Source organism: Drosophila subobscura, chromosome J, assembly GCF_008121235.1.
Source record: "Drosophila subobscura isolate 14011-0131.10 chromosome J, UCBerk_Dsub_1.0, whole genome shotgun sequence".
Classification (NCBI taxonomy): Eukaryota; Metazoa; Arthropoda; class Insecta; order Diptera; family Drosophilidae; genus Drosophila; species Drosophila subobscura.
Window position 1 is genome coordinate 6645685 of NC_048532.1, and position 129392 is coordinate 6775076.

Sequence of the window (129392 nt, forward strand, 5' to 3'; positions counted from 1 at the left end):
TGTGTGCGCCTGGAAATCTGGCCAACAGACTGCATGCACGACCAACAACGTTGGATGTGCAAATTGTACACTAGACTACAAAATCTTGATTAAGGGAGAGCTCTGATTTGTTAGATTATACTACAACGACGCCTGTACAAAGTGCGAGCTGCAAAAGATCACAGAAAATAGAGCCGACCGAATGTAAAGCTGAGAGAAACAATTTACGCGCCTAATCCAAGCAGCAAACAGCAACTGAAAGATTACACAGAGGCGACCATGGCAACAGGGAGAGTGGACAGTGGCCGAACTGGAGGTAAACAGAGTGGTAAAGATAGAGTGGGAGAAAGAGAGCTACCGAAAATCGACGCTAAGCAGCCCGAGGCCGAGCCGAAGTCTGGCAGAGAGTGACGAAGTTCTAGCAAAGATCGACGCTAAGCGGGCAGGGACCGATAGCAAAAATGAGAAGGCATAGACAGAGGCTCAGGGATCAATACTGCCACAACGATTTTTTCCCTTGCTGATTTTATTTCCGCAGCATTTTGTTTCCCCAATTTTGTTGCACACTATTCTCCGTGTAATGAAGGCAATGTCATGCTCCGGCGTACACACGAGAGCGCATATAATATTTTTTAATTTAAAATATGACGTTTTGGAGTTTTTTTTGCGCCGCCACGCTCGCCAAATAAAACCAGTGGCGGGCCAGACAGGTTGTTTCAGGCGCTGGCGAATAGTTTAATTTCTTTGAGTGCCCAACGTGGCGTATGCGTAATGGTTGCAACACGGCAGCCTGGCACGACGCCTGAAAGTAGGCTGCAACAAAATTTCAATTACAAAATGTCAGACAAGCCGCAGATAGGAGGCAGAAGCAGCAACAGAAACAGAAACAGAAGCCCCGGCACTGGGGCTTATCAAGATGTTTGCTGCCACTGCTGCTGCCGGCATGCATGAGCTGTGTGTGTGTGTGTGTGTGTTATCATTGGCATTGTAAAACAAGTCACTTAACACACAAACAGATACAACACAACACAACACAGAACATAACAGACACAAAACAGAAACACACAGCAGATACAGATACACAGATGAGCGGGAGCGGCAGCAGGAGATACAGAAATGTATGAATGCATGGGAAAGAAGTTAAATTTGAAGCTTTTGTTGGCAGTTGTAAAACAATGCCTTGGAATTCGTATCTGCATCTGTGTCTGTTTCGTGTCTCTGTCTCTGTCTGTCTGTGTGTGTGTATCTTGTATCTTTTTGTTTAGCTCAAGTCAATTGTTCTGCATGTGTCGCACTTTCTCTTTATGTATATGTATGTGGAAGTCTTTATTTGCATGTTATCTGTGCCCATTTGGCCCCAGAGGTACGCCCTCTGTTTTGTGTGCGTACTGCCGTGTTGCTGCTGCTACTGCTGCCATTGTTGTTGTTGCCACTTGTCTGCCTATTGCACCCTGATTGTTTGCATAAATTAGCATAATTAACCAAGGCTGCTGATGAGAAACCAACGCACACCTCACCAGTTACTTTCGCTTTGGGCTACCAGAGCAGAAATTTAAACAAAATAAAATCTAAGAAAACAAAGAGATTTCCGCTTCACAAAATTCTATTTCCATTGAGACTATTTCGAATGGACATAAACATATTTAAATCTGTTCATCTGGATTACAGACTGCAGGAAGAATCTTCCTAAAATTGTTATTTAATTCTATTGGAAGAGCAGAAATAAATGAAGCTTCCAACTTGCTTAATCCTCAAATTTCATCATTTTTGTGCAGTTTTTTACCACCCAAGAAGCAGGTCGCAATAAGTGAACCCAAAATACGGTATTCCAATAAAAATATTTCGACTTCAATTCACCATTTCCATGACCCAGGGCCAGCCGTGCTATCGAAGAAATTGCGTAAATTTCCGCGTTTCGTTTTCCTCAATCGCGACCTTTGCGCGTGTCCAGCCGTGCGCGAAAAACAGGGACAGGCTGGACAGCTGAATGGAGGCGCCAGTTGCTGGGAGGCGAGGCAAAGTAAAGTGTTATATAATGGGAGAAAGATGGGGGCCGCTCGGCACAATGCCGCGTATACGCAATATCGACGGACGATGGCCATCGTCGCTGTTGTCGCCTTGTTAGTCCGCTGTTGGCCATTCATTTCCATTTTTTGTATGCACTGCTGGCTGCCATTATTTGGCTTTAATTGCTGCATGCAAGCAACCCATGGGCCATGCCGCATGCCCCAAGCACCAAGCCCCTTTTCTCGGTATATACGTGCCTTAATTAAAATACAATACAAAGGGCAGAGCCAGAACAGAGCCAGAACAGAGCCAGAACAGAGCCGAAAGAGGCACAGGAATAAGTTGAAGTGATAAGTCGAAGGGCTTAAATTCCATAACTGGCAAATGGCGGATGATATTTGGACGGGGTTTCGTTTTTCTGTTTTGTTCTCGGTTTTTGCCATAATTACGCAAATTAACTGTAAATAAAAATGTTTGCATTTATTGCGTGTGCCAATCAAAAAGCAACTTGTTAAGTGGCACAAATGAATATCGGGGCGGGGCACATCGGGGCATACTTTTATTTCCATCCCCAAGGAACTTATTTATGCGCACATGAATGGCTCCGACTGTGGCAATGGCATTGGCAATGGCCATGGCCATGGCATTCGTAATTGGCTCACCTTTAATTTGATGGAAGGTATGGATGGAGGAGAGGGAGAGTGTAATAAATAAATTAACATAAAACAAACACAAATTAATGAATGAATAAATGATTGCCAAGGCGCCAGAGTCAGACTCAGAGCGCTGGAACAGCTGGAGGCGATGCTGCCACGGGTGAGCAATCGAATAAATATTATATATATTTCTATATAAATGGCAACTGTCGATCAACGTCAATTAGTTGCCAAATGGCTAAGGCAATTTCACAGCATTTTTTTTCTAGATGGTTCTCCCATTCGCCCATTGAGCGACGGTAATGACTGCCAGCAAATCCCATTCTGGCCGAAATGTAAATTGTAAGCAAATCAATCAGGCAGCAGCAAGAGCAACAGCTGTTCATGATTTATTCAGAAGAACAGAGAGAGAGACACAGGGGGAGAGACATAGAGGGAGGGCGCGGAGGTAATAATACATTTGAAAATTTAAATAACAAACAAAGGTTGTTGTCGTCTGTTGAATTGATTTGTATCTTGAGTTCTCATTTAATGTTCTTTCATTTCCTTTATTTATTTATGCGATGCCATCTCCAAGAATTGCGACACAATGCCAAAAGAATGCTCGAATATATGAGAGCTCCAAAGGAAGTAAATATCCTTGAAGGTTGTATGAACATGTGTTCTGGGAAACTGTGGAGCTGACATTTCTCTTGTTTGAGCTTTGTTCTGCATTTGTAATGAGTTCATTTCGCTCTCTCCCTTAACTTTACACTCAAAGATTGATCAGGAAATATTAGTGGCAAAAGTTATGTCCCCTAGGTGTCCGCATTCGTAACGATTTGTGCGCCAACGAGTTGTAAATTTTAATTAAACACAATTTATGTCAAATTTGAGCAAGAGTATCTGCATAATTTATGACACTCACTGGTCCATCTACAGCTTCTCCCCTAACCCCCTTGGAGCACGAGGAGAAAGCACTTCACGCGGAATACAATAAATAAAAGTTACATCCCCAACGGAAATAATTAACACGGAAGCAAAGGAAAATAACTTTGCAAGCAGTTTTGCTCTTCTTCTGTTCGAACATTTTTGTAGTTGTTTGTTGGATGATGTTTCAGACGATGATGATGATGATGCTGATGATGATTGTCAGCAATTTTTCGTTATAGACGTAATGAATTAATTAATTTGCGGTTTACCCGGCAAAGGTGAATGAAATATCAGTCAGTAGGGGAATCAATACTGGACCTGGGGTTCGTTTGTTGCATGTGAAACGATTATTTATTATTTTTGAATATCAATAGGATGAAAGGAGAATTTTATGTGCCAGGGATCACCCACACAGAATCAGAATTCAAACCAAAAATATGAAAGGCATATAGAAAATCGTTTCTTTGTCCATTTTAAGTTAATTTTAAAATATAAGTTGAAGGCATTACAAGAGGCTGAGTGTGGGCTGAGTGGTCCCCTGTCAGGGACATATGTCGCCGCTCGGCATTTGCCTTTTGTAATGTAAATTGTTGCTCATATATTTAATGCTCCATGCGGGGAGAAGTGGCCTTTCAAGCGGACAACTCATTAAGAGCCCCCTCAGCCTCTCTTTCCGTGCTGAGCCGAGCTGTGAGCTGTCCTGTCCGCTTTTATGTGCAATTAAAGTAGTTTAATTTATTATTTGCCATTGATCAGCAAACTTCAGTGGCATAAATCATTCGGCAACGGCCTCTCTTTTTCTGCATTTATGTTCTGTTATATTTTATTTAAATGCTGACAGCACACATTAATGTAAATCCTTGAAAGGCAAGTGTAATTATGGCCATAAATGAATGAATGCTACACATCCTTTTAAATTGCAAAACTTGTTAGAGTTGTCAACTTTCGACAGTTAAATTAAATTGTATACAAAATATATTTATTCTAATGTGCATCTAGATAATTTTCATCAGCTGATGGCGGTTGATTAATTCTATTAAACTTGCCAAAAGTAATTGCTGCAATAAAATGTCTCATTAGAGTTTGCTGTCGGTTTTAAGCTTGTTATTATAATTTTGAGCAACTCCCTTGACACCCCCCTGATTGTCACTTGCAAGCGTATCCCGGCTTCGGGTTATAATATTGTGCACCCCAGCCCTGGGATGCTGGCACTCATTAATTCGGTTGTCGCTATATCCGATTAATTACGCCCTCTGCCCCGAATGGCAGGTAAAATGAGTTATGCCTCGGCGGCACAGAAGCCGCCACAAATTATGTTTACGGGAATTTACGAGAGGGCCAACCGATTCAGGGAAATTCATGGAAATCCAGGCCAAATCCACGACAAGCTAGTAGGACAGGATAAGAGGGGGGATGTCATCGTCCTCGTCCTCGTCCTCGTCGTTGTCGTCCCATCAGGCTGACAGAAAATGTTTGTAATTATAAATTTTTTAATAAGCAGTTAGCATAACGAGGACATCAACTAATCGCCGCTTAACATCTTGGCTTACAAAGTTAAATAGCATTTTGTTACCTGCTCTTATTATTATTCTTATTTTTTGTTTTTGCATTTAATAACTTAATGCAGAGACACACACACACACGCGTGCGAAGAGACACAAAACACACACGTGTTTGTGTAAGTGGAAGAACAAATTCCGTTTCTGGCTGTTGTTGACGCTTGGCGTTAGCCCGGCTCTAAGCGAATTTAATAAGCTTAATGCGTCTGCCAGGAAAAACAGGCAACGGGAACTTAGATGAATTCCCCAAGATATGCTGGGCACACCCTCAAGACACACACACACACACACACACACACACACACATTCAGCACACACTCTCCTCTCCGTGCACAGAAGTGACTTGTGCGCCCAGCAAATGCAATTAATTATAATTTTTAATTAGCTCAGCAGCAGCTACAGGGCGCCAGAGACGCTGCGGGGGGGTGTTTAAGGCGGCAGCAGAGGTGGAACGGAACTTGTGCACAATAATAAAAACGAAGAAAATTCTATTCCATATTGCCGACGCATGACGCGCGCCTCGACACGCGATTAATAAAAGGGGCGTCGAGTCAAGCGGCGGACCAATGGGTGGGCCACTGTGGGAGGGGATGGATGGATGGCTGTGCCGATGGGTTCCCGGCGACAGCAAGTGAAAGGTATTTAGTCACGCGGAAAGAAATGTTTACTTTTATTAGACCCGAGCCAGGGATAAAAGTGGGAGAGCAGGGAAAATGCACTGCAACAAAAATTGGATGGATTGTCCCTGGCAGTAGATTGCTTCAAGGCTTCAGGAAATTTCCTTGGCATATTTTCTCGCCGTGCGGCACCTAGGGCCGTGGCAGAGTGGTCCTACATGTTGTGGCAAGCTGAATGTGGATTAGCCACGCCCCCTAGTCAATGTGTTGTTTACGTGCGAATGTGAAATTCTCATTTATATTTCGTTGTTGTTTATTGTACATACGTATTGTAATACGCCCACAGTGTTCCACCCGAAAAGGATGATGAAAGCCAAACATGGGCCAGCGAGGAGGGGCATTGAGTGAAGATTAAGCCCGAAAACCTTTGCAATTCATCAGCCTGAATGGCTTTAAGCCCCTTTAGGCCCCGTCAGTCTGTCTGCGAATTCTGTCGCTAATGCCACGACTCGGCCTCGAGTCGAATCCGCTAAAGGCGTTCCCCGGCCGTTCAAGGTCGCCCTGTCGCTGAGCAGCTGCTAAGGCGAAAATTAGATTTGGCTGAGCCACAACCCGTGTGCCCAGACAAAGCCGGCAAAATACAGTGACAGTGCAGCCAAGAAGCAGGAGGCTGTCTCGTTGTTTGTTGCTAATTAGGCAAAAATTACATTTTAAAATTCCTTCAAGCGTAAAATGGAAAAAGTTCTCTGTCATAGCTGATCTCTCTTCACTGCCCCCGGGTTGCACTCTGGCTGGTGGCTGCCACAAGGAGGTCATCTCCTGCAGAGTGTGCCAGCCATACATGCACAACTTTTAGTGCCTGCCGCCTGTCTGCCTCGCCCCAGTGGCATTATAATGACTATGACACAAACGTGATGCTGCCACATATATGTGGGGAGCCAGGAAATGGCGGAGGCGAGTGCAACTTTATACGCCTTGGACAATGGGGCAGGGTTTAATTTTAACTCCAATGACAGTAACATTTTCGGGGTCTACTTCGGTTGCAAGGCCCCAAAAATTGATGTCAACAATTCGTGTTCGGACAGCATCATTATTTTTGATATTTTGCAATTTAGTTTTTGGCATTCGCTGTGAGGCATCGAACAACTCACAAAACTAACCGCCGTAATTTCATTTAGTTGAGTGATAAATTCAATTTAGGAATTCCCGCAATTATCATCATCATTAGCAAAAACAACAAAGTGCACAATTTGGGCAGGCAATAATCGGCCCTAAGCGATGTTTTAGGCATTTTCAGTATAAATATGTGGCACTTTATACCCTGCAAACAGCTGGTAAAAGTGTGTGGTATTTTAGTGCCAAAGTATTGGGTACGTTCAAGTCTTTAGTTTGGAATTTCCCAAAATTTAATTATCGACATGTTTGGCAGTGGGAAAACAATGTTTGATGATTTATGTTAAAGCAACAACTCGAGGCCCACACAAAATATATGCATATAAAAACATCAAATACATCACAAATTTATGCCGGAATCCTACTTCACTAAGCCAATAAAAATTCACCCAAAAATGGAACGACAGGCCGCCAAAAATGTCAGTGGCCCATCAAAAGGGATTGACACCAAACTCTGGCGACGGCAGACGACAGGAGACCGAAGGCAGTCGATGAGTGAGAATGGGTACGACAAGGAGTTGGGCTATTTGCGGCATATTTTACACGCTTTTCTACTTCGTTTACACGCACGAACCGGAGCACCGGAGAACTGGAGCAAGACAGAGGAGCTGCTAGGACCTTGCTCCACTCAATCTATACTCCATGCATAGAGTCTCGGGTCCAAAGTATTTGATGTGTGTGTGTGTACTAGTGCGCATATAAAGTGAAAACATTTACACATGTTTGATTTATGGGTCAAGTGTGTGATAAAACTACAAAAGCAGTCGGCACACACACACAACACACACACTGAAGCTGTCTCGCACTGAGACAAAGAGGTTGGAGAATGATAGAGAAAGATAGCAAGGGGGAGATGGCGAGAGATAAACACTGACAGGAGCTGGCGAAATGAAATCTGAGTAAATCATGCAAAATACAAACGAAAGATGAGAATATTTCAGCATGTGCCCCATAGTGAAATTATGCAGTCACGAGGATGTGCGAAATGTCGCAACTCGAGAGCATACGCGAGCGCAAGTTTGCAAATAAAAAAAGGAATGACAAAAGGATGGGCACTCACCTCTACCACCCTACAGTTACCGCTCATCCTCCTCCTGGAGAGCACCACTCTTCCAGAGTATGTCCATAAAAATGTATTTCAGTTAAGTGCCCAGAAATTGGATACTGTCCAGGGCCCTGGACGAGCTGGTGAGCCTGGACAGAGTCCAGCTTAAATGGCATTAAATGCATGCACACAAGGGGCAAAGGTGGAATTACCTTCCTGAATTTTAAACCCTACAAATGGTGCAAAAAATATATACATAGTTTCAGGCTTGCAAGTCTCGTTTAATCCATTGATTAACTTTGATGGACATGTTGGAAAAATGTGCCAGAATATATGCATATTTATACACAGTTTGGTGATCAGTTTTTGGTTTCTTCGGTGAATTTTTGATCAAAAAATGTGGGGAAACTATGCAGAAATTAATCATTACGGAAGAAATTCTGTATCTAATTTGTAACGCTCATCCCATCCAACCACAGTAATTGAATTTGAGGTCAGGTAAAGTTTATTAGCAAAGACACTCGCCTTCCAAGTCCATATAAATTGTGGCACTCATGATTAGACAACAATTGTAGCTGTCAGCTGTCTAAAGGCTGGTCAACATTTAAATCAGAACACATTCTGTTTTATTTAAGACTTCTGCACAATTTTCCCAGCTGCACAACTAAAAGTGAAAATGATTTTTCACAAATAAACAATTTGCATCTAAATGAAATTGGAAAAATAATTATTTACACAGCAATTTGAGTGCAACAGTAACTCTTGCAACAGAAACAAGAACAAATAATGGAATAACAAGGGAGACAGCAACAAAGGACAGTCGGGCCGAAAGTCAGGCCTAATTTATGTGAACGAAATGCCAAAAATTCCATTTGAGACAAAGGCTAGGCCAGAGGAGCAAAAATTGAAAATGACAAATTGCATTAGGGACAGGACTAGAGCAGCGGCGAATGGCAGTGTGGGGTGTGGGGTGTGGGGCGTGCAGTCGGTTTGGTTTTAGATATGAAGTGGGAGTGTTGACCACAAAAATGACAGCACAAAGTGTGCAAAAAGTGAGCAACAAATTTGTCGGGCTTGGTTATTCATTTATGAAGACAGCAACAGCAACAAACAAAACAAAAGGCAATTCTCAGCTAAAAGGGGTTTCGGGTTCCTGCCACTCACACTCACCCACACTGAGTCCCTGGACACAGCACACCAACAATAAATGGGAACAGGGCTATAAAAATGCCATCGACAGAAGAAAAATTTTATTTCTTTTTAAATTCACATGTAGCAACTCTTGAAGAATATTTACCAGCACAAATAGGTGAAAAATAAAGTACACATCGTAATATATCCTGCAAAAAGAAAAACAAAACAAACAAAAACACACACAACACAGCCCGCCCGCTTAAACCGATTTCATAATCAAAGCTGTATTACTTCGTAAACCTCAAACCACGTACACACACACACACACACACACACACACACGCATGGAAACCCGCTACAACCAAGCTTCCACCCATTCCGCCTCACGCACCAGAGGAAAATTTAATTATGAGCCAAAGTACACACAAATTTGCTGTTGCTGTTTTGTTTTTTCGGCGTGAAATATAATTAATTTGCTATTTTTAAAGGCCAAAATGGGAAATTTAGCTGAAAAACTGGCGCTAAAATAACACCCTTCCATATTTCCTCCCCATGGAACGCATGAGTAACCGCAGAAATTTCATTACATCTGTAAACAATAAAGCAAATAAATCTTGTTGCTGCCTTTTGCTGGCACACATAGAAGAATAATTTTATGAGGATATACGGAAATAATTGTACTTAATTATTTCATGCTGTAAGAGAGGGGGAAAATAACAGCGAGAACATAATAATTATCTTAAAAAGGAGTTACAACTCTTTATGTGGAACTTGTGACAACAAATGCTTATTTAAATACGAAAAGAAAATTTTTTAAATGAGTTCCAAGTTTATGGTATTCAGGCAATAAATTCCCTAGAGTAGGAGAGTCACTCCTCTTTGTAATCTAGCAATGCTCAAACACAAACTTAAGACTGTACCCAATCAATATGAAATGCACCAGTGGAATGCATTTAACAACTCACTTTGCTGCCATTTAAATTGGCCATCAAAGCGGCGCCATTGGCATTCGCTTTGACAACGTCACAAACACGCAACGGGATACAGAGAAAAGTGACACAGAGGGTAACTGTGACAGCGTGAAATGTATGGTGGAAGGCAGATGGGGTATTGGGGATGATGGGATGCACGAGTTAGGATCGGTAAAATAATGTACAGTATTCCATTTGGCAGCTGGAGGACAGAATTCGGCAATACCTGCCTGACGCGGCCCTGCCAGACTTCACAGTCATGTCAATAAATTATGTACTGGATTTTCACACAGATACAAGCCCACACGAATTCACACACAAACATGTGTGTACAATACACGTGTACTTGTGTTGGTTATTTTGCATTTGAAGCCTTAGACGCGTGATTTATGTTCAATATGAGAAAATCATGCGAGTACTCAGGCAAGAGGGAACCAGAGAAATATACATAAATTGCAGTGCTCCGCTGCTATAAACGAATAAATGTGAGTCGGTGCAGAGGAATAAAATCAAATCATATTTTCACATTAAAAATGTACCCAACCCTAACGACATCCAGGTCCTGGCAAGCCCAATAAAAGCGAAACGTGTCATTCTCCGTCTGTGTTTGCGCTTTTTTTATTTTTCACCCGTCAAAGAAAAGTGAAATTCCACGCCAAATTGCCGGAGTTTTTTTTTATCATGTTTATCCGGCCAGGATGTCTACAGGGTGCGTGTAGGGTGTTTTTAGGCAGTGGAAGGAATGCGACACAAAGAGAATTACGTTGACAAATGAAAATGTCACAGTGATGATAATTTATTTTCCCTTTTCTCGATTGCCCTGCCCCTACCCCTGCCCGGCTGTGGCTGTGGCGATGGCTTGGACACAGCCGTGTGCCACATTCCTCGGGCATTCTCGCTTTCATCTGACGACAGCTGGGACCCGAGCAATGCGCAATTAAAGGCAATTTTCGACAATTGCTCTGGGGCTTGAACTTTTCCAGAAACACCAAGTCTCAAAGGGAGGGCTCAGACAGTTGTTGAACTTCAAAAAAGGTGATCTGGTCTGGGCTGGATAATATTTATTTATTTTAAATGCTTGCTTTCGTTTGTTTACTCCTAATGAAAATATCAGCAGACATTTCGTAGCTAAAATTTCATTAAAATCGTTTAAAAACATGCCTTTTTATTAAGTGTTAAGATTACTTTTTCTGTACCCAGCATCTTAAAAAAATACGAGTATAAACATAAAGAGCCTCAGGTTAGGTGCCACATTTTAGAAGTGCATAGAATGGGATTAGCACACCCGAAATGGAAAATATGTACAGAAATTATAAAGTATTTAGAAAAATATATGAGGAAATAAAAACAAAACAAGAGACTCACTTGCTTCCAGTATTCACTACCTTCGAAATCGGCCTTTGATTATGTTCTTTTTGTCTATCGAGAGCGAAAGTTTGTGGCCGTAAAGTTTATCTGTGTGTGTATAGGTGATCAAAAAAAATTGTTTGATTTGCGCGCGCAATTACGATTTTAGGAGGGGGGACCCGCACATTCACTCACTTTTAGGCCTTTTAGCCATTTATTATTTGCCGCTCTTTCAACAGTTACGCTTTATATTTTTTCTTTCTTTTTCACTTGCTCTTTATCACTTCACTCACTTTTGCCGAAACCGCCTGGCACCCCTTGCCATCATTATGACGTCATCACTCTCACAGAAAAAAAAACGAAGCAACTCAAAAGAACACAAGCGAAAAAAAAAACACAAATTGAAGCGGCCGCCACAACAAGCAAGATCCCGTTATTTTCACTCGGAGATTGAGACGCCAGTGCCATTTATTGGGCTTATTTTTGCACAGAACAAACGCCTATACTTATTTTCACTATTTCTGATATCTTTATTTACTTTTTAATTAAATTTTTACACTCTCCACACAAGGGCTTGCACTTTCACGACATTTCTGCCACTTTTTCACATATTTTCAGATTTTTGTACCACTTTTCGGTAAGATTTATCTTTTAAACAATGCCTTCACCTATCACACAGTTTTTTATAAACTTTTAAGAACTTTTTCCACCATTTTTAGCATTTTTGGATCCGCGACGCGAAAAAACGTGCTTCTGCGTTGAAAGGATTTTTTTGAGGGAATCTCTCTCCTCCCGTAAGGGAACTCCTCTCCTGTGTCTAAACGGTCAGGGAACTCCTCTCCTGTGTCTAAACGGTCAGGGAATTACTCTCCTGTGTCTAAACGGTCAGGGAACTCCTCTCCTGGTCAGGGAAATGTGGGAGAGCGGCGCAGATTTTGTACTCTTATTGTACTCTCCTCTCTGAAGATCTCATTCTCTTTTTCTTTCGCTGTTAACATGCGGCCTTTTGTCCCTTTTGTTTTCGTTCGCTGTTAGCTTAATGCTGAAGTAACATGTCTCTGGAACAAACTGTAGAGAACGAAAGCGAAAGTGTGCGGCTGAGCCCAGCTGTGCACATCATTCGCTGTTAGCTCGCTGTTAAATTAACATGAAACTGTTACCTCACGATAAAATTGTTATCTGACTTCGCGACTCCACTTACGATCTACTTTTTCCAGGTACCCAGTAGTCTGGGTCAAATACTTTTTTCTGACTGTTCAAAACAAAAACAAACGGCAAAAAATAAACAAATTTGCAGCTCTTCAATTGAACTAAAAACTGTTACTTGCGGTATTTGGTGAGTATGTAACGGAGGAGTAAACAGTGAGGAACAGTGGACAAACGCAAACTTTTTCGCATTGCAGCTAGTACGAAATGTCCCGTCGCCATACTGAACACAAGAAGGAAATGCGTGAGGAGCAGTTCCTGCACACAAGCGGATCTCAGCCACTCAATTGGCAGCGTAGACGCAGCCCCACTTTGGATTGTTCGGGAAGAACCACAGAACGATCAGATGAACGCAAACGTCGTAGCGAGCGACGCTACCATAGGGAGAGTGAGTCCAGGCATCGTTCCAAGGATCGCGAACGTCACCTTCGCTATCATGACTCCTCCACGCGCAGCAAACGGAGTCGCCGCTCAAAATCACCAGCTTCAGGCAACGGGCAGGAGAAGGACGAGCAGTCAAAGAATGGATCTGCGGTGGGGGACTACTACAACCTAGACACTGATGAGCCCTTCGACAAGGAGCGCTTTCACCGTGAGACGCAGGAGAAGCTACAGAAGCTGCGGGACTCCATGTCAAAGGAGAGCAACGTGCCTGCACCAGCTAAGGCGCCTTCGAGCGGCTGCAGCTTCGCCAACGATGGATCTTTCTTGGATACTTTCTTGAAAATGCAAAGGGAGGAAACTAATGTCGCCGCTCCATACATTATCGCAGCGGCAGTGGGCGCGCCAGCACCACCGCCACTCCTCTGTGTGGGTCGTCGTCGTGGTGGCAAGATCCTGAAGACCGGACGGGTGCCGAAACCGAAGGATGCCACAGAGAAGACTGTGGATCCCACGGACTTTTGGTCAGTGTATCAGGCCGAGGTGGACAAGTACAAGACCACGGGATGTGACACAGAGGATGGCAATCGCAAGTTGGTCATGTGAGACCAATTGGCAGACCCTTCCACAAAGAAAGTTATTCCTGGCTCTTCTTTATTGATTTTGATTTGTTTTTGCTTTATTATAATGTATTTGAGTGGAGGCAAATATAATTCCGGCGAAGGCCAAAAATAAACTGTATTTACCCAACAATTTGGCTTGGACTTTGGTTATTTATTGACTGAAAAGTAATTGCAGGTCAGCAAATTGTTGTGTCTGGTATTCGAAATATGTCTGCCGATATTAATTGAGAGAGTGGTTCGCTCTAAGGGTTCCATGACCCCTACACAGAGCGAAATAAGCACTGCGTTTGTTATATTTTCACTTAAAACGAAGTATTCTTGCAATTCAAATTTAAGTTATTTATTTTTTCCATCTGAAAAATATTAAAGACACTTAACAAAGGATTAGAAAATTATCTATAAGATGACCATTTTTTTTACGGAATTTTGAGGGGATCTTAATGATTATGAGTAGATGGGCTGAACTCCCTAAAATAAAGATAACTAGTAACGGTGAAGGGTGAAAAATATAACAACCAATAACCAAAAGTATGTAAATTTGGATATAAATATAAAATAATTGTCGAAAATACTTTTTCTATTTATTTTACAAATTTGCTTATTTGATATTCTTTTTTATGAATATGACTTAAATTACATCTCCCTAATTCAAAGTGAATTCTGTTTGTTTTTAAGATGTTTGTATTTAAAAATGTAAACTAAAATGTTTTCTTTTATTCTCTCACTCCATTGATCGTCCATTGACGCCGCAGATCTTCTGTGGCATGCAGAGTCAATTTATCTTGCAAGGAGCGCAGCATGGGGTTGGGTAGTCCAATCATCATCATCATTCTCTCTTGATAATACCTTGGCTCTACAACAGAGAGTGGGGTTGGGGGCGGAGTAAAACTTTCCGGCTCATGTGCCTTATGCGACTTTCCACTCAATTCGCTTTGATGGGGCAAGCAGGAGGTGAGAGGAATGGGACTGACGCGTTGTGCGCTATTAAACTTTTTTGGCATGATATTGCCGTTATTTGCCTTGGCCAACAGACAAAGAGAGTGAAACAGATAGAGAGAGAGAGAGAGGACATATGTATGCAAGAGAGAGCGAACGAAATATATGTACTTACTTGTCATATAATAAACTTTTATGTTAACGGCTTCTGATGTCTTACCAAACAGAGTCCTGCGACAGGATAGCCTAGTGGCAGCACACACATGGCCTAGTGCTGGCCTGCCCGACAGCCATCCTGCCAGGCACTTAATGCCCATTCCTTGACGTTGCTTTTCCTTTTCTTGGCTTACACTTTTCTTGCCTGCCGTTTGCATTGCGGCTTTATTAGGCTGAAAAATGGAAATGCCTCCCGAAAAATACGAGAGAATGGCAGAGTCGAAACTTGCAATCTCCCCCGCAGGCACTCACGTTCCATTGTCTGTGTGTCTGTGTGTGTGGGACCATTAAAATGCTCTGGCTAAATGCATGAATAGCAATGGAAAATATTTGCATAAATCTTTCCCGGCCTCACAGCACAGCGGGGGGGTAGGCCCCAGCTTCTGCCCCAAAACCCACACCAAAAACCCAAACTCACATCAAAGAGAAAGCGAAAGGAGAGTGTATGCTTTTGTAATAAATTTCATATTTATCATTGGATGGTAATAACCAAAGAAAAAAACACACAACTTTATTGAATTTTCAATGCCACTTTTTTTTCCAAAGTTGCGTAGCAACACGCCGCTTAAAAATTAAAAACAGTTTCATAATCATTATTAATGTGTTCGTTTGCCCACTTTTTCGTTTGCAACAAAAAAGGTCAACAAAGTTTTGTTCTATGTTTGTCGGAGTTTTTCTTTTTTTGTGGGTTTTCGATTTTTTACTGATTTGTTCTTATTTTTCTCTGTTTATTTTTCTTTTCTTTTCTGTTTTATTTTTAGTGTTTTCTGCCTCTGTTTTTGTTATGATCTAATTATACGCTTAAACATTAATTTTATTTGCTTAATTTGCAATTATTTGGTATGGTTTAAATATATTTTCTCTCTCTGCAACATTAAGTTTTTACCCATTAAACATTCATTTACAATGTCGCGACTAATTTTGCATGCGTTTCGGTTTACATTATTAAATATATTTATATATATATTTTACCTATATATCTGTGTACATAGATATTGTATGCATAACTACCACATATAAATAGTTGAGTACATTTTATAGTTTATTCTCATATGCATATTTATTTACAATTTTTGAACGTACAAATTCGAACCAGGAGTTTCTCTCTCCTCATTGGAGAGCAATGACAGTGGCCCCACACGACTTAGAGAGCGCTCGGGAAATGGCAATGGAAATGCAAATATTTCTGTCGACAAAAGTACTCGGCAGTGAGTCGGCAGTTCGGCCAAGAAGGGGCTTCAAGAATGCAACCGGACATGCTCGAAGAGAAGCTCTAAATTGTGCTGGAGTTTGGGGCAAGAAACCCATTTACAGGAATTGTTAACGGGCACAGGAACTTCCCACATGACTGGCACTAACCGAAGTAGTCCCTGCCAGCAGCTCTTCCTTGGCCGTTGGAAAACTCTTAAATAAATTGTTAGCCTCGGCAGGTTCGAGGTTCCTTTCCAACTACTTCAAAGTGAAGCAGCCAGCAGCACTTTTTGGCAGGAATTTCTCATACAATTTTGATGTACCCCAATAGATTATTAAAAATAAACAGTCAAAAAGAATGCTCCAAAGAGGAAAATTGTTGTTTCTGTTTTTTTCGCTTACAAAAATGTTGCCAAAAAGATGTACGTAGTTTAGGAACCCTTTGACAAAGTCCACACATTGAAATATATTGTAGTTATTATGTGCTACACCGGCATTACATATGGATACATAAACCTAACTATGTACAGGGCTTAAGGACTACGCTATACAGGGGGAAAAATAAAACACAAACCAAAACCCAAATCAAATGCGTAACGCGTTGGGTATTCCCTTTGTATTATTTACAACAATTTGAGTAAACTTTTTCAAACTACGCAAATGTCTCACTATGTATAGTATTTATGTACTATGTAGTGTGTATTTTTTTTAGAAGCTATCAATATGATTATATTTGTTGTTTACTTCCGCTAATGACTCGCTGATGATTCGTTTTCCAAATGCTTGCTAACCATTTTTATATTTGCCCTGGGTTCTGGCAGTTTTATGTACACCCTAATACCCAAAGTATTGTAGATCCTGGCACACTTAATTAGAAACACTCTTACTTACAACTTAGCAGGAGCCAGGAGCAAGGAGAAAGCCACAGGAGCAGCAGCAGCAACATCTTCGTCTCCTCATTAGCATAATTAGTTTCGGTTTTTTTTCTTTCTTGTAAAGGTATTACATGCAGCTCAAGTCTGAAGAACAACTTTGAAGAGAACTGACTGTGGCTGCTGCTCCTACCCCTCTCTCTTTCCCCCCTCTGTGGCTGCTATAAATCATTTCTGCTGCAGCTCTGCCTCGTTTAGGTGCAGTGGCTGCTGCATTGGCGGTGGAATTCCAGCGATGCGACATTAATTTATCACCGCGCATTCCTGCTGCCATTATTGACAGGGCAACAGCCGCCGCAGGGCATGGGCAGGGACATGGCCAGGGTCTGCTCCTGGCTGTTTCTCTCCTTGGCACGACTTCGGCTGGGTGCGCCACCTCCACCGCCGCCTGCTCCAGCAGCACCACCACCACCTGGTGCACCGCCCTGAAGCAGCAGCGAGGAGCATGCCTCCAACAATACAAATGCCGCGACCATTGTGCTAATTACTTTGACCGCCTGAGTGGCCTGGGCCGTGTGGCAGGACCAACAGGCCAAAGCGACAGCAGCCGGCGCCGCATTCGTTTGCATCGCCTCCGGCCGTTCGCCTGTCAAAAAGAAAGGAAGAAACAGAAGAAGATTTAAGTTTGAATGGGCAACAATTTGTGGGAGTCGCAAAAGGCCTCTGTGCTGGCTCGCCTTTGTGGCAAGTTCATAAATTGCATAAAGTTTCGTCGTAGCTGGAGCTGCAACTTTTAATGCATACAAATCGAGGTCAAGCAAACGCATGCATAAATAATTTACATTATCAGGCTGCAGCATCATATTAAAGGCCCTAAAGTTAAAGCTCCGAGAGTGCGGAAACCGGAAACGGGAAACGGGAATACTTACCCTGCAGGACATGAACGCGTATGCTGGCTATCTCCGAGTTGGATGGATAGCACGAGTACTTTCCCGAGTGTAGCAGATCCGCGTCGTAAATGAGCAAAATGGATTTGGTCTCCTCCGATTTGATGGTCTTGAATTTCAAACGTCCGCCGCCAGTCTCCTCGCTAAGCACCTGCGTGGTGCGATGAAGAAGAATATTAAAACAAAATTCTCCCTTGTTGAAAAAGTTATTTTCAAAGTGGGTGTGTGGGCGGCTCGGGGGTTATATAACCTAAATGCAAAAGCATGTTTTCTCATAATCATAAAAGCCAAAATTAAATACGTTGCGTAAACAAACGCGAACAAACTCGCACCCCCACCCGACAGACACTGCGCCACACAGCCACACCCCTGAGGAGGCGCCAACCGACCCCCCGGAGCTCATAAAAGTTAAAAACGTTTATCCCGCCCCACAGCAATTGGCTGGGCTGGGCCTCCGGGCCCCCTTGCGCTTTTTACTGCGCACAAAACTCAATTATTGCAAGATAATTTGGCACCAAAAAGTGGGAAATTAAATTGGTTTCTTTTTGGCCTCTAAATTGATTTCAAGAGTGTGTGGCGGGATGTGTACTTACCTTATCCTGGTGATACCAAAAGATATGCGTCGGCGGCTCTGGGCTGAATTTGATGATGCATGTGAGATTGATGGTGCTGCCCTTGTCCACGTACAGATCGGGTCCGCCCAAAATGGTGGCCGTTGGCACTGGAAACATTGAAATTAGCGAACATTTTGCAGTTATGCCATAGATTAATGTCCCATGATCCCCGCCCCTGTCCCTGCACCCACTTTGGATTGGCCTGCCTACCACTTGAGCTCTGCCAATCAGTTGGTTACGTTGCCTAATCAGCTCCGTTCACAGCTCTCGCTCTCGCTCTCCCTTTCTGGCTCGCTCTCTCACGCCTCTGACGATTTGTGAAATTCCGAAATGGTCACACAGCCCCAACTGACAGTGTCATTCCATGGCAGTGCTAGAAATTGCCCCAGCCTGTGTTTGAGCTGCATTTGACCAGTGACAAGTGCCCCATCTCGCTCCAGGCTGCAGTTATAGCAACAGCAACAGCCCCCGCTCCAGCCACAGTCCCAGCTGCAGCCCCCAGGGCCGCAGTTGTTGTTGTTTTTGTATGGGGTATTTCCATAGTTGAGTAGGAAATGTTCTGCCAGTCAAAGTCAGTACGTTAAATAATCGATTACGGGCCGGGTCCCCTCGTCATGGGTGGGAGGATAGGATAATGGGAAATATCTGGGCTGGGCTGTGCTGGGCTGGTTCAGCCATTCTGTGCTGTGTACCAATACATTTTCTGTGATTCCTCTTTATCGCTCAACATTCGCTCAACATTTGTCCTGCTGCTCCGTTGGGACTTTTTAAATTTAAATGCCAATCAACGGACTATACATACATATGTACATACATACATATGTATGTACACACATAGTACGTTGGTACACATAACGGGGTTACAGTTATGAGCTTTTGTAGGCAGTCATAAAATGTTAGTGCTCAGAAAAACTGCTGCAGATAGTCACAAAGCATGATGAAATTATACAAGTTGGTGTTGTTGTACCCCGCAACGCGCTCTCTTTTCGTGGACTCTCTGCAGCTGCAAAATACAACAGCAACATTCGCTGTGATTGCATGTGTGTTAGAGAGGGATGGATAATTTCATTACGGTTATCAGAGAAAACAAATGATGTTCTTGCCAAGTGATGTTTCTAATAGGGTGATGTTCTGCGATTTTGTCTTCCACTCGCTCTCTCGGTTGTCAAAGAGAGCACATTCGCATGCATGCTAACAGACGAAAGAGCGCAGATGTGCAGAAGGCGTCACCTTAGTGGCAACCTTACTTTGTGTTCTTAGATTTGCTCTCTCGAAATCTCTCTCTGGCAGAAATTCACCGCAATTTTTGCATACAAAATCTTTTCTACAATTTCGACACTCAGCAGCAGTGCTGCCAGTTTAGCTATTTTCTCACTATCGTTTTTCAATTCCCGCTAATGTCTGTATGCAAGACCCTGAATTCAAAGTTGTCTGGCTATTTCTAGTTTATTCAAGGTCCAGTTTGGCTTTTTTTTCCCCTAAGTGCTGTCACCACTGCTCAGCAGCCTGTACGTTTGTTGTTTCACACAGAAAAAAAACACAAAACATTCGAATTTTTGCTATTTAAACTTCTGGAGTCTGTTTCTTTAAACAAAAACCCACTTGTTGCCGTTGCTTTCGTATTAAGCAATAACAAAACAGTGCGACACAGAAATGCAGCAAGGGCCGTTTGTTTTACTGAGTTTCGGGCTCCTCTGGCTAAGCTGTTGTCTGGCCATCGACTTTTGTGAGGTTAAGGCCTGTCAGGGCATGCCTCATGTGGGCTGCAACAACAGCATGGTAAGTATTTAGTGTCCCTGCCGGCAACTTTAGTTTATCTCCTTTTATTTTGCAGAAATTTGATCAGAAGTGCCTGCGAGATCGCCGTTTGGTCAACATGGAAATGTACCGTACGTATTTTCTGGCTATGCACAACACCTACCGCCAGAGAGTGGCAAGCGGGGAGATCGGCGGCCTGCCCAAGGCCCAGCACATGCCCGAGCTGGTGTGGGACATCTACTTGGCCCTCGTGGCGGAATATCATCTGAAGCGCTGTCTGAGGGAACTGAACGACGTGTGCGTGGCCACAGATGACTTTCCAGAACCCGCAGTCAATTACGGCGATGACCTGCAGCCGCGTGCCCTGCATCTAATCTCGAATATGCGCCAGGTGACCTTCCTCACGGAAAGCTGGCTGCACGAGGTCTATCAACTGCAGAGCATCCACACGGAAACGGCGCCCCGTGCCATACGCCACATCATAAACGATCGCGCCACCCACATGGGCTGTGCCGCTGGCCAAAACTACGACAATTGGAATGTTCGCTTCGTGCTAATTTGTTACTACGATGTGGATGCCCTGCGCAAGCAGAACCTCTACACCAGCGGCGACTTCCGCGAGAGTCAGTGCACAGCTGGCAGGAGCCAGCGCTACGCCAACCTCTGCCGTAGGTTGCCCAAAAATGTCTAAAATATGTCTGTCGGTGAGTACTGCCCAGAATAAATATTGCAAACGTTCTGAGTATAATTAAATGTGCCCAACCAACCACTTGGGCAATCAAAATAGTGGGAAGAAAAACAGAAAATGTAAAAAACAGAGCGAGGAAAAACTGCGAGAAAAACTGTGAAAAAGGTGGAAAATAATAAGAGCGAAAAGTAACAGTAGCTGGCAGAAGTTAGTTGGTAAAAGCTGCGTTGGGTTGGAAACCAATTTGTTCGTCATGAGCCAGAAAAATGTACGCTCAAGGCGCGCACCAACAGCACTTGACTATCGTTCCCGGGTTGCCCAAACCATTCTACAGTCGCCTTTTTGCCAGTTTCCCCCGTCCCTTTTCATACACCCACACCTAACCAATTCTGCTGGCTGGCTGGCATCACTTTCACTCTGAGCACGAAAAAATGTTGTAAAATATTAAAAAATAATATGCATGCATGGCAGCCCTCAAGCAGCACCCTCATTCGCTCCTTTTTTGTCCGTGTCCGTGCTGTCTATCGCTTCATCTCTCCATCCGTGTCCGTGTCCGTGTCTGTCTCCTTCCGGTTAGCTTGGCTTGCGGTTAGACTTTGTTAGCGCTTATGAATAAATATCTCTTGCACAAACCGGCTACTGTTTGGATGGGTCCAAACATGCCAGCGAATTCATCATCGCTAGATTGATACACCCGATCGGCGGCTATGTAGAAGGCATCATCATTGTAGTACTGCTGCATCATGCTGCTGGTCTCCGCATCAATCAGATCTGTCCCAAAAAATATACCGAAAAACAAACAAAAAGTAAAGAAAATATAAACCAAATTGTGGGTGGTGTAAAAATAGGCATCAGAAAATCAGTGAATAAATTATAACAAAAAAGGTAAACTAATTAACTAAAATGGGTAAAAATAGAATAATCAGAAATGGAAATAGAAATAGAACCCACCGCCCGCTGTCCATTATAATTATTGCTAGATGTTCGATAATTGTAGGCTTTTGTGTGGGTTTTAATTTCATTCAAACGCGTTTAGAACTCTAACAATTTCCCATCTAATTTCTGTCATTATTTGTTGCTTAAAATAATTGCAAACCAATAATTTCAATATAAATTAAAATAGAAATGTTGCCGCAGTGGGAAACATAAAACATTTTCAAACATTGTTCCACCTTTATGCCTGTCAAATTCTGCTTTTTGTGGCTGGGGTTAAGCCTCCAGTTGGATCGTCGCTTCAGTCCATCCATCTACCCGAAAGCATTTCCAAAAATTCCGACGCGGGTGTGGCCTGTGTTTTTGTTGTACATATATCCTGTGTATTTTTCGACGATTGCCAAGTCTGCATAATTTACACTCTTGCAAATTGCATGAATATGCAAAAAATAAAAGAAAAAATAAACTCGAAGCGATACTCGCAAATATGTGAAATTCCCCAAACAACCCACAGACCAGAACCCAACCTCATGCCCCAACCTCATGCCACAGCCAAGGGCTTGTTGTACGTAGCCGCGTATATTACGCAGCGCTGTCTGAAATATGCAGCAGATATCCCAAAAAGCTGTAAGGCTCATGCGGCCGAAAGCCACACTCCAAAAGGATACACATCCCCTTGATGGATGGATGGATGGATGGATGGCAGACTACTCACCCACTATATTCAAGTTGACCGAGTAACTGCGCACGGGCTGTGTCGATATCTGGCACTCGTAGATGCCAACATCCCGCTGCTGGGCATACTTGATCTGCAGTGTCCACTCGTCAATGTCCCGATGATAGGAGGTCTGAAAGCGCTGATCCGTCGTGTAGGTGTAGGTGCCCACCGTGAGTATGTGCAGATCTCGATGTCGTATCCAGGCGACCTAAGAATAAGATGAGAAGAAGAAACAAATTAAAATTGTGCCAAAAGTTGTCGTTTTTTGCTTATAATTTGTTCTGCCACAAAATTTATGCAGACATTTTCATACAAGCTGGAAATTAGTGTGCGAAACGCATGACAGACCCGGAAAATGATACTCGGCTGTGACTGAGGGTCCTTGCAGCATTCCCCTGGCCCTGCTGGCAGCCACTTCATTTCGACATTCAGTCGACATTGCCCTGCCTCCCTGCCGGCTACAATTTTTGAGTCGAGTTGGATTGCTTTTGCTGTTGCAGAGCCCACGTTTTGGGCTCCTTGTTTATGCGGCTAACTGTCTAACCAATAGCACACACACCGCACCCCACAGACAGACAGACAGACCGACAGACAGTTGGGTGTTTGGCAGAGAGACTGCGTCAGAGTCAGCCAACTGTGTGCTGCCTTGTGGCATCCATCTGTGCAGTGCCACTGCCCCGTGTGTGGGTCCGTCTGTCTCTCTATCTAATTCTGCAATAACAGCACACAAAAAAAAAAAATAGAAAGAAGGCAGCCAAAAAAAAGGGCAGGCAGCAGCAAAAGTAAACTTTGTGCCCAGTCTGGCCATAAATTTAGTACCCAAAGCTCCGCGCTCCCTCCCCTCCTTACACTCTGTGTGTGTAGTTTACTGATTGCGGAAGCGGATTTGGCTATGTGGAAACCTATGACCCCGGCCTCAGTCATGACTGTAGCTAAATCGCTTAACGTAATCAACGTTGCCACAGCCACAGCTCCTCTTTTGCGTTTTCGTTTTCGTTTTTGGCTTGCCAACACCTGCAAACTTTCCCAGGGAGCGCAACATTTTTGGCAAGTGCGTGGAAAGTATTTCCGCATTGTGTCTGTCCACTGGCTGACGCTGCGGCATATTGAAACAGGATATAGGCAGGCATAGACCCCACTTTTGAGCTCAATTGCTGAAATGCAATGCCCGTCTGGGGCGGGATTTAAAGTGCCGCCTGGGGGCCTGCTTGAAAGACGAGACTTTAATTGGGGCAAGCGAATCAAGTGACGCCATTCAGCATGGAACGAGTAGATGGGAGGGGAGGGGCAGCATCTGCTGTCTGCTGTTGTCACGTATTACATAATAAACTGGCACCAAATTTAATAAGCATCCTCCACGCAAAGTCTGTCCGAGATGACTATCTCGACCATCTAAGTGGATATTTGGTGGCATATTTGCGACACTTGTGCCCAGAGCCAGAGACCGTCCCCCTGCTTCCCCTTCGCTTTCTCTTTGTTTATTAAATGTAAATAAAAATCAAGATTATTATTAATATACGAAGAGGAGCGACCCTCTTACTCACCGTCTTGTTGCCCAGATGCTTGACACGACAGCCGAGATAGGCGGACTTGCCCACCAGCGATGTGATGTTTCGGGGCATGGTCAGATCAAAGTAAGGCTCGTTCCACTTGTGGCCGTGCGGATAATGCGATGGTGGCATGTGTGTGGGCTTTGACTCGGCATTATTGTGATTGTGATTGTTGTTGCTGCTGCTCACAGATTGCCGCTGGTAGCACACGGCCAGTCCTGCAAAGGGAGAGAGAGAGAGAGAGAGAAAGAGGAACTTAGAGTAGTGATAAATTGTGGTGTGCTGTGTGCAAAAATATGGTGGCAAAAGCCACTGGAAATGTGTGACTCTAGTGTGGCAAAGCACCTGCTTGCTGGTGACGCCACAAGGACCGCACTCCTACACTCATTCACTCGCACTTTGTCTGAGCTTAAGTGTGGCCGAAGAAAAAAATGAAAATGCCCACGAACTGCACCTAAACACGTGACACGTGTGTAGTTTAATTAAAGCGATGACAGCACCACTTGGACTGAGAGTTGCTCTTCTTTTTGTCAGTTTGGTAATGGTAGTTTTACCCTAACTTTCTGGCAGTCTTTTTCACTGTGGCAGCGCCTTTAAAAGTGTCAAAATTAATCTGTAGAAAGTGAAGCTATGCATCGAAATTTTCATTAAATTACAAATAATTATAAGCGAGTGTCAGAGGAAGGAGTTTACCTTGACAGATTATTTTATATATGTATTTCCCCCATAATATCCACAAACATTAACCAAAGGAAGATCATCTGTTATATTATTTTATTTATGTTTTTCATTGTTAGAGTCGCTGAGCGGTCGTATACCCTCGTTTTTGATTAGATTCTGGTCAATGTAGTACAAGAGTGCAATATTAGATCGGAGTTTTGTGGCCAGTCTGCACTGTGGCAGCATTTCTACACTTTACAGCGAAATTTCCATACAAACTCTTAAAAATATAATCGTGAGTCAGAGCAATAAAATTATATTTTAAGACTTTAAATAGTTATTTTTCCCATAATTTCTATTATTTTCATAACGGTTGTATGTAACCAGAAGGAAACGTCTTGTATATATATTCTTGATCAGCATCAATAGCCCGATTGAGCCATGTCTGTCTGTCCGTCTGTTGTTGAGCGCCTGGATCTCAGAGACCATTAAAGCTAGAGCCACCAAATTTTGCAAACTTCTGTATTCACACTGTTATATTATTTTCACGCCCTCTTTTTATATCCGATTGGATCATTATTTTTCCTGTTTTATGCTCTGCCGCTGCCTCTGCCCTTTTCAGCGTGTTGGCGTGAGCAGTGTTGTTGATGTAGATGACAGATGAAGAGAAATGTAAAATTTGACAAATAACCGGATGCCACGTTCCTCCTCGTTTCTATTATTTTCAACAACCATTTGCAGAGCATCTGCCAGTCGTTTGTATCTCTAACAAATCTTCCCACTTATATTATTTCATTTGTATATATTTTTTCCTTTTGTGCTCCTTTTTTCACTGCGGAGCGAAGAGTTTGCTCGAGCGGCCACATGGCTGGCTGAGTCGCCGAGTGTGCAGCATATGGAGTGGCAGAGTGGCAATGGCAGAGCTGGTGCCGCCTCTGCTGGTTCGGTTGTTTCCCTCAGTTGTTTCTGTTGTTCCCATTTCCCGTGGCAAATGGCAGTTGTTACATTTTCATTTATGGCCGGCTGGTTGGGGTTAATTTTCTAATTACTCGACGCGACGGCGACGACGACGGCGACTTTCTATGACTTCACAATCGTCAGCTGAAATGGCAGAAAGCTTTTATGGCCCCACACTCGAACTCAGTGTACGACTCCTCCAAAACCCCTTTCCCAACAACAGTAAAACAGCAAAAATTGCAAAACTGTAAAACTGCAAAAATTTCATTTCCGCCTAAAAGGAATCCAACCAACAAAACAAAACAGAAAACAGAAAACGGAAAACAAAAACGAAAACAACAACCTAAAACTGACTCCCAAACGGCGCTGTTCATAAAACTTTGCCATTTACCAAAATGAATGAGTGGGTGGGGAAAGGGGGAGGGCGGAGGGCGGGTACCGCTTTAGCAGTCAACGATTTTTGGAGCCGAAATAATATTGTGTGCAAAAATGAAATCACAGGGGAAAAACACAGCTTAGAAAATTCAACAGAAATTTTAGCGGTGAGAAAGAAGAGTGGGAGTGAGAAAAAATCTGTTTAAAACCAATAAAAACACACAGGAAAAACCCGCTGCAGCTCAGAAAATTCAACAGAAATTTAGAACTAAAGAAAATCTGTATAAACAACAACGAAAACACACAGGAAAAATCCAGCTCAAGCTTAGAAAATTCAACAGAAATTTCAGAAGCGAAGAAAAATCTGAACTGAAATTTCGCTAGAGAGAAAATCTGTACGAAAACCAATAAAAAAACAAGCCACAATTTCATGTGGGTGGGAGGGATAAATTCTTTGGGAATAACCACGAAATTTTAGCTATAATTGAAATAAGTATTTGCAGCATTTCCAGAGCCACAAAACCTGAAAGCCAAAAGTATTCATGCCACACAAGCCGCAGCAAGCACGGGGGGAGAGAAAGAGGTAGATGGAGGGTGGTTGAAGGATACTTTTGGTCGTAGGAAAATGCATTCAATGGCCACCTACTCGCATAATGGCATTACTTCAATCGTCGCTCTTTCTCGCTCTGGACTCTGTGCTCAATGCTCATTTCAAGGAGCTGCTGAAAGCTCAACAAATTTCGTTTCCCAGCCAAAATGTCGCTTGGCCAAACGAGAATTTGTGGCGGCCAGAGAGAGAAAGAGAGGGCGAGAGAGACCTTAAAGGGAGCTGCCGCCTTTGATGGGTTTCCATCGCACAGTTGGACTGCAAACAACAGGCACTGCAGGAAAAGTGAATGCAAATACCAGCAGAGGAGAGCAGAGCTCTGGCATTGGCATGCCGTTCATACGATATGCGTATTGCTTTTATAAAACTGCAAATACCTGACGAAAGATCTGCATCCCACAACCCCACCATGCCCCACCACCATTCCCCTTCATCCCCTTTCGAGCAATGTGCAGATTGTTTGTACGAACTCGTTAGCCAGGGCTTTTGTGCTGCTGCTGCTGCTGCTGCTGCTGCTGGCCCTCTGCTGGCTCGCTGCTTGCTGCTGTCTGCGGGGCACAACTCACTTATTCATAGAAGCAATTTAAAGGCGCACAAAAAATCCACAGCAGCCCCCTTGAGGTAAATCCGTGCCAAAGACTCGAATTATTCAACGATCCGCCAAAAGGTCAAGGTGCTGCTTTGGGGCCGGAGTTTCCCCCAGCGTCACAATCGAAACTTGTGCAATAAATATTAATGTTCGGTTACAGAATTAATTCCGGGCAATAAATCAATTAGTGTTCCCTTGGGGACACAGTCCACAAATGCCTGGCAATGGCACGTATACGACCGGGACTACACCGGGGCCAGTGGATTGGAGCTGTTGACAATTTATGATTGATTCGCTTTGCGGGTGCACTGGCCCCGAGCCACCACAGGACACGGAACTACAGTGGAAATCCCCCAGTGGATCTACCCTTAGTGGCTCTCCTCCCAGTGGCTCCCCTCTATGACTCTTCCCAGTGGCTCTCTCGCTCGCTCTCTTCTCCTCATTGTTCATTTGCATATGGCACATGCAACGAGTCCTGTGGGCCCTCGCCTGACTGCGGTCATAATGAATGATTCGAGGGCTGCGGTTGCTGCCGCTCTGCTCTCATTTTACGCAAAATTAGCCTTGGCATCCGACGCAGACAAGTGCTCCCTGCTAACGGCAAAACAATTGAAGCCACCGGACTTGGGGACCCAGGTACAAGCAACGATAACGATTACGATAACGATTACAGCGCACTACCGAGAAGGGATAGGGATTGGGTGTGGCAGCGGGGTAAGACTTTGCCTCAAAGCCTCCGAGGAAACAATGGCCATAAAACGCTTACTGGCTGGCTGGCTGGCTGGCTGCATGTTTGAATGTGGCCAGGATTACGCATGCCACTCATTGCCCCTCTCCCTCTCTCACTCTCTCGCTGTGTCTGTGTGTGTGTGTGTGTGTGTGTGTGGACTACCATTTGCCGTTGTCTGCTTAATGGTCTTAAATATTTATAAAGCAAACGCTGGGCAGCCGCAAACTCCACAACTCCACAATGATGTCGGAGCCCGGCACTGAAAGGGTTAACGATTAATTGAAACCGAGTTGAGTTCAACTACTGCTGTGGGGCCGCCTCTACGCTCGTTAAACATTTAAAGGGAGCAACGCATAAACACTGTGAGGCTCCCTGTGAAGGCAAATTGAATATAATTTAACTTCCTTAGTGCTTACTTGGAATCGATGCACCCATCGATGATGGACAGCTATTAGTGCATGTCGCAGGGAAAAGCTGGGTAAGCTGCAAAAGGACAACCACAGAATGACTTTTGCTTGAGTATCTGTGACACTTGTGCTCAGGGTATACGGTCTCTTCTACGAGAAATAGATCTAAGATGGAGTAGAGCAGAGAATCACAGGTAGACCAAAGCAGAACCACTTACAGAGAGCAAAAAGTAGAGCCTTTGCTGCGATAATAATTGCTGATAAATTCTTGTTTTCTAAACGATCTTTTGCCTTAGCTTTGGTCTGTGAAAAATGCATAAAAACCACTCGATTATCTCTCTACCACTTTCCACCAGCAACTCTTGCTTTTCTCCCCGTAGCTGCTCCTTTTCTTCAGCTCAAATCTAAATGCGGCAGCTGCCTCATCTGCTGTAATTGATGTTGCCCGGCACCCAACACTGAAACCCACTTTAACCCGAAAAGCGTTCGCAACAGCCGCACAAAACACAGGCACACACACATACAACCATGCAGGACACACCGACACACCAGAGGGATATGAAAAGTGTGCCCAGCGGAGCGTGGCAGACAAGACAAGGCTTTTGTTCAGCTAAAGCTTTTCCTTTTTTCGCTTTTCCATTTCTTTCTCTTTATTTTTTTTTTGCATGCAGAATGTTACCTCAATTAAAGATAAGTATCAAAGTGCATAGTAATCAGAAGGCAGCCAGGCGAGCGACGGGGCCAATGAGTAACGTAACTCCACAGTCAGCTCCTCCGCAACCGGAGGACTGAGCTGAACTCAGCGCGGCGGTGGCAACACTGGCAGAGTGCTTGTCAAAATGATTGTCTTACATGCATTACCAGGGCTCTGTTCTGGGCTTTCCTCCTCTGCGCTGTCTCTCGCCCTAGCACTCATCATTCAACCATTTTATGTTTTTGCCTGCTGCACGGTCGGGGGTGGACGGGCACCTGGCGTATGCGCAATTTTTGTGCTTGCCTCCGTGTTACTTTATTTCCACGCTTTGTTCCCCTTTTGTTGCACATCGTTTTTCAGCCACAAAATGTAAAAATTTTGCGCCATTTTTACTGCAATTTATGCACAGTGGCAACAAGGAGGAGGAACAGGCAGAGGGACGGAGGGAAAAATCGCAGACCAGAGCTCCGCGGTGGGATTGGGAGGTGCCCCACTCTGGTCATTGCTTGTTAACACACCCAATGGGAGTTATTAATGTTTGCGGGGCTTTATTTACGGCTGCCAGGCAGGCAGGCAGGCAGCCAGCCATCGAGAGCGAGCGCCTTCTCCTCGTAGCCGGACAACGCCGGACAGGAGTCGATTTTTTACGACTCCCAACGGTCGAACCACCGCTGTCAGCAGGCCTCCTCCTGCTTCCGCGACTCCTCCAGCAGTTGATTTAAATTTTTGGTGTAGTTAATTTTTAACCCAATTTTTGTGTTCGTTTGCTTTTAGCCCAGGAACTTTTTTATTTATGTGCAAACGCCCTTTTAATGTTGTGGCAACATTTTATTGCCTGTATAAAAAAGGGCACCAAAAGTGCGAGCTTAAAGGTTGCAATTGCCAGAGGAGCTGCGCCCAGAAAATATTTCAGCGCCAAAGCTTTCACTCATTTTTAATCAGTGGCAAAAACCTTTAACAAACATTTAATTCCGCTTGGAACTTGTCACATTTTGCGATGGGAATTTTCATGTTGTTCGTTTTCTTGTTGCATGACTCGCTAGGAAAAGTTTTCCACTTCAATTTCTTGGCAGTGTTGCCCCCTGCTCCTCTCTATGTCATTTGCAAATCAAATTGTAATTGAAGAAGTTCTGTGAGTTCCTTCCATGCGTCCTTTTTCCACCCGCCCACACACAACAATGTCTGAGAATATCTTGAGCAGTAAATATTGTAGGAAAAGTACGCTGTATGTGAGTCTGTAGCTGTACTCTCTGTTTATTTGAGTTGTGGCATATCGAATTCTGATCTTAATCCAGCCCTGCATTTGCATGCAAATTTCATTCAGAAACAGAAAATAATTCTTTACAAATATTTCCGATTTGATTTTACGCTGCTCTCGTTCCTGTTTGATTTGGCGGATTAGAATAGAATCAAATATTCTATATCCTCATCGGAGTACGTAGAGAGTTCACTGGAGTTCACCTCTTGGTAGGTCAATTGTTTGATGTGCACACAGAAAAAAATCAATAGCCATAAGCCATGAGCCTTTCCGGGCAGCATTATTGTCTGTCATCTGATTAAAAATGCATAATTTCCATGTTAAATTCGAAGGGAGCTGCCGGAAGAGTACGACCATGCCGTCACGCACTGTCTATTTGTGGCCTGCTATTGCTACAGTGCGTGGCATAAGTGTAGGGCTTTAGCAATTCTTTCTTCACTCATTGCCTGAAGCTTTAGCTATTCCCTGTGCACTTACACTGCTGAAACGCACTGCCGCTGGCAGCCAAATGCCAAAGTGAATGACCATCAGCGCAACATGCAAATGGAGTTGCCTCCAATCCACTTTCTGTGCCACTTTGGGGCAGAGCTTCGTGTGCGCGCGCTTCGTTGCATGCCACAGAGACTTGGGATTGCCATAATTCACATTTCAGCTGTATCGTTACTGCCCCCTGCTGATGTTTATTAATGTTTATTTGTCGTGGTGTTTATTTAAGCAATTATTGCCGCACTGGCAGGGGCTGTGCCTTGCATGTGGGCGTGGCTGGAATGCTAATTAGATTCTGCTGCAGCTGCGGCCGAATGAATGGCAGCACGAAGCATCAGGAGGAAAACTATTAAACGGCCATAAATTGAAAATTAATTGAATATGAAAATGAAACGGAAATATGGCTGGTTGCGAAATGTCCTCCGTCGCATCAGCTGCCAATTAATTTTCGTTGTTGTTCGCCGTCAAATATCGTTTCGCGCTTTCAATTGAGTCCAACTGCCGTTGATCCGTGCCGCCAAATCCTTATCCATAACCGATTCGAGGCTAGGCTGTCCGCTAATCGCATTAAATGGAAAATATATTCCCTCCTTGTTTTTGCTCGTGTCTGTTTGTTTTTCATTGAACAAGTGTCCATAAAAAAGCGCTTATAAATGAATATGTAAACATGATAAATGTTCGCAGGAAAGGTCTGCAGGCGGGGGCTGGGTCCGAGTCCGGGGTTTGTTATATTTTTTAGTAAAAAATATTTGCGCAATTCACACATCAAACGAGGGAAAAGTTTCACTTTTATTTTATTTTTTTCTCTGTGGAGAGAGATTTTTGTGTTTGATGTTGTTCAGCGGCGGAAATTGCACAAATTGTAGAGCGCCACTTTCCGGCCACTTTGCCGCCCATTAATCCACGCCCCCTGGATACCAGACTGTTTTTTTTTCCGTGTATGTTGTGGCATCCATTGGTCAGGCGTTAATTGAATTATGTTTTGCCGCACAATTGGTGGCCGTGTGGTGGCAAGTGCAACAAACCCAAAAATAAACAGAAATCAACATAATCAATTATTGGCTTAGAAATACAAAATTTATGCTGTGGTGGCAGACATTCCTAAGCCCACATGTAACCTCAAATTTAATTTAAAATGTGTAGAAAATGTGCACAAGAATGTGTTCTAAAATTAACCAAAAAAAATTGCATGCATAAATGAACTGCACAAAAAAGCAAATAAAATACACACAAACAATAATAAATTAAATCAAGTGGAATCGCATTTCAAAGCGAAACAATTAAATCAGAAATTAATCGGAAAGCAGCACACAAATTTCCACCCCACCCGTTGCCCCTCAGCAACATGCATTGAAAATTATTTGTGCAAATGAAATGAATTCATAATCGATTGGAGCACATAAATAATGGAAATTTGAATGGTATTTGTGTATAAGCAAATACACAAAGAAAGCAAAAGAAAATTCCATTCAGAATGTTTTAATATTTATGGGGGTAAAGGCAGAACTAGAAGCAGAAGCAAAGAGCAAATTAAATTCTATTTATATTAGTAAAAAAACTTCAGATAAATCCAAATTAAACTACAGATTAGAAGCCAGATTATAAGCTGTCGTGTGACCTTCTTCTTCTCTTAGTGATTCCCTCCTGGCATAACCCTAATCACTCTTTCAATTTCGACTGCCTGACAAGCACTTCTATCCCCTATCTTGGGCTGTTGAGATCAATGTTTTATTCATGCCGTTGATGACCCCGCACAGCTCATTACAAACAATCAAATGCCAATACGAGGCAGCTAAAATTACACAGACCACTGAGGGCTTACAGGATACATAAGGATAGTTAAGGCCATAAAAGTAAATAGTCCCGTCCCACACAACACACAACACACAGGCAAACAACAAACAGCACATAATGTATGCTCTGCTCTGGCCAAAAATAAATGAAACAGTAAAACTTAATTTGGTGTTTATGCCCAGCCATATCCTTTGTCTTGCCATAGGAGGATTAATAAGGCAAAGTTCCCGCTCTGGCCACTGGGAGCGCTAATGAACAGAGGTCCCTGGAAATGAACTTAAGGATAGGCCAATGTGTGATGCTCATTCCTTCCTTCGCTGATTGTCAAAATGCCTTTTGGCAATTGTTTTGTTTGGCCGCTCGCTTCGTGGCCCCATAAAAAATAATGAAGAAAAATAACTTAAAGGCGACGGACTATAAAATAAATGATCCGGCAATGGTAGACGCTTTTGGATGCTTTTCGTTGCTCCGCAAACATTCATAAATTGTGTGGAAATTTGCGGCCACAATGCCCCATAGCCTGCGGTCCTAAGAATATGTGTGTGTACAATGTACACACATCTGCTTACATCTGCTGTATGTATACATGAAGCTGTGCATATTTGTCGGTCATTTGCATTTGGGTTGACAGACAGACAGACACACGGACACACAGACGAACGATACCCCTAAGCACGAATTGCTCTGAAAGTTTTGGCCCCAAAGCTCCATTTATTATGGAACCTCCATTGACATTTGCTGGCAGCGAGGACAAGCTTCGTGTTTGGGGAGTTTCCCCACACACAACAGACAGACATATATCCTCGCCGTCAAGGACAAATAAATCAAAGCCTACTTTGGCCATTTTATTGGAATTGTTGGCCAAATCGTATTTCCCCATTCGGATCCACGCAAATGTCATCAAATGGATTTGTATTTTTAGCGCAAATTGCATAAATCAAAAGTTTTGCTTTTGTACACAAAATTTTGTTTTGCGTTGATTTTTTTTACAGTCTGGTTTTTGTTTTGTCGCAAAAGGAAACTTTTGATTGCCTTTTTGGATGTGGCCATGTCCGAGAACAAGTCGGAGTCCGAGGCGGAGGAGTCCTCTTTTGCATGCCACAGCGAAACACTTCAAACATGCAGAGTGGGTGGCAGGACTGGCGGATAGACGGGGAGGAGGGAAAAACTGTGGCAAATGCCAAGACTGCGAACAAGAAAGACGAAGGCCAGGCCATGACAGCCGGGCCACTTTTCATTTTCCGCATGTTTTTGTGGGCAGGCTGTAAGCCGCTTTGTGACTTATGAATCATAATTAAATAAATTTCCATTTAGCCTGTTGACACATCTGAGTGCTCATTAAACATTCAGCATGAGCCAACACTAAATCCTGCCACCAATATCTTTCGAGCACGCTCCACATAATTAATGCTCGTTAGCAACTAATAACGCATTAACTATGCTTTCAAATTTAGCCAGTTTCTATTTCTAAATCATCAAATCATTTCAACAGTAAAATTTGGTGTAGCCACAGGCCCTGAGTAATGGTCAGATGGACAGCATTTTGAAGCAATCCAAATGATTTGGCTGTCTGTTCATGAATACTTTTATGGGTATTTAAATTATAAATTAGCTTAAAATATTTTACAATTCTTAAGCATTTACTTGTTTGAAGAATGCCTTAAAAGTCTTCAATCATTTTGTTTGCTGGCTTCAATAAATTTAAACAATTTCCTAGCCGCAAAATTCAACAGAACAAACAGAATTTTTGTGTTGCTCAGAAATATTTTGAGTGTAATAAATGATTAAGAAAAGACAAATTGGGAAATTCAAACAAACATTAATTTGATTTAAAACTTTGAAATTAATTATGTTTTCACAATTAAATAGAGAGATAGAGAGAATAAAAGACTGGAATAAAATTCTATACAGCTTCTTCCTAAGCGAAAAATTCAATGAAATAATCATTTTTGTGTGAAAGACATTGAACATTCAAGAAAACACAAATATTAATTTGATCTAAAACTTTGAAAATAAATTATAAACTCACTCGGGCATAATGGAATAAATAAAAAGACAGAGAGTGAATAAGAGAGCGGGAGAAACTTCTCAGCTTTTTTTTTAAATTCCTAATTAAAGAATTAAACAGAATAAATATTTACATGAGATTTTGATATTTGATAAATTTGGTTAGCTGACAAATTATAGAGGAATATTTTGAGTACATACAAAACATGAGAAAAGACAAATTGGGGAAGTTTAAAAATTGTTAACTTGATTAAAAACTCTGAAAATAAATTAATTATAAACAAATTTACTCTCCAATGCTTAGTCACATTGGAAGAGACAGGCAGAGAGCTAGAAAATCTGATTCAAAAAACTCTTTTTCGCCCCCTCAACCATACATCAAGTGAAAAATGTTTTCCTCTAATAAACCAATTACCAAAAACTAACCCAAATATTCGCCGAACCAATTAAAATTCAACCAACTAAAACTGAGAGTGAGCCAAAATAACAAACAATAGCCCATCCACTCATCCATCCATCCAGAGCGAACAAAAACTCGACCATCCTGCTCCTGATGCTGCCCGTCGTCCTACTCATATTCGCTGTTCCCTAGTCCTGTCCATAATTTATGTGACTCTCACAGCTCATATAATTTTATATTTCGCTTTATATATGCTGCACGCATTCATGATTTTATGAGGCAGCATTTTGTGCTGCGAGTTGGAGTTTTGTTGGCCCTGTTAGTTTTACACGGCTTTTAATGAGCGACTGATTTGAATATTTTTCGTCAAAATGAACAAGTGAAAAATTCGCAAAACATAATTAGCAATAAATAAGTGGGCTAGGGGCGCAGGGGTGTGTATATTTTTCCATGGCAATAAGTTTACATTGTTACTAATTCCAGTTGAAATTTAATTAAGTCACAATGGATGTGTTGTGTCGTCGACCGCATTAGCAGGAAATTAATTGTGACAAAAAATTGTGTGACATTTTTTGGTTTCTCTTTTTCCACGCTGCTTTAATGAGCCTCGGATTTGACAAAGTTACGGCATATTAAACGGCATAGAAGTAGCTGCCACTAAAAATATAAAAGCCAGGCAGGAAAAAACATTTTACGTATTTTTTTCCTTTTTTTTTTTTAGCAGGCAGCGAGGCAACATTATTAATAGGCACTTAGAGTGTGTGTGGGGGTGGGACTGGGTCTGGGGCTGGGGCTGGTGTATTACGATGCTGATGAAGACACGTTCTTACATTTTGTATATTGACGTTAAAATTAGATGCCAACTTGTCCCCCCACACACCCGCGAAAACAACGCGTATCATATTTTAGATGATGATGGGGGAAGGTCTGCGAAATGGCTACATGGATGGATATGGGAATGGTGCAGGTGTCTGCCCTGGTGGATGATATATGACCACCACGTATTCCGACACAAATCAACATGTTAAATAGACTGTGAGTGTGTGTGTGCCACACCATACCCCCGAACGCCTCTAGCAAACACATTTTTAGCCCCGCGACTGTCGGTTGCTGCTCTCGTTGGGCGCTACATCCGGATACGGCTCCCCCGTGCGGCACAGTGCGGGATATTTGGAATCTGCGCCCCTTTGGCAGCCCATTGCCTTTGCCCTATAGATGGGACGATCCACTAGATAGTTGCTGGCATAGTTGCAGGCCAGCAGAAACTGAGGCTCCAGCCGACGACGCACAAAACGCACAACGGCGCAGCCCACAAAGGTGTTGTTGTCGCGGGCCATCACACCAAAATTGCGCAGGGAACTGGGGGAAGGGGAAGACAATGAAGAGTACTCCCACAAGTAAGGCTCCCAGTTTGAATCACTCACTTCCGCAGCTTGGCTTTGGGGAACCTCAGCACTTGCTCGGCCGTCACATTGGCCAGCGGCGACCACCAGGCCGCAATGGAATCCTTGATCAGCGCCTCATCCGTGCGATTCTCCGCGGGCAGCGAGGAGTTTACATGAATCAGTGCCATGTTCTGTCCAGGATTCCGAAACTCTCTGGTGCTGTGGCAGGGCTCGTTTAGCAGCGCACAATGCATGACACACACGGTGGCAAGGTACTCCAGTTCGGGATGCCACTGCATCGTGGCCATGCGATCGGGCAGGGGCAGCAGATCATTGTTGCTCTTCCCAGCTGCCAGGGCATTCCGCAGCGTGCATTGTGCTCGTTGAGAATCAGCGCTTGATAGTCTGTGAGATTAACCAATGACGTGGCATTGCGTGGACACTGCATGCAAAAGTTCTAAAAGGGAGAATTTAGAAGGAAGAACTTCCCCGGAATCTTGTATTTTGCGTGGCACTTACTCCAAGGTTCTTCGAGCAGGCAATGTGTCGCTTCGAGCGGGGACATAAACCTGGCTGGCAGTAGTCGAAGGAGGCCTCAGACTCCGCTTTGCCACCTTCGAGTAGCAGAAAGCCCAAGCCCAACCCACACAGAATGAATGCCAAATCTAGCGACATGATGCTGACTGCCCGTTTGCCACTTGATTTCCCCTTTTTATACAGCAGCGAATTGGGCTTGGAATTGGGCAGTGGATTGTCCAACTGCTTTTGCAATCGGACAATTATTTGGGCCAGCTGTTTTAGCACAGAGAGAGTGAAGGAGCGACAGACTATCTGTAAGCCTCGTCAGCAGACAAGCACAGCAACAATCCATTTGGGTGAGTGGAGTGCAAAATGGCATTGGTAGTCATCCATGGGGCTGACACTTGCTGCGAGGCTATCAATGCCATTGGCAGCTCTGCAGCTACAAAGGTGCACAAGCTGTTGCCTCACAGACTTATGCCACTTGACATATTATCCTAGTTGTATGCCCCCAACCAAAGAGGAACCATAGAGAGGAAGCCAAATGAAAACGAATCCTTAAATGTGAAAATGTTCCTTTCATGGTGCAATTTAAACTGCAAACAAACCAAAAGCAGTGGAGAATCTGAGCACAGAGAGCGGCACAAAACACAGTCGAGTAATGGAGAAAAGAAAATAAGAGAAAAAGCCAGGGGGAAGGAGAGGGAGCGGCCGAGGTAGAGGTAGAGAGAAAATGCCGCCATGTCCTTGTCGTTCATTTTGTACCTCAATTGAAATAGTTTTCTGCTGGCAATTCTCATCTTTCTTTCTTTTTTTGTGGGTGGTGCAACAGTTTTTCACTTTCATTACAGGGCCGGCAAGCGAGGGTTGCCTGAGAAGTTATTGGAGGGATGCCTCAATGCTTCACGGGCACTTTTGTGGCAACCCTTGACCCCATAATATCTCATTCTGTTTCAGTGCAAGCATCTCTTCCCAGCACTTGCCACTCGCCATTGTAAGTGCAACACGCAGTGACAGTTTTGCAGCAGACAAAAGTAAGCCAAGTCCAAGTCCAAGTCCCGGGCAGGACAGGGCTGGGCGGCAGCTCGGCAATTCCCAGCCACTGGCCAACAAAAGATTTCTTTCTATCCTTTTTAGCAAACACATTTAAGCATTATTATTTATTATGACTATTACCATTGTTGCTGCTCTTGTTGGCCAATTTCATTTCATGCTTTCAAGCAGCAGCAGCAGGAGCGGCGAGAAAAAAAGCGCAAAATGAAAGGAGACAAAACTTGAGCAGCGGAGAGCAGCTGCCTGGGCTAAAGGCGGGGCGGAAAGAAGGTCAGCGCAGCTACAGTTAACTACAGGGGGAAGAGAGAGGGAAAAAGGATAGAGTAGAGCAGAGCAAAGAAGCAGCCAGGTAAAGGTATCGGCTTACACTTGCTTTTCACTTAATTGGATTTGCCTTGGCAGGCGTCTTGGCTGTCGCATGCCCCATGCCGCATCCGAGGCTAATAATTGCACTTTGTAATTATTTTTATGCCCTATTTTGTACCCCCCGTTTTTGTTGAGCCCGGCTTAAGGAAGCGACAGCCAAGTACTTGCTAAATGTCAATTGCAAATTAAAACTTTCGCAGCGGCTCACGTTGCACGGATCCGAACCCGCCTTAAAGGGAATTTTATGTGCGCAACAATTTTCAATTTTGTTTAATTTCCTTGCACACTGCAGAATTTATTCATCGATTGTGGCATGGTGGTGGCAGGCTGCAAGGATGTGTGCGGGGTGGCAGGAAATTGAAATTTTCACACACTCACGCACTCACAGTTGGAAGGAGACAACTTTCCATTCCACTTTGGCGCCTTGAAACATTTATTTGGCATATTTTAAGTAAAGATTTAAATGTTAAGAGCGCTTTATCACTTTTTTTGGGGTGTTAAAACAGTTGCGACCACGGCATACCCCTTAAATAGCTGAGAATTCGACTCCAACCGAGCGCAAAATGCATACTTTCCTCTCTCCTTTTTGCCTGCCAGTGCGCTGTCAATGTCATTTACACGCCACAGACACACGCAGGACAAAGTCAGTGCCAGTGCCGCCTCAGCTTGCAGCACTCTCGGACTGGACTTGGGGCATGCTGCAAGCTGTCACTTAAAATGCTCGTCTCCACTCAATTCGAATGTCACATCGAAGGAAGGGAGTCTCACTTGGAGCTGGTCGTGTGTGTCACGCATTATTAACACATGCCCGGGACAGACAGACAGACAGGCAGTCCGTTCGTGCCACATAAGCAGTTCGACAAATGCAACGTGTGTATGCGCAATGCACTGCCACGGCGAGTGAGTGTCCTGTGGACTGTCTGCCCGAGTCGTGAGATGATTGCTAAACGCATTGCCAATGCCATTTTCGTGTGTGTTTGTGCCTCAGATTTGTTTGCCTTGCCTTGCAAAAATATTGTCCTCGACTTTTTCTCTATTTACGTTTCATTTTTTTTGTTTTTACTCCTACAACATTTGCGTCTTTCCTTTTTTGTTATCCTCTTTTGATTTTGTTGTCCGCCTGCGCTTATGCAATGCTTTTTGGCACGTTCCGCAATGCCTGAAACGTGCTGGAAGCTGGCCCACATGTGTGTGTGTGTGTGTGTGTGCCTCCGTGTGGCATGCAGCTTCCACACTGCACTTGCACTAATGAAAAACTCTGGCGGTTGGCGGCACTTGGAGGTGGCCAGGCAAGTGTTTTACCTCCCCCTCTCTGACCGACACTTTAGCGAAAAGTTTTGCACAAAAACCGAAAGTTGTGGCAAATTCCCTAGAGATTTTTGGGGACAGGTGAGTGGGGAGGTTTATGGGGAAAATCTACATTTGTTATAGAGAAAGATTGCTAATGAAGTCTCCTCTTCGTCGTGTGTGCATGGGATAATAAATAGAGAGAGAGATAAGACAATTTCCAGTCATCAGCACTTTATGTCTGCTCACTCTCTCGCCCTATCTCTCTCTCTCTCTCTCTCTCTGCCCCCTCCATGAGACTTGAGTTCAAGGTCACACAGCATTTCGTGTGGCATATTGATGTCATTATCCTACCTTAAGAAGCAGCAGCGGCAGCAGCCTAGACAATTTTCGGTCTTCCTCTTTGGGGGTGCTTACCCCCAACCCCTCGATATGCAACAGACAGACAGACAGTTGATGACACGCATCGGTGGCATATGCCACAAGCTGCTTCTAGTTGCCATTCCAACATGCCACGCACACACACACACAGCAATCCTCTACCCAAAAACACAATCCCCTAACAAACATTGCCAGCATGATGTCGTCGTTGTCGTTGTCGTGTTGTTGCCTCCTTGCCGCTGCTTCTGCTGCTGATGTTGTCGCCGCGGTTTTTCCTAGCTCCACACCCCACCTCTCCACTCATGTTCTATGTCTGCTGTGATTTCTTGCCAACTGATTTTGTGATTTTCGCAGTAGCGCCCCGTGTGCCCCGACCACCACTTGGGTGGTGCCAGAGCCAGAGGCAGGGTCTGTGCTGCCAGTCTGCTCATTAAATACGCTTTGTCAATCGCAGCGCCCTGCCGCTGCTTATCTGATTGAGGGAACCAGACAATGCTGCCTCCCCGACATGTGTCCGCCTGGTAGAGTAAATCCCTCGCAATGTAATTAGCTGCCTGATCTTTAAATTTGTCTGCACTATAAACTGCCATATGGCTGTGCCCCGGCCTCTGTTTGTATATATATTTTATAAATATTCTTGCATATAAAATCCGACATGGGGGCCACACCGACAGCCGCAGAAACCGCACCACTATCCTCTCGCATTTCTCGCATAATTGTTATGTTGATTGCAAGTTTCCAGGGAGAGAGAGAGACAGGAGAGCAAAAGTAAATTCCCCAATTGCTTGCTAAACAACGCTGTTGAGGGGCCAGAGGACACAGCTCAGGGTTGGGGGACAGCAGCTCTGTGGTGGGAATAGCCAGAAGAAGCTTTTTGCTATGCTGATGAGAGGGAGAGCTCTGCTCTCGCTGCTCTGCCTTGCACTCCTCTCACTGCTTTGGCCTCCTCTGCACTGCTTTACTCTCATCTACTCTGGGGGTCGCCCAGCAGGCGCATATACAATGCCCGTTCCGGGGGGTGTTGCCAACTCGAGACGCACTTTTGACATGCAAATTGTATGCAATTTTTTTGTTTGTTTGCTTGCTGCTTGCCTCCCCAAGCCCCCTGACGATGATTATACTGTTTTTGTTGTTGTTTTCAATGAAATTTCATGTTTCTAAACACTCCTTGCCGACCCTGCCGACCCGACCTGCTGCAATTGCAATTAATATAATTTCTGTTTTCATACGCATAAATTTGAAAACATTTTTCCCCCGGTGTTTCCTTTCAGGTTTAAACTTTTTCAGGTCCCCCTGCGTGACTTTTAACGAGCGGCACACGAGGCTCGCAGCCATTTTGTACCACAATTTGAGCTGCAATTTTTCACACTTGACAACTGAGCCAGTTGGCAGCCAACCTTCCTGCCTGGTCACTACCACACCACCATCCTCCTGGTTTCCCGTTTTCCGCACTCTCTTTGTAACTAATTAAGAAAATATTTGCTCAGCTCTCGAATGGGTTTGGGTTGGGTGGTTGGGAAATTTGAGGTGGTGCTGCACTGGCTGCAGCGAGGCGTGCAATTGCCGCATTCCGAGAGTCTGCCGAGAGTTTGCTGCAATTTGTATTGCTTCCTGCAGCCGCCGCCGCCGCTCCCTGGACACCCCTTGGCCAGGATGCTGGCACAATACAATTCTCAAGAATCAACATCTTGCAGAGCAGTGCCAACAGAACAGTCACTGGAGCATAATATACTCGGCCAGAACACAGTTTGGGGGCCTGTGCCCGCATACTCTAACCCACAAACTTTGGCTCAACTTTGACAATAAAAGGTACAGCCGCACTTTTAGTTGGCAAAAAGTGTGAAATATTTAAAGAGAAAAAGAAAATTAAAATGATAAATACTTTAACATAGAGTCCTGATGACCGCCCGTAACTAAAGCTATAAAAAGATTCCTCTGCGGTAAGAAAATTCCTGCAAATCAGAGACAAACCCTTTGATACCATCTTACATGGACACTTGGATCACACACAACAAAGTGAAGTTTCAGCTATATAAAAATCCACTTACAAGTGGCATGGAAATAGTTTAGTACAGAATTTCTTCATATCCTAAGACAAGCCCTTTGATTCCGCTTGAGATCCGAATGTGACCGCAAAGGGAAAAGTTTCCATAGTTTCGCGCTAGTTTCGACCGCAAACTTTTCCACAAAGTTAATGCACCCCAAATGGGGTGCTTTTTGAATGTTCGCTTGCGCCGGCCTCTGGGGCACCTACAGTCGCTTCCCATGCCATCAGTCCGCATATCCTCTTCCCCTTCCGTGCCGTGAAGCCTTGAAGAACTGGGTTACAGGTCAGGTGCAATTGCCCAGATCTCAGATCTGGGATGGGATGCGATGGACTGATGGACATTGTTCAGCTTCCAACAGCAGCAGTGTATTCGCCCCTTTTCCTCTCATGATGAGGCCTCAAAAGAGGACTTGGACCTAAGTTATTCAAAGGAGGTGTCCAGAAATGAAGCCATAGTCAAGGTCTGAATGAGGGTGAACATAATTTTGGGGGACATTCTCTTTGTGTCATGCAAATTCAAGTAATGATGAAATTTAATGATATTCAAGACCAGCGAAAGGGTGTTTGAGGTAGGGTATATACATGGCTTACAGTGGCGTCAATGTAAACAAACATGCCACATGGAGCGCCGCAAAAATTAATATTTGTGTTAATAAAACCCGTAAAGGGAAAGGGAGATGCGAGAACAGTGTGGGTGGGGGCTGGGGAGCAGCAGATGTGCGGTTATAAGTGTTTACATAGCATGTTTTGGATCCACATTTAGTCAAGCGGATGCAGGGTGTTATCTGTGTGTGTGTTTGTGTGGTGGAAGAAGATAAAACGAGAAACGTGCCAAAAACCAAAACGCTTAAAATAGAAACTGAAACATAAGCTTCAAATTGCGTTACCTGCCCCTACATAACGGGACCTCTGTCTCTTTCTCTTTCTGCCCTCTGGCACTCACTTCATGTGACAGCTGGAATGCAGCCATCCCTTTTTCGCGAGCAATTGAAGCTGTGCGGCGCACAATTCAATTAACGGAGTTTACTCTCTTTTCCTACTTTACGCTCTCTCTCACTGTACCATTCCATGCCAGTTTCGTTTGCCGCGTTGACGGGGAAGGGGAAATGTCTCAATTTCAACCATAGAAGCTGGCGTCGATGCCACCGCAAGCCAAAGAGGCGAAAGCGATTAAGAGAGTAAGAAAAGACAGCAGTACAGTTCCATACAGTGGTCAAAGATAATTATTTACAAAGAGTAAAGATAGCCACGTTATCTATAAACTACATATAATCATGGATTCATAGCCCACCGCTAGTCATGCAACAAACTTTTTGCATATTTGATCAGGGGAAACATTTTCTGTTCCAAATTATGCCCCGAAATGAATACGAATGCAAAAGCAAACAAAAGCCGAGAGGCTTAAGTTGTTCTTTTGCCCACTTGTTTCGCTCATTGCACCCATTGTTTGACGCCGCTCTCTGTTCAGCCAGCATCTCTCATCCTCTCTCTCCCACACTTCTGTTACCCACACTCTTGAACACCACACTTTGGTCTCGCGCGCCAGCACCCCGCTCCCCCCTCGCAGACAAACGAACAGCCACTTGGCATTGCATTTCGGTTTTGCTTCCCCTGTTTCTTTTTTGTGCGCGGTGTCGGCGGGAATATTGTTTTTGTGAGGAACTTAACACGCAAAATGCAGCGAGTGCACGGCTTAAAGCTTAGATTCTCGGTTATAGAATTCGTACACCGGTAATATCAATATCATAATGCCCAATACCAATATCAGGCAATACCAGTAAGTACTCGAAACATAATTATCTTAAAAGGGTATTTGAAAGTCATTTCACAGTGCTCTAGCATCCCATTCCTCTTTGTAAATTTTGTGTTTTGCTGTTTTTCTCGTTACTTCAATTCCACGGTTGGCGCGTGGCAACGGCATTCAAGTGAAATAAAACTTCACACCATCACCGACACTCTTTTTGCTCCCTTTCCTTATCCTTTATCTCGCTCTTTTCCTTTGCCTCTGCTTCTGCTCCACCCACGCTTACACCTTTCGGCTTAGCAATGAATGAAATGCAATTAAGTTGATGTCGATACGAGTTTACAGTGCCTCACTGAGTGAATGGACATGGATGACGTCTCTGGATGGCTGACATTCTAGCCAGCAGGCACCAAACAAAGCAACACCTGATTATTGATGAGTGGCACACGGTTGTTGTTGTTGCTATTGCAGGCACTGTACCGTTGCCAGAGGAGGAGCCGAGAACGAATGAGGTTCCCAAGAGTCTTTTGGAGTGTTTTTTGTGAGTGCACGTGAAGTGCAAGTATCGAGTGGTGAGTGAGTGAGTGAGTGTTTTGGCACCAATGAAGTCGCTTCAGTAGCAGTTGTCATGACGGCTTAGGGAGTTCTATTTAATTAACTCAATGTACGAGCATGTGCCATGTATGCACATTCTGCAAGATCCGAGGAGCTTTCCATATTTCAGCTGCTCATTAAGTGCAACTGCAATTGTAACGGGACTAGTCACGACAGCTCTCATGAGCTCTGAGCCAAACAAATATTATTAAAACAAACTTGAGTGCAAACACAAGGCCTTACTTAGCACTGCGCTCCTTCTCCTTCGTTTCTCCCTCATTCCACAATCCTTGCAAGCGAATGGAGCCTCTGCATACAGTGCGTTGCAAAAGTGTAAGAATGAAAGAGCACCTTAAAGCATATGCAATTTCTCATCGTGTAAAATTTGATTGGAACATCGTTAAAGGAATATTTAGGTCATAGAACTAATTAGCTTGGAAATGTTCCTATATGTATTTTTTTGCCTTGTTGGGGTTAAGTGTCTTTAAAGTTTTGTAAGACACCGTCCCCGTTCTGGTAGTGAGAAAAAGTGTCAAAAAGTCGAGAAACTAGCAAAAGTTGCACATGCCACACATATGTATGTACATGCATATGTATACGTGTACATGTCTGCCACGCCCACACACTTAGTGGGCTGTTCCCATAATGGCTTTTGGTTAGAAAGGAGTTGCGGCTGTGGATGAGTAAAGGGGTCTAGGGAGGGACTCGAGACAAAAGGCAGGGCAAAAATTTGCGGCTACAAGTTCATTTATCATTTTGCTTGAGTAATTGAAATTTCAACGTCGCCCCAGCCCCAGCGCAGTGGGGCAATCAATGGGGGATGGGAGTGCTGATGGGAATGGTGCCCAGAGGAGGATGGCACCACAGACTCCGAACCAGACCCGAACCGAAGCAAAGTGGAAGCCAATACATTAGACGGTTCCGTTGTCGGTGCCATTGCTGCCTGTCCGGACACATCTTTCGCTTTGAACTTAATGGATATGAAATAAATAAAAAATGTATCCATATAACGTAGCATTCACCGACACTTTACACCCTATACACGAGACCAGACCGCCCCATCCCTTGCCCCATATCTCATTCCTTTCCCTGAAAGCATATGCAAAACGAGTAGGGAACCCCTCTCAAAGTCGCCAAATGGCAAACGAGCGAACGAGCGAACGGAAACTCATTCAATGAGTCTCGCTTCTCATCTTTTTTTTTGCCTGTGCCTCCTGGAAAATCGATTGGGGATTACTTTCGGGGCATCGCTTTTCATTTTTACCTCGTTTCACATACATATTTATTTTTGGGCCTCCAGCTTATCCCCTCTGAGCGGGGTGGGGGTGGTAAGTCATGGGTATTAAGGCTCTTAGGGGTGTCTGCTTACGCATCGTCGCACAAATGATTTATAAGCTAGACAAAGGGCAAAAATTGAAGCCCCAGTTTGATAGTAAAAGCCTCACCTTTGGCCATGGCTAACAGCCGGATCCCGGCCGCTCGGTTGGTGACACAAAAATGAAATCATTTGACCATAAACATTGAACTAAATTCAAAATCAATTTAGCGAAATAATAAAACTGAGCCAGATTAGAGGGAGATGAAAATCAGAGCAAGAGCAAGAGCATAGCCAGCTGCTCTGTCCTAGAAGTCTGCTGTTGGGCAATTATGTCAACAATTGACTTGAATGGCCATTGAACGGGGCCCAAAGCCATAAGCGGCTAACAATGTTGAGAAATCTTTCGAGCTGTGTGGGGTGGAAATATGAAAACATGAATAAATTGTAGAAATTGTGGATTTTCAAGCTGAAATATTGGAAAATGAAATGTTTATTCAACACTTATGGTTTAATCACCAGCTTAAGTTGAAGTTCGTAGATTATAAATTGCTCAAACAACAAACTATCAAAATGTGTAGCCAAAAAAAAGGAGTTAACTTCAGCAAAGTAAATTTCCGGTGAAAAGTTGCGAAAATTTGTGTTTTCTTTACGTGACTTTCTCCTGTTTATACGCAAAATCTCTGGACTTTAAAGTTGCAAAAGTTTTCATGGGGCTACACAAGGAGTTGTGTATGTACATATAAAGATGGCATCAGACTGTTGGCCAACTCCACCGACAAATAGCCATAAATAAGTACCAAGCACAAACAGACATGCGAGTATATACGAGTATATGAGTACATATAGGTTTTGGGTATTGGCAACATCGACCATTGTTGGCCCAAAGCGCAGTCAAGCGGCAGCCAAGCGGCGACAACTGCAGCAAGTCTGGCCCAAAGCTTATTTATGCCCTCAGACACAAGCACCGAGAGAAGGACGACCAGACTAAGAAGAAGCCTTGCCAAGCAGAGTGAAAAAAATGTAGCCAAAAGTCAAGTGAATTTCCTCAGCACAACACACCCACAGATACACACCAATACACACTGCGACAGGGAAACAGGAGGAGACACAATGCCATGAAATGTAGTTTGTTATGAATTTCTGCTACATCCTCTTTCGGTTTGGGGGTTTCCTTTGGCCCAGAATCGTGCCTCGGAGAAGGACACAAACACATCCGTAAACAATTTGTACTGCTCTTATTTTTTTTTCGCTCCTGTTATGTCTTCTTTATGCTTTGTGGAGGATGTTCTCTGATAAGCAAAATAAAGAAATGAACACAAAGAAATTGAAAATAGGCAACCCTATTACGAGGGTTCCAACTTCCAAACGGCAGCCCAACAAAAACAATTCAAATGAACTGCCATTCCGCACAAGAGAAACACAAGAAGTCCAAAGAATTATTCAACAAAAAAAAAGGGTTAAAAGTGGCAATCAACGCCTCGGATTACAAATTCGACTTGACTGTGGGTGGGGCTGGGGTTTTCTCTGAGTTAAGATGGAACCTGAGAAAGCCCTGACAGCATCAAGCAAAGAAAAACTTGCGGGCAGCTCGTTAATTATCAATTGTTAGCGAACGTTGCATATCAAATGAAATGTTTTTCTTAACTTGGTCTATTTTTAAAGGGTTTTCTCGCTTGGGCACAAGTTTTTGTTTTTTCTATGCCTTCCATTTGCAAAGTGCTTAAATGAGTTTTCGTTTTTTTTCCAAACAGTTTTGTACTTTCAAACATTGAGGTTCGTGTTACAGCCAGTAAAAGTTTCAACTGCATTTAACAGATTTCCCAGGTCTGGTAAGCCTTTTAGACATTCTAATCTCAATTGAGTGTAGGTAATACCCCAAATGGTTTTTATATACTCAAAATATATTTCATTTTAAATTGTTCTAATGACACTTAATACTCTATTGATTTTCAGAATTAAGCAACTGCATAGCAACTGACCACATTGCACGTGGAATGGACGCAAAGCTTTTGGCATTAACTACAATATTTTGGTATGTTTAGAGTTTTATTTTATTTTTATTTCTAATTAAATGCACGACCACAAATGTATTTTTTAAGACTGATTTTAGATATGACAGCAATATAATAAAACCTTTCAATGCTAAGGAAAGGGTTTGAGGTGCACAGATTTCCGCAATTGAAAACTATTTGATGAATTTACTGCACACCCCACAAAAACATAAAAATCCTTTGAAATAAACTAAGTTGATTATGAATAATTTTTTCCAATGCAAGCTCAATCTTCTGTCCAGTCTGAGGGAACTTCTACTATAAATAATACGCTTAGCAACATTGAGTTGTGCACATTTTTTGTGCAGTTCGTGATAGAATTAAATGCTATAACAAATTCCTTTATGCTTCAGCTTTGGTGGATAAATTGCTTGCGGTATAATATCACAGAGCTGTCAGGTTTCGGTGTCAAGTTTGTCTGCGGATGCCTCTTTATTGATTGAAGTTTAAATATAAACTGCATCAAAATCAACCTCGGGCAACGAAATACGATATAGTAGTCACTGCAAAAGCAATGTACAGGCATAGAAAGGTCATGGCCTGTAAGTCTTCACACAGAAGAGGCAGTCGAAGGATTGCATTAAACTGTTGCTGCACTCATCAGCGTGTGAGGATGACAGACAGTCAACCCCCCGGAAGGGGAGCAGAGCGAAATGATGAGGCTGCTTAGGCCAATCGCTGATGGCATTACTGTGTGTGTGTGGGAGTGGGAGAGCGCGTGCCGCACTCACTGTGTGTGCTTCACTGTGTCAACGTAATTTTTCTCTCGCGCTCTCTTTGCTCCACTTCAGACCGTTCCTGTTTGCCATTTCATTTCCATATGCACAAAGCAAATAGGCAAACAAATTGCGGGAGGGGGAATGAGGTGTGGTGTGTGGTGGGGTGTGAGTGTGTGTGGGTTGTGAGTGAACGTTAATGCAGAGAGCTGGCAACATTGTTGTTGTTGCCGGTTGTCTTGGCAGCAGGGTTATCGGGGGTTCTCGGTGTGTTGGGTATTCTAGGGTTGTGGCATCTTGACAGGCAACAACTCCATGCTCAGTGACACGTGTGAATGTGAAATGTTTTGTTGCGAGAACAAGCGGGGAAACAGCGGCAGGGGCAGTGGGCTCCAAATTTTTTGACATATACAAGGCCAAAAGTTGACAGGATTTGCGCGCAAAAGGATTTAGACCAGGGAAATATATACCAGGCGATGTGTTCACGGAACAGGAAGTGGAATTGGAGCAGCAGCAACGAGAGAGGGGACTCGGCGGAGGGAAAGATCTCGAAGGCAGGATAATCGACTGGCTGTCATTGTGTTTACACTAAATTTCAATTAAATTTTGAGGCCTACTTTGACAACTGACAGTCTGCCAGGCTCCAAGAGCCAGGATCCAACGAGACTAAGCAAATCAAGCGGAATAAGAAGAAAGGAAGGAAGGAAGGATATCAAGCAGTACAAGAAGGGAGCAGGCAGTGGAAATCAAGCAGTACAAGAAGAGGGACAGGAAATCACTCAGAATAAATATAAAGAGACGAGCCAGGAGGAAGAGCAGAGTCTAAGGCAAAAGGATAAGCGTAAAAGAAACATTTGCAAATGCGGCACTTGGCCCCTGCCCCATTCCCCATGCCACATGCCACTTTTAGGCAAACGACAACAAATCTCGGGGCCCACAACTCGCTGGCAACAATTTTATGCGGGAAAATGAAGCCACTTTTCCTTAGCGCACAAAACAACAACAAAAACTAAGAACAACAATCCCCAAAAAGCAGTGGAGAGGGCGGGGATTGGGTGGGCAATGGCACTGTGCTGGATTTGCCAACTGGATTTAAAATGGAAATTATTTGAAGGAAACCAATTCGCTTTATTACTTTGGGGCATACGCAGCAGCAGCAAAGTAAAACAAAAGCAGTCAACGGTAACGCCAGCAGCAGAGCGCCAGCAAGAACAACTGTGAGTGAATGAGAAGCAAGAACAACTACAACAAAGTACAACAAAATACAACCTGAAACAAAGAACAACAAAAGTAAGCGACCATAAAAATTAATGCAATAAAAACACATGGCAGGCAGGCAGGAAAAAACACACACAAAACAAAAGGACATTGTATAGAATACACCGAGAGAAAAATACCAGCAATTCTTAAGTATATAATACGTAAAAAATTAAGTTAAAATAAGGGAAATGCTAACAATTAGCATTGGGATGATAACAGAAATTCTCCTGATATTTTACTAAGTTTTAGCAAATATTTCCCAGTTTTTCGCTCCGTGCAGTGATGGCCAGTGAGGTACAAAGCAAAGGACACGACTGAAAGTCAGTGTAGCTGCACGTTCGATAACGCTTTTTGCTTACACAGAAAGCGTTGATTACCTCACCGATAAATTATCGCTGTGAAAGATGTAAATTATTGCCGACTTCTTGCACAGAAAAGGAAAAACTTCGCATGAACATTACTAAACTTTTTTACTTAACGCAAAACTTGCTGATAGAAATAAGTTTTCTATAATTTATAAAAGTTATTAAAAGATAATTTCAACATTTTTAGCAGATATGAATGCATTATTTATGGCTACATAACAATTCTTGTTATTTATTAATTGGAAAACAATTATAAACAAATGATTATTTTATATTCATTATAATTAAATCTATTAAGAATAAATGCTCAGTTATGCATAATTGCCATAAATTAACGAGAGATATCGAAAATTGAATTGTATTAATCGAATAATTAATTGAGACTAAAAATGATTTTGATTGCACTTTTTAATAGGAATTTAAAGATGTGTTACGAATGCTTAATTAATGGAGAAAGTGATTTATATTGAGCCGAAATTTGTATATTTGAAATGGGAGTAGAAAGATAATGTAAACGTATTTTTCTTTTGCCATTTAGCAGCCGAGCAACTAGACAAAGAAATCTTAGGCAGATACTCAAAGAAAAGTCTGTCTGTGGCAGGACAATTCTCCTCCACCCACACCCCTACGCAGCCTTCATTGCTGTTTCTTGGCTCCCACTCAAAGCTGCAGCAGGCGGTGGCAATTAAAAGGACTCGCGAGTCATAAACATTGCGCTTGAGTGGATTGTTGGTGGGTGCTGGTGGCGATGCGGTGTCTGCCTCGCTGTTTCTTTTGCCTGTTGCCTGCGCGCTTGATTGAGCTTACAGTTTGCGGCTCATAAAGTCACAGAAGGAAAGAGAAAGAGTCCCATAATTACACTTTTCAATTATGCATAATTATGTGTAGAGAGCCGAGAGAGAGAGAGAGCAATTTGTGAGTTGCTGTGTTATGCTGTGCTTTGGCTGCGTTTAAAATTTAAAGTGCAGTGACACGACACGACCCTCGGCCTGTCAACCCGGCCTGCCACATCCCTCATTGGAGCCGCCAACCGCCTGCCGTCGCTGTTATGCGATATGCCCCAAAGGCGACCCCAAGCGAGCCAGCCAGCGACCGCATTTGTTTGCTTTGGCTCCCACCGTCTCTCTCCTGCCCTCTGCTCTCTGCTCCCCTTCTGCTCCTGCTGCGAACAGAGCGCAAGGGAACGGTGCAGAGCAAAACATAGCAGAACAGAACAGGAGGACTGCTGACTGCAAGGACAACGCAGCAGGCAGAAACATAAATCAGGATTTTCGCAGCCTGAACCACAAATGTTTTTAAAAGGATTCATTGCTGTGGCAGCGCCAGAGCAACAATAATAACCTTGAGGAGGAGGGGGTGTGTGTGTGTGTGTGGCAACAACCCTCAGTACACTCATCCTCATATGTACATACATACATATATCGCTGATAATCTTATGCATGCTTAAACAGGATATGGGATAGATGGAATGTGCGAAGGAGCGAGCGCTTTACCTATGCCATGCCCATGCCCATGCTCATTCCTAATTCCATTTCCCCATTTCCACTTTCCTTCTTCAAACGCGAGTGCCACAACTGTAGGAAAGGTGTCTGTGGTTTATGGTGCCTTGTTCTTAGAGTAATCCCAAATAAATCTCAGCTTCAATTAACTTTAATTGAATTTCAAAGATGTCTTTAAGGCGTGGGCTTGGATTTGCTATTATTTTCTGTATAAATTTCATATAAATAGGAAGCTAGTCGCGGGGAGATACATAATAGAACTAGGGGTAGAACTACAAGTAGAACTAATATAATACGCGATTTATCCTAAGTTCTTAAGCGAGCCAAAGGCCTAGCTGTTAGAACTCTTTGAAATCGTATAAAATGAAGTCTTAAATCTTCAGCTAATTTTCTAAATAAATAAATAAAATAATTAAAAGATCAACTTACCCGTTAGGCAGCAGAACAGCGCCGTCCACAGGGTCAACATGATGCGATGACCCTTTTTGCAGTGGCTTCTCTTTTGCTAGTTTCTGTTATTTCTAGTCTCTTTTTCTTTAATTCTCTTTTCTTTTATTCCTTTTGCTATATGCTTTTACTTGGTGGTGCTATCAATTCGCACTTTCGTTGTGTTTTTGTGTTCAGGTTTTGATCTATGGCAAAATCTCTGGGGAAGATACGGGAATTTATTGGTTTTATGTCTCTTTTTTGCACACTACCGAGCGATGCTCCTCCCATTGTCTCTTTCGCGTTTTGCTCCTGCTGCTGTTTCTCTCTCTCTCTCTTTTTTGCTCTGTTTCCCGCTCGTGAATTAAACACTTGCAATGACATTTAAAACACTTAATATCAATGGCAGACAATTTAATCCTTTAACGTTCGTTTGTTGAACTCGTTTTTTGTTGCTGCATTGTTGTCGTTGTTGCTGCTCTCGATGCTGCCGTTGCCATGCACCATGCCCCGTGTCCTTGTTGCCGTTGATGTTGCGATTGTGTTTTGCTCTTTTCGCTGGCACGGCCCCGGTCCTAGGCCGGAAAAATATTTTTATTTTGTTTTCCCCTGCCCTCACAATTCCTGACCGGAATTTTCAGTTTCCCCTTTTAGCTTGGAACCCACCCAAAAATGGATTTTCATTGAGCTTTAACAGGGGATTTTGCCATGTCATGGGCACATAAATTGATTAAATTTTGTGTTCTGATAAGCCAGATTTTCTGATCGAATGTGCAGTGTAGCCTCTTTTGTTGCGAGCAGAAAATTCTTAAGTAACTCTTGGCAGGAAATGCAATTTCCTGTTTGAAAAGGAGCCAGAAAAAGCTGCTTAGGGCTACAAAACAACAAAATAGAAAACCTAAAGCAACAATTATCGATTGCAGGGATTGTAATCGCTGGCATAAGGCTTATATATATTTTTTTTAATATTCTGTGAACGTTCGAAGTAGCCACTGAAGAGTGAGCAATTTTCCCAATTTTTGGCCTACCATTTTGGTCCCTTCGTTATGCAAAAAGAGCTGAAGAGTGTGCCAGATTGTTGCCTTATTTTTACATCTCTGAAATCTTTGAGTGCCCTTCCAGCGGCAAGAATTTTCCCATCACCTTCACCTACTTTGGTTCACACTCCAAGTATTCCCTGGGGCTGTAAAGTTTACACCACAAATTAAAAAAAAGGTTTTACAGGGGCAACGCCCCACACACAAAAATATAGTTTCTTGTCTCTCCACTCAAAAAACAAAGTTTCTTCTATCATACAATTAATAATTGTTAATGCATAAACTGGAATGAGTTTTGGGGGTTTCAGTTCATGTCATGTCTGCTGCATATTTCATGAGCGAGTCCTTGGATCGCATGTATTCCGAGTTCTTGGGTTTTGGTGTCCAAAAATAAATGCCAACAAAATTATGAGCAGCTCAAATAGGGAAAAAGGAAAATGGTAAAATGAGAAAATGGACAAAGCAAGCCGTATCCTGTCACGCCTCTAACTATGTCTTTGGCTATTTCTATCCATCCACCCATCCAACATCCACTTTGGCATCAATCAATTTTCTGTCCCCCCTCTGGATAGCTGGGGAAAACTGGGAAAAAGTTTTAGTTTAACTTTACCATTTCCCTGGCTTCTAATTTGTTAAACATTTGCCGAGGAATCGCCATTTTCACACGCCTCTGGGAAAAATTCTTTTTCCAGCAGTGGAGTTTTTCCACTGCCGCTTGCTCGTCGGCTGTGTGGAATTAATTAAAACTTAATTAATTGCAAACTACCCCTCTGGAGAGGGGAAAACTAATGAGAGGGGGAGGGGAGGAGGAGTTTGCAAAGATAAAGTCCAATCTGTAGATTCTCTGGAATCCTCTGCCATGGCCCATCTCCTGTGTGGCTTCAATCAGAAGTTGCTGCTGCTGACAGATTGCCTACTGGTCTCTCCGGGTCCGGGTCTCGGTTCGGGTCCTTGCCCGAGGACCCTAGCCACTTGTCACTGTTGCTTCCGTAATGGAATTAGAGAGGGGGGAAGCCGGCTGCAGGGGAGTATTAGTAGTGCTGGAGTGGCAGCTTTCCAAGACAGAGGCACATTTCCAGAGTTCTCCTCACCAGCAACGTCAGCAATGTCTCTCAAAAGTGTTAACGCACTCAAATGTTTCAGTTGTTGCTCCTGTTATTCCTTACTCTGTCCAACTCTTATCTCTCTCTCTCTCTCTCTCTCTGTTTCTGCCTCTGCTAAACGTTGCCCTAGGCTGCCAGGCAACATCTGAAGTCGAGTGTCCTCTGGTCTCCCTGCCCCTCTCTCTCTCTCCTTAATTGTAAACGTCTGCACTTTGTTGTCCTCGTCCTTGAGGCAGTGTGTTGGTGTCTGTATGTGCTTCTGCTCTAATGCTTAGTATCTGTGATTAGGAAGCAACTTAAGTTCCGGGTTCACCCACAGCAGCTTCTCTCTTCCCCCTATTCCCATTGTTGTTTTGCTATGGCCCATTGTGTGGCAGTAAATTCTTTTGGGTATGAATATTTTATTGAGTAAGGTTTTCGTTTGGGTGCTTTGGTTGCCACGAACAAAGACGAATAAACAATAATTAAGGAAATGGTAAGGAGCATAATCATAGAACCAAATAAAGATACAAATTTATTCACTCCAATCTCTTTTAGACAAGATACGGAAATAAGACTCAATCTATTCAAAAACTTAACAAAATCTAATCGCACTTCATTGGTCATTGATTCCCATTTGAGCCACTCCAGCTCAGCCATGAGACGTGGCAACTGCTTCATAGAAAAACTTTTGAGCCAGCCAGAAATCTCTTAACAGTCTTTTCCCTTACTCTACATTTTCTGTAAAACAAATAAAGATAAAGAAGCAAGCCTTGAAAGCACTTGACACTTGACAATTTCCACTGTTCTTATTTTCATTCGTTTGGCTCCAAGTGTTTTTTCTCCTGCAGCAGCCGAATGTGTGTGTGTGAGTGTGAAAAGTTTACCAGTGAAAGTTTTTTCCTTTTGTTGCCAGTCGAAACAAAACAAAAGTTCATTTTCTTAAGCAGGCAGGCACAGAAAATATTTTGAATACAAATATTCTTCGTAGTTCTTTTAGTGGAACGCATTGCGCATACGCAATGTGATCGGCAAACAGCATCAGAGGCAGGCAGGCAGTCAGCAGCCGACCTTCAGGCCATCGAGAACATAAATTTGCCTCCACTTTACGTGGGTCTTTTAAGCAGAGAGAGAAATTTTGGTATGTAGTGTTGGAATGGAAAAGAGCAAAGAGTAGCATCACAGACTTTGTTTTAAAAATAAATATCAAGGATCTGTTGTCTATTAGTCAAATATTTATTTAGTATTCAATCGTTCGATCAATAGACTTTATTCTTTCACTTGTTCATTCTTTTTTTCACTCAAAAAATGCCTCTTTAGGTCTTAAAATCTTTCGTATTCATAGCCAAAATAAACACTTTCTTCTCTCACAGTGCATTGCTTTAATATTTTATGTGTTTTCTATTAATTTTTGTCACATTCTTTTTCCGTCTCTGTTGAGCAAATATTGTATTACACTGGACGGGGGGAGGGTAAATATATTAATGTTCGATATACCATTTGGGACGGGACGTCCACCAATTTCTGTTTTGACGCGCGCTTTTCGTGTTATTTTTGGGGGTGGAGAGGCAGCAAACAGATCAAAGATTTGCCTTTGGTTCTTGTTTTTCTTGTTGTTCCAATTTGTTAATTTATATTTGGGGTCTGCTCTTGCGAGTGTTTGGGGTTCTCCTGCTCCTTCTTGCTGTCTCATTCTTTTGTCTAAATATAAAACAACTTAATTTGCTGCATGCTAATGAGGGGGCTGGGGGTGTTGACTAGCAAGGGGGCGGGGCTGGAGGTCGTTGTGTGGGCGTTTAACACTTTTATAATTTGTTTGGCTGCGACTCGCTCTCTTGGTCTCAGGTCTGGTCTTTTGGTATTTTGTCGCCTGCCACACAGCTGACACGCACCAAGTTTTTTGGGTGTTTCTCTCTTTTTGGGTTTTTCCTTTCGAAACGAAATCGTACATAATATTTTGAAGACGATGCCATAAAGTATTCGCGTGCCGAGTGCTTTTTAACTTAACTGCCCGACAAAAATAACAGCCACAACAACTGGGAAACAACAACGGCGACAAATGCGACAAAAGGTCATTCAATTTTTTTGTGTTTTGTTTGAAGCTCTGCCGGCAAATGTGGCAATGAGGCAATGAGGCTTTTCCTGCGTTTTCACACGTTTTCCAAAATTTACGACCCAATTTTTGCCTCCTTCCTCCTCTGTCACACACACACACACTGAGTCACACACGTATATGCACACCCATCTACTGTTGGATGGTGGATACTTTCGCTTCTCACGTTTTTTTTGGGCATTACATTTTCATAAACTTTTTTGTTGGGGAATTCCTTGGACTTGAAGTTGGTTTCGTTCGGTTCGTGATTCTCAACAATTATCGCGTTGTGGGGCCGCTGCCTTTGCCTGCGTTCGCTGTCGAATGTCGCGCTAAAACTGAAACTGATTTGGGGCCCTCGTCCATGGCGGAGGCCCAAGGCAGCAGCACGGCAGAAGAAGGCGACAGCCGAAAGAGGGGTCGGCCGAGCACACACACGAGCACGAGCCTTTATCAGCGAGCAGCGAGCAGATGCCTCGGCTGTCGCTTCGTGTGGCTGGGAGGGGAGTACATGCCGAGGCGCCCATACTGAGCCGAGCTCCAAACTGAGCTCTTGTCGAATTCGCCGCGAGGAGAAGGACTGACTCTCTTACGTTGGCTTCCAAAGTTGCCGCTCTTATGTTTCTTTCTCTTTTGTGTCCCATTCTAAGCATCTGTCTAAGGCATATTCATGGAGAGGTGGACGCTTGCTGCTCTTTGATTGTCTTTCTCTTGCATAAAAAAAGAAAAACGAAAGTGAAACAAAATTTTCCTCACCTTTTATAAATACCCCACGTTTGGCTTTCGCTCTCTTTTGGTTTCTTGTGCGCTCTTTAATTTTAGCTGCTCTCTTTCAAGGTCTAACATTAAAGGTCTATCAATAAAATGTTTGGAAATAGTTTCGGCAATCGCTAATAAATATATTAGTGGAGGCAGGTGGAAATACTTAATGGTGCAGAATTATAGCTTGACGCTTAATAAAAATTTATTTAATGATAGTCTTCACTGTTGAAAGGGTAAATTTATGTTTATTGTAAGGCACTTAAGATATGCCTTGGACGAGTAGTGCTCGGGCCTGGGCTAGATTTATTTTAATAGGAATTGGAACATAATTAAAAGAATTGAAAAATGGTTCAGGAATGACAGTCTGTTGATTCTTGAATGTATTTAAATATTCTTTACAAATATAGATCCCTCACATCAACAGCAATATCTTAAGGTTCATTATCAACGCCTTTAGGTCAGTGCCGAAGAGAACCGAAGCAAAGAGCGCGCATGCCACTGCAAATATATTTAATTTTAAATCATTCTTATGCTCTCTTTCTGCTCTTTTTGTGCAAACGGCGAATTCATTAATGTGGCCAGCAGGCAGAAATTTCAATAAAATACGTACACTCAGCGAGCTGAAAGACGGAAAGAAAGAAGTTTGCATAAAAAAAGAGCTAATGACAATATAAATTCACATGGCGTATGGAAATTTGCCGCAGATGGGCAACGGGTGCTGGGCTGAACGCTCGTTCCACTCGTACCCCAAAAACCAGATAACAGATTCCAGATTCCCGTATACCCTGTCTCCCCAGGGAGGTTTATGTGTTAGGGGTGGAGGATGTAGGGGGGCGTTGGCTAACAGCAGTTATCGCTGAAGCGAAAGGCAGTAATTAGCGTAAATTGAGTTGGTAAAAAGCGCAAGTGCTCAAAATCCGATAGGCAGGGGCAACCTACAGCTGCCCCCCACCCTATACCATCATACACTTGGCCAAAAATGTATTTTAAGAGCAGCAAAATTGTGATAATATTGCCAGAAAGTCGCCATTTAAGTGCGAGAAGTCAATTATTTTATTGATTTTGTAATCCCTTTTCTCTCAGTGTGGCCCACCACCCAATAGTCGTCCCCCCTTGTTGTTGTGGTTACTTCGCGGCTGGCTGGCACTGCTGCTCCTGCTGCTGCTGCTGCTCCTGCTGGCGCTGTTTCTGTTGTTGATTATGTTGCAATTAGTTGTCGCTTTTGTGGCAAGCCGCGACACCAGGACACTTTCAATCAGAGATTCTTATTCCGACAGACCCGCTAATGCCTCATCCAGGTGGGGCTTAGTGAGTTAATTAAACAAGCCGATTACTGTCCAGCGTCCAGCACCACGCGCCCCCCGCTGACCTTGAGCCCACAGATTCCTCCACTTGTAATTCCTACACACTGTTTCAGAAAAGTTTCCACACAACTTCTATCACACGCATACAGCCTTTTGCCCAGCTATCAACTTTCCACACACATATTGTCCGAGGCGTCTGAGTGTATTGGTTTTCCGGGCGTAGGTCACTGCTGCTTCTAGTTGGTGGATAGGTGGGTGGTTGGGTGGCTGGTGGGTTGCTGGTTGGGTCAAGTTCTAGGTGAGAGCAGGCTTCATTCAGTCTAATGAGCGCCAGTCGCCCTGTAAAGCCTTTGGTTGGGCATTCGAAACTTTATGGAATGTCAGAGAACCAAAAGTTTTCAATTTAGTTGCATGGAAAATATTGTTGCAGGAAATTTTGTGTGCTCCAGCAAGGCAAAGGGATAAAGAATTTGGAATGCTCTATGGAACAGGGAGAGGATTTTATTTTTATATTTTCATCCATTCAATTATGGGAACTTTAAACGTCGCATACACCTCACTCTAATGTACCGGAATGTATCTTAAGTCGAAACTCTTTTGCCTCAGTCTATTTTTAGAGCAAAAGCCACTTGTGTATTTGCTGCTTCTTTGTTTTTTCAATCGAATTCAAAGTCTAGTGGCTATGATTGATCCCCTCAACTGAAGGGGAAGTACCCCCAAGTCAAAGTCCCACCAATGAATGCCAATACATCATCAATCCATCTTTCATTTGCTGCTGCTCTCTACACCCTACTCCACCCCGCACAAACGTTGCTGCCCAGCTTAGCGACCCACACGGAAGGGAAGTTCATTTGTTGAGTGAACATTTTATGATTTATGAAAATGTTCTATTTCTGTTCATGTCTTCTCTTTCCTCTAAACTAAACAGTGCGGCGTTCATTCCGCCCACTTTGTATTACAATCAGGATCTGGCTTGGAATTAAATCTGGTAACCGAGTTATAGCCAGCGGGCTGCGAGGGGAGGAGCAGAGCAGAGCGTTTGGGTGCCCGCTAGTCGGACGGGACTCTGTTCTGGGCCATTGTTGCATATTCAACAATTGCAACTGCAAAACCGACGAAGTAATAACAAATGCAAATTTTAAGCTCAAGAATTTTCAGTTGCAAAAATTGTTACATATTTCTGCTGTTGTTGTTGTTGTTGTCAGCTGTTGTTATTGTTGCTGCTGTTGTCAGTTGTATATTCGGTTTTTATTTTGGATTTGGGCCTGGGCCTGCCTGGGGGAAACTGCAGGCAAAAGTGCAAATGAGTTTTGCTGCCCCATCCCTGGACAATTGAATTTGTTTAAATTGTTGCAAGTTTTTGGGGCAGGGCTTGGTTCATGCATCAGCAATCAGCAGCTGGGAATCGGCAGCGAAAATCGGTCTAAACTTAAAGTCCGCAAGTCCACACATTGTCCGTAGATGTCCTTGCTGCCAGCCAATATAATCAAACAGCAGCAGCAGCAACAGCAGCTGGCAAAAGATGGAGTGCCAAAGTGTGTGTGTTTGTGTGTGTGTGTCTTGGGTGGGTTAGGGACAGGTTTACAGGATGGGATAGTCATATAGGACTGGGGGCACTGATGAGTTCACTTCAGTGAGCAAATGAAACGATATTGTTGTCAATTTAGGTGCAACAAAGAGCAGCAACGAGCCCCATACCCATATCCAGTCCCTGTCCCTGTCCCAGCACCCGTCTGGCAGGACAAGACAAAAACAAACAGCATGCAGGATGAGCGACAGAGACAGGCACAACCATAGCTAGAGACAGAGAGAGGGAGAGAGAGCTACAGCTAGTGTAACAACAAAGGCAAACAACAACAAATTGCATGTCCTTCCGCCTTGGGTTGCAACACAATATACAACGCACTCATATTTACTTTGTTCGAAGGATCCTGTTGCAGTCTGCCCGCCCCCTAACCGGACGGACGCCTGCCCCCCATGCAGCCTGCAACATTAATGAAAACTGCAAGCGACCTGACACAGATACATACGGGGAGATGGGACAGAGGGACCAAGGACTGCCACTGGGGGGCGACATTGCTGCACCTTTATTTACAGTGAGTGAGGGTGCGGGGGCATTGGGCAATTGGTAGGAAAGCATTTCCAGTATACGGCAATATTTTTAGTCATTTTGCTGTGCAAGATTCCTTGTAGCTTTTATCGTTTACCTTTTGCGTTGCATGCCCCTTCAGGTGATCTTGGATAATTGCCAACTAAATTGGGTTTAATGGGTTAGCAAGGGGCTTCGACTAAATGGCAAATCAGGTACAGTTGCGGCAAGATGTACACAGAGTTGCATGCTGTTATCGGTAAGTGCAGATGGAGAGGATAGAGAGGGGCACAAAAAGATAATTACGAAATAATTGAAGCAGATTGTTTGTCATTTTGGGGAGCTATACAAATATAATTTGTGCTCGGCTCGGGGGGATTTTAATTAATTTCGTACAATTTGCGAACGAAATGAAGTACAGTTGGGTCAGGGACAGAATGGGCCAATAACTGAGTAAATACTAACTTAATGAGCTACTTCAATCTATCATCTGCAAACCAAACCAAGTTTGCATAGTCAGAGTTGCATTTATTATCGATAGATGGGCCGATATATAGCGAGTTTAAATAAAATAAATAAATAAATAAATTAGGCACATTACACTAAAGCGTAGACTACAATTTAGTTAGCTGAGAAGAAGAGCAGTTGAAACGAGTAGGACACACTATCCTGTGAATCCTTTAGAGCCGCACAACCTCAACGCCCTGCGGCGCAAACAGCGATTCGGCGGCCAATTTGAGCTTCTCGTTGACCAATTTGGCAATTTTTGGCGTGCGGCGCCACACGAATTCGCGTGTTCTGTCGTGATTGTCCTTGCTCTCCACCTCCACCTGAAACAGACACAGACAGCAAACAGACAGCAGTAGTCAAAGGTTAATTGAACAAAGGACAATCAAAGGGGACTCACCTGCTTTGGCTGTTGCACCTTGATGGACATGAGGGTGGCCCGATCGTCCACCACACTGAACTTGATGCGTCCGATCATCTCGTTGGTCCTGGCCGTGGCACTCTTCACGCTCCTCACGCTGCCGCGCTTGAAGGACTTCTCCACGCGCAGGATCAACGGACCCAACGTAAACTTGGCCTTGATCGTGGAGTTGCGTCCCTCCGCATCGCTGATCACCTTCACATTGCCCACCCGCTTGAGGGAGGCCAGTCCCGAGAGACTGCCCTCGGCCTTCTGCAGCTTCTCGACATCTCCGGCCTTGCTGGCACCCGCCGGTTGATTGTAGTTGCCAGATTTCACTGCAGTCTTTTTGTTGCTGTTGTTGCTGTGCTTGTGGCTCTGTGTGGCACCGTTCGCAGTGGACTTCTTTTGGCCGCTTTTGCCACCGGACACTGTGCGCACTTCCGCTTTGGGTGCATCGAAATCAGTGGCAATGGCAGTGGACGGGGCAGAAGCAGACGAGGCTGTAGCCTGGTCCGAGGCACTGGGCTTCTTTTCGATGGCTTTGATGGCCAGCTCCGACTGTAATTGCATCAATTGCTCCTGCAATTTGCCGGCATCCTCCTCCTTGGCCTGATTGTTGCCGTTGCTGCCGTTGGCCCTTGGCTCGGAGCGTGTGTTCTTGCTGCAATGGAAAATTTTCACAAAATTTGCATCAATTCACTCTGATTCTGGAGAGTGCACTCAAACGAGATTTTGTTCCTGAAATCTACGAAAATTGAGTTTACTACTAAAACTGCTTGAAGTACTTAAACGGATGCGGACACGGATCCATTACGGACTCTTTAAGTGACTTTTGTTTGAATTTTTGGGTCATATTTGGAAATAAATATTCGAAAGATTAACATCATAATAAATAAATAATTATCCGAGTGTTCCGTAATTTATGGATTTATGGATTATAGAATATAAATAAGATCGAAAAATCACAATCAGAACTACTAAAGAAATATCCAACAACCTAACAAATTTATAATAGTTATAAATTTATAGGTTAAATATTTTTTTAAATGTTAATTTTAATGTTAATTTAATTTAATTTTTTTGGTTATTTTTAGTAGTCATTTTTCTTCGTAGTTCGTTTTTCTTTGCCGCCTGTCAACGTGCAGTTGCTCAAAGTTTAACGATTTCTGGTGATTAATTTACTTCTTAAATGTTATCAACATTTTGTTTGTAAATGTCTGAAAAGTGCCAAAATTTCCGTGCTAATATTTGGTAGTAATATTTCTTGGGAGTATTTTTTCCTTTGCCTGTCCACTTACAGTTTTTTAAATGTAATGTTTTATAGTTATTTAATTACTTGTTAAATCATTTTTAAAATATTTTTTTTGCTCTCTCAAAACTGCCGAATTTTAATGTAATTACTTTGGTTTTTTTTGGTGGTAATTTTTCTTGGGAAAATTTCTTCTTTTTCTTTTGCCGCCTGGTTCCCACTTACAGTTTCTTGTGTCCGCCGGCCTTGGTGCCTTTGTGCTTGTTGCTGGTGGCCTTCACCGTTGTGGCAGTGCCTACGGTGGGAGTGGCCGAGCGTCCGGCCAGACGAACCACAAAGGGATCATAATTATCGGATACGATGCGATTGATGCGCGAGAAGATGGCATCGATGAAGTGGTTGTGGCGCGCCTGGAACGCGTCCGTAGACATGTCGATGACGTTGTTCTTCAGGTCACCTGCAGGGACAGTGTAGGAAGGGGCACAAAGGTGGGGCAGGAACGGAGAGGAATGCACATTAGTTCGGATCGGCTTACACAATCAAAGTTCAATTTGTGGGCAAGGAGGTGTGGCCGGGGGGTGGGGGACAAGGGTCGTTTGTGTAGAGGAAGCTTTTGTGGTTTTTCCTTTTCAGCTTGTGTGTGGTGTGTGTGTTTGGGTGTGTGTGTGTTGTGGGCTTTTCATTATGTTTTCAGCCTCTAATTACATTCAAGTGCGACAGTGTGAGTGAGTATCTGTGTGTGTGGGCATAAGCTGATGTTCGGTTCTAACCACAGCAACTCACCCAGATACAAACACAGCTACGCCCAGGGACAGTGATTATTCTGTTCGGCTCTGTGTGTGCATGGTGTGGGTTGGATTAGCAAATAATGTACAAAAAAAAAGAAACACAAAAACATTGACATTGAAGCCAGAAGCAGGTCTGCCAGTCCTCCACCTCTCCATTCGGATAGAAATAATTACAGCTCTTTGTCAGGGATGGGCGCAGCAGCAGCGATTGATTGCAGTTTTCCCCCGATAATAATTCATCGGCCTGGCTTAATGGAAAATAATCGTGGGCTACTTAATCATTTGTTAATTGAGTGATTTGTCATACATTTTGTGTTTAAGACAAGACATTCCTGGTCAGACCTAAATCATAGTTAAGGCAACAAGATTTAGAGGAAGATTGTTTCTATTTTTAGTTAAAGTTTTAGGATTATTAGCGGGTTATTTGCACTACCCTTAGGCATAGAAATATTTTATTTATAAATACTAATTTTATCTATTTCGATTTGGTTTATTTTCGAACTTTTCCTTGTGTTAATTTAATTTTGCTGCTAAAGGTGAGAAGTTGACCTTTCATATAAGTGATTTCTTCAACGATTAACCATCACAAATAGTTCATGCAGCTATTCCAGGAATATCTATCACCCTTCTAGCTAGACCTAATTCCTGTCTTATCGCAGTGACCCATAACCGCGGCAGTGACTGAGGCCCATCAGCCCTGGAGCCGCCATTCCACAGGCGGATATAATCGGAAACTCGACCACCGTTAGGCATGATGAGGTACTAATGTACTTTTTGCATGTTAGCCCTGGTCTGCCCGAACCCCTGCTTCGTGCCTGTCTGCCCCCGCAAAACAGTGAGTCTGTTATGTACTCGCCCACACTCTGGCGGAGCCACTTTAGTTGCAGCATTTTCCCTTTTCTGTGTTTGTTAATTGAAGCACAAAAATTTTAAATTTAAAGCGACATTTTCTAAAATAGATAATTGTGTGGGCGTGTGCTGCAAGGCCATGCGAGTGGCAGGGGGTGAGGCTCATGGTGGGGCTGCAAAATTACAGGGGAGAGCAGATGCAGCAGGTGCTGGGGGACGGGTAGTCGAACTAATTAGAGCGAATGTTACAGCAGCAGACAAGCGGGATGGAATGGATGATATAAGTACGGGGAGAATAGATAGTACGGAACATTACAGTAATGACGTAGCAGCCAGCAGTAGAGCTAATGATGTGTGTGAGAGAGAAAATTAGAGAAACATATAGAGAAAGAGACAGTGACAGCACCGATATCCTCGCCTAAGGTAACGCTTGAAAGGACTCTCTCCTTGCCAAAAAGGATTCCGCACAAAAGAATTATACAATTATAGAATTTCATTTTCGCAAATTTATTTAAGCAAATTTTTCGTGTTGTGTTTCGTCTTCTTCTTCTTGCTTGATTTGTGGTTTTTGTTTGGGTTTTCTTTTTTTTACAATAAATAATAAATAAATAAATAAATAAATAATAAGTTACAAATTAAATGGACCTAAAACGCAAAGTTTAACATTTTTCTATGGGATCTTTTTTTATGTTTTATGTGACATTTTTTCTCGCGCTGCTGCCTTTCAAGCGTTCAACTTTTAGCTACAATTTTGTTGTTAACTTTTTACTTTACATAAGAATTTTGCGTTATTTACGTTTTGGAAAATTATGCGAGCCGAAATAAGAGATAGAGAGAGGAAAAGCCAGAAATATTACAATTTCTTTGTTGTTTTTGTTTCTTTCGTTCCAAAAAATAGTTCAATTGTAAGCCAAATGTGTGAAAGCAAGATAGCGATAGTGCTTGTGTGTTTGTGTGTGCATGAGAGAGATAGACATAGATAGATAGGTAAAGGGGAGACAGAGTGAGATAGATACAGTGGGGAGCAATGATGAGTACATGTTCACATTAACTGACTTTCGTCGCCCATAACTTCTAAACGCATAATGCAAACGTAACCAATTTTTTTGTAGATATCAATCACTTTATCCTTAACAAAAAGGCAATACCAGAAAAATACAAATATGAAGCTTTTAAATAGCGAAAAATAAAAAACTAAAAAAAGTCGCATGTACTCATTTATGCACTTTTCGTTGTTTTCACTTATTTAATATTTCAAAATTTTCTAATCAACAATATGCCTGCAGATTTGATGTTAAATATTTTTTTGGTTATATTCTAGTAATACTAACATCAAATTAAGACATTTCTCATAATAATCGAAGCAGATTTCATGAATTTATTAAATAGTGCCTATGTTGTACCTGAGGCTGAAGAAACAAAATCTAGAAAATGTAAATATTATTGTGTAGCTCACTAAAAATGGCTATAAGACAGCTAATACTGCTGAAAAACATGGCATTAGTCAATCGGTGGTGATCAGAGTGGAAAAGACGCGAAATTTTGACCTGAAACAGCAGATCCAAGGTTGGTCTAAGGCGCTAGCAGGCCCAAAAGCCACACTTATAATGTTGCAAATTGGGAACAAGAACTTTCTAAGTCCAAAGGATGCTCTTTTCGCGTAAAACTATCAATTTTGGTCTAGATAGCCAAGTATGGCCATCGTACCACCACCTGAAACATTTTTACACCATTTTACATCTACCGGCACTTTTCACGTGGTAGGTAAATAATGGTAAAGCAAACCCGAAATTTTCAAATTAGCATAACAATTTGACCACAGATGATTGAAAACGTGTTATCAGGTCTGATGAGTCCAAATAATCATATGGGTGGCAGTATTGTTAGCGTAAGTCCGAAAAAAGGCTTTAAGGACATCAAATCAAGCAAACCATGAAACATGCCGGTAGATGTAAAATGGTGTAAGTATGTTTTAGGCGGTGGAACGATGGCCATACTTAGCCATCTAGAACAACATTGATAGTATTATTCGAAAAGAACCTCGTTGGGCCTCAGAAAGTCCTTGTTACTAAATTGCGACATTATAAGTGCGGCTTTTTGGGCCTGCTAGCGCCTTAGGGCGACCTTGGCTTTGCTGTTTCGGGACAAAATTTAGCGTCTTTTCCACTCTGATCACCACCGATTGACTAATGCCATGTTTTTCAGCAGTATTAGCTGTCTTATAGCCATTTTTAGTGAGCTACACAATAATATTTACATTTTCTAGATTTTGTTTCTTCAGCCTCAGGTACAACATAGGCACTATTTAATAAATTCATGAAATCTGCTTCGATTATTATGAGAAATGTCTTAATTTGATGTTAGTATTACTAGAATATAACCAAAAAAATATTTAACATCAAATCTGCAGGCATATTGTTGATTAGAAAATTTTGAAATATTAAATAAGTGAAAACAACGAAAAGTGCATAAATGAGTACATGCGACTTTTTTTAGTTTTTTATTTTTCGCTATTTAAAAGCTTCATATTTGTATTTTTCTGGTATTGCCTTTTTGTTAAGGATAAAGTGATTGATATCTACAAAAAAATTGGTTACGTTTGCATTATGCGTTTAGAAGTTATGGGCGACGAAAGTCAGTTAATGTGAACATGTACTCATCATTGCTCCCCACTGTATGTGTGTGAGTGTGTTGGTTGACATAATGACAATTAATTTCGAATCTGAGAAATTATGGTGTTTAATTACAACTAAAAATAAATAAATTACACTAAGTGAACAATTCTTATTGCTGTTTTACATCAATTTAGCTATAAGTGTGTGTGTGTGTGTGTGTGGGATAGAGATAGATAATAGATTTTTTTAGGGCAGGGGCTTAGAGTGCGAAAGAGAGCAGGAGCAGTCTGAGAGCGCAGCTCTAATGGTTGTATCTTTCTGGCCACTGTTTCTCTCAGGCCACACTGCTCCTGCTCTGCTTCTTCTCGGGATTCATCATCATCATCAGCGTCTCTTTTTCTCCTTCTTCTTTGTCTTCTTTAACATCATCATCATCTTCTTTGTCTTCTCATTTCCAACCATTTTTTGTGCTTGGGCATTAAACATGTTGCAGTTGTTGTTGTGTTTTGTTTTTTGGTGCGGTACAGTTGCTCTTGCAATTCTTAGTCAGGTGAAAACAGTCCGTGCGTAAATAACTCAACAAAAGGGTGCGTTATGGGTGTATACTTTTGATAGTAAGTGTGTGGACAATTGTGCAGCGTGCAGCTTGAAAAGATTTTGCAGTTTGCATTTTGCGTTCTTTCTTTTTTGCAGATAGTTTGACTAGCACCAAACTCTCAATCATCGCCTTTCCAGGGATGTTTCTTTTGCTTAACTCATTTTTTAAATTAAATAGAAATTAACTTGGGCTTTGCTAGGGATTGCTAGGGATTTGCGTGTGGGTGCGTATAGGATAGTCAGTGCAGGCAAAGATCTGTTGTCCGGATCGAGTCCTAGTCCCCAGTGGGAATTATATTGGAAATTCACTTTCCTTGTTTGCGGGGAGCTATCGATTGTCATCGTTAATCGTTCATCGTTGATCGTTGTTGTTGTTGTAGTTGTTGGTCCCTGTCTTTAGTTGTTGTTTCAATTGTTTAGTTTTTAGTTGTTGTTTGTTAATGCTTGAGCTCTTTTTTGGTCTTCTTCGAGGGACTTGTAGATTTCTTGACTTTGGCTGTTTTTGTGGCTGTTGCTGACTTGGGCTTGGACTCACATGCTTCGCGCCGGGCCTCAATGATATCGTCCCCAATGATATCATCATCGTCGTCGTCCTCATCATCGTCGGCCTCCTCGTCGTCATCGCCGCCGGCTAAACCTGCAATTTCACCAATTTCATCGACTCCATCATCAATATCATCATCATCATCTTCCTCATCGTCCTCATCGTACTCGTCGTCGTCGTCGTCGTTAGCGTTGCTGTCGGCGCCGCCAGGAGCAACAGCCCCAGGATCAGATCCCGGTGCGGGCTTACCCAGAGCCGCTGGCCCGGCGACTATTTGGTTATTATTATTATTATTATTGTTTGTATGGATACTGTTGGTTAGAGTGTTCTGATGCTGCGATGATGTTTGGCTGATTGCGGCAGACTGTGTGGCATGCTGCTGCAGGTGTTGCTGTTGCAGTTGCTGTACTAGTTGTGCGTTTGTTTGTTTCTGTTGTTCGTCAATTGCATTGGTGCTACTTAAACTAGTTGTGCCACCACTAATACCATCTAAAAGTGCATCTTCATCGTAAAAAACATTTTGTTCACCTTCGTTGTTGCTGGAGGCGGCCGGGACTGCTGCAGCTGCGGCAGAAATATCGTCAGCGGCATTGCCGGAGGCGGCATCCGCCACAGCGTTGCCAGACTCGGCGGGCAGATCGACGCCATCGGAGATGCCAGAGCTGACCGAGGAGGCGGCAGCGGGAGCCACTTCCTCCAAGGCCTGGGCTGGAGAGGCGGCAACGGAGCTCTGCTGGGCACTGGCAGCGGGTGCGACCTCATCATCGTCATCCTCATCATCATCATCTAGGGGAAGGGAAGGGAGAAGATTATGTGGGTTCTTTTTGAGAGGGAAAAGTGGAAACTCACCTCCCAGGATGTCATCGAACAGCCTGTCTAGATAATCATCATCATCGTCATCCTCCTCATCATCATCGCTGGCTGTGGCCGCTGGCGCTGCCTGTCCCTGTGGCGTATCATCCTCCTCCTCATCGTCGTCGTCCTCCTCCTCATCATCATCTGAAAGTCCCGAAATCAAAAGAACTTTGTTACCCAAGGGAAGGGACCAGAAGAGTCAAAAAATTGTCGTTAATAAAAGGCTGGACAAGATCAAACACATCATCGATGGCACATGCAACATGCGATGGAGTGGCAGAGGTGGCAGATTGTGCTTCATTCATTGGATTGCAGAGTGGTGCTGGTTTTGGTGGTGGTTTTTGCTGGGTCTTGTTGGTGGTGGTGCTCGGTGCTCAGTGCGTGGGGTGCGTGCACTTCTTACAACACAAAAGAAAACTGAAGTCTGTCCTCTACATACCATCATCGTCATCGATCAGATCTCCTAGATCCGGCTCATCATCATCGTCATCCTCATCGTCATCGTCATCATCATCGTCGCTGGCGGGGGCTGCGGCTGGGGCCACATCATTGTTGACCGCCTGCTGGCGTGCCACTGCCCGTTCGCTCCTGGAGAGCAGCTGCACCGGCGAGGCCTCAATCTGCAGCAGCAGCGCACTCAGCACGCACAGCAATATCACGAACTTCATTCTGTTTGAATCAGATCTGCAAGTAGAGGGACGGACAGTGGGATGAGTGATTGGTCATGAGAAATCAGTTTGTTTTTTCGGAGAGGGGATGGAGAACTTTTACTTTTGCTGCGGTTGACCCCAATTTGGCGACTAACTGGTTGCAGGAGGACGGGCAACACTTTCTTTTTCATGGCATCGAAAATTACATATTTAGTGAGTGGCAAAGTCAACTCTGTGGCAGGCCAGCGGATAGCCAGCGACAGCGACAGTTTTTGTTGTTAGTGGTGATGGCCAGCAGCAAAGTCATTCAGTCAATAAGCCAGACCCAGTAAGCCCCGCAAAGAAAGCAGACAAAAGCGAGTCTCTCTCTGTGAGTGTGTGTGTGCAGCTTTGTGTGTGTTTTCGTGTGTAAGTTGGAGTGCGAATGTAAACATGTTTTTGAGCTACGCCTCAAAGTAGCCGCCGGCAGTGTCCACATGTCCATTTGCTGGCACTTGACACACAGCGGCAGCAGCAACAACAACAGTAACAGCAACAGCAGCAACAACACCTCTTTGTGCAGCTTCAGGCGCCGTTGAGGAAGCCACCACAGTGTCAGGGCAGGTAAAGGCAGTGATGGGTTGGCACAGCAGTTGGGGCAGCAACGTTTCTCTATAAAGAATGGCCAGGGGAAGTCCTTTACCTACGCAGTGTATGCCCCGTTTCGGCTTGAATAATTCCATTGTTGCCATTGTTGCTGCTGCTGCTGTTGCTTTTGGTGGCATTTTAGTCATGACAATCAGCACGGCCAACAGCCAGCGGCTATAACCAACAACCGCAGCAGCAGCGACAGCAGCAGCAACACCCATTGTTGCCCTGTCCCAAAGGGTACTATGATTTCAACCAACATTTGACTACTTTTCAATTGTAATGCCACCAAGGGAACCATCTGTAGGGTATCAATCGCCTCGTCCATACCTCTTGCTGATTGCTTTTGTTGCTACCATTGTCGCAGTGTCAAGTGCGGCTGTTGCGGCCTTAGCTCTTGGCCAAGTGAAAGCGACGTATTTCCCCAAAAACTTGTTCGCCTGCTCCACCCCGCCCAACGATTTGTTGCAGCAGCAACTGTAGTTGCCGCGAGGCCGCTTATTGAAAAATGGTTAAAACGATTGCTGTAAATCGAGTCCAGAGCTGATAAGCAAACGGCAAAGTGGCCATAAACTAAAGTGAAAACCCAGTGACCCACTGGCCAACCAACTGCAAGAGGCAGCAGCAGCAGCAACATCATCCACAGAGCGCAACTTCTGACAGCAGCCTCCAAGTCAACTCCAAGTGGTGGATTGGTTAACGGGTCTTAGGGCCTTTGCCGATGACTTTGGCCGCTCTGATAAGCCGTAGAGTCGCAGTTTTATGGCGTCCCAATGCCTCAAGACACTGGGGCGGCTGCCAGATTGAAGACGGAAGATGGAAGCTGCCACGCCACCAACTGGGCCACTGCTTTGCGCTGCTTAATTAAAAGTTTTACGGAGCGAAGCTCTTGAGCGGTGTTTATTAAATACCAATGCCGCAGGCAGGGGGAGCAGAGCAGGAAGTGGGAGGCGGCAGTGGGTGGAGTTGAATGTTTCTTAGACTAAATATGATGATAGACAACCTGGGCAAAGCGTTTTGCTAAACTAAGCACAACTACAGTGGGTGTCATCAGTGGCAAAGGAGTGTTGGACAATACATACATATGTAGGAGTGGTAAATGAGTGATGGAAATCTAAGGGTTTGAATTGTAAGGGAAGTGTATCTTGTATATTAAAAGCCTAATATAAAAATCAATTTAATGGAAATATTCCTCTAATATTCTCTCTGTGATGAACCCAACTAAAACTGATTTATGAACTCTTAAACCCACTTATCAGACTCCTGTGGCATCCTTTTAATACGGATTAAAGATAAGGAGCCGTGAAACTTTTATTCCTTTAGCTCAATGACGCAAAATAGTTTTTCCCCCACTTTCAATTTCCACCCAACCACACACAGGAACACACAGATAACACACACACACAGCAACACACACTATCGTGCATATTCATAAAGTTTTGGTATCACTTTGGTTGCATCCACTGTACGGTGCAGCCCCTCCACCCCGTCCGTTGGTCTACTGTTTCGAAGTACTTATAAACTCCTGCCTATTGAAGTCTTGGGGAAATTGCATTTACTTTTCCCACTAAGTCTCCTGCTGCCGCTGCCTTGACACCTCCAGTATCTGCTACCCTCGACCCTAGAGCCCCCCACCACATCTCTGCACTCATACAATGCGCTCTTTTATCTACCATTTTTCGCAACGAACTCTGAACATTTCACGCGTCATGCCGCAGCAACAAGAATAGGAAGAACAAGGAAGCGTAAGAAGGCAAAGAGGTGAAGGAAGAGTAAGGGCAGCAGGCAGAGTGGGAAGACTAAGAAGAGTGGGAAGAGCAAGAAGAGTGGGAAGAGCTTGAGTCGGAAGAATGGGAAGAGTTAAAGCGGTGAGGAGAGGTAGCAGGAGAGCAACAATGCAATGCAAAACTTCTGACAAGCTTGAGTGGTAGAAGAAAGAGATGCCAGATGCGAGAGAGAGAGAGAGAGCGGGGGTGGGAACAGGGCAACCTTTTTCTGTTCTTTCGCTCTCTCCTCACTCTTGCTCTCTTGGCGCTGCTGCTGCTCATACTTCCTCGTCTTCTTCTTCATCTAGTTCTTCTATATCTGCCGCTGCTGCTGCTTTATCTTTTTGCTCCTCTTCTGCTTGTTGTTGTTGTTGTTTTTGTTGTCTATTGTGGGGACTAACTCATATGGAACGCTGCTCCCACTATAGGTATATTTTAATGCCCATGCCCCATAGCTAACCGTGTGTGCATTTTACATTAATATTCATGTGCGTGATGCTGATGGAGCTGCAGATGATAGTCATACAAGGGGGCGTGAGGAGTTCTAACAGAGGGCTGCCTGTGTGACGGGTTCGGTTTAGTGTTTGCTGTGCACTTGCACGTCACACAGTGGCAGCAAAAATTACTTAAGCTCCACTCCGAGTCTGAGGGGGAGAGAATCTATTGAAGGCAATGCCTGAGGCGAGGCAGCTGCCACTTGATGAGGTACCCTAACCCTCTGGGAACGCATTGTCCTATCAGCGTCATATCAATAAATATGCAGGGCCGCCGCCCCACAAAAGGCCACGTGCAGACAGGATTTACATGTGGTGCCACCACACAGCAGCCATTGTCTCCCTTTTTTTGCTCAAGTTTGTCTCATATGTTGCCATGGGAAGGAAGTGCCTGCCGTCTGCTGCAACTCCTCCAGCAGCTGCTGCTGCAACTGCTCCTGCGTGGCAGTTAATTTTCCAAGACAATGCCAGCCAAGTGGTAAAACAGAAAAAAAGTCACCAAAACCCCACACCAAAATGTTGGAGAGATTTTCTATTGAAGCAAGTGCCCTTTTGGGACTGGGGTTCACTTCGTTCGAGTCTCCACTGTACACGCCAAAGTTCTCAGGGTTCCCGCTTTGGGCTCTCTTTCGCATGCATTCGCACGTCACATGAATTAGGACTTTGTTATCGTCGCGTCAGCGTCACCTGGCGGAACCGCCACTAAGCAGCCTTTTGTGGTAGTGGAGTCCACCCCCCAGCCCACTATCACCCACAAGGCGAAAGGTAATGGACGGGACAGGGTCTAGCCATGACTGACAAGCTGCATAAACTTCAGAATTTTGTGTCATGAACTAACTTTTTGGTAGCAACAGCGGAAAATAGAAAGAATGGGAAGCTAAATGAAGGAACTCGACGCTAAAATTACCCTTGAAGATCAACTGCTCGGGAATTTGTAACTAATATTTTTAAAGCTATTTACACAAAGTTTAATCTGCCATCGAGCGTTTCTATGGTTCGCTGCTTGTTCCAAACTCTGGTCCAAGAGTTTTGTATACCCATTTCTAAGGTACAACACTCGAAACAAAGCGAAAACCACAAAAAACTGTTGAAGAATGTGTGGAAAAGTGGAAAATGAATTAGAGCAGGAGAGTTGTGGGCCACTAAAACTTCTCCAGCGAATGCTGCACAGCAAAGAATCTCACTGTTAATAGCTTGTCCTTGCTGGACGCCTCAGACTCCGACTCTAACCGCCTTGAGTGTAGTGTGTTTTGTTTTGGCAGCAAAGTGCTGGGCAGTGTAAACAGTGTAAACTATAACTTGGCTGGAGAACTGGTTCAGGCTGCTGCTGGCTGCCGTTTCTGCTGTTGATGCTGGCCAGGAAACACTTAAATTAACTGCTTCGAGTCGTTCCGTATGTAGGTCAGCTTGCAAGAAGAAACCTGAGAGCCATGAGAGATGATTACTCAACTGGGTTCTCTTTCGGTTTGGTTTGGTTTTAGGTTTGGGTTCGGCTGTCTGCTGACCACAGAACCAACCTCCCAAACATCAAGAACAGCACCAGCAGCAGCAGCAGCTCACATGTGAAAATAGAGCACATAAAAAGCGAAGGAGAGGGGGTTGGGAATGGTGCCTCCTAAATTGCTGCAGATACAATTTATGACCCAACGCCAGCTAAGAGTCCGCTTCCAAGTGCAAGTTGCTTTTTGTGCTCGTAGTTGAAAATCAATTAAAAAGTTCCTGCCGAAGACGTTTGCTGTGCGGCACAAGGCCAAGCTTTATGTGGGTCGTTCGGACGTTTCGAGGGAGACGATTCCAGTTTCCCGTTTCTCATTCTCCTCGCGAAAGAATTTTGCATCCAAGAACTTGGGTTTCACACAATGAAGGGAACAGGGCACACTGCTGATTTTCAACTCAGTTTCCACAGTGATTTAATCACAGTTTTCAACAATAATTCTCTCCTGTTTCTTTTTATCCAAGTTCTAACAAAATTGTGTAGAAAATATTTGCCAATAGCTGAGTATCCTCCCGGATTGCAGGGCAATGACTTTTTTATCCAAATGCTAACCTTGACTCTAAGTACAAGCGATAATTAATCGATAGTCGATAGACTACACAACACACACGATAACAACCGATAACAGATTAAGTTTGCACCGTTGTGCACTCCTCGAGTTGCGAATGAAGACTGTCGTGGCTGAATCGCTTCTTGGATGGTTTTGAGGCCCCCCTCGACTACGTGATTCTTGGACAGACTTTCTTTTTTTTAACGGCTCTGCCTCAGTCGCAGTCGCAGCGCAGTTGCAGCTCTTTACCTGTTTATGGCGCTATGTAGGGGAAGTATATCTCCGATTCGATTGTGAATTCTGGGCTCGAGCTTCTCGTTCAATTTCACACCGCCGCGCACACAACTGTCTCGCACGACTGAGCGTCTTCAACTGATCGCTGGCTCCGGTCTCCGCTTACCAACTGCCGTGCAGAGGCGCCACCAAAGCTTGGCCCGAAGCAAAGCCCAGCCCGGCTCGGCCCGAAGCTCGTTTCAGTTACATTTCATTTGCTTTTGCTTCTCCTACCAAATCCAATTCCATTTCTCGCTCTCTTGACTTGATTCTTCAATTCATTTGAAGGCGGTGTCGACCACTCTGGGAAAGTATTTGGCACACTAAACGGCCAGGGCCGGCTATAACAGTTAGCGGCTTGTCAGCGGCTCTGACGACTTCTCGAGCGCCTCATAAATTATGATCTAAGACGACCGAGCGACCCTCCCTTGAATGGGGAACGGAGGGACTGCTCCATGAGGAAATAGTGCTGTAGCCTACTTGATTTCATTTAGATATGACAAATCATTAAGTTAATTTGGTTTTATTTGGGTTTTGTGCTATTTAAATTAGGAAGTTAAGGGGAGAAAAACTTGAGGAAAAGCTAAAGAAATGGGATAGATATTTTATTAGCTTATTTTACGATAATTTACCTTATATTACATCAGTTTATGGCGCATATTCTAGTCGATAGATGATTCCCAATTCTTTATTTACTGTCCATTAGCAATATTCTTAACATATTCCTCTATGCCTCTGGCTCGTAGCTCGCTCTTCCCGCTTTTGCCAACAATATATTTCAACTTCTACCTGAAATTCATCACAAAGTGCTATATTGATTTTATTCAGTCATCGTTCCGCACCCTAACCCCATTCCGCAGTCGCCTCCTGGCCTCGATCCGTTCGCATTCGCATATTATATGGATATATATTTACATATTTACATAAATATATATTGGCAGATTGATACAGGTGTGTGTGTGTGTGGACAGGCATTCCTCAAGTGCTAATTTCTGAGCCACCAACACATCAAAGTGAAATCGCAATCATGCACACACACAAAAAGCAATAAAAGAGCGTGGAAAATGTGTGTAGTTTTATTGTTGTGTGTAGAAATATAATCAGTGATAAATGTGCTCGTAGTTAATATGATTTTGCCCTGACTGACGTTTCATTTTCAATGTCCGGGATGAAGAAAATTGACAGTCACTGCACTGCTCGAAGTCAAAGTCAGAGCTTTCCCATGGAAATTGGTGGCCGATGTCGCCGTCGCTGCCGCTGTCGATGCTGGCTGCGACGCCTGCCAACAGTAAAACGTGTTCTACTCGTTTGTAGCTGCTGCTGCCACTGCCACTGCCGCTGCTGCTTCTTGCAGTTGGGCAAAAGTTGTTTTTACTGTAGTCTTGGCTGTCTCTTGGCCGTGTAGCTGTCTACTATAACTTTCTTCGCAGGTTGTTGTTGGTTGCTGCTGCCTCTGCCATTGGCCAAAGTAAGTCTCTGCAAAGCATTTGCTGTTAACAGGTCAGTGGAGTTTTCTTCCAAGTTCCAACATGGCCCAATGCCGAAAGACAGAAACCGAAACCGACTCTAGACTCCAGAGTCTCGACACGAAAACTGAGACTGGAACAGCAGATTCGAGTCTGCAGGCGCTTAGAGAGACTTTTGCCCGCAGAATGTTACGAAATTTTATGTAATGTGCCAAAAAACAAAACAACAACAAGAGCTCCGCTTTGCACTCTGCTCACTGAACAAAGAAATGGTTAGAGCAAAAAAAAAAAAAACTTTCAACTAAATAAACAAACATTTTCGCTCGGCTAAACTTTGACTATTTTTGAAGCAGCAAAAGTCGAAGTCGAAGACGAAGCCAAAGTGCATGAAAGAGTTGCGCTGGAAGGCAAGTTCAAAAAGCATATAATTTAGCATTTTAATGGCTTAATACACTCTGACATTTGGACAGCGGGGTGCTCACTGGGGGGTCACTCACGTGGAAAACTAGTGGCAAAAAAAACAAACCAATCAAATCAACACTTGACAGCCAGCACGAGCAGCAGAAAAATCAGAATATTCTTTCTCTCTCTGCTCCAAATATTTTCATAAACAAATCTGTTAAGAAGTCGTCTTCTGCTTGCCCCCTTCCTCCCTCACTTACTCCATTTGACTAATTAATTTTTGCTCAACTTGCTCGCAATTGCTTAGACTCCGACTTCGCTGGCTTATGTGGAGGGATGGGCTGTGGGCTGTGGGTTGGGTTTCTGTTCTGCCAAAAGTTTTTCCGGTTTATTAATTTTCCTTGGCTTGTTGTTGCTTGTTTGCCACTGCTAAATGGACCACCCGCTGCAAATCTTTAGCCAAGCGATTGGCAAACTCTAATTGAGAGTTTTCTTGGCCCCGTTTTGGCCATTAATAATGCATGTCAAACGTTTAACTACTTCTTAAATATAGTTTCATTCAACAAAAAGCATAACAGCATAGACATTTGAATAGTTGAGTGGAAACTTTGTTAAATTTCGCACATGAATTCTCATTTTTAAGCCACGCTTTTCCTTCCTTAATTGTGTAAAGTGTTTCCCCTTTGCCACTCATAATTTTGTTGCCATCATTTCCATTACCATTTCACCTTATCCGCATATCCATTTCCATTTCACGTTAACTGGCGTTCAGCTGTGTGGCCCTTGTGGCTGCTTCTTTGCCGCCCCAAAAGGACCCCCTTGTAGCTCCTTGTACACCCTTGTACCTCCTTATTCCATTGTTCACTTAACGCTCATTATTGTACCGCTGCTCATTTAACCAATCCAATTATCCTCACTAAGCCAAGTCCCTCTGCCCCTTTAGCACTCTCTCTTTCTCTCCCTCTCTCTCTCTCGGCTTCCCCCTTTGCCCACCCTCTCAAAGGTAGACAATTAAAGGCATGAAATTATTTGATTACCAACGTTTTGTCGCTGCCAAGTCAATGTCTGCACGAAAATTTCGCTTTTCTTTTGGTGCTTTCGAGTTCAGCCACAAGCCACAAACCTTCACGACTTTTCTCCATTTTCCTTTCATGTGTGTTGTTGTTGTTGTTGTTGTTGCTGTTGCCGTTGTTGTTGGTGTAAGTGTTGGTTTAATTGTTGTAGTATTTATTCGTGTAATTGTTGTATTTGTTGTAGGCGAGATTATGCATGAAAGCGTCGTCTCTGTGTGCCTGGAATAATCAAGGCACACACTTTTTTCTGTGTGTGTGTGGGAGGAAGTCGTGCCAGCAGGAGGAGTCTGCCTGTTCACACGCGCCAACTGTCAATAAAATGACAGTGATGGAGGGGGCGGTGGGCTGCACAGCCACTCCTCCATTTCCGCATTTCCATTGCGTGCGGCCCCGCCAACTAATCGATTTTCAAAAATCAGCTTATAGTTAGTCGCTAATATTTAGCTGCGGCTGTCCCTTTGCTGTTCATGGATATTCGTGGGTTGTACCCCAATTAAATGCAAAATGCGTGCGGACAATTTCATTTTGTTTAAACTGAATAAATGCAGAGAGCGGGGGAATTGTTGGGATTTGGATTCGAATTTGGTTGTGCGTTTTGCATTTGACGCTGTTGAATTTCATTTGCCGCATTACATTCAATTTTTCATGCTGCCGCGCGTTGCGTCCGGCTGCTGTTGCTGTTGCTGCTGTTGCTGCTTTTTGGCATTATTTCTTTATGAATTCATTCACGTACAGCACCCGCACACAATAGGCAGCTACGCAGCTCTCTTGACCGTTAAAGCCGCCTAGCCCCAGCCCAAGCCCCGACCCCAACCCCACTACCGCTCACGGCCCAAGTTCCTGCCTGACTCTGCCGCCTTTTGTCCGGCTCGACACTCATTTCGCATTCAATGGGCGAACGCATCCATCGAACGAAAGCCAAGACAACCAAAGCAATTTCAATACAAGCGAAAACGAGAAGGGACGTGTGAGACGCTTCTTACGCGTCACAACTTTTATACCCGGCACTCAGTACTACATCTGCAACTTAGCGGTTATTTGTCAAATTTTACATTTTTTCTTCATCTGTCATCTACATCAACAACACTACTCACGCCAACACGCTCCTTTAGCTCGCCACCCTCCCCTATAGACACACACTGCAGAGTCGCGGCAGAGTCAGCGGCAGAGGCAGCGGCAGAGGCAGCAGCAGAGGCAGAGGAAGTGACGTGTCAGGGGCCAGGCCATAAACAGCGCGAAGCAGAGTGTGAATGCTGCGGGACGGGGTGGGTTTGGCTACTGCAAATTAATTTCTTCATTGTGGCTATAATAATGATCCAATCGTATCCCAATTTGGTGATCTGATAGATATGGTCATTCCCTACGGAATGGCGTTTTTAGTTTTCTGCTATCTTCAAAATTGTAGATTTGGGAGGTTTTCGCCCTTTTGCGGAGGCGGAAGGGGGCGTGGCTCATTTTTGAAATACACTTGTAACAGTGTGAGCATACAGAAGTCTGGATGCAAAATTTGGTGGCTCTAGCTCTTATAGTCTCTGAGTACTAGGCGCTCATCAGGACGGACAGACGGACAGACGGACAGACGGACAGACGGACAGACAGACAGACAGACAGAGACTCGGCTATTGATGCTGATCAAGAATATATATATACTTTATGGGGTCGGAAACGTTTCCTTCTGTGCGTTACATACAACCGTTATGTGCACAAATACAATATACCCTATTTACTCTTCGAGTACCGGGTATAAAAATATCAGCAGCAGCAATAACAACAACAATAACAGCAGCAGCAGCAAAAGCAGAAGCAACAACAGCAGCAGAAGAAATGGTAAATGAAAGTGCCCTCAAAAGGTTTTCTAAATTTGTGACTCGAAGTGCGCGACCAGCAACTGAAGAAGAGTCTTTTTCCGCACCACTCCCCCCTCGTCTCTTCGTCGCTTTTGAGGTTGGGCCAAGCGCGTCTCTACTTGCGTCTCTACCTGCCTTAATTGTGTCGCACTGCAATGACAGAGCAGACGGCGCACTGCATAGAGAGAGAGAGAGAGAGAGAGAGAGAGAACTGCCAGCTGCCTGCTGCCGCTTGTCTTTCAATTAGCGAAAGTCCGAGAGTCCGTGGCCCGACATTGATATGCAGATGAGGCTAGTTCTATCCAAGGCCCAAATCAAATCAAATCAAATCGAATCAAAGCCAGAAAGAAAAAGTTGTCAACGGCTGAGGCTATAGGCAACTTCATTAAAAGGCCATCTAATGAGCTGTTTATGTGCCTAGTTCTCTCCCTCTCTCTCCCTCTACTCTTTTCTGCGTTTATTGCTCGAGCGAGGCCTGCTGGCTTAGGGCCTAGCCGCGGAGAGCGACTCTCCGCACAGGAAGGGAAAGCTGCTCCATGTGTGAGAGAGCAAGAAAGTGCGAGAGAGTGCCTGCCTGGCTGCCTGCCTGCCTCGTTTTTACAGCTTCAAAGAAAAGCAAAAGTCTGAGGCACATTATGGCCAGAAATTGACATTCTTTGCTTGTCCCCCTGCAGGCGATCCAGCCAGCCATCCCCAGCATCGGCAACACATCGAAAACAATTCAAACAGAAAAAAAATAAAGATGGAAGAGACAAAAAAAACAACAAAAAACTGGCTTCGGGCACTTTCTCTTTCTTTCACTGAGACGACGATAACGGCAACAACTGTGCTGCGGTTGAACGAGGGGGGACAAGGTAGCATCAAAAAACCAACAACAAAAACAACGACAGCAACAAAAAAAGGGAAGCACAAAATCAACGACAAATAGAAATAAAAAAAAAAACACCAACAGCAAACACACACACACTCCCGAGGCAAATAGACCCAATTGCTCTTGTTGTTGCCTTCGAGCAATTTTATAATTTATTTATGGCCAACACACACACAAGCGCACACCCAGAGATCACTCATGTATTGGTTATTGGCTGTGGCGGCGTCGTCTTCTTGGTAATTGACACTTTAAGGAGGAGGCCAGTGTGAGGGGCGTGGCCATTAACAAAATACCATTTACGCTCATAAAAGTGTCAAATTGAAGAGTCGAATGGGCATAGGGTAGATAGGGGGAAGTAAGTGCTAAAAGTGGGTGTACGAATAGAGGAAATCAATGTTATGTCAATGGTATATCCCATAGAGAGTCTGGCATGGGTTTACGGACTGTTAAATTCATTGAGAAACCAACCCAAATTATTAATTGAAGAAACCTTTGATGGGCAACCATTGATACGAGTATTCCCAGACGCTCTCTAACATCATTTTAGCTGCGCTGGCAAAAGTTTTATTCGCATCTTTCATCTCTCATCTCCTGTCTAGCCATTAAAGTTGTGAATCCCCTGAAATATATTCCCCGAACTCGCTCTGAGTCATAGAACTTACAGTAGCGGCGCTCGAAATAAAGTGGCAGATTTGACAGCAACTATGACGTGCATGGGAATGTGAAACTTGTTGGAACTTGCTGACTAATTTAATGTTTTCATTTGAACAACCAATTTAGTCACGACTTGCCAGACAGCAAATCAATGCTGCCGAATGTGTCTGTGTTTACACTAATGAAACCGCAAGTTTCGGGGAGGAATACAAATCGGAAGCCTCAATCGATAAATCAGGACTCTCTTTGTATCTCTGCTGTGCCCCTGAGCCCGTGCGGGTTTATCAAATTCAATCAGAAAATTTAATAAATATGCAAATTTGTGGCACGAGAACATGGCAATTTTTCGATTATCCCATTTGCCGTGTGTTTGTGTCGTGTAATCTCCTGCTCGTCCTCATATTTGTCCCCTCAAGGTCCTTTTTTTGGGGGGCAGTGCATTGCTGATGTTGCTGGCTGATGGGCTTTTAATTGCTACTCCATGCATGGTTGTGTCATTAAAATGTGCCATAAATTTGGGCATTGTTGCTGCCACAATTACAAGTGACTTGCCTGTCTGTCAACATTGCGCAATGATAGAAATTCGTTGTGCTCCATTGCATTATGCAAGGCGTTAAACATACACGTTTAATTAAAGTCACTTTCTTTTCACACATTTGCAGATGGCTCTGGCTTTAGCTTTGCCTTTGGCTTGGGATCTGGCTTTGGCTTTGGCTTTAGCTTCGGGTCTTGCGTGTGCTGGGCATTAAATAATGTCATTTGAATTAACACCCAGCGGGCAGCTAACAACTATAGACAGAGAGAGAGAGAGACAGCAGCCATCGAGCATTAGCATAAGTTGCTTTTTGTGGCATTATTTTAGGCGGCAAAAGCTTCGGGCTCTCGGCCTTCGTTATGACCACTCGATGTGATGCCTGCCCCCCGGCTGATGGCTGTGCCGCGGCTCTGCGTGTTAATAAGGTAAATGTTTACCCAGAACTTAGGTGGAGCCACACCCACTTCAGCCCAGCAAACACACACAAATCTGAGAGCCGCCACAAGGCAGAGACAGGCAGGAGACAGATTTTTATTTGGAGCGAGAAATTTCATTTGCATTCGGTAAATGCAAATGCAAATGTATGCTCGATGGGACTGACAGCTGCTTGGCTGCCTGTTCATTTCGGTGTTTGCTTCTAATTGGATGGCTCTGGTTCTGGTCAGCTGCATTTACCCCAACGAAAGCGGAGCCAGAGACAGTGGTCGTGTCTGTGCCTGAGTCCGACTCCGAGTTAGACGTTGAGGAAGCGAAAAGGTCTTGGCCCAGGCGAATGTCTGAAATCAAATGTCAAATACACATTGACTTGACGTTTGGGTGTACCGGGGGCCAAGACACGGCCTAACCTTGTCAGAGCTGGCCTGCTTCTGCTGCTGCTTCTGCCTGCTCCTTTCTCTCCAGGAGGACTCTATTTGATTCTCTTTTACCTGGTGTCTTTTCTTGACGTATTTTCTTTACGCTTCTTTGGTTGCTTATTGCCTGCCTGCCTCTGGGGTGTGGCGAGGGCTAAGCTGAATTCTTTTTGAGGATTTGTTTGCTGCCCTGTGTCCTGTCCTGACATTGGGTCTCCGTCTCCGTCTGAGGCTGAGTCCGGGTCTAAAAGGAAAACCTCAACTTCCGCAGGCAAATTCGATTTTGGTCGCATTTTTATTTTGATTTCAATTCAATTTTCCCGGTGTTTAAGCACGGTAAACAATAATTAGATGTGCCCGGGCTTTGGCCCTTGCCCTGATGCATGCTCGGGCATCTGTGAAATGGAACCCTCCTCGTCCTCGTCCTCGTCCTCATCCTCTTAAGAAATGCAGCAGCCTCTTTGTGGTTGGGCACTTGCGGCCTGTGGCTGGACCACATCTTTAACGTGCCCCCTCCGATTTGTGCAAAGTGCAGAATCAGTAAAATTAAATTGGATTTCCATTGTGACGAACTGCACGGAAGGCAGGGGCAAATTTGCGGTCGCTCGGTCACTGGGCGAGGATAGCTTTCACTCAAATAGGGGGCTGGGGGAGAGACCTTGTACCCGAGTCCTTGGATTGGAGTCTCCATTTAACTCTGCTGCTCCTCCTACTCTCGTTAGGCATCAACTTGAGCTTCTTTGCAGTTGAACTTGCTGGCTGGCCAGTTGAACTAATGTTTTTTTAAACGCTGCCATTGTCGGAGAACGTGGCAAGAGGTGGGAGAAAAAGTACTGCGAACACAATGGGGCCACATCGATGGGGATTTTGCGGTCGGCACTCTGTGGGATACAACAATAGCCGAATGAATGGATTTATGAAAAATGGTTATTAAAGAGAATTGTTTGAATAGAAAAGCGTTTCATAAACGTTTGTGAAACAATTTTTACGAGTTTAAAACATGGCTAAGGATAACGATAAAACCTGCACAATAAATGTCGATTTGCCAGTAACTTTTAAGCTTTTTCCCAATGCATAATTAATAAAGAATAACAAGTAATACTCTTCCCAGCTGTGCTACCACTTAAGCCTGACAATTCCCTTATGTCTGCGTGTTCAGTCAAGTGCATTCGATGGGAAATACTTTTTAAAACCAACCCCGACCAAGGTCGTAGACTCCACACTCCCCAGCCGCCCCGCCGCATCACTTGTCACCAGGATGAGCACTTGAATGCAAAAATCCACTTTGTGTCAGGCCATTCTTTAATGATTATTTGTGGAGCTCCGCCCGCCACTCCGGCCCGCCGCAGCGTTCACTTATCGATAGGATAATCGCCCCCATTGTGCCCCGATAGGCAGCTGCTGCTCTTGGCTGCTCCTGGCTTGCTGCTTGCTCCTTGTGGAATTGAGCAATTGCATGGAAACGCAATTATTCTGTGTATTCACGCTGTCTGGGAACAGTCCAAAGCCCACCCCACCAATCATAATTATTATTGATCGTATTTCAATTTATTGGTACATTTTTTATCCATCCATTTGCCGCTCTCCGGCTCTCTCTCTCTCTGCTGCCGCTAACAATGGCTTTTGGTTCCATTTGTCGTCGTCGCTGGCCGAGCTGGCAACACTGTCAACGCTTTGTTGATGATTTTTCAAATGCGCTTAATGACCAGCGGGTTTTGGCAGAAGCCCACCTACAGCTACAGCTCCTTCCACAAGTGGGAAGTAGCTCTGTGCTCTGTGTGGCGTGTGATTGAAGCCGCTTCTTAATGCATATGAAATGGTAATTACGCATACGCCGCATTGTGCAGCGGAAGGAAGGAAGGAACGGTACGGCATGTCCTGGCACGGCACGGCAGCGCATGGAATCGAAGTGCCATCTCCACTTATTGCCGCTCATTTATCTTATTAATAGCCTTAAGCTCCTCTCCTCACAGTAATTTATCAAGCGCTAAAAAACTCGATCCACAGACATTTGTTTCGCTTTCGTTTTGCTTTGCTTTTGCTTTGCTTTGCTGCTTTCTGCTTTTGTCATTTCTATAATCAACTTGGAGGAGACATTGACTGTTGCCAGCAGCAGAACCCCAAGGAGTGCCCAAAGTATGTTCCGAGCATCGAGTTTTGACAGTCCCCTTTGCTCTGGGTCTAGACAATGTAATTGTCGACAGCAGCAAATCGAGTGTCCACTCGGGGAGCCACCACCACCCCACCGCACCACACTCCTCTAATGGCCTTTGTGGCAGTAAATCAGAGGGAATCGTATAAATCACCGAGTACCAGGCTTTGGTTTCATATGTTGCGGCTTTCTAAATCACAAGGTGTCAGGCGAAAAAAAACTCTCTCTCAGACAATTTTGATGAGGGTTCCTTCGTCTCCTTCGGCTTCTTGCTCCTTTGTTTCCATTGCCTGGCGAAACTATGCTAAACAAATAGCCAGTCAGGGCACGAGAGGAAAAATAGAATATAGAAAAGGGGAATTGGAAAACGGATTGTTGATTGTTGATTGTTGAATGTTGAACTAACCGCAGAACGGGGTCAGCACGGCATAGACCTGTTATAGCCAGGCAGACAGGGGGAGCAGGCGCTGTTTGCTTATTTATTTATTTGAAGTGTCCAAACAGTCGACCACTTGTCACGGACAACAGTCGCCGCTTGATTTATAAACATTTACATATCACAGGGAGCCCACTTGGATCCTTGGGAGAGATGTTGCTGCCCAATTAGGCGCAGCAATAAATTCAAGCGGCAAAAAAAGGAAGAGAAAGTTAGAAAGGAAAACTAGCCCGGGAAGAGAGGTGGGTGGAGGTGTGGCGGTGGCGATGGCGATGGCGTTGCCAGGCGGCTTCAAGCGTCTGCAATGCCGTTAATTAAAGTTTTTAACAAGTTAATTGAAATAGATCTCGATTGGAGGAGTTCTTATTGATATTTGGCTGACGTTGGCATTTGCCGTTTACCGCTTTTGCCAGTTGCCAGTTGCCTTTTCGTTTCTTACCCCAAAAGCGGAGAACGGGAAACGGGAAACTGAATGGAACGACACAGCACGGCACGGAAGGAAACTAAATAATTAGTTTGCTGGCCTCTTTTGGGCAAAACTTTCTGGTGCCATTTGAAGTGGCGAAGTTGATTCGGGAGCTTCGGCAGAGTAGAGCAGGCTGGCAGACTGTTTGCCAACAACTCGAGCCACGAGCCACGAGCCCACTCACTCGACAAGCGAAACTTAACACATTATGAGTTCTGGAGCTTTGACTCTACCGCCCGTCAATTCAGCAGCCCCCCAGCAAATGCATTTGACATTTACGTGGAAGCAACTGCTGCTACATAAATTAAAAAATACAAAAAAAAGGAAAGGCCAAAGCCAAAGCATAAGCAGAAGCGAAACGAAGTCTGCCATTACAAATAAAAGAGCAATAATAACAACGGACCAGAGTCAGAGAGCCAGAACCAGAGAGGGGACAGGGCGGAGAACGGGAAATATTGAAGGGAGAACCTCTACAGGCACAGGCACAGGCACAGGCTGAGGCCTCAGGCTGGAACCGGGCATAAATAATATGTACAAAAGAAACTTTTTGTCAAAGCGCCCCAAGTGGCACTTGGTGCTCACCCTTTTTGCCAGATAAGCCTGGCCACAGCGTTGGGGCAATGGCACCGGCACCGGCACCCAATCGGGGGAAATCAATAATGATTTGGCCTAGCCATCGACTCTAAAATGACTTGGCGGCAGGCTTTCATTGACTGACAGTTTAATACTCTTTCTGGAGGGAATTTTAGCAGGAATAATAATTTATTCCTTACACCAGCTTGACATGAAGAAACTTCAGAAATGCATGCACATCGGGGTCACCAAATGATGTCTCCTATCTTCCTGTGGTGGCGCAACAAGTCGGGGTCACCCTTGGCTAGTAGTTCGTAGCCCCCAGAGGCATTGTGCGTGTCACCTTCTGATGCCTGGACGTGCCACGAAGGGACAGCCAGCTGTTGGCAATATGTTCACCTTTCAGCCTGGGACAGCAGTCATTAAAAAGTTCTCTCATTCCCACGGGTAAGGGTAGACCATTTGAATGGCAACCGGCAACCGACAACCGGCAACTGGCAACCATGGCGACAGCTTCAACGTCGAGAGCCAAAGACTTGGACGGTCATCAAAGTAAAGTGTTTTCCAACTTTTCTTTTCTGGTCTTCCCACTGCGATGTTTTTTTGTTTTTGTGTTATTTTTCTCTTGGTTTTTTTTTCTGCGTGTGGCTGAAACTTTGTGGCACTTCGCAGCTGCTCCTGCGGCGCTTGTTATTGTTCTTATTTACTATTAAAGTTGGCTGCGAGTCGATGCTGCTGCTGGGGATCGTAAACAGCTTGCGGGCCACTGACCAGGGGTTTGCCCCTCTTCCCCTTTCCCCCTTTCAAATGCCGATTGGCTCTGTGCCGATTGTCGTGTGGGGATTGGGCGCTGTAATTCCGCTATTTCCGGCTCCATGGACCGTGGCTTTATTACCAATTAAAGTTATTCAATTGCCGCGCAAAAGTTAAAACGTTGCGCTAATTTTATATCCCCCTCGCGGCCCGCACATGTAAATATGCAATGGGAATATCTATTTTATGCTGCCGTTTATTGTTGCCACTGCCACTGCAACTGCCACTGGCCCCGCAATGCAGGCAACAGTTTGTGGCATGCGGGTTTTTGTGGGCTTTCGCATGTTTAATGCATCTAATCAACATTAAGCCATGTTTGGTCCATGGCCAGGACAGCAACACTAACACCAGACCCTGCCCTGCTCTGTGCATTGTGTACGTGGGTCAACCGCTGGCAACACCCACAAAAGATACAAAATTCAGTTGCAGATACAACATCTGACGCTGCTGCTGTCACATTTACATAATTTCATTTCGCCACCCCGACATGTTGCTACATGTGTCCGCCACACAGCAAATTATTACACGTTTTTATTAACCAAAAATTATGCTCAGCTGTTGATTTGCCCCGTCATCGGTGGTGGCCGTGGGGTCTCTGGTTCTCCAGTTCTCTGGTCATTCCCTGATGATTCTGCTCCACATTTCTGCATCATTCTTTTCGCATAAATATTCATCAGCTCGGGTATGAGTATCTGTATCTGTGCCCCCCTGCAGAAATAGATGGAAGATCAGGGTCCAGAGATGGGCAGCCTCAAGCTCTTTCATTAATTAAGTTCAGGTTTTTTCTTCTTCATGTGATGCGTAATCAAGGAGCAGTGGCGTAGCTCTGTAAGGGGTGAGTGCCAGATGGAATCTCAATAGTTTGTGACTACTGCCACTGCCCCAGCTGATGGGCACAACGATGACGATGACGGCGTTGCAAGAACCACTCAATCTTGTTGAGTAAGCGCCACTAATTTGTTTTTTAAGGCTTGCTGGATGGCCACTCTCTCTGCCAGCACATCTCCCATCTGCCTCTCCAAAAACATCCTCACTTTGCATATTTTATTGACCGCATCGAGTATGCACGAGTGTGTAGTGTGTGTGCCATGGAGTAGCCTCACCACCACAAATACGTTTTTAAGAGCCATCTCTTCGGCCGTGGAGGCTGTGGCAGCTGTGACCTGGTGCCCCGGGCTGCAGTCTGTGGCAGTCAGCTCATGCAATTTGGCTATTAAAAATCATTAGCAGCGGCAGGGAATTTCGCCCCTTGAGGCACAAATATGAGGTGTGTGTCAGGCATGCTGCAGCATGCTGGAGCATGCAACATTGCTTGCTGCTGCAGCATACTTTGTGGCAGGCATTTTTCATTAAGCACGAGCCCTCGTAGCATGCTCTGACTTTGTAGAGGAGATCCCTAGTCACACTCAAACTATTGCCAGTCGAGAAACAGAAACACAGAAAGATGTCTTCCAGCAGCGCACTCGAAAATCCCGATGAGTTATTCGAGGAGATGATTGACGAGGTGATGGACATTGTGGCGCAGCAGCCAGAACTGCTGGACATTCTATACGAGGCGCTGATTGATGTCGAACTGCACAAGCGGCGCTGCAACCTGCAGCCAAATGCCGAGCTTGTGGCATTTAGTTACCAATTCCACGACAGTGCCCCGGGGGCTTGATCTCTTGGTGAGCTTGGAGCTGGATTAAAGTTCAATCTATTGATTAAACCAAACCCCTTTTGCCTCTAGTTTAACAACTTGCAACTGGAGCTGGGACTGCCACTGCCACTGCCACTGCCACTGCAACTGCAACTGTTGATAATTACAAATTCAGAGTACCGCAAAAATGTTGTAATTTGAAGTGCAGTCGCAACCGCATCCTGCAACTGTCCCATTCTCGCTCCCAGTCCCTCAGCTCAGTCTCGTCTCTTTCCGCTCAGTTTTTGGGAGTTTTGTTGCAATAATGAATATGCACAGCACACACACACGACACACGCACACACACACTTGCTGACAAATTAAAATATACAATGACCGAGCTAATTGTGCAAAAATGCGCGTCTGTTTTTTCAGCAAATATTTTGTTAACAAATTTTGCGGCAATTTAAGCCACAGGAATGCAATTAGCCATGCACGTAATTAACCAAACAAAATGCGTTGGGGGGAGTAGCAGTGCAAAGTGCTGTCGGCCAACACTCCAGCAAATGCAGAGTGGAAAAAAAAAACAACCAGCGATTACGTAGAGAAATCAAATTCAATTTTTGAGCCTGTATATGGTCCTGGGGGTTCCCGAGGGTGGTGAAAATTGATGGCCAGAATGTCTTTGACACCTCAGCGGCGCGTCATTTCATGTTGATAAGGGTTCAATGTTTGAGGGTCTCCCGGGTGCTGCCTGCCTGTGTTTGAGCGGAGCAACAAGTTTGTCAGAACCACACACACAGATACACTCTAGTTCGGGTCTCCTGTCTGCCCTGCAACTCCTGCCATTTCGGTTATCAAATTGAGCAAACAAAAGCCCAACGACTATGTTCAAAGTTTGTCTCGAAATTAATTGAAGCGACCCTCCTGTCCGCACTGTCCCTCTGTCCGCACTGTCGATGACAAAATTCATAAGAAAACGTACGTGTAAATGGGGAGCCAGAAACTGTCGTCCACCTTTGACCGGAAAACTGATTCATCGACGACAACTTTGGGGACAGGGAAAATGCGAACCCAAAAATTTAATTAAATTAAGTTTTCTCTTTTTATGAAGTTTAAAAGTTGCCAGGACTTTAATTTGTATAATTTCTGTTCTGTTTGAGTCTTAAGTTTTATTGCAGCTGTCGAGCGGGGAAATTGTGCACCTCAGCAGTCTCCTTTCTGTGTGTGTGTGGCTGTGTGTGTATTGCCGTGTAATTGCCATATTGACTGCACATGTTCTGGGCTTGCCAACACCTCGACTTGGCCCATTGTCTCTGTGCCCAATGCCTTTTGTTCCCCGGTCGAGTGTGAATGCCTGGAATACCTTTCTCTCGCTCTCCACCTGCGCTGGTATGAACTTCCCTCCATGAATAGTTGAACCCCAGCACCCCCCTCCCCCCTCAACGTGTTGAACTACTTATTTGCTTACGACTGCTGCGATTCCTAGACGCACTCTGAATGCAAAATGTCCTGAAAGGCAGAGACACAGGCGGCAGCAGGGTTGCGCTTTGGTGCTCTATTTTCTGGCATTCATTAAATCTTCAAGCTGATGTGGCACGACACATATTTCACCGACGATTTGAGATCTTTCTGCATATAAAATTTAATAATAATGCTAATAATTACAGATTTTTGAGTTAATTTCAGGCTTCAAGCTTTGAGTTGAATGAATTTCGACCTCCATTCATAACACTTTGCGTTTGTCCAGCCAATCGTTATTCATTTCCCAATTGCATGCCACAAAACTTGCTCTGATTTGGTCCATCAATCAATCAATCAATCAATGCATTGTGGGGCTCTGGCAAACAAAAACTTTGATTGCAAACAAATTGAGAATTTTAATAAAAGAAATTCTTGCGCTAAATTACGCTCAACAATCAGAGAGCCAGAGCCAAAGGTGACAGCCCACAACTTGGAATTCCCAATGCTTTGTCCCCCCATTGTCAATGTCCAACTGTTCGCCTAAGTGGTGTTAAGTATTTGAAAATCTCTGCTCCTCCGCTGTACCAATCCCTCTCCTCCTCCCTCTCTGCTGCCTTTGCGGCCGCCTTCCGTTTTATTGTTTTACGACAGTTGGCCAAATACTTTGGCTGGCAAAAGTTTTGCCCTCATGGTCATGCAATTGTCTGTGATTTACGGAGGTTTCTATCCTACTCCCACTCCCACTCCCACTCCCTATCCCTTATCCCTCCCAGTGGTCAGTAACCACAACCGAAACTCCACCGACATTTAGTGATATTGATTTATTGCTGCTCCCATTTGGCAGCTCAAATCTGCTCGTAGCTCTCGACCAGGCCATGTGCGCGCACTGCCTCCAGGTCCCTCAGGCACTGCTCCATGGGTGTGACCACGCAGAGCGGCTTGCGGCCACTGTAGTAGGCGCTGCTGGGCCGGGCATAGCCCACCTGTCGCTTGTCCAGCCAGGCGGTGATCTCGTCCAGGCACAGGCACTGCCAGGGATTGCCCTCGATGCGGATGTGCCGTAGTTGGAGCAGATACTCGGATGTCTGCAGCGATGCCAGATAGCTGAGGCGATTGTTGTTGATCTCCAGGTGCGAGAGATTTCCGAATGTCTCCAGTATATCGCCCTCGATCTCCTCCAACCGATTCTCGCCGATGGTGAGCAACTGCAGGCGTCGCAGGGGGCAAACATGCGCAGATCCAACACCGTCAGTTTGTTGCCTCTGAGGCGCAGCTCCCGCAGATGAGGCACGCCAGAAAATGCCAGTGGATGCAGTTCCATCATGTTATTGTGGCTCAGATTGAGGTGGGTGAGTTGTCTCAGCAGAGTGCCGCCAAAGATGCTGGCGCCCAGCTGCTTGATTTTATTCCTGCTCAGATCGAGTCGTTCCAGGGACGTCAGCATTGAGAAAACTTCATCGGGCAGGGCGGAGATTTTGTTGCCCTGCAGCTGGAGTGACTCGAGCGAGCTCAGACCCTGGAATGCACGCGGATGGATCCGATTGATTTGGTTTAGCCACAGATTCAGTGTCCTCAGATTGGACAGTTTGACAAACACCGAATCCTCCAGCACTTTCACATTGTTGGAGCTGTAGTCCAGCAGCTGGAGGGGCACCGCACGCTCGTTGGCAGCCGCAAAAAGATTTGCCTTGATCTCGTACAAATTGTTGTTGGACACGTTGAGCACCCGCAGCCGAGGCGTGGCAAAGAAGAGGCCCATGTCCAGGTTCTCCAGCCAATTGCTGTGCAGATGCAGCTCCTCCAGGTTGGGCACACCCCCTAAGACGGCACCACCGGAACTGCAAACAAAAATGTACTGAAAAAGAGAAGGATTTGCTTTCCGTTTGTACTTACATCTCTCACGTTGTTGTTGCTGATGGAAAGGTAGCGCAGATTCGCATTCTCGCCCAGTGTCACGTTCTCCTGCTCGTTGGTGGTGAGGTCTAAGAACTCCAACTTTCGCAGCCCTTTAAAAGCATTTATCTCCACCTCTGCTACTAGGTTGTTGGAGAAATTCGCGTACACCAGTCGTGGCATTCGATCCATTACCTTTCCCGTGATCAGCTGTATGTCATTGTAGCTCACGTCCAGGCTGCGCAGCGATGAGTTCTGCGGAAAGTGTTCCTCCTGCAGCTCCTCCAGTTGGCAGTGTGTAAGGTTCAGCCCTTCCAACTGCGTGAAGTCTCGCAGGCCCCTGTCGCCCAGCGTCAGGCCGCCGGACTCGGACAAATCCAAGTGCAGCAGCCGAGACAGAGCAGGCAGAGCTTTGGTGCCGCCACTCTCGATACCCGTGTGCTCGTTGATCACTTTGACGCTGCGCCAATCCTCCTGCACGTATCCATTGAGCTGCTGGAAGCTCTCAATTTCGCGACAGATGTGGCTGCCCGCTGCTATTTCCTCACATTCCTGCACATCCTTACCCCGCGCCTCGAAGGAAATGAGGAGCAGCACAAACAGAAGTCTTAATGCCTGCATTTTGAGTACCTAAAGTAAAACTGAGGCTGCTCCGATTGAAGTTCTTGGCTTTGTGTTTATTTTTAAGTCAGCCTAACGCAAACCCGTTTGAGTTCACTTTTGGGGAGGGCAGAAAGCCACCAGCAAGCCGGTTTCCTTTTAATAAATACATTTAATGTATCCCATTAAGCGTGAGCAAGTGCAAAGAAGAGGAGCAAAATTAACCAACCAGGGACTGGTGATCCATGGCTAAATGTATGATGCATTCGATTGCATTCCATCCCCAAGATAATTTTCGGTTCTTTCGATCTGCCCAAAAAGTGGTTACATTTTTTACACATCTTACTTTTCAGGGCTCTGTATCGGGATAAGTATCGGTAGTATCCAGACTTTCGATCGGCATCAACATTTCTCGACTGCCTGGCGCCCTTTTGTTTGAATTTAATCCGTACCACAGTTTCATGACGAAACACTTTTGTCAGACATCAATCATATATTTAATATTTAATTTGTTCCTTTTGCAGCACTAGTTAGAAAAGCAATACATTCAGCAGCTACTTCGCAATTTTATTGAAAAAGCATCATAAAACCATCAAAAGGATTATTCAAAACTAGCCGATCTTCTAGAAAATTGCATCGTTCATCTCATAAAATTATATGTTCAGTGTAGAGAGTAACAACTTACTTTTAATATTGACTAGAATATCAAAATCGAGGAATATGATTTCAGATTTACGGTATATTTACAGTATATTTCGAAAATTAAAGGGTATATTTCAGTATATTTCCGAGGGTCTGTCGGTATATTTGATCGATAATTCCGCGGTCACACTGATAATCGCGCCATATTTCACAATTTGTTTATTTTTTTTAAAACCCAAACAAAGAGTATAATTAGGCAACAAAAGCTGAAGTAAAAAGATAAACAAGAATGGCGGAGACCGCAGCATTTCGAACACAGTACGAGTTCAAGGCGGTAGGTACCAAACAGACAGCATGTTCCATCGGCAACCCTCCATGTGGCATCTAATCTATTGTTTGGATGATCGTTTTGCAAATTTAATCAATTTTTTGTGCTTTTAGAACTCTTATACTGTGCTGAAAGCCGTTGCACGCCACATCGAGCGTCCAAGTCGGGACTGGAAAGGTCTGCTACCTGGCTTAAAAGTTTGATGGAACGAGGATCTGGGCCCGGCGCACTCTGTCTTTGCCTGCACAACAATCTGAACGTGGCCAATAAGACCGCCCCCAAGTAATCTAAGCCATTCACAACCCGTTTTTTAGGCCTAACAAATATCGTCTCCCCCAGATTGAATCTCCGCATTTCAATACTAATTAGACGATCCAGACACATCTGTCGTTGCTGCAGTTGGACCCGAACAGCAGGGAGATACAGAGCTGATATTGAGCCACGCCATTCGTCTTATGTAGGCCTGGATAACCAGGAAAAATAATCGCGAAGAAAATGGGCAGCAATGTGTAGTTCGAAGAGTTCTAAGAGGAGAGCGGCAACGATGTGTATTTCGATGATACACTAGTTGATGGTGAGGAGGTAATCATTGATCACACCCTGAATGACGAGAATGTGAGTATACCATCGGTACCCATAGATATTGACTTAATGGACAATCTTGGATGTGTTTTCTTCCTCCACAGCTCGGCTGGGAAATGAGGAGGATGAACATGTGCAGCCGATGGTTCGTATAGGAAGCAGTAAAAGGGACAGTGTAGAATCGGCAGGATGCCGTCAACTGGCCGGCTACACGCATCTCTATAGACGCATGCGGAATAATCTCACGTTATCAAAGCGGATCGTCTGCAATAGCTACAGCATGCGGATCTGCTGCACATGGCCGCCTGTTGACTGAGCGGAGCGGTCTGTTTAAGTATAATCGGAAGTATAATCACATCACTGGGAATCTGGGGCCCATTGCATCCTACTGTCATCATACACATAACCAGCTGCTGAAGCAGATACTCAGTTCTCGCGAAGGTGCAAATTCCGTTATAATTTGTTGCGGGAGGAGGCAAAACTGGAGAAGCAGAAGCTGGAGCGCAAGCCCATTAGGTATAGGAACCCATCGAGGAAACTGCAAGCGTACAGTTGCCACTGGAGCTGCCGTTTCAAGGTCGCGCAAAATGCCACGACTGTTGCCACCAAGCCGAAGCCGGTGTATAATGCCGTTCTCAAGAATAAGGCAATTGGTAAGATGAGAAAACGAATTGAAACCATCTCGAATGTGTACCTAAAATGACTCTTTATTTTCTCCACAGAACTGTGCACTTAAAGATGAAGACTAAAGAGACAAAAGACTAAAGACAAAGAGAAAACGCCAACATCAGACAGCATGTTGGAATCGAAAACAGATGAACGATTTGCATTGCTGGTCCACCTGTGCAGCAAACTTTGGCAAACTGTGCAGAACTGACAGCCACGGCATTCCTGGATCTACAAGCGCTACGTAATCCGAAATTCGAGTCACTTTACGCTTAGCTGGTCTACAACTACGTCGGATGTCGATATGCTACCTCGGGCCTGAAACCGAATGTACCCTGGAACTGCAGCCCATAGATGGCAGACTGAGCGGTACGAAGCATGCTTTGAGTTCTAATGGATGGCTTTCGCCAACTGTGGCTAAATAAGTACTGGCCCAGATGGTCACCCAGGATATGAGCAGGGAAACGTATTTTCAACAAAGACCTAACGTTAATGGTGATTTTTGTCTGAGAAGGTAAGGTGTAACATATTTTGAATCTGAAGGAGCTCTCTTTATACAATTCCTGATTTGTATTTTTCAGAAAAATCAAAAGTGGTTTCCACATCATGGAGCTGAAGGATTAGGCTGCTCTCCGATACACAGATGAACAATATGCTTCGAGTTTGCCAACGTTGAGATCAACTGACATATACAACATTAAATACCCATTTTCTAAACACTTGTATTGAATCGATTTTTTAATAGTAAAAAGTGTAGCATACTTTCGGGGCGATCCGATATTATGTTGACACGTTTTGAAGTATCTTTTGGGGGCTGTCTTTATTCTGAAAAGTGTGGCATACTTTCAGGTTGAAAAATTCCATTTACAAAATAGCAAAAAACAGCCCTATCCTGCAGTCCTTGGGGTCCTTGATGTATTCAAGCGACACAGGACACTCTTTCGATCACAAGGAAGCGCACCATGTCCTGATCCGACTGCAAACAGCCGAGCTATAGCGTTGTAAGGATTATATCTAATAACAACGTCAAAATGGCATTATCCTTAATGTCCTTGCATCCAAAGTGACTGCAAACGAGTCAGGACATTGTTCCGATCAAGAGGAGGCATGGCATGTCCTGATCCGACAGGAAACAGTCGAGCTATAGCGTTGTAAGGATTATATCTAAAAACAACGTTACAATGGCGTTATCCTTAATGTCCTTGCATAAAAAGTGATTGCAAAGGATCCGGCACATTGTCCCGATCACGAGAAGGCGTGGCATGTCCTTATCCGACAGGAAACAGCCAAGTTATAATGTTGTAAGGACTCTGTGTAATAGCAACGCCAAAATGGCATTATCCTTAATGTCCTTGAATCCAAAGTGACTGCAAACGAGTCAGGACATTGTTTCGAACAAGAGGAGGCATGGCATGTCCTGATCCGACAGGAAACAGTCGAGTTATAGCGCTGTAAGGATTATATCTAAAAACAATGTTACAATGGCATTATCCTTAATGTCCTTGCATAAAAAGTGATTACAAAGGATCCGGAACATTGTCCCGATCACAAGAAGGCCTGGCATGTCCTGATTGGCTCTCAAATTAAGGAGAAAACAGCAAAAGAAAAATGTGCTGTTGTTGTTGTCAATTTATGTTGTTGTACAACAAAAGCTGTTTTTGTTGTTGTTGTACAACAAAAGCTGCTTTTGTTGTTGTTGTACAACAAAAGTTGTTTTTGCTATTGTTGGCTACATGAGCTGGAAATTGCTTCGCTCAAATGGCCGAAAAATAGCAAAGTACCAGGCGAACATAAATCAGCAGGAAGTAGCTGGTTTATCTTTTTTTATGCAGACAAAAGCTGCCTGCCATGAAACAGAATTTTTTTTTAATTATCCCCCAAAAGATACTTCAAAAATTCGAGAAAAATAATATTGTACGCCCCAAAAGTATGCTACACTTTTTATTTTTATACTTTTATTTACAATTTCGGTTTATTGCATGTGTTTACAAAATGGGCATTTAATGTTATGCATGCTAATCTTAGCCAGCGCCCAAGTCCGGACTCGGTCTCACTCTCAGCTAGGAAAACGGCCACTTCGATGGAGAACTTCTTATCCTGTCGCTCATGTTGTCCTGTCCGTTTGCAAAATCGGGTCAAATCAACCATCTGTATTTCGGAGGGTTGCAAGAGATGTGTACGATTCTGGAAAACACAAGACGGAAATATGTAGAACGAGAGCTGCTGGCAGAGTCAATATTGTTGTGAAATTCCTTACCTCATTGGCTGTCTTGACAATATCGAGATTAAAGTACGGCATTTGTCGCATATACGAATCCCTTGCACATTGTCAGCCATTTCGACACCCTCACAAAGTACGCCTCTCAAGGTGGCGCATCTGCCTGGTTGTCCAAATCTATGCAGTTGTGAAGTTCCTGCAACGACCGGAGGGGGTTATCGTATGTGTAAAAAGCAGGAAATGAGCATTATCTTACGCAAGAGATTCAGCAGCAGGTTGATGAGTGGTAGGGCAAAGACCGTACTCTGATGGCATACTGTATAACGCCTCCTGGTGGCATTACTCGGCACGGAGGAACTAATTTGGGCTGAACATTCCCAGCGGCCGGCACCAATTCACTATTTACTATACTATATTGAAAACGAGAAAGATTTACTTGTTAGCCTCTGGAGTGCATTTAGTTGTCAGTGCCTACTTACATTTCTCACATTTTTGTTACCAATGGAAGGTATCGATAAATCTCATACTCCAGCAAAGTCTCCTTCTTGATGGAATTCAGTTCTACGCCTGCTATTAGGTTGTATTGTCTCTGGCTTGTTCCTCAACTCTCGATGGTGACTGATGATTGAGTTCCGCTAGACAGTATTTTCTTAATTGAATACAAGTCCAACTTAGAACTAATATTTAGGTGTGGTATAAACATTGAAGAAATTATGGGAAACCTATTTAAATGTTATAAAACAAAGTGGCCCTTAAAATCAAAATCCGTTCTTATAAATATTTTGTAACCCTTAAATCTAAGTGTAACATTCTGTTGATTTTGGGTTTCTTTTATTAAACCCTCGGAGTAATACATTTGAGTACATAAATATCTTTGATTACATCAATATAAGAAAACTTAAACATAAAATCAATGTAGATTGTTGTATTGCATACAGTTTGTATGCATTTTAAATATATTATTTTATGTATAAGACACTCAGAATACAGATTAAAGTACATGGTTCACGTGGGAGTTGCTCATTAGCTAGTTTCTGTTTCTGTTTCACTGTGCATCGTTGTAGAGGTACAAAAAATTGCATAAAGGAAGCAGATTTTCATTCGTTGAAGATTGCGGATGTGGCAAAAGGAGCAAAAATGCCAACGTGTTACTTAAGCGTAGTAAAAAAACGAATATCCCGGCACTGTCCATTCGAGGGACACCTGAGTGGGTCAGGTTTACGGTTTATGGTTGTCCGTAGCATTAACAAAGATTCCAGTATTTTGATTCCATTTCCAATTTAAAGCATTTGGTAGAGAGTCGTCAGCTTTGGCCATCAGCAGACTAGTACGCGGTGGTTCAGAGACCACTGCAACAGCAGAACGTGTCAGCACGTAATTACAGCATGCCCGGTCCGTCGGTTTCTCGATTGCCAGACTTCTCAAAGAACATTGCATCCTGCGGGGGAACAGATAAAGGAAACATTAGTCATTGGGTTACAACTTGAAACGTTAAACGGTTCTGACTCAGAGCGGGGCTAGCTTAATCGAACAAAGCAGGACTTGTACTGAACTGGGCAGCTTACCCTCAGCACCAACGAAGTCTGTTTCGCACCCGTTTCGCAATCTTAAGCCGATAAAAGTGAACGCTGTGCAACTGAGTTGTGGCACAGCCATTCGATCGGTTAGTGCAGCAAGTCTCAGAGCCAGCAATGGGAACTACTTACAATCAAGAATGTGGCGCCAAGGAGAACCGCCTTCATGCGCACATCCAGGTCCAGGGGGAAGCTGATGCCAAAGAAGTCGGCATCCGTGAAGATTTCACGCGCCAATCCAGACCATTGCTTCGAGATCTTGCCAATCCTCTCGCCAGTCAGAGACACCACCTGTTGAACAGAACAATTAGTAAGAAAATCATTCAAATATGTAGTATAGCAAAACCCACATTGAACTCCACATCGCCGCAGAGGGAGAAGGTGCAGAAGGGACCCTCAATGCGCAGCACTGTGTCTCCGATGTGGTTGAGAATGCGGAACGAGGGCGAGCAGATGGACCACTCCTGTTCAATGGTGCCGATAACGTTGCCCGGCGGTGCAGACACCGAAATGCTCTGCAGGCAGCAGGGGAAGCAACAGGCCGAGCAGGCCAACGGCCGGTGCATGTGGATCACCTCCTGGCGGTAGTTGTCGAACACCTTCATGTCGAAGGGACGCGACGGACCGCATATGTTGCGCGTGCAGCAGTCGTTGTCCTCCACCGCATAGTACACCTTCTGGCCAAGCGCGTTCTTGATGGAGAACTTGTTGTTGGTCTCGAAGCCGGTGAAGGCCTCGAGCAGCTCCACCTTCTGCTTAACCAAAAGCTGGTCGATAGTCGTAAGGTATTCCAATCCGCGCGGACAGTTCGGAATTCCGGCTGGTATACTCATCCAGTCGCCTAGAACGGGAAAGGGGCAATCAATTAGAGTTGGTCTCCTCGTAATCTTACGCTGCAAATTGAATCAACGCGCACAAAAGAGGCATCTTGTCTCGTTTGTGTCGTTGTCTCGTTGCCACTGTGTCAATTGGTCAATGTCGCCACACAATTACTGCTGCCCTCTCGCCAATTGAAGGCCCCACAAAGGGGCGCCCGCCCAACCCCAAGTGTATAGCCAATTGTCCGCCTTCGAGGCACATGCACATATCACGGCTATTGTATCTAATCTCTGTGATGAAGATAAACTTTATGAGCAAAATCTCTTGAATTTCATCACTAGAGAATTACATCACACGAGTCCTACACAGCACGGAGACCATCTGGGTTCTACTTTCGATCGGGTAAGGACACTGGCTATTCCCCGCTCACCTTCTATCCTCATCGCTAATGTAATACTCGTATCCCTTGCGCTTGGCGGACTTGTTCAGCCGCATGGTGTGTCGCAGCTTCTTGGGCAGCGGCTTGTTGGCCTCGCGGCACACCAGCTGCTTCAGCGTCTGCGATCTCGAGCAGAGGTGAGTGTACTTGCTGTAGAGCGTGTGCCAGATGAAGCGTATCACGTTCGAGCCGCTGCTAACACCTGATCCTCGCTGCTCCCCATGCTCGCCGCTCAAATCCAATGTGGAAATGTAATTTGAAGCGGCACCAGGAGCTGCTGCAGAGACTGTTTCTCCTGCGGTGGACATGGCGAACGCGATTGAATGACGACCACTTGCCAAGCTGCACAGAGATGAACTGACGCGTCTGGCAGCGTCCGAGTACACAAGTTGACATCGACCAGAGGCTGTGTGTGCGCGTCTGTGTGTGGAAAATCAACGTAGTCCACATAGTCGAGCGTTTTAAATGCCGCTTTGTGTTACTTTATTGGTCCAATTAAGGCTTCCCGATAAGCGTCGAGCTGCTCCGCACGGTTTTCGAGTTGCGAACGGACAGCAGAAGACACAAAGACTACGCGGAGAGTGACAGGCAGGCAGACGCACATCTGCACATGGACCTGGACCTGATAAGCGATTGTAAAACAAGAACCCGAATCTCTGTTGGGCCAGGTAAATATTTACCCACGGCTTATTTTCGGTCGGTTTAGTGTTAGATCGAACACTTTGTACTACGGCGATTCCCCACCCCCGGACTCACATCTGATACTGCCCGATGGGTTCATTGCAAGCGGCCCCGTATGTTGTTTCTTTTAGCTGATTGGACAGTATCTCTCGAGTGGCGGTGCATTGACACGGCGGCACGTAAACAAACAGAGATGCGACTTTCTTGATAACTTGCCTCCTGCTCCCATTCCGGGTGCCATGCCCGGCTGTGGCTGTGCGGGCGGCATTCCGGGCTGCGAGACAATCGGCTGCTGCGGCGGTCCAGCCGGTCCCGGTGGATATCCATAGGCCTGCGGTGGTCCCGCCGGTCCAGGTGGATAGCCAAAGGATTGCTGCAACGGTGGCGGAGCTCCTCCTCCTCCGCCCCCATACGGCGGCTGTCCTGCGCCATAAGGTGGCGCCTCTCCGTAGGGCGGCATCTGTGGCACTGGTGCGTAACCCTGTGGGTGCTGGCCCGGCACAAAGCCCTGCAAAGATAAAGACTCGCGTTAGAAATGTTCAATGTTGGTGGGCGTTCTGTGGAGTACTTTGTGGCGTTTCTCTGTTTGAAATCTATTAATAAATATTAAAAATCGTTCCACCAATTGGGCTCTATTCACTTTAGTAACAATTTCTGTACAAATGAAACGTGTTTATCCTGTTTCTCATATATCTGCTTGTGGCTCGACTTCAAACCTTTCTCTTCGGCGTTCCGCTGACTTGTGACTAATATTATTCTTCATGCAATTGTTGTAACTAAGTCAGTAGGGGGGGTCTTCCAGCAAACACTGATAAGCCCAAGCTCGTGCAGATTGGTTAATACATGTGTGTACATGTAGACATGACAAATAATGATTGATACTAAAGATTCCTCCACAATGACGTCATGGTTTTGGAGTGTGTTTCGCTTTTGCAACGCCCCCAAGCGCATACCGAACCCAATTTCATGACTCACATAATTCATTGGCGGCTGTCCCGGCTGCTGGTGATGCGGCGATGGAGCATACGGATTATTCTGTGGGGCTGCTGGCGGCGGATAGCCGTAGCCCTCGGCTGGCGGCGCATTTGGCTGGTATCCAGCGCCGAAACCTGGCGGCACGTAGCCCCCCTGATTCACGTTGCTGTGCATTTTCTCTGCAGTTGCTTCTCCTTTTGTGCGTTGTTGTTGCTGCCCTGCGGCGGTGTTCTCCTTGCCACGCCCCACACGAAATCCAAATCGCAACAATGCTGCTGTTTGCTTTGCTTTGTTTTGCACGCACTTTTTAATTCGTTTTTAGTCGCGAAATTCAATCAGCTGTTTGTATTGACTAATCGTACATTGGTGATGGCACTAACCATGCAGCGATGTATCGGTAAGAGACGACACGTTCTACTCGAATTTGTTGCGACAGCTCCCACAGGTCTACGGCTCTAAAAATAGAAAAATAAATTTAAACTCTTTAGTTATGCTTGATCTTTTTCTAGATGAATGTAAAATTAGCAAAAAACCCAAAGGCTTAGAACAACATTTTCTTATCAAATTTAAACGAATTTAAATAATGTTACAACGCCAGCGAGTCCGCGACCGCAACACTTTGACATCAACTTTGCATTATTTGGCAACATGTTGCTAGCAGCTTGTACAATGTTGCGTATTTGGGGATTACAGGTTACATTTATCGCCGCTGCCAGCAGTGGTGCGCTGTTGCTCTTGAGGCAGGTGGCGCCGCCAGGTTTTTGGGCTGTTTTTGGAGCTTTGGCGGCCACTTTTTACTAAATAAGGGCCGTGTCGGGCAGGACGAGGGTGGTCGGGCGGCCAAATCAAAGGGGCGAAAATCTCAGAAATCGTCCTGCTCCAGGACGTGTTTTAGCAGACGATCCTTGAAGGCTGTCTCAATACGATCTGCAATGTGGTCCTAGATCTGCTCCAAGCCTTACTGTGTCCGTTCAACAGCTCCTCGCTAAGCGGACAACTCTCCGCAACTTGAGCATATTTTACACGACACAAAAACAACGATTTTGTATGCCAAACACACACGCACACACACACACTCATACAACCACCACAGCCCACATTTTTTTCTAATGAGAGGCTGGGCAACCGAGGGAGAACGAACTAGCGAGCGGGCGGGGTGGGTGTCGTAGTTAGCGCATAAAAAATGGCGGTTTCCGACGCAAAACGCAAAGCAGATATGGAGAAAAAAAATCCACTCCCTGCTAGAGGGCGGGGCGGGCGTTCTGCCAGGGTGAGACGCTGCCTCTGCTGCTGCTGCTGTTGCGGCAGAGCGAAAGAGAGAGGGCGAGGGAGAGGCAGAGCGCGAACAACACAAAAAATGCTAAAAAATGTGTAGAAAAAAATTGCGAACAAAATCCACCCCGTGGCAGTACCAGGGTCGTGGACAGCACAGGCAGACGTCACTCACTCAAACACACACACACACACACACACACTACTACTACCACAGTAAATTACCAATACATATGCAAACGCGAATCAGCAGGGCTCTCCCCCGCAGAATGGAAGTCAGCCATGAACCTTGAGGTGAGGTCCTGCAGCAGATTAAGTCGCTGGGGCCGCTACAGGGTCATGGGAAGGAATGATAAAATGAGCGCCTAATGCGCCATATAACGAGATATTCATGCATCTCTCGGGGGGGACAGAGTGGTTGTTTGGGTAGTTGGTTAGTGCAGGAGGATAACTTTAGCACATTCAACTAGAAGACTTTGCAAACAGATTAGAAGGAGAAGGATGCGGTTAGAAACCAAAACCCAAATGTACCATATGTGTACCAACCCATAGTGGAAAGAACCATAGGATAAAGTTATCCACCATTGGGGAGGCTCACTATCTCTACAGTTTATAGCCGAAGGATTCGCCAGCCAATCTGCAGACTAGAGAGCCAATCTGCTGACTAGAGAGCCAAACGTCTCATTAGCCTCGTCGAAACGTCTTCCAAGAACGAAAGGACCAAAAGTTGGTCTCGGCTATCGCAGAGTTGATTTAATTTATGTGCTTGACCCTCGGTCTGAAGACAATAGCTACCGCTGATGTGTGCAAACGGCGACAATAAATCAAGTTTCAAAGATTCCATCTAATGCCGCGATCGATCAAAACCAAACCCCTTTGGCACGAGGCCAACGACAGGAAAACATCTGCCAAAAAAATAAAGGCCCAGACTCTGACTCCAGAAGAAGAGTAACTAAGCCCGAAATGAAAGTAAAGGTGGTGGCTTGATTCTGATCTGTTGGTGTTCCAATTCCAAAAACTTTAAAAATTTGACGCATAAAGCGATTCGTATGCATTGCAAACAATAATTTAAGTCACATTTTAGGGTCTAGTTCTGCAAGAACTCTGAAGGCCAAATAACCAGAAATGTCTATAGTCCGAAAAAAATACTCAAATAGTTAATCGTGAGCATTGACGCAGCTTTTAAGTTTTTGGGAGCGTTTTTCGGGGCGTTCTTCGGAGCGTTTTTCGGGGCGTTTTTCGGGGCGTTTTTCGGAGCGTTCTTGGGAGAGTTTTTCATTCTTCAACATTAGGAAGGTTTGCTTCCTGGTTAATCCTACTTTGACTTTGGTTTGTTTTCTGTTAGTTCGGTTTCGGGTCTCGGTTAATATTTGCTGGACGGTTGGCCGTGGCTTAACCAGGGAGTAGATGCCGCTCTGATTCAGAATATATCCGCAGCTGACACCAATTGCGAGCTTCTCACCAAAAGTATGCCAAAAGTCCCGATCTTCGGGGTGGGGCTGCGGATGTTGGGGATACCTCAGCAAAGAACTCTTCAATGCCTCAGGGAAGTACTCACTTTATAGTGTGATTCCACATGCTTAATGAGCTCTGTCATGCTGGCAGGCTTATTGATGGCCGACAGCATTTTAATGATTTGAACGCTGTCCTTGTGGTATCTGGGCTTAGGCAATTGCTTCATCTTGTTGCTACACAAATATATTTCTGTGTTGATGTGGGGACTTTGACAAACACAATGGGAAAATTACAAATCCACAATTGACTGGTAAAGCAAAGGCTTTGTGACGTATGCAAACCATGTGGAGTGGAGTCCAGTGGAGTTAACACATCGAACAGAACAGCGTACCCGAAATTGCCCCTCAACCAAATCACCATTACGTCGGGTCAGTGAGGCGTGGGAATGTTTCAATCCCCAGCTGCAGCAGCAGACACAAAAATGTGTCAAGCAGCAAGCTGGGGCAACAGCAACTCTGGCAGCCTGCAACTGCATTTGGTCAATGGCCAGTTGGGGACCGATTGACCAGATGGATGACCCTCACACACAGAACGAAACGGATCGGAAGGGGAGCTGGAACTGTGGCTGTGGCTGCGGCCTGTGTGCATGTCTGTATATGCCAAATGCAATCACGTTGTCGCGATTACCCCAAAACGAATGACAGGAAATGCAGCAACAGAGCCAGACACAGAGAGGGGCCAGCCAAAGGCCACCTGCCACAGAATCAAACTCCAACTCCAAGCCCAGAACCGAATGCGTGATTCGACAAGCAACTTCACCTTGCCGTGGGTCAGTAACGGGGCTGCGTGACACCAACTCCGCACTGGCAATGGCAATGGCAATGGCAATGAAGGAAGGAAAGGGCAGAGGAAGGGCCGTGGAAGACGTGGGCCAAAAGGGTGAAAGTGTTTTCTAGTTTAATTGCTTAATTACGATCTGCCCCGGACAGAGACCGGGCGAAAAGAAGGTCAGCTCAGAGCTCGTGCTGCTCGTCGAGAAACTGGGTCAGCCAGCAAGAGGACGAAAAAGGGTTTACACACAAAAATCTTAATGAGTTTTCATTTGGCCTTTGCCTTCCCCGCTCGCTTCGTGCCGTGCAACGTTTTCTAATTAAAAGCACAATGACCCGACCCGACGCGACTCGGCCACTGGTGACCCTTTCGGCCAGCACAGGGATGGCAGGATGGCGGGACAGGAGTGGTGCGGTGTGGTGTGGTGTGGCGTGGAGCTTATGCTAATGAGTCAGCCACGCACTTTGCTCAGGGCGGTTCTGGGTCGCCTTCTCCCTCTCCGTGTCGCGGGGCTGCTGGCAAATTAATTATCAAGTGTTGAACTTGAACTTGTCTCTGCTGTCTGACCATTTTTAAAGCCAAACTCTCATCGATTTTCGCGCAGCCAGAAGAGCCACGGAACGGGTTTGAGAGGGGACCTCGTCTGGCCTCCACATGTCAGGGCCGAAAGATTTAAATCAGAGTCGACAGCGGCAGCAGCAGCAGCAGAACTGGTCTCGGTCTCGGGGTTTGGGCTATTTTTTGTGCCTCTTTCGGCTGCAGCTTCGGTTCGGGTTTTCGGTTTGGTTTATTTAGTAGAAAACCCTTGTTTTTCGCTGCTTTGTGCGCGACGAGTGGCTCAGCCTCAACCCTTTGGCAGGACTTTGGGCAGGACTTTGACAGGATGCTGCTGGTGGCTCTGGTCGCTGCTACACGGTAATTGCTTATTTAAGTGCGCGCCTTCATCCTTTTACGGGATGCCAGGATGTGCACAAAAAAGCAGCAGCGCGAAACAAAAGCAAAACCAAATGCCCTTCGTAATTACTGGCTGAGAGAGGGGGGAGCCGACCGATGGCCGTGGAAAGGGCGAGGTTGAGTAGCCATCCGGGTAGGGCAGGGAATGGGCAGGGAATGGGCAGGGAATGGGCAGGGAAGGACAGCTGTCTAGCCGGACGAGGACCGAGAACGTTCAGCATCTCTCGCAATGAACTGCAAATCAAACGCGAACGAACCACGGGGCCACCATGCGTGCATATTAAAAATGTTTTCAGTTCGACATTTTTTGGGCCTGCCTGCTCTGGTCCAGCTAGGAGCTCAAGGGGCAAAGGGTTAAGGCCCACTCCCGGGCAGCAGGCAGGCAGGCAGCAGGCTGGCAGGCAGCTTTTGTTGTGCAGCCAACTGTGAGGTCCTGGCGTTGGTCCGTTCCGTTCCTGTGTGCGAGGTGGCTGGGGGTGCTGCCAGCTGTCGCTATCTTGTCTGTCCTATCGCCATCTCGGAATCCGCACAGGGGGTCAGGGGTCAGCTTAGCTTAGCTGGGCAGGGGTTGATCGATCTGCCTGCCCTTTCGGGGCTTTGGTTTTCACAGACTATCGCGCTTTGCTTTGGCCTGGTGCGGTCCTGGCCAACCGACAGCTGGCCCGTCGCTAAACAACTTTTGTTAACAACTCAATAAGCATAATAACAATTGCAGAAAAAGTTGCGGCTAGATGCCGTCTGTACATAAATTAAACGAGTTCTCTTGGTGGGTTGCTGGGCATGAACAAACACGCGGCCAGACATGTTGGGGCATTTTGCAGTTTTAATGACACTAAATGAAGGTAGACCGACGCGACATGCCACGGCTAGAACTTACCCAGCAGCCCACAGCCACAGAGCAAAGGAAATATCCATAGAACTTGACACAAGAAATAACTGAAATTATTGTCAATTAATTACAAACTGCGTGCTGGGTGCTGGGTGCTGTGCGCTGGGGCTGGTCTTTGACGCGTTAGTTACCACCTCAGCATCTATCCTCACCCTCGCCCCGCCGAAACCACCGCGGCTAGCATAAGTAGGCCCCAACGTCAACAACGTCGATGCTGCAACAAAGTTGGACCGGCAGAACTTACACAAACAAACATCAGACTCAGCAACCAAACATCCGTTCTAATTGAGGAATGGGGAGTAAGCAGATTCTCTGCCAGCCAAAAGAGCAAGGCCAGCAAATTGTAATTTAGTTGGAAACCAAGAAACGAAATATAGAATCAGAATTATTTTGAACCTCAACCACTCCGGGTGTTTTCATCTCCACAAAACCCACTTTCCTGCAACAAATCTCCCAAGGAACCTCAACCGATACACTTGTATCATAACTGGCGCAGTCGGACACTCTCGTTAAAGGACGGAAATCTGGAGGAACTAGGACACTAGAGGACCGAGACAGCGAGAGAGAATCACGCAGGAGATGCAGTGGAAAGGAGTGACAATAATAACCCTGTAAGGAGAGATATCGGGGGAAATATGTACGTGTGAGTAGAGTGACGTGAAATGGAGAAGAAATAAAACATAAGAAACCCTCAAAGGGAGAACGAAAAGTGAAACAATACAATGGTGAGCGGTGAAATGGGCAATTATTAGAAGAGAGATAGTATGGTACATTGGCCATGGCAGTGGATTCGAGTTATTCGGACCAAAACGAACAGAATAATGCAAATAAATGGTCAGAGGGGAGTGAGGAGAAAAGAGTGCAAAAGTGTCGTGGAAAAATTTTGAGCGGTTCGATCGTGCGGTTCGATCGTTGCGGTTCGATCGGCCGCGGTTCGACCGAGTGTGGGTCGAGCGGATGCGGTTCGACAGTGAGTCGAGCAGTTGCCGTCGGCTTGACGTCAGGCCGAGGGGCCGATACGATCATAGAATCGGGTGCATGAGTAATTGTGCCAATGATTCGGTTTGGTTCGACGGAAGCGAGGCCAAACACTCGGTTGGGTCGAGTCGGGCATCGAACGGTCGAAGATGACACACACACAGCATAGGGACAAGTGTCAAAAAAAAAAAAACAAAGAATAAAACACCGAAAATGGTGAGGGGCAAGACCCCGCGAGGGAGGCGATGTAATTAAAAGAGATGTAATCCAAGTCGCTCACATGCGTAGGGCAAAGTACTGTAACGCACAGGGCGGACGCCTAGTGTAGGGGCGACAAGGACAAAAGTAAAGAGTCGAGTACAAGTTCCAAGTCACTCACATGCGTAGGGCAAAGTACTGTAATACACAGTGCGGACGCCTAGTGTAGGGGTGACAGGGGGATGGAACAAGGAAATGCTACCAGGGAGACACGACTGTCCGCAATTGGTTACAGATACTGTAACGCACAGTACTGTGACTAGCTTCAGCGTGTAGGTAAAGACACAAAGTAAAATGAAATAAAAGGTGAAGAGTCAATTGCTAGTTCCAAGTCACTCACAATGCGTAGGGCGAAGTACTGTAATGCACAGTGCGGACGCCTAGTGTAGGGGTGACAGGAATATGGAACAAGGAAGCGCTACCAGGGAGACACGACTGTCCGCAATTGGTCGCAGATACTGTAACGCACAGTACGGTGACTAGCTTCAGCGTGTAGGTAGTAGGTAGGTAGGCCACAAAGTAAATAAAAAGACGCACATAAGGCGATCAAAGAACTAAGGCGACGAAGAAGAAACCATTTCACAGCACACCACGTAATTGAAAAAAAAAATTAGAATAAAAATACTCACTTAATCAATTACAGACTCCATTTCACGGGTGTCACTGCGAGTTAACGGAGAGCCTATTATTAGCAAGGGTAGGAATAATCCCCAAATTCATATTAAATAAAGAAGAATCACGTAGAATTACACAGAATTTAGAAGACCAAAGGGTGCAAATACTATCAGAAGAACACATGTACGAATTTTTAGAGCTGAAAGCCATAATGAATGGTACGGACATAATATTTTCACTAAGCCTACCAATTTTTAAGAAAGAAATGTATTTACTGAAAAGAATACTACCATTACCTATAAATAAGACAGAATTTGTAATAGCACCTAATTTTGTAGCTTATAATAACAACAAAATGTATTATTATAAGGACAAGTGTCAACAAATAAGGGAACTTTATACATGTAAAAACGACAAAAGCGTAAAGAGAATCAACGAAGGGTGTCTGAGAAATCTGGTGAACGGAGAGGCAACGGAGTGCGAGACAAAAGATATAGGACTTCGCAGGGAAATCTTCGAACCGGAGAAAGGATATATAGCAATTTTCAACGGCGAGAAGGTGAGGATACAAACAGATTGTGGACACGAAGAAATATTCAGCGGATCAGCGATGATAATTTTCAACGATTGCGCAACAGTAGTTAACAACATCCAATACGAGGCAGTAGAGCAGCTAGAGGTGGGACACATGAAGCTCGAGATTCCACAGGTAGCGTTCTTGAAGAAAAACAGGACAACCCAAGAATTGGGGGTCCACGAACTCAGGATGGAGGACATCAAGACTAACTTGGAAATCGGAAGAATGCGAGCCGGAATGACGATACAGACTACAACAACGTATGCAGCTCTCGGAGTACTACTGGTGGGTGCGATATGCACCGTATACCTTTCAAGGAAGACGACCATTTACGCAACAACTACTTCAAACCCCACGTCCACATCACCGCCCACCTTCGTACCAACCATCCCTCCGTTATGGTCGGTAGCTCAGACTGAGGGGGAGGAGTTACCACCTCAGCATCTATCCTCACCCTCGCCCCGCCGAAACCACCGCGGCTAGCATAAGTAGGCCCCAACGTCAACAACGTCGATGCTGCAACAAAGTTGGACCGGCAGAACTTACACAAACAAACATCAGACTCAGCAACCAAACATCCGTTCTAATTGAGGAATGGGGAGTAAGCAGATTCTCTGCCAGCCAAAAGAGCAAGGCCAGCAAATTGTAATTTAGTTGGAAACCAAGAAACGAAATATAGAATCAGAATTATTTTGAACCTCAACCACTCCGGGTGTTTTCATCTCCACAAAACCCACTTTCCTGCAACAAATCTCCCAAGGAACCTCAACCGATACACTTGTATCATAACTCGTTTGACAGACGGTAGGAGTTGAACCATAAATAGCAGGCGGCGCATGTGACGTTCTCTATTCACCATTCAGATGCTGATAGGTGGCAGGGCTGTGGTCCATGGGGGTTTATACCACTCTTGCAACTGCAATTAAAAGAAGTGAATAATTTATAATTAATGTAGTTGAATTAAAAGTGCTGTTGTGACATGTTTTAGTTGTAATTTCCCTTCTTAAGCGACGCCTCTGGCCACTCAACACTTGCCTCGCGCCTCTGCAATCATGTCCAAAGCTGCCTAAATGGCTCAAAGCGTTTTGGCCAGGCATTTGCATGTGGCAGCAGCCAGAGTCACATATCTAAGGCCACATATCTATTGTAGCTGCCACAGTCCGTGGCTTGTAGTTGCAATAAACGTGTGTAATAATAATGAATTTTAATGTCGCGCATTAACAATTCTTTGCATTTTAATTGGTCCACCCAAGCGATTCGGGGAACGCTGCTCCAATCCGATCTGATTCGATTCGATTCGATGCGATTCCAATCTCTGTGTGGGTTTTGCATAAATTGTTGCTGTTGATATGATTTAGTGACATGAAACAATGCACTGGAATTTATGGCAAAAAGTACTCCCCCCCCAGCTCCTCCCAAAATGCATTTAAGCGGATTATGTCACGGGGCTTACATCGGGGTCTGTCTCTGGCTTGTAAATAAATTTTCCGACTGCAATTTGTCAGCAAACATGACACAGAATTGGTCAGCCCCATGCCCCCTCCCTCCTACTTTTGTTTATGCCATTTCGAATGTTGCGAAAATGTTGCAATAATTAATGCACAAATTCATATTAAAAATATTTCTCCCTCTGTCTCTCTGGGGAGGCGTGTTGCCGGGCCATCGATAAGCGTTGGGGCGTGCCCAGAGTGGGTGTGGCAGCGGGGCAGACAAAGTGGATCCACAAGGTGGGGCGGCAGGGGCCGCTTCCATTAGGGAATCTGTTCAATCAATGTCGGCAATAAACAAATTTTTTATTGCCTCACGCTGCAGAGGAGGCAGCCCCAAGATGGGGAGTCCACTGGAGGGTAGGGGCAAAATATTCCGATTTTGTATATAAATTTAATCTAAATGTTTCCATTTCTTGGTGATGTTTCCATGAAGAATATTTCCATGCCTGCAGCACTATTGCACCTCTCCCTGGATGCCTTTCCTTCTGCCCTTCCCCCTGGCTGAGGCCATAACAGTTTTTTATATGTGATGGCGCTACAAGCAATGGGTGGATCTTCATTAGCGCTGAAATGGCTTTCCAATTTGTAGCCATTGGCATAACTTACGAGCGCGCACCTTGCGGCACAGCCAGTCCGCTCCAGATCCGACCACCGGCACAGAGCAGGCTTCCACTTTGCAGACAATCTGCAATCGAATTATGGATGGCAGAGAGAAAGAGCTGAGAGAGCAGAGCTCTTTGTGGATCGGTCGGGTTTGGACCTGGTTTATGAAGTCGTAAAGAGCAGAGACGAGACGAGACTGTCTGCTCCCCTCTTCGTGCTGGCTATTATCCGGCGGCAAGTGTGGAAGGGGCAGAAGCAGCATCTGTCACATGCAATTAGAAGTGCGCACCACACACTAATTAACTACAAGGCACCGCCCTGTGGCAGTCAGCCTCACCTTTTGAAGTTAAGCAAAATGCTGGAGGGGGGTCGGGCCAGGGACGAAAGCTTTAAGCATCCTTATAATGTCGCAGCGCCACTCGAGGGACCCCAGTGGCAACGGCACAGCAGTTTGTCAACAGGAGACACACGAAATGAAAAGAAATTGCCACTGTCTGATGCTGCCACTGCCTCCTGACGACTCTGGCCACCGCCTCTGACTCTCTTGCTGCGAGGCGTAAAAAGCAAACCAGCAGCAACAACAAAAACTAAGGGGAAAAAATCAGAGAAAAAGGAGCAAAAAAAGAGTAGAAAAAAGAGGAGAAAAAAAAGAAATGCCAAGGAAACGCAACCATCTGCACGAATTGTAATTGAAAAGATTTCCCTTGAAGGAATTACACGAGCGTGGCATGGCATGGCGTGGCGCGGATCCCTACCAGGTCCTGCCGTCGCCTCAGGATCCGCCAGGAGAGGAGAGGACAGCACAGGACAGGCCTTGTCTGGCTGGGTGGGGCGTAGAAAATTTAATAAGGAAACCCCGGCGAGTCCATATTGTACTTTGTGTGAAAAATAATAGTTTTCTAAGCGGACTGCATTTGGCCCGACGGCGGCGGCGGATGGATGGAGTCCGGATGGATGGACGCCGGATGGAGAAGGTGAGGGAGGTCGTCAAATAATTTTATTAACTGGAAAATATTTGCCACAGCCCACAAATATGCGGCCATAATGAAGAAATATTCGTGAGCCAAGGCCCAAAAGGAATTCAACATTCAGTTTAAAGGCATTTTCATTGGTTCTGTCCGTATCTGTCCTCCGCTTCCTTTTCCTTTCCTCTCATTTCCATTCCATTCTGCGTGTGTCTCTCGACTGCCTTCTCTGCGGTTTGGCAAATGTGGCAATGGCAATGGAAATGGCAACGGCAATGGCAAATGCTGAGTGCTGAGGCATTTTTTAATGAAATCCCTGAAACGGAGACAGCCACCAGGACCCACGGATGAGCTACAGATGAAATGGACCAAGGCAGAGGTAAAAGAGAGGAGGAAGAGGACTCTCTCTGCTTTTGGTGACTGTACTTTTATGTGCACTTTTTTGCTTGGCTTTGGCTTTGGCTCCTCTTTCCCCCCACGGGAGCTTTCTGGCCGAAACGAACTTCTTCTGGTTGGTTTGGCTGCGTCTGCGGCATTTCCATTTAGCATTTCGCGTCTGGGGAGGCGGCACAGGACACAGGCACAGTCACAGTCACAGCCACAGCCACAAAAGGGTCAACAGCGGCAGCAGGAAGCCCCCGAGGAGGCGCCAATGAACTCAGGTGGCAAATTAAAGTATTAAAATAATTACTTCGGGTAGCGCGCGGTTCGGTTTGGGACACAGACAATGCAATTATGTGCAGCAAATTGAGGCGCGGTCCATGCGGAAATCCCCTCGGAGTGAGACCTCTCCCTCATTAACCCCTCTCAATGCGATGCGATGCCTTTCTCCTCCATAATGAGAGTATCAACAATCAATATCCCAATCAATGACAACCGCACAATCGATCAGTAGCAATCGGGGCACAAACAACACCAGCAAAGTGAGCATTGATCGACGCCGAGTGCCCCGTCCCGTACCGTACCCGTCGCTGGTGTACCTTTTGTGAGGGGTGAACGTCAGCAGGGGTGCAACCCCTCACAGTTTTTTTCATCTTTTGTTATCCCATTGTTGCCCCGGGGTGGAGGAGCAAAAGGTTAATAGGCTTACTGTATTTTTTGTCGTCCGTCCACTCACTTTCGACTTTTATTTATTGTGAAATTTGCTCAAGCACTTGAATCTGACAATTTTCGTTGTGTCTCATTCGGATTGGGATTCCGCTTTATTGACTCTTAACGGGCACCGTCAAAATCCCATTTGTATGTCAATAAATTTGCACAAAAAAAAAGAAAACAAAAAATGCAGGGAAGAGCTGTTGACTGTTGCAGGGAGACGCTGTGGCTGCCTGTTGCTGGTTTATTCCGATCTGTTTGATTGATGTTCCCTCATCAGTTGGCAACGAGAGAGAGATTAATGCGGTTTTAAGTTAGTGGAAAGTTTTGATAGATGAAGGCTGATGAAGTTGTCTCTACGTGGAACGAATTCGACTGGAAAATTGCACGATAATTGGTGCGATAGTTAATGATTGCCGCCTGGTGCTTTAAACTGATAAATTTTCAGTAAATAAATGAAGTCTGTCTAGTGGGGCAGAGGCAGAACTATTAATAGTGGGAGTGGTAATTGCAGAATTTATAGAAATGTTAAAGAAACTCAGCTGAAACTGCCAAGAAAAGGCTTCCATTAGAGCAATTTATATCAAGTGTTGATCTCTGCATAGCCCATAAATACAGCATTGTAATGTTCTTCGACTTGTTCACTCACTCAATACACTGCTAGTCACAGACTATTGTTGTTGTGCCTTCTATCGAAGCTCCAATCTAAAAAGACGAACGATGACGCAACTTTGCTGCTGTGTGCGGACTTTACAATAGGAAGAGAAAGCGAGAGAACGAAGACAACAGCAGAATATGAGGAGGACGCAGCGCAACCGAAAGAGAGAGAAAAATTCGACTGCGCTGATCGCTCTCTCAGCAATGCAATTGTGTGCCGCCGTCAGGTAGAGCTTATAAGCTTTGAGCGCACTTGAATGTCACAGAAAGCTCCCGCTCTCTTTCGAAACGTAGCAACAAGGGCTTATCTGATTTCAGATCTCTCCTCTTCAAACTGAAAGCCTCAAAGTAACAGCTTATTATTGCTGCTCTAAAATGATTCTGTTTGGACTGAAGTGCGCTCTTCTTCCCTCACTGATATCACTACTCATTCCATTCATCCCAAAGCCAAATGTTATTCCCCTAAGCCCGAATACCCACTCGACAAACTCAAGCATGAAAATCAGTTGGATACTCTCCTTTTTTTCTCTTTGGCCATTTCGTTGAGTCAAAATTTATAACACTAAATGCAACCGACAGGCTGTCAGTGGCAATGCGCTTTTAAGCCAACGAGCGTAAGCGTAAGCAAAACAGCAACAAAGGAGAATCCATTTACATTAAAATTTATAGAGCATAAAGCGAGCGTTTTTTTATTTTAATTTCATTTCATTTCCAGGGAGCAGCACCCCAAAGCGGTACACAGCGACACAAAAAAAAGCAACAAAAATTGTTACAGTTTGACTATAAAATTACACATTTTTTGCTTCTTTTTTTTTTCTGTATTTTTTGGGTCCTTCATTGTTGAAAGAGAATATGTCAGCATGTGATTCCAAAGAGCAAACGAGAAAAAAAACAGAAATTTTAATAAAAACTCACCGGAAATTATGTGCGTAACGAGGATGCGGAGCAGGAGGGAGGGGTGGGGCAAAGCGCAGAAAGGAAACCCAATTCCGGCAGCATATAACACTCGCTTTGAGTACATACACAATATATACCCATCCATACATAGACCATAATACGGAACACAATATTGTTGTCAGGGAGCGCGTTTTTTTCGGCATTTTCTGTTGTTTTTTTGTTGTATCTTTTGGCTGTGCCACACTATTTTAATTTTTCCGCGTCGCTTTCAGTGTGGCACGAACAATTGAATTATTTTTGTACGTGGCGAGAGGGGTGGTCCATTGCCCATTAGCAGAGTGCCACCCCACGATCATCATCATCCCAGTTACTGCTGCGGAGAGGTCACTCCTCATCAACGCCTCAGCGAAAACCTACAAAAAAGTCATAGAACAAAAAAATGTAATCTAGAAAAAATTTGTAGCAAAAGTTGTACGACGTGACTGTTGGGAAGTTTCTGTTCTCATTTTTTTTTTGAGCATTTTATTATAATATTTTTTGTTGATTTTTTTGTTACAAATTTTTAGACGACTTGATTGGAATGTCAGATAAAGTCAAATGGATTTCAGCGTAAATTAAGTTGCTCGAAAAATGGAGAATTGCGCCCCAGCCCGTACCCGGCCCGACCCGACCCGTCCGGCGCACAGCTGCCACAGAGGAAGTTTGGCTTGAGATGGAAAAAAGAAAAAAGTTTCCCTGGACTTTGGGGTCGAAGGCTGAGAATGTGTTTGGGTTGCTAGCAAAGTTAACGAATGAACAAATTACATGGGTTGTTAGAAGGTTCCGATGTTTGGAAACTTTCAATTAATATGAAAATGGAAATGGAAAACATGAGCCCTAACATCTTCCCTGCAATATTATACTGACAGAAGTAGAGAAAATCCTTTGATATGCATCCCACGTCGAGTCCGATTAGCTCTCTGTTTCTTGAGATCTTTTAAAGTTCCCATCGGACCAAAAAGAACCAACTCTTTTTGATGCTGGAATAATTTGTAATAATATTTCACCCATACATACTGCAGATTCCCATAGAAAAGGGCTAAAGCGTAAATAATATGTGGGGAACCGGTTAAACCCGTTTCCTCAACTCAACGTAATATTGTGGTATTTTTTATGAAAATATTTGAACCATTTGAAATATAAATATCCAGCGAGCGGGACGGGAATGCATATAAATTAGATCCGCGATGGGATTGGGATTGTGATTGCGATTGGGATTGGAACTGGGATGCTGCAGCTGGCTCAAGCTTGCCAGCGAGAAAATTACAGACAAGTTTCGGTGAAATTCAGGTAAAAAATTCAATTAAAATTGGGTGGAAATGGCGGGTAAACGAAAGGGTCTCTAGCATGGGATAGCATGAAAAGACGAGCCGCAGCATCCTTGGACCCTAACAATCACCCAAAAGAGAGAATACACAAAACGATGATCGCCACATTGTGAGAACAACAATCATCATTCTCCATTCTATTCTCCCATTCAGAATTCATTATTCCACACATTCCTCTTTCACCCTTTGAGGGAAATGCGTTGACAAAAATGTTGCCTTAGTTTCTAATGCCGCATTATCCTGGCTGTGTTCCATTCGCGTTCGGGATTGTGTCCTGTGAAGTGACATTCCATCTAATTTGAATATTGCCGCGCCGTTGTTTCCCACGATTTATGTTTGATGATTTATGATTTGCCTTCGAACCTCCGTCGTTTCGCCGCTGCTCTGACAGACCTTCTTCTTCTTAGGGTCTTGGCACTCGACAATCCTTAACCCTGATATGCTAATGCAGTAGCCATAAATTTCGTGTCGCTGTCGCTCCGTGTCCTGGCTACAGGTTTGCCTTACTTTTCGATCAGTCAGCCGTTCCCCTTCAGTCATACTCGAAGAGAGAGCAGAACGACCTTTTGTTTGGCTCCGTAATTGTTGTAGAAATTATTTACACATTTTTAATTGGCATTCAAGTGGTTTGTCGCGGGCACCGCCTGCTGTTATTGCCAAATCGTTTCACTCCAGCTGGAGATCTTCGAGGAAGGACCCGACACTTTTGACCTAGTCGCTCCATTGCTTTCTATGCATATTCCTACCGATTGAATTTCCCCAACATTTCTAATGCTTTCTGGGTGGTCGGCCTGGGTGGTTGGGTGTCTGAAGCACCGCAGAGTATCATTTGCTTTGCTGACTCAAAAAAAAGCTGTAAAAATGTGTGGAAAAAAAAGTAATTATGCCGACTAAGAGCTTCATCAGACATCCCATTATGCGGCCTGCACTCGACAAGCGGCACACACACACAGACACACACATGCAGCCCAGCGGGAACAAAGGCTGGGCGTACTACCTTTGTACAGTCGCTGTGGCACTCGCTCCTCCCCGCTGCCACATCAGCGTCATCATAAATGTTTGCATATGAAGTGCAGAACAGAACAGAACAGAACAGAGAGGCAGAGGCTGGGGCTGGGGCAGGCAGGCGACTGCAGCAGCAACAGCGGTGGGTGTGGCATCCACTTGAGTTGAGGCATTGAAAAGGAGAGAAAAACCTTGCGTTGGGATTAAAAATGCAGCGCATTGAATTTGCACAGGACTCTGCCGCTCCCACCATCCACCCACTTGGCTGTGCCTGCCTCCATTTGCAACAAATAATGATGCACTTGAAAAACTCTTTCGCGTGTGTGCGAGCTGTGTGTGTGTGTGTGCAACAACAGTGCGGCACAACTTGCACAACACAAAAAAAAAGTATATCATTAAAAGCGGCCCCTGCTCTTCCACCTGCAGCCAGCAGCCAGCACTCTGGCAGCCAGCCAGCCGCCATCCCCCTGCAGGATTCTGGCTGGCAACGCTTTATTAGAGCCAAAGAAGGTGGCTGCGTCTCCGTCTCCTGCTCAGCTCCTTGCCGACATCCATGCCATTAATATTTCATTTAACGCTGCAATTGTCCCAAGAGGCATATCCCTCAATACACCACCACGCCCCCGCCCTGCGCCCTACACCTACAGGGCCAACCCGCGCGCTCCCCGTAAATAGCCTTAAAATGTTTAATTCATTTTATGGGATTTCATTCAGCACGAGTTTTAATTATGAGCAGAGCGAGCCCCAGCACTGACGGCGCCTCGAGTGTATACAGCCACAGAGGGGGGACCAGATGGGGGTGTAGGTGGGAGTGCCATGAGCCATGAGCCCCCTGGATGCCCGTCAACTGACTTGTGTAATTTGTGCATAAGTTTCATTTACTTTGGGGGCGACATAATCTTCAGTCGCCTACTCTGCCCCACGGCTAATGCCAGGCTACAGCTCCAACTCCCGATGCCGTTCCTGCTGCAGCTCCAGCTCCGTCCACCCTCCTCCTCCTCCTCCTAGCAGCAAAAAATTGTCTCAATGGCCTTGCCCTGCCCGGTCTCGTTTTGGTTTTGGTTTTGGCCCTGCCTGGCTCTGTGATTATGCACTTGATGTGCTGTGCATGGAGCTGAATTTTAATTACGAGTAAATATTTAAACCATTAAGCATGAAAAGTAAGCTAAGAGAAAGACAGAAGAGCGGTGCCTGAGGGCTGTCCAAGAGAATGTCCACTGGATGAGAGTCTGGGCTCAAGAAGGAATAAAGCCATTGAGGAAAGGAAACAAAGATCCTGACAGCGGGTTCAGCCCCATCATGCCCTGTCGTGTGGTTAAAGGCTCGAATGATGTGGAGAGAATGTCTTTAAAGTAGAAGTGGAGTTTTTCCCTCCCAATCTCATAATTTTAATGCCTCAAATGTTCAATTAAAAACTCAACTATAGAAATTGTTCACAACTTTTCCTACCATAAATTTCCCATTGATTTTATTTTAATATTTTTCTCTGATTAATTTGCTCAACAACAGTGGAAAAATATTGTATTAATTGTTGAGCTTTGGGGGTTTGGGGTGCGCTCAATTAAAAGTTTCAACATCGCTCCCCGACGAGTGTCGATAACAGTGGCGGTCAAAAGTGTGTGTACATGCACGTGGGGTAATCAATGCAAATAATGGAGAATCAGTCATCGATTGGTGGTTTAATGAAAGCCAGCAACAACAAAGGCAAAAACACAAGCACAAACACAAGCAAAAATTGTTAATAAAAACAGCAAACGGCAGGCAAAACTTTGTGCAGGCAAAGCTATAAAAAAGATGGCGGGAATTTACTTACAAATGGGTAAAAAATGGCAGAAAAAAAATAATTTCATTTCGAGTGGGGCGGCAAAGGACCTCTCTAACAATCGCTGGCACTGCGTGTGGTTGTTGCTGTTTGTTAGCTGTTTGCCTGCTGCCTGCTGCCTGCTGATTATGTGTATTTGCATGCTAAAGCAGTTGTCCTGCGGTCCTGCTTCTCGTTTGCCTTATTCCTTGCTTTCTGCCTGCCTGCCTCCTGCACTGCTTGGAGTGTGTCGCCTCTTGGCCAGTAATGGCCAAAACGAATTCCCTGCCCCCATCCCGGCACCCTGCCACCCTCTTGTCCACGCTCTGTTAACGTAATTTCCATAAAACATTTTGTTACTTATTTATCTTAATTAAAATAAATTTACATTTTTCTAATTTAAGAGCGCGACGGCGGCAGCAACATCAGCGACATCAGCGACGACGGACTAGTCAGTCGTGGCACTTATTCCCCTTGCAGCCCACTTCCTTGTGAGCCTCAGCCACTCCTTGTCCTGGGCATTAGAGAGCGACATTTTCTTAACAAGCCAAAAGGACATTTGCTGTCCCGCAGGAGGAGGACCAGGACCAGGGCCAGCCATCTCGCACACAAAGCTTCAAAATGAAACACACAACAAGGAGGAGGGGGAGGAGGAGGAGGGAGAAAAGCGAAACAACAAAAAATTGCTGGAAAAACTCGACGTAATGGAAAGTTGCCTGCGCTCTCCGGCTTGGATCTCATTAGCGTTGCTTGCCACGGGGGCCCAGTCAGAGGGGAACAGGGAGTGACTGCCTGCCACTGAGACTGCGACTCGACCAGGGCCATCTTACGAGACAGCCCTGGACGGCAGGCAGGCAGGCAGGGAAGGAGCATAAAATTAAAAGCTGATGAGCACAAATGCTGGGGCGAAATAAAAAGATTTCTTCACGTATTTGCGTAGTTTTTTTGTTGTATTCCTTCTCCGCTCCTTAACGGCCAATCCCGAAACGAGCGAAACGAAAATGTTTGCCTGGCAGGGACCTGGAGCAGGAAAATGCGACAGGAAATATGAGCAGCAAATGGAGTGGATGGAAAAAAGCACAACAGATTCGACAAAAACTAATGAGGGACGTTGATACATAAGGGGGAAATATGCGCAATGGGGAGACACAAATGATTGGGAATAAAGCCAAGACGGAGTAGAATTTTAATCCATGATTAACATAAAAGAATTCTTGAGTCATATTAGGATTAAGATTTGAAATACCTGCTGCAATGTGTGTGCCATACGATCGTGGAGTGATTGGAAATAAAGCCAAGAAAAAGTATTATTTTAATCCATAATTAAAATGAAGTAAATGTTGCAACATCTACTGCCATGTGTGTGTACCACACATCCCTTTGGTAGCTTGTCTCTCCTTCTACTACTGCGTACAGTTGCCTTTCTTTTGCCTCTAACTAACTAATCATTGGCTCATTCCATTAGCCGCCTGGTTAGTCCTGCACAGTGGGCACGTCATTCTGTGCATAAATAAAAGCAAATCGGCAATAAATCAAAAATCAATACCGTCAACGCCATTTTGCATTGGCAGAGAGTGTGTGCGTGGTGGGGGGTAGGGAAAACGTCAACTGAAACCAATACAAAGGCCATAAATAAATCTGTGTGAGCCTGCGAGCATCTCTCTCTCTCTCTCTCTCTCTCACTCTGTCACACTTTCCATTACGCTCTCTTTCTGACAAGAAATGTTAGAAAAGAAACAGGCAGCTACGGGAACAGCAGCAGCAGCCGTAGAAGAAACAGCGCAAAAACAGGGCACGAAAAAAAGGAGGGAAAAAATAGCATCCACCCCCCCGAGCCACAGCCAGTGGCCCGTACAAAAGGGGGAGGAGTCTGTCCCACCAGAGAAGAGAAAGAAGCAGAAGCAGAAAATGGTAATGGGAATGGGCAAAAAAAAAGGAAAATAAAAAATAAATTCAAAGCAAACGAGACTAAAATTATAAAAATTGCCCTCCCGGTGGTGGTGCCTGTCGAGAGTGCGCTTCCACAGTAAAACCTTCCACCTCCTCCTCCTGCCCTTGCCCCTGCAACCTAACGACGATGATGATGATGATGATGATGGTGATGAGGACAAGGACCACGAGCAGGACCAGGACTAAACGAAACGAAACGAAACGAAACGAACGCGATTCCAATACGGGACATCAACGTCAATGAGGGTGGCTGTGCCCGGGTCCGGCCATGGCTATGGCTATGACTCCCCTGCCTCTGCCTCTTACTCTCTTCCTCTGTGTGCTCCTGGCAATGGTTTCTTCTTTCTCGGGGGTGGCACTCGTACATAATGTGGCCCCTGCACTGCCGTTGGCCTTCCCTGTTCAGTTCTGTTCAGTTCTGGCCTTGCTCTGTGCTCCGTGAAGCTCTTTCTATATAAATGTATGTATGCGGGGAGCCATTATTATGTACATAGTGAACAGGACTCGTTCCTCCTGCCGCCGCTCCTTCCTGCTCTTCTACTTGTGTGTATATAGCCCTGGCCCGCAGCGTCAATGGACCAAAATAATAACGACTAACGGCCTGTTAAGGGAAAATGCAACGAGCCAGAGAGCCAGAGGAGTTCTACGGATGGGGATGGGGGGATGGGTCCTGGCGTGGGGCATGTACAGTGCGGGTGGGGGTGTGGGGGTTGGGGGGGGGTGCTGGGTGGCCAAGGTTTTTTAAGTGGTCGCGCGTGACGTGCACATCGGGCGTACTGGGAGGGGACTCCTGCTGACGTGGTATTTGCCAGATCCGCTACGAGTCTCCTCTCCTCTCAGCTCCGCTCCTCTCCGATCGGTGGAATATTTTTTCGTACCACTCCCCCACCCTCGCCCACTCCTCATCTATTTGTACACAAAACTCTTGTTACTAGCTGCCATTATGATTTTGAAAAGCCATTGCCATTCCTGCCACACCGCACCATCCCCCGCAGCTACTGCTCCCACTCCTCCAGCGAAGCTCCTCCCGTGTTTGCCTTCATTTTGGCTCATTGAAAAACTGTGAAATTTTATAATAAGCATTTCGTTTTTCTTTTTTATGCTTTTTTATGTTTTTTTGTGATTATTTTTTTTGTTGCTGCTTGCCAGATTATTGTCGATGATTGTGATTGCGTTTTATGTTGTTCCTTTTATTACCAGGTCGCTTGGGCGGGGGAGGGAGGCCCTTGGAGCACCACCACATGGTTGTAGCTGGCTGATGGGGAGAAGGTCCTTTGCATAACGGTTTTTTGTTGATTTCAACGTTGATTTTTATGATTTTTTATGATTTTTTATGATTTTTTTTGTTGCTTTTCCTGGTTGTGTTTTTGTGATGTAATATTCCTTTTGAAAAAAACCTGAAGTTTGGCCTCACATTTTCGCTCTCCTGCTCTCTCTTTCCTCTCTCTCTCTCTCTCTCTCTCTCTCCTTCTCTGTGGGATTTGCCGGCATTCGGCTTGTGCTCGGCCAGGCGCTATTGGTTGCCATTTAAGCTTATTAATTTTAAATGCGATTTTTAATTAAATATTATCAAAGCGTGTCGAGGGCATCATTAAGTTCGAATGTTACAGCCCTGAAGAGGTGGCGGCAAGTGGTTCAACTACACTGATAAGGCAACATAGTGCTAGTTTGAAGCACTTTCTTTCCTTCAATTAGCACTGTAGGTGGTCCTCAACAAAGCAAAGAACTGATACGACATGCTGATGACCTAAGGAAGCCCACAAAAAGAGTTGAGGAAATCGAACATCGAAGCTCCTGGCAGCTCACCTTCATGTAGGTAACCAATGAGATGGGTGGAAATGTTGGTGGCCTAATCGAAGCTGGCTTCTGGCTACGCATAATCACCATCTTGAGCATTTGGCAGTAGGTTTTGCTGCACTGAAACCACTTTTGATTGTACGCAGCATCGCCCACTTGTAGGCTCTAAAAGGAGGGAAAATGAGAACCAGAAGAACCCCAACAGATCTCCCTCACCGTTGCAATCAATGTGTCTCCATAGTAGCAAACCAAAAAAACTTGCACCATCGAAGTCATCAGGAATATGCAGTAAATGATAATCACCTCCACGGTGGACTCGGTGACCTGAAAGGCAATGAAGCAGATCTGCATGGAGGCCATCAGGAAGTTCAACAGCAACGAAAAGTTGTACAAACTGTTGACATGCTCGCAGAGTCTGTGGGGCGAAAGAGATTACCAGGGTGAGTGCCAAAGGAACATCAGAACAGGACAGTCACTCACGTGAGGCACTTGTCGTGATAGCGAATGATCCACACCAGAAACTCAATGTTCTCCTTGTCCTTGTGCGGCTCACACGGGTGCTCCTCCAGCCTCATGGAAATGTAGTTAAAGTGCATGCAAATCTGAGTGATGACCACAATCAGCAGCAGATCCGCACAGAGGAAGGCAATGCCAGCGAGGTACGCCCCGTGGGCAATGTCCCAGTAGACGATCCAATAGACCCAATTGCTGCTCGTCGCATCGAAGGGGAACCAAATGAGGAAGCCAAAGTTACGGTCAAAGGTCTCGTAGCCGAGGAAATTGAACTTCACGGAGGCCTTGAGCGCCGGATAGAACGAGAAGGTGGTGGTGTAGGCCAGACAGAGGAACGTGAAGATGTTGATCACCCGCTTCATGGTGCGCTCAAAGTCGGGCATCCTGTAGGCGCGCTGCATGGCCTGGGTCTTTGGGTGCATCTCCTCCAGCTCGTCCAGCAGCCGTATCAACGTTGCCTTGTAGTGAACCATCGCAAACTGCTTGAAGTCGGCCACCAGGGAGAAGCCAATGCACGGAGCCACTGCAATGGCCAGGCGAATGGTCTCAAAGTCCTGTATGGAATTGTAGAAGAAAACCAACTCCCCAATGACCAGCAGATTGAAGTTAATGAAGCCCGCGTAGAGGTAGATCTTGAGCAGCAGCGACCTCAACGGACTCTTCGATCGATGGGCGTAGATGTCCTCGCCAATGCTGCGATAGAACTGCACTGGCACCCACATCATGTCCTCAAAGGTGCGGGCCGAGTCCATCGCCTGCTCCTGGCTGCTGGTCACTGGTTCGTTTAACTTTGCCATCAAATGTTGGTCGGGAACTATTCTGCGGTTACGGCCTGTCGGCTCCATTTATATGGCAGGACTTTCGAGGGCGTGTCCGTTAAGTTTTTGTGCCCCATCATGCGACGCCTCGCAGAGTGTTGATAATTGTGCGTAAACTTTTCAACCAACTACCAAGACCAAATGACTGTCAGTGTAATTAGCTTTCAACTTTTTCCACTCTCGGCCAGCAGCTGAGTGGGTTCCCAGGGCGGGACAGGGCAGAGATTGGAGCGACCTTCACCAGGCGCTAATCAAAGTGAATTGCAACAAAAGATGTCTCCGTCCGGGTGCAAAAAAAAGGTGTTGGCGGACAGGCGGCGGAAAAGGTGTGGAAGCCCGTAAAGAATGTGTTGAATGAAATGAAAATAATTTTTCTTGTTATCCTGCCTCCCAGAGAACACAAATTGAGCGGAAAATAACTAATAAAGTCGGACGTGGCAGGCAGGACCAGAGCTAGGTCCATGAATAAAATGCAAGACTCAACGGCATTTGGCCAAGATTATGGGATGGAGGAGTGGACTGGGGGCCAGTCCGGATCGGAGGCAGTCATCCATGGACCATTAGGGGGGGACACAGGCAAAGGCAAGGCAAAACGAGAGCTGGTAGGAAGGATGCCAAGGAATCCTTCTCGGGGCACGTGCAAAATGGCAGCTCAAATGGAAACGCTGCCGCTGCTGCTGCTGTTGCCACAATGGGTAATTTTCATTTCAATTTTCACAGCTTTCCCCCCCAGTCTCATTGGTCTGACAATTTTTTGCTCATTTGCAGCATTGCATTTGAGAATTGAACTTGTGCCCGAAGCGAAATGCGGGATGCGAATGCGGAGCCGGATGATGGTGAAGATTCATTCTCTCTGGGCTACGGGTTGGGGTTTTTGCTATTTTTTTGTCTGCTTTTCTTTGCCACTGGCAACTTTTTGCCCCCCCGGCAGCTGCGGCGGCGTGCAGCATAAAAGTTTTCGGGAAATGTAGGAAAATGTTTGCAACATATTGAAAACTCTTTTTGGCATTTCTCAGCCGAGGGAGCCAGAGCCAGGTCGCCGTCCGACTTTGCAAAATTAAATAAAGTTGAAAATAATCAAGATATCCACAGGTTTCCCGCGGGCATTTCAAGCTAAATAAATATTTTTTAAATCGTTTCGGGTAGCAAATTAAAAATAAAATAATTTATAGAATTAAATACCCAAAAATGGTGTTGATATTTTACTTAAATTTTGTATATAAATTCAATCAATTGTTGTACTTTTATTGAGTATGTTTAAAGAGGAAGAAGAAGGCCCTCTCTTAGCTCTCCTTCTCTTTCTGAGCACACTCTCCTACACTCCCCCCATGTGCTCAACTTCCTCCAATTCTACTTCCATTTATTTCTCTGTTCAACTGCAACTTTTCAATTAATTAGCACAGCTGTCAGGATGGCTAAATACATAGGACAGCGATTCCCTTCTCAGAGTCGCGGGGCTGTTGCCTGCCCAAAGTTCCACTCATTCCTCGTGCGAGAGTATTTCCCCTTCGTTTCGCTCTTCGCTCTTGAGTTGCGCTCGCTCCCTTTTCGAGTGAGTTCTCGCCGCAGGGGCAAAATTTGAGTGTCGCTCCGCAGGGGTACAAATTTGAGTCAGAACTCATGCGATATTCTACGACGTTTGCTATGTTCTCATCGCTCACCCCTTTCGTTTGGCTGTGGCTTCCATTCGATGTTATTTCTCCTGCTGCTCCGCACAGACTGTTCCCACCTCGAGCTGTGTCTGTGCTAAGGCGACTGGGAACAGTTTTGCAGCCACATAGATGGCGCTGGTGTGCGGTGGTTCAAAGGATGTGCCAACAGATTTCCATGTTTCTATTGTCTATGTTTCTATGTTTTTCTATATTTTAGATTTTTGTTAGATGCCTCACAAGACGCACACCAGAGGGCGTGTTTTCTAAGTTTTTTTGGGGTTTTACTTTGAATTTATTTAAAATTTATTTAGCATTTTCTGGCTGATTTAAGAACCTGCTATAACCCCCACCTTCTACCTCTTCTAGCCCACTGCCTTTTCCTTCTTCTATTTCCCATTTCTTTTGCAATTTTTGTGTGTATATTTGTTGCTGGCTGCACTCTGAAGAGCTGCACTTAAGCGCAGATTTTAATTACTTTCCGGCCGACTGGCAACGGAAGGCACACACAAACACACACACACACACACACACACCCCCCCAAGCAACACCCCAAAAAAAAGTAAAAGAAAAGGGTTGCAAGAGTGAGAGTGGCTTGGGTTTTGCTTGCAACATTTAGAGAATGCATTTATCTGACGAACGGACCCTGAGAGAAGCTGCGAAAGGACAGGGCAGGGTAGGGGGCCAGGGGCTGGCAGCTGAATTAGCCGCTTGCTTTTGTGGCGCAGAGGAAAGAAGAGGCGGAGACGACGTCCGCCTCAAGTGCAGGGCATTATGTATTCATGGCAAAAGAAAATCATCTGCCCCCAACCCTCCTTCGAATGTGGCAAAGAAAAAGAAATGCTGGGCAAGTGCACTTAGCAGCTTGTAGACGCCCCAGTTGACATTGCCACACGTGTGCCCGTGTGTGTGTGTGTGTCTGCCACTCGGTGTGTGGCGTGTGTGTGCGTCTGTGTGTGTGTTGACTGCCACTTGGGGGTTGTTTTCTTTAAGCCATAAAAAATTCGCACATGAGCAAGAAACGCATGCAGAGGACGAGACAATGGCGCTGCCGCTGCCAGCACGAACAGAGCGACAAAGACAGAGAGGGAGAGACTGAGACAGAGAGAGAATGAGCCAAGAGGGCTGGCCAAAGTGGTGGCTCCACTGGCAGCAACCCTGCCACTGCCGCTGCTGTTGCTGCAATTTTCAAATGGCCTAAACGCTCAAGGCGCAACAACAGGCAACAGCAGCAGGAGCAGCAACAGCAGCAGCGACATATCCATGTCCATGTCCATGTAGTGGCCGCCTTTTGTTGCCGCCGACGCCCCCCACATGACACCCTCACCCGCGTCCTAGACCTGGTGTAATCACAAACATGCAACAAAGGAGCCGGAGCCAGAGCCAGAGCCAGAGCCAGGAACAGGCTCAAGTTAATGACTTGGCAACATGTTGAGAGCGCCCTGGCCCTGGCCACAGCATTTGATGGCAGAAGGAGTGCAAAAGTTCAAGCTAAAGTTGGTGCAGGGAGGGAGGGGAGCGGGGAGCACTGGCAGATGGATCTGTTTGGAGCCATGCACCTGCTTTGACTGCGTTTTATTGCATCCTGTGGCATCCGCAGAACAATGCCGGCCTTTGTCTAGGCCTGTCTAGGCGCAGCTGTGCCACCAACAACACGGAGCAGAGTGGATGCCAGGCAGACTGAGAGACAGCCAGCAACCCGATCTTGATGGCTAATTGAGCTGAGGACAGATGGGAAATTTGTCGCAAGTCCAAGTCGCAGTTGAAGTCAGTCGGGGATAGGATTGTTTACCATATCAGCGCCAGAGACACGACAACATTCCCCAATTGTTCTCCATCGCTGGCAGCAGCAGCATCTCTGTGATTGTTCCCCAATATCTGACTGCTGACTGTTGACTGCCGACTGCGGTCTCCGTGTCTCTGGGGGTGTCACGCATGCGCCGTTGTCACCCGTCTGAGCCACGTCAACACTTCGTCCGTTTGTGGCAGAGGCCAGGCACAACAGCGCGCTGCCGCCTTGGTCGTTGACCATTTTTGGGCAAATAACTTGCTCAAGAAATCCCGTTATCGAGTGCTGCAGCTCGCCTCTCGTCGGCGCAGACAGCCTAAAGAGTTGTCATTCAGTTGTCTCCTTTTCTCTGTGGCAGGGACCACCGCTGGAGCCTGTGTCTCTGTCTCTGTGCCTCTGAGCCACTCTGCCACCACCAGATTGTGGCGTGTTGTCGTCTGCAAATTGTTCGCGTCGCTATTATCCAGGGGCATCAATCTCCCAAGAAATTGACAGGCCTGATCCACTGCCCTGCCAGCGTCCCCCTCCTTGCCTCTTGCGCTCTTTGTCAGCCTTTTTATGGCCAAGACGAAATTATTTACTCAGCAGCCACAGCCACAGCCGCAACCACCGCCGCCGCCGCCGCCGCAATTGTCAACGCGGGAATTGGCCGGACCAGAGCATTGAGATCTCTCCCCTGCCTTGCTTTTGCGGCTTCTACTCCTCTCTCCTTTGGGTTTTATGGCAATTTGATTTGTTGGCAGTTTTTCTGTAAATTGCTGCATTGGCCTCTGCCTCTGCGTCTGCGTCTGCCTTTAGTCTCCAGTCTCCCGTCTGCCGTCTGCCGTCTTCTGTCTTTTGTCTTCCGTCTCCACGTTGCTTAATTTAATTTGTATTTCGGGCCCAAGTCGCACTCGCCACTCGTATTTATGGCTAGTTGGCAGCAGTCAGAGTCGAATCTTTGCTCGAGCCTCAATTTGTATTCCTTTTGGTCTGCGCTGATTGACGGTTTTGGTTTTTTTTCGGGAGGTTGATGACTCCAGGGAGGTGAGAGGTTGCCTCTTAACAAGTGTCAGGCTTGACAGGGGAAGGACACCAGCTGATTGGATGTAAATGATTGTGAGGCAAGTTTGATTGTTGATTAAGTGCCAATGATTGATACGTTTTGAAAGGGAGAACCAGCATTGAGGCTTCTGTTTCTGCGTTTAAGCTCTGGGACCCAACTTTAAGCTGATTTTGCGGTCACAACTACCCAAAACCCACCAGCCGCAAGCTGCAAGCCTCCCCAGAGGGCTCTCCAGCACCAATCCCATAGCGCCAATGAAACAACAGCAATCCAACAACTTTTGCCATATCAATGCCAGGCAACAGCAACAACAACAAAATCTGCACAAAAGTGAAGGAAGCGGAGGATGGAAAACCAAGCCAAGGCCCCTCTCAGACAGGGCCCTAGAGCTGGCAAAGGACTCGGGCTGAGGGTCGAGTCCGTTCCATTGCATTTCCGTTGCTTTTGACGCGGTTTTTTCCCACACAGCCCGTGCTGGCTGCTGGCTGCCGCTGTTGCATGCAACAAAAGGCGAGGCAACACAACAAAAACAAAACTTTTGCCATTTTTAATTACAGCTCTGAAAAGCGCCGAAAAAAATTCACAGTTTGCTTTAATTACCGCGCGGAAAAGCGAGCAAGAGGGAGACAGAGAGAGAGAGAGAAAAAGAGAGAAAGAAGGGGAGGGGAAGGGTGGGTGAATGAAGAGGTTTCCCACCAGCTTGTGGAGTGGGTAGCAGTTTTTTTTTGTTCCCCCATTGATGAGGCGCACTTTGATGAAAGAATTGCAGCAGGCGATGGCAGCGAGAGGGAAGGGGGACGGCGGGCGGTACGACGCAATTATGGCAACATGGAAATAAAGAAAAGCGAAAA

General features: G+C 45.0%; 9 protein-coding genes and 1 long non-coding RNA gene across 16 annotated transcripts; 3 read left to right on the forward strand and 7 right to left on the reverse strand.

The window, feature by feature from the left end:
- Positions 1–12624: 12624 nt before the first annotated feature.
- Positions 12625–13708, forward strand: LOC117893930. The gene is made up of 2 exons (XM_034800713.1): positions 12625–12736; positions 12804–13708. The coding sequence occupies exon 2, from the start codon at positions 12814–12816 to the stop codon at positions 13591–13593; it is 780 nt and encodes a 259-aa protein (XP_034656604.1). The 5' UTR covers positions 12625–12736; positions 12804–12813; the 3' UTR covers positions 13594–13708.
- A 1820-nt stretch (positions 13709–15528) lies between these two features.
- Positions 15529–56555, reverse strand: LOC117893849 (zwei Ig domain protein zig-8). 2 transcript variants are annotated; one of them, XM_034800616.1, is made up of 8 exons: positions 56425–56555; positions 52012–52228; positions 24028–24251; positions 22481–22691; positions 21466–21603; positions 18366–18493; positions 17755–17923; positions 15529–17471 (listed from the first exon to the last, which is right to left on the reverse strand). In XM_034800616.1, the coding sequence occupies exons 2-8, from the start codon at positions 52049–52051 to the stop codon at positions 17137–17139; spliced, it is 1245 nt and encodes a 414-aa protein (XP_034656507.1). In that variant the 5' UTR covers positions 52052–52228; positions 56425–56555; the 3' UTR covers positions 15529–17136. The 2 variants fall into 2 exon arrangements, with proteins under 2 accessions (XP_034656507.1, XP_034656508.1); XM_034800617.1 differs by lacking the exon at positions 21466–21603 and having other exon boundaries at positions 15531–17471; positions 56425–56554.
- Positions 20016–20871, forward strand: LOC117893850 (antigen 5 like allergen Cul n 1). The gene is made up of 2 exons (XM_034800618.1): positions 20016–20165; positions 20221–20871. Exons 1-2 carry the CDS (start codon positions 20040–20042, stop codon positions 20833–20835), a joined length of 741 nt encoding a protein of 246 aa, XP_034656509.1. The 5' UTR covers positions 20016–20039; the 3' UTR covers positions 20836–20871.
- LOC117893151 (antigen 5 like allergen Cul n 1) lies at positions 35226–37057 on the reverse strand. The gene is given in 4 exon segments (XM_034799611.1): positions 35226–36356; positions 36422–36750; positions 36753–36839; positions 36902–37057. Coding segments are annotated over 4 exon segments (843 nt in total). The 3' UTR covers positions 35226–36085.
- A 4326-nt stretch (positions 56556–60881) lies between the features above and the next one.
- LOC117893847 (ubiquitin carboxyl-terminal hydrolase 36) lies at positions 60882–74748 on the reverse strand. Of its 3 annotated transcripts, none has more exons than XM_034800611.1 (8): positions 74613–74748; positions 69221–69465; positions 68776–68949; positions 68455–68712; positions 67918–68019; positions 62759–62990; positions 61282–61945; positions 60882–61204 (listed from the first exon to the last, which is right to left on the reverse strand). In XM_034800611.1, the coding sequence occupies exons 2-8, from the start codon at positions 69447–69449 to the stop codon at positions 61055–61057; spliced, it is 1809 nt and encodes a 602-aa protein (XP_034656502.1). In that variant the 5' UTR covers positions 69450–69465; positions 74613–74748; the 3' UTR covers positions 60882–61054. The 3 variants fall into 3 exon arrangements, with proteins under 3 accessions (XP_034656502.1, XP_034656503.1, XP_034656504.1); XM_034800612.1 differs by lacking the exon at positions 74613–74748 and adding an exon at positions 74366–74500; XM_034800613.1 differs by lacking the exon at positions 67918–68019.
- A 15954-nt stretch (positions 74749–90702) lies between these two features.
- On the reverse strand, positions 90703–92462 carry LOC117893848 (insulin-like growth factor-binding protein complex acid labile subunit). The gene is given in 4 exon segments (XM_034800615.1): positions 90703–91082; positions 91085–91673; positions 91675–91695; positions 91751–92462. Coding segments are annotated over 4 exon segments (1611 nt in total). The 5' UTR covers positions 92372–92462.
- Positions 92463–93179: 717 nt separating this feature from the next.
- LOC117893750 lies at positions 93180–95281 on the forward strand. Of its 2 annotated transcripts, none has more exons than XR_004648817.1 (6): positions 93180–93326; positions 93434–93602; positions 93660–93935; positions 94007–94555; positions 94625–95082; positions 95150–95281. It is a non-coding gene; the product is annotated as an uncharacterized LOC117893750 (long non-coding RNA). The 2 variants fall into 2 exon arrangements; XR_004648818.1 differs by having other exon boundaries at positions 93660–93902.
- A 2330-nt stretch (positions 95282–97611) lies between these two features.
- LOC117894230 (phospholipid scramblase 1) lies at positions 97612–101614 on the reverse strand. 3 transcript variants are annotated; one of them, XM_034801146.1, is made up of 5 exons: positions 101275–101614; positions 100516–100807; positions 98711–99201; positions 98493–98651; positions 97612–98224 (listed from the first exon to the last, which is right to left on the reverse strand). In XM_034801146.1, the coding sequence occupies exons 1-5, from the start codon at positions 101446–101448 to the stop codon at positions 98165–98167; spliced, it is 1176 nt and encodes a 391-aa protein (XP_034657037.1). In that variant the 5' UTR covers positions 101449–101614; the 3' UTR covers positions 97612–98164. The 3 variants fall into 3 exon arrangements, with proteins under 3 accessions (XP_034657037.1, XP_034657039.1, XP_034657038.1); XM_034801148.1 differs by lacking the exons at positions 100516–100807; positions 101275–101614 and adding an exon at positions 99610–100011 and having other exon boundaries at positions 98711–99188; XM_034801147.1 differs by lacking the exons at positions 100516–100807; positions 101275–101614 and adding an exon at positions 99610–99736.
- A 1996-nt stretch (positions 101615–103610) lies between these two features.
- Positions 103611–104266, reverse strand: LOC117894028. Its single transcript, XM_034800867.1, has 2 exons — positions 104105–104266; positions 103611–104045 (listed from the first exon to the last, which is right to left on the reverse strand). Exons 1-2 carry the CDS (start codon positions 104225–104227, stop codon positions 103704–103706), a joined length of 465 nt encoding a protein of 154 aa, XP_034656758.1. The 5' UTR covers positions 104228–104266; the 3' UTR covers positions 103611–103703.
- Positions 104267–122556: 18290 nt separating this feature from the next.
- On the reverse strand, positions 122557–124037 carry LOC117893345 (odorant receptor 67c). The gene is made up of 4 exons (XM_034799935.1): positions 123208–124037; positions 122944–123142; positions 122737–122892; positions 122557–122677 (listed from the first exon to the last, which is right to left on the reverse strand). The coding sequence occupies exons 1-4, from the start codon at positions 124035–124037 to the stop codon at positions 122618–122620; spliced, it is 1245 nt and encodes a 414-aa protein (XP_034655826.1). The 3' UTR covers positions 122557–122617.
- Positions 124038–129392: the final 5355 nt, after the last annotated feature.

Bases quoted from the DNA above. Each gene is read 5' to 3' on its own strand.
- LOC117893930 (XM_034800713.1), top strand. From the start codon at position 12,814: ATGTCCCGTCGCCATACTGAACACAAGAAGGAAATGCGTGAGGAGCAG.
- LOC117894028 (XM_034800867.1), bottom strand. From the start codon at position 104,227: ATGAAGCAATTGCCTAAGCCCAGATACCACAAGGACAGCGTTCAAATC. The intron at 104,046-104,104 runs GTGAGTACTTCC...CAACATCCGCAG, and splicing joins ATGTGGAATCACACTATAAA to CCCCACCCCGAAGATCGGGA.
- LOC117894230 (XM_034801146.1), bottom strand. From the start codon at position 101,448: ATGCACAGCAACGTGAATCAGGGGGGCTACGTGCCGCCAGGTTTCGGC. The intron at 100,808-101,274 runs GTGAGTCATGAA...TTATCTTTGCAG, and splicing joins GACAGCCGCCAATGAATTAT to GGCTTTGTGCCGGGCCAGCA. The intron at 98,652-98,710 runs GTGGGTTTTGCT...TCTGTTCAACAG, and splicing joins GCGGCGATGTGGAGTTCAAT to GTGGTGTCTCTGACTGGCGA.
- LOC117893849 (XM_034800616.1), bottom strand. From the start codon at position 52,051: ATGTTGACCCTGTGGACGGCGCTGTTCTGCTGCCTAACGG. The intron at 18,494-21,465 runs GTTTGTGCAAGA...CAATGTTTCCAG, and splicing joins ACCCATCCAAACAGTAGCCG to TGCCAACGGCCACCATTTTG. The intron at 17,924-18,365 runs GTAAGTACACAT...CGCACCACGCAG, and splicing joins TTTGGTATCACCAGGATAAG to GTGCTTAGCGAGGAGACTGG.
- LOC117893850 (XM_034800618.1), top strand. From the start codon at position 20,040: ATGCAGCAAGGGCCGTTTGTTTTACTGAGTTTCGGGCTCCTCTGGCTA. The intron at 20,166-20,220 runs GTAAGTATTTAG...TTTATTTTGCAG, and splicing joins TGGGCTGCAACAACAGCATG to AAATTTGATCAGAAGTGCCT.
- LOC117893847 (XM_034800611.1), bottom strand. From the start codon at position 69,449: ATGAAGTTCGTGATATTGCTGTGCGTGCTGAGTGCGCTGCTGCTGCAG. The intron at 62,991-67,917 runs GTGAGTCCAAGC...CTGTCCCTGCAG, and splicing joins TGAGGCCCGGCGCGAAGCAT to GTGACCTGAAGAACAACGTC. The intron at 61,946-62,758 runs GTAAGTGGGAAC...TTTCCATTGCAG, and splicing joins GCCGGCGGACACAAGAAACT to CAAGAACACACGCTCCGAGC.
- LOC117893345 (XM_034799935.1), bottom strand. From the start codon at position 124,037: ATGGCAAAGTTAAACGAACCAGTGACCAGCAGCCAGGAGCAGGCGATG. The intron at 123,143-123,207 runs GTGAGTGACTGT...TTCGCCCCACAG, and splicing joins TATCACGACAAGTGCCTCAC to ACTCTGCGAGCATGTCAACA. The intron at 122,678-122,736 runs GTGAGCTGCCAG...GGGCTTCCTTAG, and splicing joins CATTGGTTACCTACATGAAG to GTCATCAGCATGTCGTATCA.